This window comes from Conger conger, chromosome 3 (assembly GCF_963514075.1).
Source record: "Conger conger chromosome 3, fConCon1.1, whole genome shotgun sequence".
In the NCBI taxonomy this organism is placed as follows: domain Eukaryota; kingdom Metazoa; phylum Chordata; class Actinopteri; order Anguilliformes; family Congridae; genus Conger; species Conger conger.
In genome coordinates this window covers 19,261,050-19,399,925 of record NC_083762.1, presented here as the reverse complement: position 1 = coordinate 19,399,925, position 138,876 = coordinate 19,261,050, and the positions used below count along the sequence as shown (strand labels likewise).

Genomic DNA, 138,876 nt, shown 5'->3' with positions numbered 1-138,876 from the left:
CACAGGAGATCAACCCCTCCAAAAAGTAGGATACCATTAATACTTACAACAGAAGAGGTAGAAGAGTTAGAGGTTTCTCCATTGGAGGCACAGTGCACATTTCTAACAGAGACCTGGGGGGGGGGGGGGATTAAAAAATAAAATAAAAAATTAACACATTAAAATATAAAAATAAGGCAAACCATGCACAGGGCCCGAGGAGGGCAGGAGGGAGAAAAATAAATAATCCAGTACCTCCATATATTTATGTTCACAGATGACCTCCCGGTTTGACCAGGGCAGTGACAGTGTACAGGTTTTTGACAAAGGGACAGAGACTGCGCCTTGGTCACTGGTGATCAAGTTGAAATTGAAGACAAAGACCTCATCAGTCTGAGGGGGCAGAAGAGAATTATGGCATTGGTCAGTGAGAAGCCAGTACTCCAAAAGCCTTTGGATCTTCAAATTATAGAACATACTGGATTGTCAGTGTGGCAGGACAGGTAGGATGCCCTGAGGATTGCGTTTCCACTTGCATCATCATAGGTATGCGTGTAGCCACACTCTGATGCATACTTCTCCATGATTGGGTACACACCAGTATCATCTGAGGGAAGTTCAAAGAAACATGGTGTCTTAAGTAGAAATGTATAAAAATACAGTGCTTGAAGGCAATAGAACTACTCACCCAAAGCTTCAATTTGGAAAATACGGTCAGCAAGTGGCTTTTCTATGGACACCCAGAGGTATCGATCACGACACTCCACCTGGACACCTAGAGTTAAGCAACTGGATCAACCCAATGGGAGAAATTTAGAATGAAAAATGTACTAGCTTTGGCCATAGATCAGCAACTTAATTTTGAACTATTAAGTTTACCAACTTTTGCAAGTATGAGAATGAACTTTGACCAAAGCATTACAAATAAATGGATTCCTAAACACTTACCATCAGGAACATTGTTACAGTGAACACTTATGACCAACAGCAAATTAAGAAAAGGCAATCTACAAGACAAAGAGAGAGGTGGGGGGTTATGATCACAAACATGTAGTGGGACATTAACAGAGGCACAGCACACAAATTCAGCAGCTTGCACAAAGAATGAGAATTCAATAAATAAAAACACTGAAGAACTTACACAAAACAACACCCAAGAGACATCACAACCATTCAGCAGTATAAACCACCAAGCCAGAAACCAATTGCAGGAAAAGGCACCCCTAGAACCTTGGAAACCCAACAGAAACTACTTGCTTGCTCTTCCCTACACTAATTTCACAAACCTTGAGCTGTAACTGCTAAACCTTTGTAGGCTACTGCTCCAAATCCAATGCACAAATTAGAGACAGCTGCTATAGTAAATTTGTTTTGATAAGAGGAGTGCCATAACTATATCAACCCAACTGAATGCAGTTGAAATTGTACTTCCCTCTAGGGTCTTTCAGCGAACTTATCCCTGGTTATGGGTATGCACTTTATTGTACGTCGCTCTGGATAAGAGCGTCTGCCAAATGCCAGTAATGTAATGTAATGTAATTAATCAATGATTACCTTCACAGGACATATTAAAACCTGGAGATGATACCCAAATCAATCAGCACTACTCACGTCCTGCGGGCCACAGGGTCTACAGGCATTTGCTCTAACCCTGCCCTACACCATCTGATTTCACTAATTATTTTACCTGTTTGGTTCAGATAATAAGCTAATTAGTGAAATCAGGTGGTGTAGCATGCAGTTCAAGCAATTATCTGTAGACACTATGGCTGTGACCGAAATGCCTCACTATTCACTAATTATGCTACTAATCCCTAACTAGTGTAGGGCATTTTACATACGTGTGCCTCTCTGCAGACCCCCAAAAGGAAACAGACTGTGTTGACCATGTTGACAGACAGCAAGGTTTGATGAAAAGACAGTGCTCGTCAATACAGGACTATTGCTCCCATCATTGTGCTGCCTCTGCACAATTCTTCCACCTCAGTGGAATGCTCCTAGAACTGATGAGTTGAAATAGCACTGTATAAACCATGGGTTTTCCACAGTGTTTGGTGTCTTTAGATAGCTAATGATGTGGGAAATTGTTTGGTGTCTTTGGTGGTGTAGTACACTGGTTGCTGAATAGGAATAAACCACAGGTAATGCAAGTTACCTGTGAGTCAGCATCCAGCTGTAATACAAAGGTTAACCAGGTTTGTTGGACATACGGAGATAACATCAGCAGGACCATTGTTACCGACATCTTGTGACTCCTTATTTTATGATTTTGTGTTTTCCTGTAAACCCTGGGTATATAGAGGGGAACGTGGAATGGTTCAAGGAGACTTGCTAATACGACCTCCTGCGCACCATTCGCGTATAGCCATTAATATTGCACCTTTCCACGTAATTATATTTCTGCATTGCACATTATTGAATAAATTGTATTAATTTGAACTTGCACCCTCTTGATTTACACCACTGCACCACTGCACACTTAGTTTAGAGTCCCAACACACATAGACAACCTCGGATACCTGCACCCCGTAGTCACTCGCCTATACACCAGTGCCGTCACAAGATACATACTACGTGTATCATTGTAGGCTATACATGCCACAGGCACGTCCGCGTCTATACAAATAGATAGCGATCATATAGAGCCAAACTATTGGTGGACATTTGCAGTTCCTTTTGTTGAACTGTTTGAACAGAACTTATCTTTTGGAGTCAGATAAACGAGAACAAAATAAAATTAACCATGTTCCAGTAGCATTGATCAGACTACACGCGTTTCCTTCACCTCTCGGATACTTCCGCCTTTTGGTGTATTTGGGGGGTTTCTTACTCTAGTGCACAGGTGTCAAACTCCAGTCCTGGAGGGCCGTAGTGTCTGCTGGTTTTTGGGGTGTTCTGGGTTCATTCAAGTCATTGATTGGTTAAAGAATCCACACGCCTTGTTCTCAAGGCCTTAATTGGCCTTAATTGGCAGCTGATTAAAAGGAAACCACAAAAACCCGCAGACACTGCGGCCCCCTGAGGATTCAGTTTGACACCCCTGCTCTAGTGAATGTCCATATAGTGTGCAAAATGGTCTCCAAAATAAACAGCGATTTAGACAGCAGACGTCATATTTTGCAATCGCTCAGCGTCATCACTTGCTACACGCTGCAGCACAACAAAAAGTTCGGAAATTTGTGTTTGGTAGATTATTTATCTGTTGTAGCAATGCTTCTTGGCAATACACCAGCCTGGTCACACTGCTGTGGGATGGCATTCCACTCCTCAACCAGGATTTGTCGCAAGTCAGCCAACATGGTTGTGTTGATCACTCTAGCACGAACAGCACGCCCCAGCTGATCCCACAAGTGTTCAATTGGGTTGAGGTCAGGACTGTTGGCAGGCCATTCCATTCCCTCTACTCCCAAATAAACCCCTCTCTGTGGGGGCAAGCGTTGTCATCTTGGAGGATGGAGTTTGGTCCCAGACTGTGGAGACCTCAACCCAATTGAACACTTGTGGGATCAGCTGGGGCATGCTGTTTGTTGGTACTAAATCAGGGGTGCACATCGAGGGTTGGGTGCACATCGAGGGTTGGTCTGCATACTGGTTTTTATTCCAACCAATTGCCTTGTTTTACATTTGCAGACAGTTCTATAAACTACCCTGGTTAAAGCCTGTACTTGTGCACAGTAAAATCATTAAGATACTCTTGCAGTCCACAGATTGAGCCAATTAATTAAGACCACAAATCAGCACAAAATCCTAAAACGGATTGGCTCTTGTGCACCCGCGTTAAATACTGGGGAGAACTTTTGCTTTCTGAACCTGGATTTTCCACCTCTGATTGTGACGTGTGTGTCAGTCTATCCTGCTGACATGGTGTGGATATCAATTTCAGACATAATGTAACTTAAGTAGGTAAATATTCTCTTAATATGACAAGTACCTAATTTAGAGAAGTTAACAGTCAGGGATTGGGATTGTGGCTCAAACTAAATCCAGTATACGCGGTGGCCCCCCGGGACTGGGTTTCAGAACCACTGCTTTAAGGTGAAAATGCAGGCCAGTATACCTTACAGCTTTCCAGGGGCCGGTTTCACAGAGCAGATTCAATTAAGTTCAACTTTTCTGGTGTTGATATAACCAGATAACTGAATGCAGGTTATTTTCACTTCATAATTGCTAACTGGTCAATTCACGCTTGAATGATTAAGGTAGCAGGGCAGGGCATTCTCTTGCAATTTTATTACAAACTGCAAGAGAACGGATTGTCAGAGGAGTCATTTTGACGTGGAGCATACTTTCCAGACCATCAGTAATTCATTATGCAATACAACAAGACATTTAAACAAAATCTTTAGGAACAATAATAGGCCTACATCTGGTGCTATAGGAGGTGGTAAAATATATATATATTCAATATATATAAATGCATAAATTAGGCCTATATGCCGTCACTATATTGTAAGGACTCCTATCATCATGAAATGCAACAGCCTCTCATTTTCTAAATGCCGGAGCAATTCTGTTTCGTAATTTTATTTATCTTAGTTTTCATGCAAAGCACTCTGAGTAGCTAGAATGTATGAACGATGCTAAATAAAGACTATTATAAAGACATTGGTGCACAACTCTTTATTGAAAATTCAACATTTCCTTTTGATCAAAGCAGCGAGCAAAGTCCCAAGCACAGCGATTGTCACTCCAACAACAGGCACATATGGGAATGCAGAATCTGAAGAAAGAAGAGTGTAAGTACACTGCTTCAAAATAAGCACCAAGCACTCACAATTTAACTCACTGTATTCTTCCATTTCATTCAATGTTTCTAAGTCTTCAGATGTGCTACCTGGAAAATAGAATAAAACATAATGAAGGTAATCAAATGTATTCAAATTGAATTCATTCAGTCTTACCTCTCACAATGCCATTGTGCTTATTTAACACATTCATCTGTCCAGGATCTGTGGGAAAAAGTAAGCCCAGATTCATCCAAGACACCATGCAAGTACTACAATCTTGTAAGGTCCAACTCACCAAAGTGCCTTTTGGTCTCCGTAACGGATCCCACACCAGACACTTGTGGCTCCTCCAGAAACTTTCTGTCAGTGTGTAGTCTGACAGTATCATTTATTTGGTAAATGCAATTTACAGTAAGTCTGAGAGTAGGAAGAACCAAAAGAATAATTAACACCATACATAACAGCAAACATTTATATTGCAAAATGTGGAAGATTAGAAGGCAGCAATATTTTCAAGTGCATGTAATCTAAACATTCCTACATTAGTAAAGGTTTTTTTTCGTTCAACTATTTTTTTTCGTTCAAGATTAAATGGCATACCCTTTCCCCTACCAAATTAAAGTTAGATTAAAGTATCTAAGGTTTAAAGGATAGCCAGAATGTATCACTCAATGAATCTGTGCATATGTAGCAGGACCAATCATACTGGAGAAGATATAACAGTATTATTATTATTAATAGCTTTTTTTGTATAGCACCTTTCATGCAGACTACAGCTCAAACTGCTTAACAGGAAAAATAAAAACAAAAGGCAAAAAAACAAGCAAAAGCACAGCAATCATAATCAGTTATAAAGATTTTAAACAGAAACTAAAATAGAAAAAATAAAACGATGTAGGTTGAGATAAAACCATGAATAAAAGAGTATGAGTCAATAAATTCTAAGTTAAATAAGTAGAATAAAAGATAACAATAAAAGAAGTATAAAACAAAATAAAAAAATATGAATAGGTATCAATGGGCAGGATACAAATCAGTTCAAGCCAAATGGAAGGTTTTGAGCTGCTTCTTAAAATGGCCAACTATTCTAATGTTTTGTGGGAGAGTGTTGTTGTGCACCACTTTTTTCTGTTTGACCACAGGTACATTCGGTAATCAAGGCAGATGAACAGAAGTCAAAGGTTGTTAAGAGTACCTGAATTCAGAATCCCTGGTGATGACTGGTTGGTGGGCTGGAATTATAGCCCTATTAAAGACCACTTCATTTCCATAGGTCAAATAGTTGCCATTAACCTGAGAGCATGCAAAAAAATAGTAAGAAAATATTTAAATATATATATATATAAAATTTAGAGATAACAAAACAGTAAAAGGGCATTCACAGAGACCCATTAATGTTAACAGGGGCAACATGGCTCAGGCAGTAAGAGCAGTCGTCTGGCAGTCGGAGGGTTGCCGGTTCGATCCCCTGCCCAGGCAGTGTCGAAGTGTTCCTGAGCAAGACACCTAACCCCCAAATGCTCCTGACGAGCTGGTCGGCACCTTGCATGGCAGCCAATCGCCGACGGTGTGTGAGTGTATGAATGGGTGAATGAGAAGCATCAATTGTACAGCGCTTTGGGTAAAGGCGCTATATAAATGCCAACCATTTAACAGTAACAGATCACATTTGGCCATGTGCGAAATGTATTCACTCCAATGATGTGAGTTACTGCTATGGGAATGCAAAGCCTTAACTGTTCATGAAGCAGTGCATTCGTATTATCCCTACCACCCACCCAAATAGAAGTTATATATTGATATTGTGGAGGAAACAGACTTGTAGATGTACCGTGATCCTGCTTCCACATGTGCTCACGTGAAAGGTAAAGAGAGCGCGAGCCTCATCAGACTCCTTAGGCTTGCAGGCTTTGTCCAGAAGAGTGGTCTGCCATGGGTCCACGGCTGGTAATGCTGTGGCTGTGGTGATCACCACTGTGACTACTCCATCAGGTGCACACACTGTGGCAGCATGCAAAAAAACTGCTAGACATATCTTACACATGGCAAGGGAATGCTGAAGTCCAGATAAGGCACTGAATAACATTACCAACGAGCTCATGTGTTTTGAAGAGGCAGCGCTTCACTATTGTTTCTGCAATCTTCTGAGTTCTGGTGTCTCTCAAGACAACTTCAAAAGTTCCAACGAATTGGCTCAAGTTGATATCCTGAGAGACAAGCAGGAAAACCCAACAGTACCTTTTTCTTGAACAGATTTGAGATTGTTTTGCCCAAACTTAATGAGACATTAATGATAACAATAGTTATCATGTGACAAGTTCACTTTTGCTAATATTCAATCACGATAAGCGTTAAGGCATTTGATTACATTTGCTATGCATATTACCCACAATCATTCTAGTTTGTGTACACAAAAGCAACTTCTGCCAACAATGTAATGCCATAGTGGATACAATTATGCATTTATGTTTTATATGGTCCATTACCTCATATAGATAGCCAGTGGTGAAAAGGGGAATCTCCAGGGTCATGCTCTGGCTGTCATTGAAGAGGATGTAGCCATGCTTTGTTGCCAACTCAGAAGTAAGGGCATAATGTCCAATACTGAGTTCCCACATATATCCCAGCTTTTTTTGGTCAATATTGAAGATAATTCCCTTCTCTGTGCAAACCGCATTGAAGACAGGAGGGGCTATTAAGAGAGATGGAGATAGTGATTTGAAGCCATTCATTTGCAAAACATATTAGTGTTTGTTGTAAAGGTTAAACAAGAATATAAAGTCAATTGGTATGACTTGCAGTAATCCTTGTGCTTAGCCGTAACAGAAGCTGGATGATAGTATGGATCTTCTTGGGGCATGATGTCCAGAGTGTAGTTTATTTCCAAGAGGAACTGAACAACGCCCTCTCCCAAGTGCTGTCAATGACGAAATTTGGATAGTTGACTTGGTACTTCCACAAACTCAGGACACTACACCGAAAACATTACACCCAATACATTTGAACTGTAATACCCAGGATTTGCACTAAATGAAAAAAATTAGCTTACCATCTTAGGCACAATGGGGTCATCAATAGGAACTCTGATAAGATAGGCATGGGATCCATTAGAATGAGGGACATTTGTGATGGGATAGCCATTTTGAATTGCTTCAGGCACAGTAAAGGTCTCTCCATTGAGGTTCACTGCAGTCAGGTCCACATCATAAGGGATGTTTCCCAGATACACAGTGAAGATGCGCTCCTCAATTGTAGTTACTAGAAGAGAAAGTTGTCAGTTCTGCTGCACATAGTCTATACTTCAGGTGGTTCTTATCAAGCAAATCTTTCAAATTTAATAGTATAGTTACAATGTTGTTATTTGCTCACAGCCGTTGACTATAAAAGCAGTATTTTCTAAGCTTTTATAAATTATTTAAAGGTCTGATGAAGTTACTCACGGTCAGCAGTGAAAGGTACCCTTGGAATGTAGGAGGTCCTCACAACCCTAAAACTGCGATGCTCAGTCTCTTCAAACATGTCATCTGCCCAAAGGTGTTGAATGTATAGCTGGACTGTGTACCGACTGTGGTACTGGTTATTAATGACATGGCTCTGAAACAAGGGCATTTAATGTGTGAAATCACATAAGGATCATGAATACTGTGAATCAAATATGAAATACATGCATATGTGAATCAGTTCCAATAAAATAAATTAAAATAAAAATAAAAAACAACTCTAGGAATCAGAAGGTCCAACATCAATAATAGTTAGGTTCTCACCTCATTTACCCCTCCAATTGCCCAAAGAGGGACAGAGACCGTCACATACGGCCCAGATATGTCCAGCTTGTAGTTCAGGGTTTTCATAGTGGCCCTGTCCACTACATGTCCATCCACACCAATCAGGAGGTCCTTTTCCTCAAATTTTGAGGGAGATTGTGTCAGAGGTGGCATGATCTTCGGGACAGTCCACCCCAGATGTGAACCATTGAAATTCCCTGGGTCTGGCAGGCAAAGAAGTCAATTGTCATGAGTTTCATTGCCCCCTTGGCACCGTTGGCAACAGTGGATTAAAGAACAAAATTCTAAAAATATGCACTCAAAGAGCCTCAAGTATGACAGCTTCGGGGTTGCTTGGTGACTCACTGGGTGCTGATAAATATGATTGGGCATTCCAAATTGTGGAGGAGAAAAAGGGAACATAAAAAGTGAGTTTTAGCACTGAAGTAGATAAGGAGCACTTAAGTATATAAGGAGCAGCCAAATATTTTCTTATAAAAAGGACAAGAACATGATTACTTATGGCACAGGCAGGGATTGCCTTGATGGAGACGAGGACCCAGTTCTGTCTGAAAACAACTGTAGCATTGATCATCTCCACTTCAATTCCATGCACCTGTATGCAGTAGGATGAAGGTGTGAGTGTTAAAATGACTTTTGAGTAGAAGTTGTTTGGAAAAGATATTTGAAACTTCACCATTTGGATTTCTGCCAAGGTTGTGTTGTAGGGGGAACGGAAGACAATACGACGTGTAGTATAAGTCACGGTGTACCCCTGATTGCGGGCCTCTTCTAAAGAGAGTACGATGGGCTTAGCATCAGACCTCTTAATCAGGATTTGCCATCCTGAGAGCCTTGTATCCTGAGGGAGCAAAAGTTGTTTGCATCATCAATAAAATTGGCTTGCATATGCATTATAGCAGGGGTGCACAACTCCAGTCCTCGAGGGCAGGTCTGCATACTGGTTTTTGTTTCAACCAATTGCCTTGTTTTTAATTTGCTGACTGTTCTATAACGGTTTAAGCCTGTACTTGAGCACAGTAAAATCATTAGGATACACTTACAGTCTGCAGCTGGTACTCATAGACATTAGAAAAGATATGATTGAGTCAATTAAATAATTAAGACCAGAAGTTGGCACAAAATCCTGAAATGGATTGGCCCTTGTGCACCCCTGCATTACAGGTTCTTCTCCATTCTATATCCAGTCTGTTGTCTCAGTTTAACCGAGTAACTGATGCATCACTGTACTCAATCAGGACGAATCAAATTAAGCCTGGCAACATCAAATTAGCTCCAGAAAACATGTCTGTATAGATGAGAAACACATAAAAATGTATGTAAAACACACTTTGTCTATTAACAAACAGAATTACTTACACCAGAAGGACCCATTTCCCAGTATTTTTGTGTGGTGGACTCTGAAAGCCTGAACATGTTCCACTGTATAGACACCTGTTAACCAAGATAATTGGGGGGAAAATAAAATACACAGATCTGTAAAAATCTGTATCCTAGGAAACACAGGAGATTAAAAATGTACCCGGTTATGTTCTGGGTTGATGTACCTTGTTTGCCATATCTCCCACTCACCTCCATGTAATTCTCTTCACAGACCACCTCCCTGGGCTTCCAATCTCTGTCCAGTTTGCAGGAGATCTGTGAGGGGTGTGTGGTCTTCTCCCCTCTCACATCCAATTTTACAATCTGATAGTGCAGGTTGAACTCTGCATCATCCTATACAATAGCCCAGGCATCAGTTTAGAGCATGGGATAACAATAAACATATGGACATCTGATCATTGGGTATGCACACCTATATTTTTAACTTTTGCCTCTGAACAATACTGAGTATTTGAGGGGGACAGAAATGTGCATGCGCACACGCACGCACGCACGCGCGCACACACACAATCTGGTGTACATTACCTTATTTTCCACATGACAGGCAAAGTAGGATACTCTGAGGATCAGGAATTCTTTTGCATTGATGGTGCTGAAAGTGTAGCCACATTCTGCTGCATATTTGGGCTCCAGCTTATGCACTCCATTATCTAAACATGATTGGTGTATAAATAAATACAATTTATATCGATTAGATATAGTATATTGACAGATTTGACAGTACCAACATACTGTTAGAACACCTTATGAGGCTACGGTGCAGTGTATAAATTCAGAGAACACTGGCGCATTTTACAATGGAAATGATCTGTCGAGAGTGAAGTGACCTACATAATATTCATCTCACCAATAATTTCAAACCAGAAGTGATTTCCTGCGAAGTTCAAGTCTGTCGATATCAAGAAGTAGCGGTCTCTGCATTCAGCTACACTTGCACCTAAGGAGAGGGGAATGACTCTAAAAAAAAAAAAACTTTCTTCTTTCGCGTTTGGAAAACGTCCAGACAATATCGAATTATGTACCGTGTCGGGATTTGCCTTGAGTCGCTATGTCAGCGTACACACTGGCCAACAGGGCCACGAACAGTGAGGTAACTCTGAAAAACATTCATTAGTCTGCTGAGAATATACGGATATTAACGCTAAACAGACATACAAGACATAGATTGTTCCGCCTTGAAAAATCCCACTTACCCCCAGAGGAGAAGTGACCCCATAAGTCTTGTATTTAAATTCCAAAAAGTAGTCCGATAAAATGATCTAGACCTCGTTTGTTCTGAATATAAAACGGACCGAGTGTTTCTTTGTTTTTTTACACCGTCAGTAGACGCGCTGAGTTGTAATGGCCAATGAAAACAAAGAATGAAAACAAATAAACACCTGCAAGTAATTATGGAACTTTCTTCAGCTCGAAAGGTTTTGGAGAAACACGATATCCTTCGCTGGGGGCGCGTTGGATTTTCGGTTTGTGAGAATTAGGGACTATTTTTAGCCAGTATGAATTTGAACTAAGCGATTGATTCCTCCTCAAGTCTCAGTTCACACCACAGGCGTGTGTGGACGAATTTAAGACAAGCAGCCTGATAAAATAATTATTTAATTTCCCAAGTTATCAGTGTAACTTTTTTTTCCAACATGTAATAGTATACAACCCACTTGGACCATGCAAAGAATTTTAATTGGTTTAATTTTTGGGAATTAAAATGTATAGCACAGGTACCGTAATGCAATGTCGTTGAACTTGCGTCGCCACATGGTGGCACTGTACACTCATGAGTTACACATTGTTCCATTTGGTATATGCCTATGGTCTCAAAATATATGGTGAAATGCTATTGTCAACATGCAAAATTAAACGACAATTTTACTTCTGTAATTTTGTGATTTAGCAGCAATTACATGGCCAAGTTAAACAGATCCTACATATAAAGTAATTAAGACCACTCATTTTAAGACAAAGGAAAATAAGTGTTCAAAATAATTTCTCATTCATATAGCAAGAAGAGATTTTGGTCCCTGCTAAAAGCTAGTCTAGCTCTGTATGACTTTCACTAAGAAAACACACAGTAACCAGTAGGAAACAGTACAGCTTTATTACAGGTGTTGTGTGTACGCAGGAGTGCAGCCAGAAAGCCACTCTGGCATTGTGGTCCTCTGGCATCGTGGCCCTCAGCCCAGGGGCCCGGCAGGAGCTCCTTTGTTGAGACAAGAGACAGGCTGATATAGACATGTACAAACCAAAGGCAGAAATAATGCACTGATGTTCAGGAGTGGCATAAAGCTGAAAGTGTGTCAAATTAAACATACAGTTGCAAAATGATCGCAAACCAGCAGTGAGAGTGTCTACATCCAGTGTCTGAAGCCAGTTGGTCAATAATCTGACTAACTAGCCACTGCATACTTTACTTAGAACATATAAACAAACATAGCCTGCAACATATATTAAAAAGCCTATGAAATGAAATGGTACAAATTGAATCCCCAAAAACGGTTCCACAGCCAGCCCCCAAAAAGTAAGATACATAATCAACTTTTCACAGCAACATGGAGAAGAGAGAGAGAAGCATTATTTTCACACAAACCACAGTTGTGGGTCTGGTTTCAATTGACAGTGAAAATACTGTACCCGTTTTGACAATCACTCCTTTTTAGGTATCCTCTGGTTTTCTTTGACCTTAAAGAGGAAAAAAAGGCAAGTACACAGTGACATCATTGTGGTGACTAATGGCAGCCTGATCATGCGGGTAAATACATAGCCATAGAGGGCAGCATATCCCACCTCTGAAGTCCTCCTTTATTTCATGTGTCGGGGGTGTGAAGGCACTGTAGAAAGGTTGGGAGATGGTGATGGTGCTGGTGTCATTCACAGGGTAGCGGCACTGGATTGTCAGCCTGTCAGGGTGAAATTTAATGATGCACATAAATAATCAGACAAAATGGTTTAAAATTCTGATGTACAGAAGAGTATCCTTTAAACCTGACTCACCTATAGCGGGGCTTTTCTTCAATGAGGGGGTCAGGTATGGACAGGTGCTTCTCCATATACCTCACTTCATTCTCATACACAAGGTGATTCCCCATCAGCTAGACAGATTCAGATTGAATACAAACAGATGAAGGGATGGTTGAATCAATGAAAAATTGAATGGTGTGGATTATTGCTTAGACAAAATACTGTAGTGTTTAATTTAGGAGGTTCTTGTTCCTTTAAGATTACCTTCAATGAGCTTACAGTAACATTAATGTTACAGAAATATGAGTGCTATTAAAATATTGAAGTTTACACTGAAGTCTGGTGCACACAACACAAGCTTAGTCCATCTACTTGCCCCACATTACTTTAAATATCAACTTACTTAAACAGCAGTGTCTACCTGGGGGTGCAGATACCACAGCTTCAGGGGCAGAACTGAAGTAAGCTTAAAATATGTATTCCACTCACAGTATGGATGGTACCACAGGAGTCCACAGAAAAGGAGAAAAGGGCCCGGGTACTGTCTGAGTCAGTAGGTCTACAATTCTGATCCAGTAGGGTGGTGTGGTTTGGTTCAATTGGTGGGATGGTACGGGAAGTATCAGCCAGTACCACAATCTTCCCTTCTGGTAGGCAGACTACAGAAAAAGGACTGGGTCAATGACCTTGGGTCAATGCTGAAATGGCATTATGTATTCAGTTTGTCTTTGAAGCTTGCTTTTAGAATAATAGGTGATGTGGTGCTGCTGTTTGCCATTCAGTATGTGAGACAGCAGTTGAATGTGCATGCAGATGACCTGCTCCTCAAAGCATCTCAGAACTTTAGAGGGGGGAGGGTATGGGGTAGTGCTCTGTACTCCATGTGTTTAAATTACACTGCCTTATAAAGTGATTCCAGCTTTCATTCTGGGCAGATACATGGCCTCATCCTTCATTCCCCTAACATTTTACCTAGCAGCTCCCTGACAGGAAAGCTGCAGTGGTGGACAAAGGTGTGTTCTGCTCCCATCGTCTGCACATTCACCAAAGTGACTTCAACCCTGGCCACCAGCCCCTGCAAGCTGAGGTCCTACACAGAGGAAGGAGGGAGACTGTGAGATGATTATTGAAAAACCAAGCCGTTCAATTGGCAGGTCTTCATTACAATTATAATTGTTAAAAAAGGGACATCATTATTAGTCTCAGGAATGCAATATTACCAAGAAGGCACAGAAGGGCCATTAATAATCCATAAGTGTAAAGGTAACCAAGCAAACCAGCAAAAGTAAACAACACAAGATAACTAACCCATCATCACAAAGCTATAACATCAATATCCGATATTTCAAAAAGAAATAATTAGTGTCAGGTACCACGGGGTGGTACTAGCCCATCAAACATGTTTGAGGCATAATGAGAAATAGTGTCACTGTTACTGTAGAACAACGCAAATAAAAAGAAGAGTCAATTTCAAAGATACAATGTCAACTCTGATTTAAAAATGTTTTTAGTGCAAATTATGTTACTTATCAGTATAAATTAAAGAAGTTAGTGTCCATGTTTGGGAACTCAGTGGGTCAACTATGGATGCTCATATGGGTGTGCCACACCCACGGCAGCCCTGTCAATTCTGTTAATGCATGGTATAGTCTGAAGAGGTTGGTCTTCAGTCTGCATCAGAAGATGGGTTGGGTCTCTACTGTCCTGACCACCATGGGAAGCTTGTTCAACCACTGGAGAGCCAGAACAGAGATGTGATGCAAAGTGCAGGGCTGACACAAAGCAGATTGACACAAAGCTTTTAGTACTTTACGTGCCTATGTATGTACCCTCTTGTGTAAGTCTGATCGGCAGGAGGGGATGCCACATACCTCATAAGTCATGCCCAGGCTGTATAGAGGTAGCTCAACACTGAAGTAATCCTCCTCAGTCTTCAGTATGTACCCACCAAGCTCCACCAGCTCCCAGTCCAGCCTGCGGTTCCCCAAGTACATCTCCCACTGGAAGTCCTGGTTTCCATAGTGTAGCAGTACCAATATACCCTCAGGTGTGCACTTACCCTCCAACCTGGGAAGAACTGAAAGGGAGGGGAAGAAAAAAGAGAAACAAAAGAGGTAGCATGGCCTGGTGTGTTTGGGTGGGTGGCATAACACCGATGTTAAGCACAACCGGCATTTCAAAGTCTGGGAGAAAACTAAAGAAAACATACATTTGCTGAAACAAGCATGGGGATGGGTGATTGAATGAGGGTAAGAGACAGGATGGAGAATACAAAAGGACTGTGGTAACCTTTGAAGCAAGGGGAACTTGCAACTTACCAATATCTGGTAAATCAGACACCACAGTGCTATGGTGGTAAAAGACGTCTCCATGGGGGGAGATGTCCAAGGCAAAGGTAACTTTTAAGGTGTACCTTCTGTATCCACCATCTATAGACTGGGGAGTGAGGACACCACAGGTAAAGGACTGGTATCTCAGATGGATGCCACAACACAAATACAGGGTATGAGAACCTGCATTGTGTTTGATCTGTTGTGTGTTCAGAGATGCTCTTCTGCATACCACTGTTGTAATGTGTGGTTATTTGCATTACTGTCACCTTCCTGTCAGCTTTGACCAGTCTGGCCATTCGCCTCTGACGTCTCTTATTAACAAGGCGTTTCTGTCATTTTTTTTCTTTTTTTGCACCATTCTTTGCAAACTCTAGAGACTAGTGTGCATGAAAATCCCAGGAGATCAGCAGTTTCTGAGATACTCAAACCACCCTGTCTGCTACCAATAATCATTCCACGGTCAAAGTTACTTACATCAAATTTTTTTCCCCATTCTGATGGTTGATGTGATTAATTGAAGCTCCTGACCCGTATCTACATGATTGCATGCATTGCACTGCTACCACACAATTGACTGATCAGAAAAATCGCATGAATAAGTAGGTGTAATAAAGTAAAAATGTTCCTAATAAAGTGCTCAGTGAGTGCATATTACAGAATGGAAGATACACACATACACATTCAAACATTCTATTTAGTTTATGTTTTGTAAAAAAGGCCCTGGAAGTGGTCTCACCTTCTGAGAGACGAGAGGGTGTGAGAACGGAACTTTTAGCTGGTAGGCATGGGCGCCATTGTTGAACGGGACGAAGGAGATCTTGAATCCCAGCTCTACGGTTTCCACAAGGGATAGAGGCTCACCCCCAATCGTGACATTGCGCAGAGACACGTCATGTGGAAATGGTCCAAGGGTCACTGAAAACATCTTTTCTGATGGCATAGTGTCTTCAGAAGTTTCCAGACAGAAAAGAGAGAGGATGGCAAAAAAAAAGGTTTTTCCCCACATGGTATACCATATACCATGTAACCTTAGAAGGCTGCTTTCTGAATTGAAGTTGTTGAAGTTGAAGTGAATGTGTATGGGCACTATAAATTTGTCAGGACAAAAACAAAAAAAGATTAATATGTTATAAGTGAGGTTTCCAAAGAGAATACTCACTCTTGATGAGTATGGGTATTTTGGGGACATACAGGGTTTTTAGCGGTCTGAAGGAGAGATACTGGGTCAAGGCCCACTGCCCATCCTTCCACTTGTGTACATAGAATAAATCTACTGATGAAGACTGGGCATACTTCTCATCAACCACATGACTCTGGAGGTAGGAATGATAAAGAAATCTATAGATCAGACACTCTATCTCCCAAGAACACAAACAAGCTGTAGCAAAATGAGTAACTGAGAATTTAGTGGTGTGCCCACACAGTTTGATTTACCTTAATGTATACTCCCTTTGCTCCAAGAGGAATCCTGATCTCCACAACTCCATTCTGTAACCCAGTCTTGTAGCCCAATTCCTTCATGGAACACTCACTTAAGAGATGTGTGTCCATTCCAAACCACATGCCCCTGTCCATGAACCTCCCCTCCACCAGTGGGGACAGGACCTGAGGGAAGGTCCCAACAATGTGTTCCCCATCTGTAGTGGCCTTGTCTTGAAGGATGGTAGAAGGACAGACAGAGGAGTGGTGATAGATTTGGCAGGTCAGGAATGGAACAAGGCTTATCACGGTGTGAAGAACATCAGCTAACATTACATCTTCATCCATTCAGTTGCATAAGTAACATTTTTAATTCTGTCAAATTATCTGTCAAATGTGAGGATATTTGGGAAGACTTATGTCTCATGTCCCTTGTGTTACAAGTTTCATTCCAGAAATTTGAGGTAACAGCATCACTATTAGAGAACACCAAGTGCATTAAATAATTGTCCAATCATACATGTCTGCAAGTTTCTAGAAGATTTGACACAGGAGAAGGACCAGCTGAACTGCAATTCCCAAAACTAAAAAGACAGAACAATTCTAAACTGGTTGGAATGGGTCTGCATTTTCATTCTACCTTAGATGCCAAATCAAACTGAGGATTATTATTGAACAGGTGAGCTAAACTGTGATTATTTGTTGACAATATTAGGTTTAGAGATATGTATGGGGAGCTTCTTGGCCTGATATCGCAACCTTGAAGTAAATAGTGAAAAATTAAAAAGGACACACTCATAGTGCAGGCCACAGAGACATCAACCTTGAAAACTCTCCACATGTGGTGATAGAAGATAGAGGCATGGACCACCTCTAATGGGACCCCTCTCTCCTGGAAAAGAGTGAAGGGCAAGGTAAAGTGGCGGGGAGATATTGAGGTTGATGGATCGGGTGAAACAAATGGGTGAAATCAAAACAGAAACAGGAAAAATATAAATGCAATAAAATATGGATCTCTTCTTCTAGATATGCTAATGCGGAAGAAATTGTAATTTAGTAGCTATTGATACAGGCAAGAAAGGAAAGCATGGAGACTGTTATTAAAAGGATTACATATTACAGCAGAACTTATTTTCATTGATGCACGTGCTAATGAACACCAGTGGTACTTTCCTGATTTTACATCATACATTTTCTAAAAAATACTCATTCTATCCATATGCTGCATATCCTGAGATGAGTATTGCCTCCTGACCTGCAGCATGTATGACATCACTGAAGAGTAGGGACAACGCAGAATTATGCGGGTGTCTGTGGTGTTGATGTAGTAACCCATTATTTCTGCGTCTCGTAAAGGCATCGACTCCCCTCCAGGGTATTCCGGCTTGTGGAATGCCACTTGCCATTTCTCCAGCCCCTTCCTCTCCTCCTCAGGTGCCTGGTGTGGGAATACAACAGTTTTAACTGCTAGCAGGTGCATGTTTAGGACTTTGGCTGATGCTTTGTCTTTTAGCAAAATGAATTTATATGGTTTTGTGTAAAAGAAGCCCTCATACAGTATAGTCACATTCCCAGGGATCCCAACATACAGCTTCACTGTGACAAATTCAATTGAATTCAGTCAATGGGTCCACTGTGTCACTATTACAAAAGTATAATCACAAACCCAGAGGAAAATACTCAGTATGCACGTAGCACAGTGACATGAGCAATACAAACCAAAATAGGTGAATCCAACCACTTTAAATCCTGGCGACTGGCAGTTGAAATTTCCTTTTTCACAGACACCTGAGGAAGAAAAAACAACAATATGGTGTGATCAAGAAACTTTTAAGTGATGATCCTTTAAATTCATACATTGGTTTCACCTCCATGTAATTCTCCTCGCACACAATCTGGCGAGGGCTCCAGGGCTGCTGGAGATGGCAGGATAGCAGCACAGGGTAGGCCACGTCCTTCCCATTAGCTTCCTTGTTCACAAACCACAGGTGCAGCCGAAATTCTGCATCTTTCTGGAACCACAAAGAACAGGAAGGACATGTTCTTAGACCTCAATAAGCAGTAAAAAGTACTCTTGTAATAAGTTGCTGTTACAGAGGAATAAAATCACAAATTAATTAATTATAACAAATATATAATTAAATAAATTGAGAACACAGTCAATCTTCAATAATTAAGTGAATCACAGTTAAAATAGTCATATTATCTGATAATAATAAACATCACATATCTGACCTAACCTTGTTATCCACATAGCAGGCCAGGAAGGAGGCACGAAGGACAAGATCACCACGAGAGTTGAATACCATGGTGTAGCCACACTCTGCCGCCCGCTGGTGGGACAAAAAGTGGACACTTCCTCTTTCTGAATCACAAAGATAGATGTGTAAGGTGAGTATAAATTACATATTTACCACTTCATCAACATATTCAACCACAAAGGGATACTGCAGATTTGGGTAAATATGGACTGACATGTAAGACAAGCCTGGGTAAGTTTAATTGTAAACTTAACTGATAATGCTCAATCTTCAACATGATACACGTCCTTCCAGCCAACCAAACATGCTTATTGCTCCAAAATGTTTTTTTCAGTGGTACTACAATTTTAATTGTACATCACTTTAAGGTATACTGCACATATTACCCGACCCCAGTATTATTTCGCTTTAACAAGAACCTGCCCATTAAAATGGCATTTCATGTTTATTCCAACAAGCAGAAACCCCCAGCCCTAATAGTACTTCCAAAAAATATAACAAAAGAAAAGTATTGATAACAGTAGACAGATGACACATGTACACTCACCTTCAATGTCAAAGCGAACCATGTGTCCAAGAAAGTTGTATTTGACAGTCAGCCAAAAGTGATGATCATGGCACTCTGTTTTGAATGTCCCTTTACAAGATGTGAAACATCACAGATAGATCAAACTGCGACAACCACTGTTGTGAGAGTGTCACTCCAAATAGGCACCTAAGCTGTATAAAACAGAATGCACTTACCCACAGGTATGGTTGTGGCCACAGAGTTGCACAAGACACAGAACAACAGTAAACCTGCTGGCCTTGAAATGCAAATAACATAATTATTATGAGTGAATGAAGCAATGGTATCATATTATCATATGCCATTTGAGCCCTTTTACATGTTACAAACAATAACATTAATTAGAGCTACATACACCCTAAAGTACCTTACCGAAGGACTAGGACGTTTTTACAAAACATGATGATGTCAAATGGCATGGCGACTTGGAAGTCGTAAATTGATGTGCAATTTATATTTCTTTGCGTCTTTCTATTCTTGCAATTCATTCAACACAAAATTTTAACTGAATGCGCTGTCGACGCCACTTCACTACGACGGAATAATTCACCTGGGGGACCAATTACGCCTAATGGGCCATGTGACCCCGGTTTGCAGATCCTAGGGGGCGTAGAGTTCCGGGTGCTAAGATGACGCATAAACACATTAAATAAAGTATATACATGTGTTTCAGACATAATCAGGTAAACATGTGTATGTTTTTACTTCGACACATCCTCGTAATTTTGCATGCGATACGTTTTAGTAGAAAAGGAAATGACAAATGTGTTCGTTTTTTCATGTAAAGGATACAACGTAGATGATCCCTTGCAAGAAGAGCGTGTGACAAGAGCAGGCGTAGCGCATAGCCCAACATTAAAATACAAATAATAATGTTACGTACATGTATCGATTAATGGAGCAGTGAATGAGAAATAAGAAAGAAGTATATATGCATGGCCAACTCAGAGAGGCCAGAGGAAGAAGAACGGTGCGAGACAATTAATGCGAATGGGAGCGCCAGTGCGCGCCGTAGCACCGTAGCATAAACGGATGCTTGCAGATTTCACAAGTAAACAACATGCTGTGAACATTTCTCCATTGTAGAATAACAGCCTACCGAAACGATATGACCTCCAGTTATGTAAGTAAAAATATTATTTCTAAATGCGTATGAAATAGCTTTAAAATCGATGGCAATCTATGATGACAGCTGACAGTCCTGCAAAATGTGTTGCGAATTCTCCAGAGACAGCACATGTTATTACCATTCGTTGATCAATGTGTTCCTGTTACATGCTATTGACTACTTCAGTAGTGCGATATTACGTGCAATGGTGAACTATAATGGCGCTACGTTGATGTGAGACAACGGGCGGACAGTGCCTATGCAGTGTTCATGTGTCGTTAGGTTTAAAGTGCCTGCCTAGATAAGGAATGGTTAATAAGTAGGCCTATTGCTTCTAAATAACGTGCACTTAGATAAGTTGAATTGTATAGCTGGCCATTAAAATGAGAATCAACTAATTTCGGCCACATTTTACAGTCAAGACCAGAAACCTGAGTATGTTTTAAAACATTGTTTTATTTATTGGTTTGTGTTTGTAGAAGTGGGAGAAGGAGCAGAAGAGGAGACTCCAGAATTTTCTTTCTGACCTGGCTATGCTGGGCTCCCTGCAGGTGTGATCTCATACAAAATTGCACAGCTCACATGCTCATATGCAATCTTTATTAGATAATCTTTTTCTAGATAGATCGATTGTTACATTTATATAGTGCTTTACAGTGAGGGAAAAACTTGCCTCAACCACCACCAATGTGTAGCACCTATCTGGGTGATGCAACAGCAGCCATTTTGCGCCAGGATGCTCACCACACCTGGCCTAATCATTCTGTAATTTGGAATAGTAACCCAAATCCACATTGACCCCAATATTCCCATTGGAAGCTGCATGGATATGGATTTGAATTGATTTGAAAACCTTTGGAAACCCATAGAATGTATGTAAAGCCTACAGCATTATCATCTTCGTGGTCGTGGCGACATGGCTCAGGCAGTAAGAGCAGTTGTCTGGCAGTCGGAGGGTTGCCGGTTCGATCCCCCGCCCGGGCTGTGTCGAAGTGTCCCTGAGCAAGACACCTAACCCCCAAATGCTCCTGACGAGCTGGTCGGCACCCTGCATGGCAGCCAATCGCCATCGGTGTGTGAGTGTGTATGAATGGGTGAATGAGAAGCATCAATTGTACAGCACTTTGGATAAAGGCGCTATATAAATGCCAACCATTTACCATCATCTACATCTCTATTGGACGATAGGGGGAAATTATCTGCCTTTTCACCCTTCTATTCCCTTTCTGTCAATTTCTGTCCAGGGTTTTCGCTATTTCCAGCCTTGGCTGAGAGGGAGAGAGGAGCTGTTGCTGACCATCGTGAACGAGGACATGGTAAATATTTATTAGTTGGATTGTTTTTATTTATTTTTTACAACCTGTCCTGACAACGTGTGTGTATGCATGTGTGCTTTTATTTGTGTGTCTCTGTGCTCCCTCCTCCTGCAGGGATGGCACTCCCCTGGGTTCCCAGTTTCAATGGCATCCTCCTTCAGCAGTTCCACTGCCGGCAGCAGCAGCAGCAGTGCAGCCAGCTCTCCTCTCTCTGGAGTCCAGCCCATGCAGGGACCACCACAGCAGGCCAGCAGGTCAGTGGAAACAAGAATTTGAATATGCATGCCCACACCAACATACACCAGGGTACACCTGGGTACATTACTCTATTTCTTTTTTTTACCGGTTACAGATGCCATTAACATGTTATGGGATTCATGCAGAACCTAAGAATGACAAAGAGCAAAACTACTGAGCAAAACATGTCTTTTCATATTAAATCATTTTGTTCTGAAAACTAGAGAAATTCTGTCTTTTTTATTCTCAGTGATATTCTGGAATTTTACTGGTGGCTAAACATTTCCAATAATTATTTGACCCAGCTCTGGCTCTCACACACACACACACACACACACACACACACACACACACACACACACACACAGACACAGGTATCCCCATGCATGCATAAAAATACAGAATTTCAACCCTTTCTACCTTTTCTCTCTTCAGTTGCAATGAAGCCCATCTACTCCCAGCATCCCCCAGTGAGCGGGAGATAGCTGTACCTGTAAGAACATATTTACAATCTTGTCACAATGTTTCCACTGAAAGTTGAAACATTGTCCATTGAAGAAAGGTGTCCCTTTCTGATCATGCAGGAAATAAACTGCACTCTTTTCCTATTGGCTGGCTATGCAAAGTATGGCAGACCCTATGCCTGGATTCGGTCTAATCATGAGCGCCTGGTGAACATTGGAGGGACAGACTCGATGGTTAGAGACACACCCATGAAGCTCAAGTCAATCACAGACTGGGGCTCACAAGGTTAGTCACAGTAATTTCAGAAACATTGTTTAGCTTTGTCTTCACGTTTTCCCCCTTCTTCATCTGGATTCACTCACCATTTCCTCAAATTGTCCAATTCAATGGGAAACATTTCTCCCAAAAATAAAGATATCTTTCTTGTGCGTAGAAAATCTTGAGATGCATTTGAAGAGAATATACACTCACTGAGCGCTTTATTAGGTTGACATTACATTACATTATTGGCATTTGGCAGATGCTCTTATCCAGAGCGACGTACAGTTGATTAGACTAAGCAGGAGACAATCCTCCCTGGGACCAATGCAGGGTTAAGGGCCTTGCTCAAGGGCCCAACGGCTGTGCGGATCTTATTGTGGCTACACCAGGATCCTTGCGTGTCCCGGCCATTTACCTTAACCACTACGCTACAGGCCGCCCCCAGACCTGTACACCAGCTTGTTAATGCAAATATTCAATCAGCCAATAGTGTGGCAGAAACTAAATGCATAAAAGCATGCAGACATGGTCAAGAGGTTCAGTTTTTCAGACCAAATGTCAGAAAGGGGAGGTGACTTTGACCATGGAATAATTGTTGGTGCCAGACAGGGTGGTTTCAATATCTCAGAAACTGCTGATCTGATTTTTACACACATACCAGTCTCTAGAGTTTGCAGAGCTCTGTAAGACCAAAGCATAATTATTTATTTGTATTTATTCATGTGAAATGTTGCAACAGGCCTAATATGTGAGCTTAGTTTTTAATGATTCATACAATTTTATTGATTGACCTTTCTTTGAACAGAATACCAGGCAAGGGTTTAAAAAAGCCCTTCCTGTCCACTTTGAAAGCTGTAACAAAGCAGCAGGCAGGATAAAGATACGTGGCTTTGCTGTATCTTTATTCCTTCCCTCCGCTCTCCTCTCTTGCAGGGACAAGGGTGTGGGATGTAGTGAGTGAACTAGTCTGTCTTTGTACCATTCCTCCTCCTGCCAACCCCTTCTCCCTGGACATGCGCTACCTTCAAACTCTTCCCCTCTCGGAGCAATTCCTGGTCTCAGGGGCGCTCATAAACTTTTTGGAGATGCTTGTTGTCCAGTGCAACCAGGAGGAACCATTCTACTGGAAAGGTGGATACAACTGAATTGTTTCAAAATCACGAACCTCTCTCATGTTATGAACATTACTCAGCACAGTACACCTTACACGTACCTATGTAACCATGACATTCTCTGATAACATCCAATGGCTTTGCAAATGTAGATTTCAGGCCAACTATGGAATTATGGAATATCCTTATCAAACATAGCTACTCTTGTAATGTAAATAATAATCACATACTCCCGGTAATTGTGTAATGATATAAACCTATCTCACTCAGTTGTGGAGGAGGTGGACTCCCTGAGACGTCTCCATGTACAGGCCCTCTGGGAGGTGCAGCGCCTAAGAAGTGAAGCTCTGAGTGTGGAGCAGGGCCCGTCTGAAGAACAGTGACCAACGTGACAGCATGGACCCCTGGGGTAGGGGATGGTCACCAGTCTGTGGAATTAGCCCTCACATTAAGCCATTCCGATACCAGCACCAGCTCCTTAAACAGTATAGGTGATTGTGTTTGTGAGAATAATAAGATCATCAACAGAGAATAAAAAGTGTTCATTCCAAGTTTTATGTCCCAACAACTTACAATGCAGTCTGTAAGTCATTGGACAGTGACACGTGTTTTTCTTAAAGTGCAGAATTTCAGCTTTGTGTTTTCACATCCATATTCGGTGAACCATGTAGGAACTACAATTCAGACAGCCCCCCCCCCCCAATCAACAAAGTTACTGGACAATTGCCAATCCAATTTTTCTTGGAGACATGTGTTAAGTTCCATTATTAGTTCATACATAAGAGCTATCCTCATTTGGAGTCTACCACCAGGTTGTTGTTTCTCAACATGAGGACCAAAGAAATGTCAATGGCAGTAAAGCAGGCCATCATTAGGCAGGAAAATTAGAGTAAATCATAGCCGAAGAGTTAGGAGCATCACTATTAACGGTTTGGTAAATTAAGAAGCAAGAACGCACTGGAACCATGGAAGACCAGTGTAATGGATGACAGAATAATCATTTGAATGGTGAAGAAAAATCCCTTTGTAACTGTTCAACAGATCAAGATCAACTCTTCAACACGCTCTAGGAGGTGTAGATGTGTCAGACGACCATGACCAGAAGACTACATCAGCATAACCTCTGAGGGTTCACCACAAGATGAAAACCCCTGGCAAGCCTCAAGAATAGAATGGCCAGGTTACAGTTTGCAAAAACCTCCATCAAAAGGTTCTGGAACAAAGTGTTATAGACAGATGAGATGAGAAGATCCAAAGCATGCCACCTCATCTGTCTAACATGGTGGAGGTAGTGTTGGGCATGTTTGGCTGCCACTGGAACTGGCTCAAATCTGTTCACTGATGATGTCACTGCTGACAGCAGCAGCAGGATGAATGCCAACGTACTGTATATAGAAACACAGTCTGCTCAGATGCAAGCAAATACATCAAAACTGATTGGATGAAATCAGTGAATTAATTGAATGAAAATAAGCAGGAGCTGAAGAGTTGCAGTACAGGCCTGGCAGAGCATCACCAGGGAAGATACCCAGCATCTGGTGATGTCTATGGGTTGTACACTTCAGGTAGTCACTGATTGCAAAAGCTTTGCAATGAAATATTGAATATGATGACTTTACGTTTGTGTTCATTTGTCCAATTACTTTTGATCCCTAAAATGGCAGGGACTGTATAAAAGGGTTGCAATTCCTCCAATGTGGTTGTAAAAACACACACTTTAAAGTCTGCACGTTAACTGCATAGTTTTATTTCAACCGTTTACTTGCTGGAGGGGGTAGAGTGAAAACAAAAAATGTGTCCTTGTCCAAATACTAGCGGACTGCACTGTAATTCTGCAGTTCTACCTTAAAGACCTATAATATGCCTGCAGATTAGAAGTGAAGTGCAAAGTGAGAATTTTTCAATAGATCTTCATAACCAATTGCAAAATGCAATGACTACCAGTCATGTGAAGTAGTAGAGGTATTGTTTCTCTGTCTTTTAGAAGTTAACCTTTATCCTGATTATTCTGCACACAAGCAGGCGTACTCACACAATAGCCTTGATTTCTGTATAAATGTTTACGGTTTCATAAAATGCATATTTAAACATGTATTCAACACATATAAATCATGAGATCAACATTTCTAAACATTAAAAACCTTGATGTTGGCAACTACACTCCAGAATAAGAGTTGTGCCAATTGTAGAACAAGAATAATAAATTAAAATGTCTTTTTTAAAAAAGCATTAGTTTATTCACAATATTTGCCAGTCCAATAAATAAAACAAGCATATTGGGTGACCTCTTGAGAAGACAACAGATCTACACAGTGCAATTAATACAAGCCATTTCCCCTAGGTAACAGATTGTAATACACTGAAGATTGGTCCCATCAAAGAAAAGATTTCCAGTTTCACCGCCACACTGTTCAACCCTCTTGAAAATAACATATTACCCAAACAGAACATGAAGAATGAGTTCATTTAAGTTGCCTCAAAGCTTCATCACTGCCAGGAAATCAGCCTGAAGTGGCATGAGTAGACCATTTTTGGCAAATGAATATTCCACACATCAGGAAGGTATGCGGTTGTGCAGGGGAAAGAAGCTGGCATATAAACCACCCTCAGTGGAACGCAGGTGCACAGCACATTCCACACAGATTTACGTCATGCTGCACACGCATCCTGAACACAAGTCTAGTCTGGTAGTCTAACTTCCCAATGCCTCAAAAAGAAACAAAACAAAAACAAAAACAGGATTAAAAACTGTAAAACGACAGCTGCACTGAGATATTGCCAGCACAGTAGACAAGGGTACTCAGTCTTAATTCTGGCTTTACCTAGTGTATATATAATTATACCATATAAATAAATAACAAATAAGCAAGAACCTATGAAACAAACCTAGGTCTCTGTAAACTGTACAAAAACAGAAGGATTAAAAAATTAAAACAATAATATTTATAGCGACAACTCAATCTAATTACTTAAGGACCAGTGTAGTGTGGCATGAAATAGTACTTTTCAATATGAAGCTCAGCCTATTTTCATTCTATCCACCTTTAAATAGTGACCTAAAATATCAACTGCAGTATATGTCAATGCCCAAGTTGTAGTCATTTAGTGTACTGGTTAGAATGACCGTGCTCACTGCTCTCTCCTCTTCCTCAAAATACTCCTGAACTCCTCCAAAGTACTAATGCGATGTGTTGCTGCCCTCAGTCATCTTCCAAAAACGCCCCTGTGAATTCCAAGGCTGAGTGGAAAGCTTATAAAAACAAAAGATACTTTAAAAATAAAATGAAATAAAAATTCAGTGGAATGCAACAATCTGGCTGTCTGACTTAAGAAACTTTGCTTCTTATAAATGAGGGTTTGCGGTCTGACTTTTGGAATGCACTCAGTAGTGTGGCACAGATTGCTGAAAAGTCTAAGCTGAAGTTTGTCAATCCTGTCTTCATCAGATCAGTTTCCAAAGGCTGCCCTGCTCCTCTGCACGATGGCCAGTACCCATCGTGCCCCAAAATTAGGACATTTCAGCCGCATTCTCTGCCTTGGAAGAGATCAGAAGTTCAGAAAGTCCTGTGTAATTCAGCTGTGGTCCCGTTCCCCTCAAAATGTTTACTATGGGGCTGGTCTTTCGCAGCAGGCCGGCTGATGCCCGTTCAGTGCCAGAGCCCACTGTCAGAGGCAGAGCCCCTCCTCGTGATTCCTCGAAGGGGACTGCGGGATGCAGAGCTCCTCGCCCGCCAGCGAACTGTCACCAAAACAGTGGACATGGGTTCAGTGGGATAGTTCTCAGACTGTTCACACCTCACTCTCTTAAACAGTTATAAGTTACATAAAATACACTAATTTTAGATAGCATTTTACTGATAACACTTCAATATCCCATTGTGTCGTGTGTGCTGAACATCCACCTGTAGGACTATTAAAATTGTAAAATACTTCAGATTGTGACTTATGCTCAAAAATCGGCTAGAGAACGACAGCCCAGACTACTCCCATTGGCAAATGCCCTTCACATTCCAAAACCACTCCTCCCAACACCCTTACCTTTCCCAAGACTGGCCGGCAGCGTGGAGCTCCTCAACGTGGGGTTGTTAGCACCTGGTAGCTCTTCGCCCTTGGCCCGCGGTCTCTCTCCTTGAGTGGGCGAGGGTCCATCCTGCCAGTCATTGAGCGCCCGCTGGAAGGAGTGAGCCAGGCAGGCGGTCATGTCCTTGGCACGCTCAGCCCGGTTGCACCAGAACACCCGGCACTGCAGCTGCTGGCTGTGCTGCTTGCAGATGTACAGGAAGACGTTGGGGCGGGCCGTGTCCGCCGCGCAGTACGCGATGTCCTGCAGGTACGTCTTGGTCAGTTGCCGGCCCGTGCTGATCTCCTTCACCTCCACGTAGCGTGGACGCACCACCAGGGCGTGCTCCTTTCTCAGCTTACCCGGAGCACCATCCAGCAGACGGTTGATGGCATCTTGGGCCTGGTCCCGGTCCAAGGAGAAGATTTTTGCGGTGCCCAAGTAGTGCACCTTGAAAAGTGGATCGCCGTGGGACAGGCTTTCGGTGCGGTCACGGCGGAAGTGGCGCCGGATCACGGCGGGAGAGTTCTTCAACGTCTGCATCAGGTGAAATGTGCCCAGAGACATGGTCGGCTCAAGTCAGTATGGGATGGGATTCCTATCCGGAGAAATTGTTTGGTCTCCCTGTTTTTCACTTGTATCCAGCCTCCCAAAGAGTTGCATTCACTTGCCAGACCTGAGATAAGAAACAAACAGAGATATTAAACTAAAATACTCTTCGACCCAGTCCTACACAAAAAAGAAATGCGATATATACTTTCTCTATATATACTTTCTCTATACTATGCACTCAAAGTACGACCACATGCTGGTACATTGGTGCACTGCATACGAGTAAATTGGTGGTCTATTGACTTAGTGAATTTCAAGTAGACCATACATGAGTTAATTTGAGCATAATTGTACATACATCAATTATATTACTAATCAATGATACCCCAGCCTGCTATGTCAGCCTGCTTTGAAACCTAGCTCTTATTCCCCCATTCAAAATAAATTTGTGCTGGACTGGAGCCAATTCAGTAGTAATAGTCATACCTTGCATTTTCTATTGCCAATTGTTCATTTTGGAGCTGTGACCATAGTTGGAAGTTAAGGGATAAGTTTCAGTGTACAGTCATGCTTCTGCTGCTCCAAAGGGCAAATGAGCTAGTGCACTGACCTGTGAAGGCCCCTGCAGACTGAACAGTCGGAGTAGCAACAGGGGTCGGCTGACTCAAAATCCAACCAGTCAGCCATGTCATTTATTTTTTGGGTGAAAAGCGAAAGGCAAAACCAGCTTCATTGCAATAGATGGATTTACTCATTGAAAAACTATTCAAAATGAGTACTGCTATTCCAAGCCACAAAGGGCTTATGAATTACAGGATGTTTTGTCTCGTATTCATATTACCTGTAGGACTACTAAGACTCTTTAGGCATTGTGTGTTAATCAGGATTAATTAAAGTGGCACATGGGCAGGCCGTTCCTAATGGAAAAATGGAGCGATGTGAGTGTTGTGTGTCACCTGTGGATCAGTTACCCCCATGACGCATTTGTGGGGAATATTTGTTTTCCACTGTCTGTAAATTTAGCAGGGAGCCATAAAATATTAACTAGGCTGGCTGTACCTTCTATTGCCTAAGATTACTTTCCCTTTCCAATGAGTTAAAGCATGAGAATGGGCCAAGAACAGGGAGGTAGATCTACAGGAATGCAGCAGTGGGCATCTTTGATGCCTTTGGAATGGTGACCTTCACTGACTGGAGCTTACTGACACATCCAAGGCAGGATGCAGAGCAATCAAACATACACAATTGTGACTTCAAGACACTCACCAGAAGTCTCTTGACATTCAGGTCAGTAGATTAAAATAAGTGATGAAATGAAATGTAAAAAAAACAGTCCCCATACCACCGTTTTGAAAAACAGCTGTATTGAATGTTAATCATCCTTTGTCATGCTTTCCTGAAAACATTTCTGGTACACAGTGTGATTTTTGGGAAAAAGCCATTGTGCAGAACCTATTTTTTCCCCTTTGTTGTTCGAGGCCCATTATATTCACCCTGCTTCAGATCATGCTTTGGCCAGTACCGCCGACTGTTTCTGCGATGTTCCCCATTGTTACATGACATCACCCCTCAGGAAACAGCTTTACCTACCCCCCCCCCCACAACTGTTCTTTTCCTCAAGACAATAGCATACACAGCACACACAGACAGAGTGAAACCCCATCTTATATGGATGGATTTTCACTCTTTCCATCTGCAAGCATGCAGATTTAAAAAGCCATCAAATTATTATTTTTAAATAAATCATTCAACAATAGCCTGAATATGTTTTTAACATTTTGCAAAAGGGATGACAGGTCAACCATTGGACTTCACCTCTACCATTTTATGTGACGTTCTACTTTCTGAATGCACAGCAGATCCCTCCAATTCTATATCAATATAGAATATCCCGCCCCCATAGACTTTAGATTTTGCACTTTAATAATACTTCACATACCCCGCCTCAGTATCATCTTGTATTGTAAATATTTATTTAAAAAAAAAAATTATATTTACATCCCACTTTACTTTATATCTATGTTTCTACTTTTTTTTTGTATTATTCTTTTGTCTGCATGCACCCACTAACCACAGCAAATTCCTTGTATGTGAAAACTACTTGGCGAATAAAGTGATTCTGATTCTGATATCTATCCTTCAACCACAGATCCCCTCAGAGCAAGAGAGAGGCATTGTTGCAGAATATAGGCTGGCACAGAAATATTCCTTTCAGAATCAGAAAAGGACCACGGAATCGGTGTACCCAGACACACTGTGATTTGAGCCCTGGGCTAGCTATCCAAGCAGCATTCAAAGAGTTACCCATCCGTTAATTCTTAGAAAATATACTTAGATAGGCAGTACCAGATAACCAAAGCAATCTTGAAACAAAGAATCCAACGTTTTTCCTTAATGCTAAACTCATAAACTTCATATGCTCTGCTAGGAAGCACCATGAACTGCACAATTTGAAAAACAAATTGTCCATTACTGACTCAATAAAAGGACAAGTAGATGTGAGCAAAGCTTTAGTGACAGACTGATATAGGCTACTAGGAAAGAGGTATAAAGAAGTTTGAAGGTATAAAAAGGTGTGAACTAAGCACTAACTTGTGAAACATTACGGCTACGGATACCACTCAAACTTTATTGAATGGAAAAGGAAAGGGATTACATGATCAAGTTGCTATTTGAAAATCCATTAAAAATGTCGTGATGTTCCAAGTCCGAGTATTGGGGAATTACAGATTTAGTTAAGTATTTTAATAACCATCGCGCAAATAGCACATTTGAAACAATTCCATTAATTTGAGTTATCTTGCACATAACATGTAGCATCCCCCATCCGCGCACATAGTCAGAAACGTACAGGACTCAACATCACCGAATACTAAAATTAAATGTCTGACATCCAATCAAACTGTTCTATACAAGGTATATTTTCCTTCCAGGCATTAGCTCCCGATACCGAGTCTGACAAATGAATACACTAAGGAAATGCGTCTTTCAGAGCGGATACATTTCACAGGTAGTTTTTAAAGGAATCGCGTATTCACTGCATAAATACCCATATAGATTTTTTTTTTTTTTAGAATAAGAAAAACAGTTTGCAAGTTGGCAGCCCAGCTAGTTGTTCATTTCTTACACTCGTTCTATCCATTTTTCCGTCCGTTAATATGGTGTTCCAAAACAGAAACAGTGAGATTATACTGCTTAATACTGATGACGAGCCACAGGCATAGCCTATCTTTTCTTCTGATTAATTAAAATGACCAGAATAAGCGTGATTTACCTTGACGTCCTTTCATGCAAACGGTGTTTCAGCAAGCGTCCGGCGTGCCTTGGTTGAACTGGTCGAAGAGTCTACACAGTACTCTCGCGCTTTAAAAATGTACAGAAACCACTTTCTCTTAAAACCACGACGTTCAGCCTCAAATCGCCGACTTTGTTTGAAATTCTCCGTACAAAAACTTTTCTTTTTTTCACGTATTCATCGCCGCATGTTATGTGCCACATACAAGCGGCATTTAGAATTATAAAAACAAAATAATGTCGTTTACTCTGCCACGTCGCAAGTAGCCTAAATATTTCCTCCTTTCCAAATCTTGCTTTTTGTCGAATAGCACTTCTCGAGTAGCACAAACCTGTACGACAGAAAACGTCTGTTCAACTCTCTGTTTAACTTGAATGAGACCACGCCGCTTTTTGTGCACTTTGGTCGCGCCCCCAAGACATGCAAGCAGAGCGAGCTTCTTTCTGTGAGCGCGTACGCCTGTTTCGGGAAAGAGAAGGAGTTTTTTTTACCAAAATAAGCTGCAAGGGCAGGATAGGCTATGTCGAGGCAGTGGGAGGAGAAAGGATTGGAAGTTGGCATGTAGGCTACAGCAATTCGAGATAGCATCGAGTGAAATAGTTTAAAAACAAAGACACAGGAACCTAACACCTGTAGTTTGTTTAGTAATGTAGTATTGTCGGGAAAGGTAGGGAGGGGTAGAGGGAATTCAGGTATTTGGGACAGTTTTTGTAAATTCAGGTTCTGAGTCTGCCCTTACCACCAGTTTCAGTAAGATACCCATAACACTGCACATGCTTACAATCCTCCTGTTCTTAGCTATTTATACACATAGGCCAAATTGTGATATGTGAATGTATAGCAAACTATTTTGTAATCACTCACCCAAAATCTTTTTTTTCCCTTCGGGTTTGGTAATATGGGAACCACATTAGATAATTTGGGACACAGCATGAACTCATAAACACAAAGACTTAATTTACAGGTCATAGCATTCAGACATTTTCACATTGTTTCTAGTGTTCCTTTACCTTTTCATATGGAATATCTTATATGACATGAGAGCCAGTAGTCCCATAAAAAAGGAAGGATTCGGGGCAGTCGCAAAATTATAAAATGTAAAAAAGATACATATTTAAAACATTTTTCTTTGTTGAATTAATATGTCATACGTTGACATACATCATAATAAAACATGCTGCATTATGCATGACATTTTTATCATCTTAACAAATAACAGGCTCAAATGCTACAGGTCCGAAGCTGTCTCCTGCCTACTTCCTGGGTGACCGTCGCCACACCCACTTCAATGAGATAACATTATAAATGTTAGCAAAAACAGAAAATGATTATAATATAGGGTAGTTCTGGAGATAGCTAGTTAAAAAATAAAAATAAAAAAACATTTTTGAGGGACTACTCTTGTCATATCTCTCCTGTTTCTTTCTGTTGTAGCTTACTGTACTGTATTAACTCACTTTACAACAAGTGCCAGTTTGGTCAGGGACTGCTTTAAAAGCAATCAATCCAGTTTCTGTTAAATTCAGTTTTAATAACAATAGAGGTGACTCTGATGATTGAAACCACAATTCTCATGCTAATTGAAATGTGGACAAGACTTGCCATTCCTTGATAGGAAAGCATAATAAGGAACTTGTTTCTCCAGAACAAGCTACAATTAATCCCTTGAACAACACAAAGTACATCATTGGTCTACTGTTAATCAGATTGAAGTGTTGCCAATATCTTTGTCCTTTTACAAATCAATTACACATAATGTGCTACAGTCTTTCAGCTGCAGACAAATCCTGGCTGTCAGCCAAAGAACCGGCTTTGAACATCAGAGTTCTTACTGTAAGTGCCCCAAGAAACAACTTCCCCAGGATATGGTTATGCTGTTAGAATGCCGTGTGGTTGTCCTACGTGCCGATCCTGCAGTCAGCCTATGGATTGTTTATGAAGGAAAACAATGAGAACGGTTTGTTTTACTACAATCAAATAGATGTTCATTTAACTGTTTATGGGTAGAGGCTAGCATACAAAGAGAGTAATGGCAGTTATTTTGTGACCATCTGCATCCTTATATTGACTGATTTATATTGTGCCATGCAAGGCACCAACCAGCTCATCAGGAACATTTGAGGGTTAGGTGTCTTGCTCAGGGACACATTTCTGGATCGAACCGACAACCCTCCGATTGCCAGATGACTGCTCTTACCGCCTGGCCCAATGTCGCCCCTTACATATACAGCTTTTTCATGGAAGAAAGTTAAAGTACCTGGCTAAAGAACGCAACATAATTGCCTTTGCTAGAGTCATGCTCACTGGCATAAGGGGATTATGCAGTTGTGGTCTAGCTTGAAATATTAAAGTGACTGAGAAGGAAAATCTGTGAATGACTTCAAACTACATTGCATGGTATTATTATGGCACGCATTAAGCATCAGCAACAGTAGAGAAATCAATTTCATTCCAACCCTGACATTGTTTTCAATACATATTTGAAGTCTGACTTGAAATGTGTGTTATGATAGTTATTGCCATTACTTTGAAGAGATATTTGGTGGATGTGTAGTGGATACATAACTCTGTGATATGGTATGGTTATTTCAACTATATCCAGTCCCTTTACAGTCACTTTAAATGTTTTCAGCCAATTAGGCTACAGTGATATTGGCACGGGTTTACCTTGGATTTATGGCAGTTGAGATTGTTAATTTTTCTCAATTTAATTAAGAAATTTAATTAATTTATTTATTTTCTTAAAATTATGATTCAATATGAATTTTAACTAGAAACAATTGTTCATAATTAAAGACCATTAAACTTCAATTTGTCTTTTGGAGATCATTTAGCTCAGTTTACCGGTCAGCGGTCAAAGCCAATCAAAAATAAACTTGAAATGCCCATCAGAACTGACACATCCTGTCAGATAACTAGGTCTCATGTATAAAAATTAAATGCTTTACATAAAATTACATTTAGATTGTACTGCTACCACCTTTATAAAGGCATGTAAGAAGGCATATAGGCCTACATCTTTATTTTGTAGCTTAATGAGCACTTTAAATGTTCTTTAAATTGGTTTCACATATGCAATGTGAGCTATGCAATGCAAAACTATGCTTCCAGCTTCTACATGACTTAACTCCTGAGATATTTTATGTTTTGTTCAGTGTTACATCAGCTTCAGCGGCAAAGGCCGAAGAGTCCATTGGCCTCAGTGAGTCACATGTTGGTCACTGTCTATGTCTGGAAAACACACATGAAGGTTACTTTTCTTTACATAATAAGCTTTTCTGATCATTTATGTGTCTGGACAAAAAGATATGCAGACATTTTGTATTTTGAGAGATTTGGGGACACTTGAGGACATCTGGGTGCAGTTTTGGGAAAACTCATGTGGAATTTGAATGCCTGTCGATATCTTGACCAAATTTGTTCCGTCTCAAATTTCTGAACGGTGCCAAACATACACAATGTCATGGCGGCAGAATTTTGGAGGTTGTGATAATAACGTTTTTAAATAGGCCCGCCTATTATAGATATTTGTTAGAATAATTGTATAGTATTTTTTATGTTATACACATTACTGTGGCGTGTGTCTGATGGTCTGTGTGTACACGTGTTGCTGATACAAAGTTAAACTTACTGCAGATTCCGCTTCTTTCTCTAATTCAAGCAAAAACCTTATATTCAGACATGATGTTCCAAACTGCACTGTCATGTGTATATAAATATACTTATATGTTGAGTACATGTGTTCATATACATATAGGTGGAAAGTGGAAATACCCCCAAAAAATCTGGGTTCCCTGCATACTGACCCAAATGTCCTTGCAGATCCTTAAATTACCTTAAATGAAGTATAACCACATGTCAGCCAGATTCATTTAGTAAATACAGCCACATAAAAATATATTTCAGTTTCTTCTTTAAAATCTAATTACCTGTGTTAATTGTTGATTTAACCGTTTTCACTACTAGAGGATCATAACGTATAAAAAAAAACACCATTTATGAAGTGGAACAGAGCTTTAAATAGTATGGTACAATGGTACCTGTGGCACCTCCTTAACCCCTTCTGTTATAGCTATCAATCAAACATGTTGGCAGAACGTTAAAGAGTTCTTTGTGCTAACACCAATTTTACTAGAATCATACCATAGTTGGCCATATCATAAATGAAGGACATAATGTGTCGCGGCCCGTGCCCCTTGTTTCGTAGTTTGATTCCCGGTGTCTGTGTATTTCTTATATCCGTGTTTCATTCTGTGGTTTCTCCGTTTACCCAGAGCCTGTTTTCAATGAATGATTTGAATGATAACTAGGTGTAAGCTTCCCACATCTTTAGAGCAGTGGTCAACTCATTACCACAGAGGGCCATGTGTATGCAGGTTTTCAGTCCAACCAATTAATGCTACTTTAATTGATTCCAATTAATAATTCAGCCATATGCATTTAACTGCGTTAAAGCAACCTGTATAGTATTTAGATGACACAATTTCACTCTTTATACATTATGTGCAAACCTCGGTCCATAACACAGAAAATAATTGAACTAATTATATAATAAAGATCTGAGGCTGGAAGAAAAAACCATCATACACAGGGCCTTCACGGCACTGACTTTGAGACCACTACTTTAGAGCCTAGTTAACATTTAGGTCAATACCCACTGAAGTAAAGCCTTAACGATGGAAATAAATGTACAAAACATCCACCTTAGCTGCAGTAAAAACACTAAGACTTCATTTATTCAGGGTCTACTGACATCATAGACCAAACAGGAAAAGGAGGTGGTTTCCTGCACTGATCTACTTGTGATGGAGATCTGTCTGTAAAATGATGTCATGGCCACTTCACAGTGCCAGAAAGGACACATATATAACATTTCCAACTGGGCTTCTGAATAAAGACTGCTTTTTATTCAGTAACTAGCTGATCTTTAACTTGCACTTTTCTCATAGAGTAGCCCTAGCCTTGAATGAATATCCATTAAAGTTTAGGTTAAGAAAAGTAAGAAGCGTATAGGTTATTATACTGTTTTCTCACAAGTAATTATTCAAATTAAACTTAATGAATCGAAAGCGACTTCCAAGGCAACTTGTATGTTAATGAACGTAGGCTACATTTTACCGCCCACAATCCGTTTTACACGGCTGATCCGGCTCAAGACGCATTATAACAGGAACGTCGAAGCACTCGAACGGCCATTGACATTTTTTTTCCTTGCGGACCTCTGTACAATGGTTGTAGAGGTACAATGTTTCCTTTAGCAGCAGCCGCTAAGAATCGTGCGCACAACTGGTCGCACTTGAACCAGAGGTTCCAATTGAAAAAGCTACCTATGGCTCAATGAACAAAGGGGTCGTTACTCGATGAGGAGTTTCTCTCCCTGACCGAAACACTACTATTTTTAGACAACAGTCACCATTTTTGTAGGCATAGCTGGCTGTGGTCGAGTCAGACCTGACGACAGTAGCCCCCGGCCCTCCCCTCCTCCCATTTCCTCCCCACCCACTATCCGTCTCAATGCCCAGTTTTCTGGACAGACGTAGTGGAGCTATTTTTAGTCAAACGTACCGGCCCTTTCTATGTATAGGCTAAAATAACGGATTCCACTTTGAAACGCTATTATTCCTTGTAGTGTGGTTTTTCAAATGTTATCAGAATGGCTATGCATATTACACCTTTAGAGACAGTGTTCATTAAACAAGCTCCCTTTTTCTTGCTATTAGGGTGTAGGATAGAGGCATATCCCGCTATCCTACACCCTAATAGCAAGAAAAAGGGAGCTTGTTTAATGAACACTGTTAAGTGATTCACGGCAGTTTCCAGTTGTTAGTCGTGAAAGAAAAGGCTTTTTACAACGATTTAATGTATTTGGGGTATTGAGAATTTAATGTTTGCATTTTGTGTATATGGTGATGTGGTGGAAAATGGGGGATGAATAAAGTAATCTAATCTATCTACATATCTGTCTAATGTGCTAAAAGTAGTGGGTTTCACTGGGTGTTCTGATGGAATTCACACAATACGTATTCATTATATTTTTCTAAAATTAAACCTATTGGTCATTCAAATCCCTGACTTGTATGCATTGCTGCCCCCTGCCCTGAAATAAATACCATTCAAATGAAAGGTAGGTTATCTTGAGCTATATTTGACAGATATGCAAATCTTTACGTTTTAGTTTCATGTTAGTTTCATGTTGGCTAGCTCCCCGATTTTTAATTGGCTGTTTACTATAATAATACATCACTATTGATAAAAACTGATGCTACATATGTCAGATCAGTGCAGGTTGATATGTATGTTTAATGAGCAAAATGAACATTTAAGTCTGTACATTTAGCCTACTTTTTAAAAACTCAGCTTTTTGGTATTTTTCCTATAAAATTATATTCTCTTAGATGTGCTTATTGACTGTATCACCACAATGCGCTTCTTACTTCAATATGACTCAGGTCACAATCCAGTGAATGTTTTTTTGGGTTATTTGTGGCAATAGTACAAAGAGTTCATTCTATGTGCGTCATTACAGCCTCTTTCAAAAAAAGTCCAGGAGATGTTGAAATGTGTGATTCATAAATTATGAATGGACTTAGGGTTCCAGCAGAGCAAACGAGTGAATATGAAATATAGCCAACACTGTAGCACAGCTGCGGATCAAAGGCTCATCCAGCGTTTTTTGGACAGTGAAATCTGTTCACTGTACTGACAAATAAAAAGTACAAATACAAAAAACACTGGTGCATTGTCCTGGGCCTTGGAAGTGGAGTGGTCATATGGTCTGTGAACTGGTAAATATTCTGGCCCAGGAATACTGCAATAATAACTTTGTTCCAGGCTTGGGAATTATTCCCAGCAGGCCTGTCTGAAGAGGCAAATCTTCAGTATGGGTCAGATGGTGGGCAGGTTTCTGCTGTCCTGACTGCAGTGGGGTGCTCATTCCACCACCAGGGGGCAGAACAGACCAGAGATATGACCTGGAAGTGCAGGGCACCAGTGAGGGGAGGGGGGTGCCAGACAGACAGAGGCAGCCAAACAGAAAGGTCTGAGGGGTGTGCAGGGTCTGATGATCTTTTGAATATATAACAGCTGCAACATGGGCTTGCTCCAGGTTTTTAATTTGATGCACAGTAGAGGAAGATGAGGACAGGCGTGACATGGCTGAGTATGCAGAGATTGTAGGTTAGATGAGCGGCAGCAGTCTGGATAGGTTGTGGAGATCTGAGGATGGGGGCAGGGAGGCCAGCAAGGTAAGTACGTCTGACTGCAGGATGCGGCATAGGAGGGGTTTGACAGCCAACGCCACCCATCAACAAGTGTAAATGGTTAAAAACACTTTCACCTTCTCAAACTCTGCACTGGACTAGAGGATAGGATGTCTAATGATTATGTTTTGCATCATCATCCCCCCCCCCCCTCCCCCCCTCCTGCAGGCTACTGTCAAGAAAGGTGAAAAAGCTCTGAGTGTTGTATAGGAAGAATCCGCATGCCCAACAAACTGCCATGATATGTTCAGAGCGGCACGTTTGCAGTCCAGTACCAGTTATTTGTCATCCAGCTCGATATGACTTGTAAGCAAGCTGAGATGTGTACTGAGACCATGTGTCAGAGGGGGGATGGAGAGAAATAGTTGTGTTTCATCAGCGTAGTAATAAGTTATGGTCATGGGAGGAGATGACGGAGTAAAGAGATCAAGGACTGAATGTAACATAGTTGAAAATAAAGTCATGGTTACATATGTAAGCAGACTCAGCCAGTTTATGTTCTGAATATATGGTGTACTGCACTTCTGCGTGTGTTTGTCAATCTGCCATACTCCTGCAAAGGCTGTGGGTATTGTGCAAAGTGCTCTCTGATAGTATTCACATCAAAGAAAGCACAGTCCAAGTTTAAAACTTGAAGAGACAATATAGGAACTCTTTGTTCGTAGGCAATAATAGAACAGTGTCTCACAGAGCAGTGGTCCTCACTCCTGGTTCTGGAGAGCAATAGGGTGTACTGTTTTTTGTTTTCAACTTAATATCAACAACCAATGCAGTCCCAAGAAACCAGGTGAGGTGACTTTAATTAACTGCTTTAATTGGTCAAATAAGTGAGTAACAACAAAAGCTAGCACACCCTACGGCTCTCCAGAACCATGAATGAGGACCACTCCCATAGAGAGAGAAAGCCATACCACCTCTATCAACTGCAATAGAACGAAAACAAGAATGCAGCGCTATACTTTGACCATTAGGGGGCATTTGGAGCAGTGTGGCGGCATTGGTAAACAAAATACTGTACATGGCGGCGAATGGAACTATGTGCTATAAAATGATAATCACATTAGCATTGAGGCTACGCAACGCGACAGTCCCATTTTGCATTAGCAAATACTAAGTAAAAAAGTAATTTTTACTTAAATGGTTCAAAATTTGATGAATTGAAGTGCATATAAAATTGTGTTATTCGACGTTCCCTAGTTTTCTCACAATAAAAAAGATCTTACAGAGCTGGTTTTCTGAAAAACATAATTGACTCATTCATTCAGCTGTTTGGCCGGCCACCACTCAAGTTTCACACCAGCCCGCCAGCAGGCGACATTATCGTTGGATTTTCCATATAGCAACTTAAGTTTTAAAGCACATAACGGCTTCGAAAATAACAGTTGCAACCATTTAATTGTAACATGACTCATTTAGAAGGGGGCCTGGATGGGGTCGTGAACTACCGTACTTTCGTGCTCCAAGCGCGAACTCCCGAACGTTGACTTGAGTGTGGACTAGTACGTGGATTGAGACACAGATATAGACTGAATCAAAGGCTATCAAACCCCACCTGCTGACATCCCTTCCTTTTGGCAGGCATTTCTTCCTCATCCGCATCCTGCAGTCAGACAAGCTCCGTGAAGTTGGCAACAATTAGACTTCCTGTACAGAAGTTCCGGTTTCAACTTCCTGTGATTTTCCGTCAAAATAAGAGCTGCTGAGTAACGTTAAATAATGAGAACATAGTTACCGCGTTTGCTGCGCTTCCTCACATAATTACCATTGTTTAAATTCATTGCTGATAGAACTTATACAAGTCAGCAAGCAACTAGCTTGCTATTTGACTAGTGACTATATTGTAGGCCAAGCATAAATTGCTTGACCCTGTCGGTTCAATAACTGCTCATTTGCATACCTGCTTACTGTTTGAAAAAAATGTTGCCAAATATGAAGGGGCATACATTAAATCTATGTATAATATATATAAAATTATACATTTATTATCTAAAATCATGTTCCGAGCAATTGTTGCTGTATTTACAGTGTGGTAAGGGCATGCAATGCCATTGACTGTCAATTCACAACCAGCTCATTTGCATAGCCCATAACTCAAAAACTATGAATTGTTTCAAAATGAAAGGGGGTATACATTTGTTAGTTGGACCCATATCTTTAATAATCTACAGTCCTTTCTGCAAAATCCTGTTCCGAGCAATTGTTGCTGTGTTTCTAGTGTGGGGTGGCCATACGTTGCTATTGACTGTCAATTCACAAGCAGCTCATTTCCATAGCTCATAATTCAAAAACTAGAAATTGTTTCAAAATGAAAGGGGGTATACATTTGTTAGCTGGACCCATATCTTTAATATTAAACAGTCCTTTCTGTGAAATCCTGTTCCGAGCAATTGTTGCTGTGTGTCAGGTGCAGGGTGGGCATTCATTGCTATAGACTGTCAATTCACAAGCTGCTCATTATAGACCTATATACCTAGGAATAAACCCAAACCATGCAACTTTACAATGAAATTAAAGTCAAATCAACTTTATTTGTGTTGCACATTTCACGCTATATTAGTCAGTACATGCTTTAGAGCAGTGCTTCTCAACCAGGAATTTATTAATTGATTTATTTAATTCAGGGCATTTTTGGTGGTATGATTGGTTCAGTTATTAAATTAGTTCTTTCAGTTTATGGTTACAACAAAAACCTTCTGGCAAGACTAGAGTTGAGAAACACAGCTTTAGAGCAAGCCCCAGCCTTTCCCCCCACAAAAGCAAGCCTAAGGCAACAGTGGCAAGGAAAAACTTCCAAGGTGGAGAAGGAAGAAACCTTGGGAGGAACCAGACTTAAGTGGGGGGGCCCATCCTCCTCTGGCCGGCTTACGGGTGACAACGGGTCAGATAAAACAATTAACAATTAATTCTGAACAATTTGTTTGTGTGATGGGTTTTGAATTTGTGTGAGATTGGCAGGGTGCAGATGAAGGAGGTGGCGGTCCTGGGGCAGTATGTGGGGGGTGTAGCGCTGCAGCATGCTTGTGATGAAGACAAGGGGGAAAAAAACAACAATATGGCAGTGGGAATAAGTAGGGACACAGATGGGACTTGGAAACAAACCGAGGATTTACTGTCGGGCTAATTCTAATGAGTATTTAATTTTAAGTTAAGTCATCTAGGACAACCTTTCGCATTTTACTTGGACTGCAATTTAACTGATTACTATCAAGTATTATACTTTTTGAAAAAAGACAAACGTAAAGTCCACAGCTGCTCCCATCTAACTGACCTGGAAAGGAAGGACATTGGTGAGCATATTCAAAAACAAAATTAACTGGATGTAGTTTTCCTGTAATGCCAAAATATTGTAAAGATAAATAGAGTGAGAGACGGTCAAGAACTGCTAATAATGATGAGTTGTGGTGCTTCAGTGAATCCATTAATATTGCTTTTAAAAATATTTTTCCCTCTAATATCCTGCAATGTTCCATTGTAATATGAATCATGGTCCAATGTAACAAATCTAAATTCACTGGAACAAGGACAAATTTAAATCTCCACCAATTTCTATGCAAATGAGCTGGGTGGCAATTGACAGTCTATGGCAACGTATGGCCACCCCACACTAGAAATGCAGCAACAATTGCTCGGAACAGGATTTTGCAGAAAGGACTGTAGAATATTAAAGATAAGGGTCCAGCTAACAAATGTATACCCCCTTTCATTTTGAAACAATTTATAGTTTTTGAGTTATGAGCTATGCAAATGAGTTGGGTGGCAACTGACAGTCTATGGCAATGCATGCCCATACCACACCTGACAGACAGCAACAACAGGTGGCAAACAGTTTTTATTGAAATTTGTGCACAATTTTATATTCTCTGCAAATACATCACAATCATATCCAACTGTATTAATTTAACAATTAAAATTGACAAAATTACAGTTCATAAATAATTTTATTCACCGAACTTTTATTTTGATAAATGCGAACCGGACGTCTCCAATTGTGGCCAGCAACATTTGCCAACTTCACGCAGCTAGTCAGACATAGCTTACTTACTGCATCTTGCTCGCCTCCGTTTGCCAGTACAGTAAAGCCGGTGTCAGTCGACAAATAGCTCCTTGGCATTTCCGACTACATTGAACGGTTTCTTTCGTGACCTGTTGTCGAAACAAGGTAGCTATTTAAAATGGAATTCACGATTCGCGCTGGCATGACAGAAGATTGCAAAGATATATATCGAATGCTTACGGTGAGCTGACTTCTGGCCTGACACACAACATGGCACTTAACAGCATATAATGTATTCACGAACACAGCCCTATAGTATTATAGCTCATGTCGCTCGTTAAAAGACACTTTGATTGTTGCTCATTTACGATTGGTCCTACAATAGCAGCTTGCTAATTTTGCCAGTGCTGTTTAGTTTTGCTAACACAAAGCTTGCCAGGTGGAGGGTTATTAAGTGACGACGTTTTGGGAGCCGTTTCGACCTTTGAGTAGGTAACGTTATCGTTAGGTACTTACTTAGACCGCAGTGTGTGCACGTGAACTCGAAAATACATATCTCAGAGAAAACGTAATTTGTCCATCTTTTTACTTAACAGCAGTGGTGATAACACGTACAATAACTAATTTCTAGTACACCCACAGACCACTTTATTAGGTATTTATTAGACTTATTCTTTAGACTTCTACTGCTGTAGCCTATCCACTTAGAGTTATTATGCGTTGTGTGTTCTTCTGCATACCACTGTAATGTGGTTACTGTCACCTTCCTGTCAGCTTTGACCAGTCTGGCCATTCTCTAACGACTCTCATTAACAAGGCGTTTCTGTCTGCAGAACTGCTGCTCCCTGGGTTTTTTCATTCCATGGTCAAAGTCACTTAGATCAAATCTTTTCCCCATTCTGATAGTTGATGTGAACATTAACCTCCTGACCCGTATCTACATGATTGTATGCATTGCACTGCTGCCACACAATTGCCTGATTAGATAATCACATTAATAAGTAGGTGTAATAAAATAAAAATGATCCTAATAAAGTGCTTGGTGAGTTTATAAGAGAGTACAAATCTATTTGCATCATCACTTTAGTGTTCATGAGGACTGTTAATACATATTCCATTTATTAATTATAATTGTTAACGAGTGTGTTGATACGAGTGTGTTGTACAATTGAAGATTATCTCCCTGCATATCACTAACCAATAATATAATTTTTTTATTGTTTTATTTGTCATTGCCTTCTGAGGCAACAAAATGCATCCTCTGCATTTAACCTAATTACTTAGGAGCAGTGAGCAGCCATAGTGTGGTGCCTGGGGACCAACTCCAATTCTGAGGCCAGTGCTTTGGTCAAGTACACCAAGGGGCAATTTAGACTCTCCAATTAACCATAACCTGCATGTCTTTTGACTGTGGGATAAAACCCGCATAGACACGGGGAGACATGCAAACTCCATTCAGAGGCCCGGGTGGGGCTCCGAGCCCAGGACCTTCTTGCTGTGAGGCGATGGTGCTACCCACTTGCCTAGTATAATATGTATAATATGAGCACGTAAATTCAAGCCATTGTTACATCACCGTTTTTAATGTTCAGTGAAATCTACCTGCTTTTCGGTGCCGTTGGGGTCCTGCATTTATCATTGATGGAATCTTGGTAAAATCCATCCATCCATTATCTTAACCCGCTTATCCTGAACACGGTCGCGGGGGGGCTGGAGCCTATCCCAGCATACATTGGGCGAAAGGCAGGAATACACCGGACAGGTTGCCAGTCCATCGCAGGGCACACACACCATTCATTCACTCACACACTCATACCCACGGGCAATTTAATTTAGACTCTCCTATCAGCCTAACCTGCATGTCTTTGGACTGTGGGAGGAAACTGGAGTACCCGGAGGAAACGCACATGAACACGAACACTCCACACAGAGAGGCCCTGGCTGACCGGGATTCGAACCCAGGACCTGCTTGCTGTGAGGCGATCCTGGTAAAATGTGCGTTTAAAATCCACAAAAGCAGTCAGTTTATCACATTAAAATTCCACGTAAGGACACTTAAGGTTAAACTGATATTTGAATCACAATATTCATGTTGATTTCCGGAAATACATTTTTTTGTTGCTCTCCCTGATTATAGCCTATGCCAACTAATCATAGGGCAACTGGAAAATGTATTTCCGGAAATCAACATGTATATTGTGATTCAAATATCAAAATATATATATAAAATATCAGTTTAACCTTAATTGAACATATTCTGGACAACAAATATGCAATTATGTGGACTTTTAACGTGAGAAACTGTTTTTGTGGCTTTTAAGCACACGGATCATGCACTGTAGCCTAATAACAATTCCACTTATTTCCCTAATAACATGATGTATCGTTTTGTCCCAGGAATTGTCAGCATATGAGAAGATGGCCAACCAAGTGAAAATTACACAAAGAGGTAACATTAGAAAGCATGCTTTTATTTTTACTAAGGCCTGAATGTATCTCTTGCCAATTATATCATAAGGCTCACGTTTTTAATTCATTTGGATTGCATATGATGTTGACTCTATGAAGAAACCAACACTTCCAAATGAAAGTAAACTATAAATCAGTCTAAAGAAGTTAGCATTCCAGCGCCTATTATCATCCACCTCAGGCGTTACCGTTTCTATTACGCTTTATTCGAGTGAACGCCGGTACCCATGAAAAAGTCCCATTCAAAATAATAATAAATTGTCTATATGAAAAAAATTAAAAATACTTCATACATATAGCATACACCCACTGAGCACTTTATTAGGGACACTAAACTAACACTGGATAGGGCCTTCTTTTGCTTTAAAAACAGCCTCAATTCTTCATGGCATGGATTCCACAAGGATTCCATTCCTTTCAGATTCTGTTCCATGTCGACATGATTGCATCATGTCATTTCTGCAGATTTGTCAGCTGCACATTCATGCTGCGAATCTCCCGTCCTACCACATCACAATTCTACTGGATTCACATCTGGTGACTGGGCAGGCCACTGAAGAACATTGAACTCATTGTCATGTTCATGAAACCAGTTTGAGACTTTTGCTGTGTGACATGGTGCATTCTCATGCTGGAAGTAGCCTGAGAAGTCGGTACATTGTGGCCATGAAGGGATGCACAGGGTCAGCAACAATACTCAAATAGGCTGTGGCATTCAAGCCATGATTGATTGGTATTAACAGGCCCAAACTGTGCCAAGAAAGTATTCCCCACACCATTACACCAGGGACACCAGCCGTTTGGGTCTATGCTATTGGCGGCAAATTCTGACCCTACCATCTGTATGCCTCAGCAGAAATTCATCAGACCAGGCTACGTTTTTCCAGTCTTCAACTGTCCAGTTTTGATGAGCCTGTGCCCACTGCAGCCTCAGCTTTCTGTTCTTGGCTGACAGAAGTGGAACCAGATGTGGTTTTCTGCTGTTGTAGCCCATCCTCCTCAAGGTGTTATGCATTCTGAGATGCTTTCCTACTCACCACAAGTGTACAGAGTGGTTATCTGAGTTACCATAGCCTTTCTGTCAGTTCGAACCAGTCTGGCCTTTCTCCGTTGACCTCTCTCATCAACAAAGCTTTTTTGTCTGCAGAACTGCCACTCACTGGATGTTTTTTGTTTTTCACGCCATTCTGAATGAACTCTAGAGACTGTGTTTGGAAATCCAAGGAGATCAGCAGTTATAGAAATACTCAAACCAGCCTGTCTGGCACCAACAATCAGGCCACGGTCGAAATCACTGAGATCACATTTTCCCCATTTTGATGGTTGATGTGAGCATTTACTGAAGCTCCTGACCCATATCTGCATGTCTTTATGCACTGCTGCCACACAATTGGCTGATTAGATAATCGCAAGAATAATTAGGTGTACAATAAAGTGCTCAGTGAGTGAAAATTCCGTAATATTAATACGACCTTGCTTACAATATTAACGTTAAAACACGCTTGGAAGTCCTTAATCGCGATGATTAATTATGAATTAGTACAATGATAAGGCTTCTTGTACCATGTTGCCGAATAATTATAGATAAAACGAAAATGGAAGGAATTAAGACTTTACACACACAAAAGTCAAAACTTATCTGCAAGTAATTTCTTATTTATTCGTCATAACGTCGTGAGCTAAGTTGGTGTTCGGATTACGGTGAGTCTACCTTAGTACAAAAACGTGTTCAGTGAACAGAGCAAATGCAGTGATACACAGCAAGACATTACATTGCATTCAATGTGTTTACAAACATAGGAGCATGGAAAAGGGTAGCTCATACTGCCAGCAAAAAGAAGTGCTAGAATCCACAAGGCTGTCCTTCCCTGCCCTGTCAAAATGTCAATGTTTATTAACCTTTGTTTAAATTAGTTATGGATTATGTATGAATTTTACTTTCCAGTATCTATACATTGTGATTTTGCCATTACTTAACCTGCCCCATTTCTTGCCCCCCCCCCTTTTTTTTTTCTTTCCTGATCCAGACATTGAACAGGATGGGTTCTCCAAAAACCCGTTCTTTCACAGCCTTATTGCTGAGGTACCAGACCAACACAGAACCAAAGAAGGCAATAACAATTAGCTTCATTCAGTTGAAAACTGTGATTGCGTACCTATTCACTTAACAGTTGTCCCGGAATACATATGTCCATTATATAAATGTGTTGATAAACACTTTTATTTAAAGTAAACTTATTTAGAGTAAACTGCATATTAAAACTACCCATTTGTTTCTGTGCAGGCCATGCAAAGATGGGATGTGTCATTTATTTTTATGCCTACAGCACGCTTACAGGGAGGTCTGTGTTTATGGAAGCCCTGTATGTAATGCCTGAATTCAGAGGTCAGTTGAGAGAGTGTGTGTGTGTGTCTGTGGTTATATCAATGTGGAAATGTAATATTGTCTTGGCCAGGACTCCCTGGAAGAAGAGATCTTGTATCTCAATGGTGACATTTCCTGGTTAAATAAAGGACAAATAAAATAAATAAATAAATAAATGTTCTTTAAAAAAAAAAAAAAAAAACTGTCCTGTTGTAAATTGTCACCTTTAAATGCACACATAATAGCCTAAAGTTTCTTCAAACATAATACAATACTCTTGGTCAATATAATCCTTCCAGGGTTGCAAATCCATACTCTATTAACTAATTCATAAATTAATCACCAAAAAACTGTTTTAAGTGAAATGTTTGCATTTCCTTAAAGCTTCAAAATTGATGAATGATATTGAGATTGGTTTTAAGATATTGAGGTTCTTATTTTGCTGCTGACCAACACAAACATTCAGAATACTGGAACAGAATAGGCATCTAGCGTGTGATCTAAAACAACTGTAAATATTGTAATTGAAAGAATTAGGATTTGTTAATTTTGTGTTTTTGAGACCTGTGGTTGGCTGGACCAGTTAGCTACCTTTAAGTTGTGATGTATAGGCTCCATAGCTGATAGCTTTATGCTCCATGATGTTAGGAATAACATCTCTATTGAGAATCTGAATAGTTCTCTTTGCTTTTTACTTCAAGGACATGGCATTGGAAAGGCGCTCATGAGCAAAGTTGCCCAGGTGAGTGACATACTGCTGTGGTGCTGCATTGTAGTTTGATATCCGGTAATAGAGAAGAGCTTGAGTGTGTACTTTAGATTTGCGGATATAAGAGGATACATCAACCAGTGACTCAAAGTGTTTGGAGACCTGGAGCATAATTCATAATAATTGGATAACTCAGCTCTAATTTATGCATAGCCTGCACAGTATGTACCCAAAGTAACTTGATTAAGATTTATTTTAAATCTTTGTTTTATTTAACATATTAAGCATTCGAAATATTGTAATCCACTAATGCAATGGAAATTAATGTTTTATATGAACAATTTGTTACTGAAAAATGTGTCTCTTAATGGAACCATATTGTTTAATAGAGCTAATTCTTAAAAAATATATTGATATGCATCTGACTTTTGTTTGTTGTCACAGTTGGGGTTAGCAGCTGGTTGCAACCAACTTAACTTCTCTGTTCTGAAATGGAACAAGCCGTCCCTTGACTTCTACCATAGCCTAGGCTGCTGGGACACCACCTCTGACCCAGAATTTTATTCCATGCGCTGTGAGGGGGCCGCATTGCAGAGCCTTGTAGAGGGAAATCCCCCCAAAACAAATTAGCACACCCTCTGTACTGATCATCAGCTGCAGAGATGAAAGGACCACAAACAGTGCAAACAGCGCTATGTCTACTACCGGTCTAAAGTATTAGAACACTATTGTAAAGGTACAATAGATAATTTTGGACTTCTAATTGCCAAGAGAGGAATTCCAGCAACAAACTCCAACACTGTACTCCCTCCCCCTCCTGCTGTTAATGCAGGTTGTTTCATGGAATATAATGTGCCCTTTGTAATTCATCACTTTGCAAGTGTGCCATTCATTAAGGTATCGGGGGCATCTTTGTGTTGGGGGGTCTGAATACTTCTTGAAGCCACTGTATTTTGTATATACAATTTTTGTATTTGGAATAGAGATGTTGGTCTCTGTCTCTCTGTCTCAACCTCAATAATTAAAGCATAATAATTATATTAATTCATTGATATTCTTTTTTTCCCCCTCCTGTTTCAGACACAGTTCATTATTTATGAATTGTGTATGCTACTTTCACTGTGGCTAATCCAATGATCATTCAATTGGTGATACTTAGCTACATGGTGTGATCTGAACTGTTAGCTAGGCGTCCTGGTCCTTACAATATTTCAACTCAAAATTGATATATTGGTGTTATATTTCTCAAGGCACAAGCTCTATTCTCATCAGGCTGCACCCAGATGTATGATTCCAGCAAAGACTGAATTTGAGGGCTATCTCAGAAAGCCAGATTACTGAGACAAAACCCAGAGAAAACTTTGAGAAGATCAAGGCCAGCAATAGAAAAAAATGAAGTAAACCACCCTTTAAAAAGCCTATGTCTCCTGACAGCACAAAAGCCTTGCTATTGTACAATGCTTGGAAATTACATTTCAGTTTACTTGTGAAAGAAGTACATTGCGGGGTGGCATGGATGGTGCAGTGGGTAGCACTGCTGCCTCACAGCAAGGAGGTTGGAGCATGTTCTCCCCGTATTCACGTGGGTTTCCTCCAGGTACTCCGGCTTCCTCCCACAGTTCAAACACATGCAGGTTCGGCTGACTGGAGTCTAAATTGCCCATGGGTATGAGTGTGTGAGTGAATGGTGTGTGTGCCCTCTGATGGACTGGCGACCTGTCCAGGGTTATTCCTGCCTTTCGCCCGATGTATGCTGGGATAGACTCCAGTGACCCTGTTTGGGATAAGCGGGTTAAGATAATGGATGGATGGAAGAAGTACATTGCATAACATTTTTATAATAAATAATACAATTTTTATGATCAAATCCATCGGCGACACAAAGTCTGCAACCCAAAAACTTTGTTCTGCAAATGATGCAGTTCCAATTTTTGTATGATCAGAGCGAGAGGCTAGGCTTAATAAGGAACTTGGATTGCAATCTGATGGAACAATGCAGCACCATGCAGCAACAGCTGATACATATTATTTCTGCAATAGAAATACATATTTTGCTGTAGCCTGTATTCCCTCATTGTATAATCAGCACTTTTGCGGGAAAAGAGGCAGACCAGATAGGCCACCGATGTTCCTTCAATCCAGAAGGCGGAGTGAAGTCAAGTCTGGGCACTTGATATAATGCAGTGAGTATTTTCCGTCCACCCGGACTGTAGCGCAAGCTACCACCAGCATGAGCACTGTCACATCATGCTTTAAAAATTGAAGAAGTGAAGAGCGTGCCCGAACATTTTAGTCTCTACTCCCTTGCACGCAAGTCACTACACATATTCGTGTGTCGTAAACGAAGATAGCGGCATTGTTTTAGATTCCACGTGCAAATGTAGAATTGGCTGTTTATTTGAAGAAGGTATGCACCAGTGACAATGGTATTTGCACGGACAGCCGCGACGCAGGCGGTTGTTGTATAATACAGCCGAAACATCTGGGGCAGACAGGGCACTCATTTCAAATAATCTCAAACTGTACTGTGCAATGAAGAAAAGAAGATATTGCCAACCATTTTGAACATTTGCAATGTTAAGGAAACAGGTAACAGAACAATGCAACACATTCTGCAGAGGAGAAAACTTCACCAACTTCAGCTTGCTTGGGCAGCCGTGGCAGTTGTTGCTCTGTCGCTTGCTTTCTGCAGCGCTCTATTTACTGCATGGACATGGGGACAGACGCGGGACATGTCTCAATCATTCAGAACTCTGCAAGACCGTCTGAAACAAGTAAGATTAAAACAAATAATTATTTAAATAGGTGCAGGTTAAACTGAATACCAAACTGTTGTCATTTATCATGCACCGTGTTAGAGCATTATGCTACTTTTAGGCTTCTGAAAGTGCTTTGGAATTTCTGCTCAGTGCTCGTCGGCCAGCTTTCTCCAGGGCAGAGTTAACGCTGTGAAAGCTGAAGACCACGCTGAGCAAATTATCAAGTGGCCCAAAAACTGGTGTTGGGTTTTTGCAATCCGGCTCTTTAATTACCTTGCCGTGCACAAAAAAATGAATTACAGCTTGTGTCAGAGTGTCTGCCAAGCATGTCTGCAGAACTGCTAACCGTAAGTTGAACAATTTACTGGAAGTCCTTAAGTGCTCTGCTGGAGTGCAGGCGAGTGCCAAGATAAGTTGGGGTTTTTTTTAGCGAGCCATGTGCCATAGTAGAATTGTGTAATTACAAAAATGCAGTTTAGATCTATAATAATTCAGTATCCTTGAGACATTAAGTTCCAAAGATATAGATAATTCCTGTTAAAATATTTGTAAAAGCTGTTTCTGCCGTATAAATCTGACAAATTTTATCAAATGGCTGCGCCTTTGCTAAGCTGATAATCACACAGCGAAACCCTTGTTTTTCCTTTGCAATGTGCTGCAGTTTGAGAACAATACAACGAATATATCCTAAGTCCATTAAGCAAATGATATAAACATGCATTTCGTGCTTTGGATAAACAGATGGCTGAGACATGCAAGTGGTCACCGGAAGCAGTGGTCTGCAACCCGTAGAATGTGATGAAATGGCTGCATGTCAGAATACGTTTCCCCCTTTAAAAAATAATGGACCCCTTTGCTTTGATTCTAGAATTTTGCTGAGTGGGCAAAACATTATTCACACCCGTCCCCCCTCTACTTGGTAGTTTAGAGACTTGAGGAAAGCAGACTATAAAAACAAATGCTTGTCCTATAGTAAAGGGGGGGTGGGGGTAAAAATCATAATAATTTCTCTGCAGTGTGGATGCAACACATTGTGTTTCTGTTTTTCTGTTTTTCACCAGTGTATTATTTGTGGAAACTTTCTTTCTGTACATTTACAGAATGCTCTCTCTCTCCCTCCCTCCAGTTAAGTGCCCAGCGTGATACTATTGTCCAGCTCTTACTGGAGAGGAGAGGTTTGCTGGAGGGCCACAGGGTGAAAAGAGATGGTACTGGGGGATATTTATAGCGGGAGGGGGAGTTTTTATTCATTGTGCTCATTATGCAGCATATCTGTATCAGACATACAGTATGAAACGTATTAATAGCCTATCTAATGAACAGAATTTTCAAATAGCATCTTACAGCATGTTCCATATATTAGGTGAAGTTGCAAAGGAGCAACAGTAATAGTCCAGTGCTCTGTCAATATTTAATTTTCAACAAACCTGCAAGATACCAGCACAATTAAACCCTGTCAGAATGGGAAGCTCCAATCAAAACAATTGAATTGTCTCCTATTTTGCTTCCAGGGAACAAAACTCAGCAGCAGAATCAGTGATTATTGTGAAATTATAGGTCTCCACTGGAGAGAATTAAATTAGGAACACAATTTATGAAATGTTAACTGTCAAGTTTGCATTCATAAGACCAAAATGAGCATTACAAATGCAGGAGAAATTCTGCATCAGGGATACTGAGCTCACACTTATAAGCATTTACTTTATACCAGGGCCTGGATCTGTCTCCAACCTTGGGAGAATAGTCGCATATGTTTCTTGAATTAAGGTGCAAATTATGAGCAGCAGTTGAGCCACTAGTATTTTTTTCAGCAGCTAACCTCTAGTTGTAGATGCAGGCTTTTCTCATATGTAATGCATGCGAGTACTAGCCACAGGAACAATTGTTTTAATCTGTCCTGTTGCCTCAGTCTCGGCCAATCAAAGGGCATAAAAACCATTAAAACTATGCAGTAAATGCTGGTTAACCTTGGGAAAATTGTATGTAAGTTGCCACTAGATGTTCTGAGGACAGAAATGACCAGTTGTCCAATATACTGTGTAGTTAGTTAGTTGATCACATCAAATCGATAGCAGACAAATCACAATCTGTTTGGAACATCCTGTTCGTCAAGTTATGTTTATTAGCTGAATGTGTTTTCTTTCTTCAATTCACAAGGTGGAACTGGAAGAGGAAAGTCAGGAAATGGAAAAAAATCTGCGTCTCATTTTGAAAGTAGGTGAAACCTTTCTATGTTGATGATGATGATAGTTATTATTATCTACAGATCATGTTTGGATGTTTTTTCATACATGTTTTCCTTGTTTCCTTGCTTTCTACCTACACAGTACATTCCGTTCAGCAAGGTTGGTTGAACCATTTATTATTTTGATTATTATTATTGTTTTATTATTGTTATTGTTGTTAATATGATATTACCTTTGTGTTTAAGTCTTTGTCTGTATGTGTTTATGCGGCTGTATTTCGCCTGTGGGTGTATGCATGTGCATATTTTCTGCAGTGGGTGATGATGGGGCTATTAAAGGCTGGACTGAGGAGCTGCTGAATATGAGTGTGAGCAAGGCAGTGCGGTATGACCCTGACACCGGCACCTTCAAGGTGGAGAGAAGTGGAGTTTACTTCTTGTACTGCCAGGTGAACCTCCATGAAATGGACAAATGAGCAAAACCGACTCTATAGCACTGGTCAAACTGAAGTGATGCTAACGCTCCTATCAAAAGTGTGTTAATGAAAACTAATTTATGATCGGTCCTTGATTAAGAAAAAGGTAAAGAAAATTATTTAGAGATGCCAGATAGGTAACTAGATGTTCTATAAAGCTTAAGGCTAAGGGCTGGTTTTAACTTAATCTTGAATCCCCTCTCATCTCTGTCCTAGGTGCAATTTAATGAGAACCAGAGTCTCTATGTGAAGCTAGTGGTGTCCGTGAACAAGGTCAATAAGCTGCAGTGCATGGAGGGATACGGGACCACACCTTCCTCTGGCTCACACCTGTTCCACTTTCTCAAGCCATGTCAGGTGTCAGGACTGTTGAGGCTGGAAAGAGGGGCAGAGCTGAAGGCCTCCACAGTTAAATCGTACCAGCTGCACCCTGTTGGAAAGCACTACTTTGGTCTTTTTAAGGTTAACTGAGGGGCAATACCACTCAATGTCTGTGGGCAGCCCTGAGCTAAACCTGTCTTGACAAATCCAGTCCTACATCATGTGTGGTTGTGCCTGCAACCACCCTGAAAACCCAAACCTTTGAGCTTGGATACATGTTTTTGGACAATATCAATACCAATTTCTGTCTAAAATAGGTGGAGCCAGCAATTTCACAACAGTGATGTCATTTTGCCAGGAGCTCTGAGCTTTTCCTTTTTCTGTCACCTTGAACTATTGCTCCTATGTAACAATATGAATGTATCAGCAATGTCAGAGCAGTGTTGTGGGAGGGAACACAGCTTAATCAGTTAACCTCTTAAAATTGTAATGATTATGATCTTTTGCCTTTCAGGCTCTCCTTAGCCGTTTACTTCTTGACTCTAGGCCAGTGGTTCCCAACCCTTTTTCTGGAGATCTACTGTCCTGTAGTTTTCCACTCCAACCCTAACAAAGCACACCTCATTTAACAGCTAGAGGTCTTGTTGAGCTGCTATTTGGTAGAATGAGCTGTGCCAAATTAGGGTTGTTATGAAAACCTATCAAACACCTAATACCTTCAGGAACAGGATTGGGAACCACTGCACTAGGCAATGTTATGTTATGCAGACACTGATTACTGTAAATCCTGTGTGAAGAATCACATTAAAATGAGATATTAAACATTTGGACAGTGTACATAGGGGTAGTGCATGTCGAAATGGACTAATGGTTAGTAAGGATTTGTCATGAGCAGTTATTTGTATACATTCCATTTTTTTATTTCTACCTATTTTCTGGTATGAATTTGCATAGCTTTATTTTTATAATACAAAAAACCAAAGACAATTAAAAGTAACTGAACCAAGAATGTTGTTTGTCTACTTGACCACACATATTGGACATAAAGAAAAAGATTAACCAAAAAGCTACCTGTGGAAGATCATACATACATTCATAGTTTCAACATCAGCGCATTCACAGAGAAGGGGGATGGATAAACTTGTGGTTTGATGATGTTTGTTGCTGCAATTCCTCTCTTGACTATTAGGAGTTTGACATTACCTATTGTACCTTTAAGTCTCATGATTAAAAGACTTGTTTAGACAGTCCTTTTTAGCAGTGAAGTTTCAGAAATAACTCCTGATGAAGTTGTTGGGAAGAAAACTCCATATTTTATATACTTTGAGACAAAATGTGTTTGCACATTGCTGTTCATGCACACTTGTAATTTTCTTTGTGATTTAAAAATCAATCATACGTTCCGTATACCTATAGGATCTTGTCCACACCAATTGCGCTAGTCAGCATATCAAGATGATGTTCTTATATTTGAAACTTTATCTTGAAAGACAATGTGTATGCATATCCACATATCCCTTGCATGAAGCTTCTATAAGTAATTGCAAAATCTTGCTATGTTATGTCTATGAGAGGGTGGAAGGCTTGATGGGAATTGTAGCAGCGCTAATTTTGCTTATGTTGATTTCATAATCATGGTCAGCTTCCCTTTCCTTTTTCTAAATATCCATGATTCTCAGTGCCATCCAAGCCCCCTAGTCTCCCCATGTCAGACATTCCCTTCCTCAAACCAAACAAAGTCTCTGCGGTGGAGTTCTCTTAACTGCATTCTCTTTGTGCAGTAAAAACTGATTGCTTATCTGAGATTAAGGTCACATGCTTTCCATTTGTTACTAGTCAAGTTTAAGTTTCATAAAAGGACTGAACAATGAGCTTTTGACAAAGGCATATCCTTTCAAGAGTACATTATTCCACCAATTTCTAATCCAGTGATTGGGAAATATATGGTTGGTCCAATCATAATTTTGGCAGTTAGGACAGAAACAAGGTTCTCACAGATTTCAGTGCCTCTTCATTTAACAACATCAATGCAAGAGAAAAACCACACCTTATTTTCATGCAATTGTGACTCATCCAATGGACTCATCCAGTGTCATTCATGTGATTCATTGAGTGCCATTGTTAATGGTAGTGAGGTGACACTGAAGCCAAGACTATTTTTTTTTAAAAGATATTTTTTAGGCCTTTTTTCAGCTTTATTGGACAGTATAGTAGAGAGAGACAGGAAGAATGGGGGCGAGAGAGAGGGGAAGACATGTGACAAATGTCAGACAGTCGAATTCGAACAGCCGACGTCGCGGCTCGCAATGAGCATGCGGTCAGTGCTCTACAGGCTGCGCCACCGAGACACGCAAGCCGAGACTATTTTTGTTTTCACCTAATTTCATACAATAGACAGTGTCAATTCAAATTCAAATTCTATTAAATATTTCCATCAAAATATCTTACCCCCATTTCTTTTTGACAAAATTAATTGGTCGAATAGACTTTCAATTAGCCTTAAAACTCAGCATAGCATCTTTTTTTTTACACAATCCTACTGTTTCTTTTTAAATGTAAGGACAATAACCAAGGTACCAACAACGGGCTATAAAAGTCAGACAGGTGAAACAAGTGGCAGTAGATCAGGGTACTCACGCAGAGGAGTCAAGGTACAGTGTAAAGTGATGGGTCTTGAGACTCTGGTGGAAAATGGGCAGTGATTGAACAGTTCTTATTGTACATCAGAAAACCTACGATGAATTAAGCAATATTTATAGAGGTTTAATGTAAATGCAAACTGGCATCAAGGCTCTGCCTCTCATCACTCCCTGTTGTAAGCCAGCCGAAACAGGGTGACTGCAAACACCCCAATGGGGATCGTGAGCACAAAGAAATTCTGAATGCATAATTCAGGAAAAAGCAGAATAATTAAAGCAAGTGCAGCTCCCAATTTTGGCAACATGCAATAAGAGCAACAGCAGCATAAAAACGACAGCATGCCAAATGGAGCAATGCAACATAAAGAGCCAGGCAGTGCAATGGCCTTAGTAGGCCTATGCATAATGAGCCAGACAGAACATTTTTCATGATTTCCAGAACAGGGTGATTCCTGCAAGGAAGCAACAGCTAGCAGCTAGCAGAGTAGCAGCAGAATGAGCAAGGGCCTGAACAGGTAAGGCTGGTAGTTTATATAGCCCCTCCCATTAGATGTAAGCATTAGGGTGTTGGAGGGCTTCTCAAATCATCTGCCCGAACCAGCTCCGCAGGTTTCACCTCAATTCTCCAGGCTCAAGGGGGAATGTTTGGCCGACTTTACATAGGAAATGAACAAAGCGGTTGGTTACTTTAAATGAGCAGAAAATCTAGTTGTATATTGAAATTGTAGTGATTTTCTAAATTCAGTTTAAATTCTTGATTTGCACTTTTATGAAATTGAAGTACGTGGCTAACAACAACTAACACCATTAGTCTATAAAATGTGAAGCATTTTGGCGATACCTTAATCTTATGGGAATAGCAATTTACTAAATTACTACTAGGCCTATACAATACGTAGTATAGGCTTGGAATATCTTGTGGACTGATACCCTTGCACCCTGGGCAACCATGTATCACACTGTGGGACACCTGGATACTCTGTATTGGCATGGATTTTAGTTACTTTAGACCACTGAGCACCTATTCACATGCCATTTGTGTGTTTTAAAGAACATGCACAACACCATTCTTTTCTGTTTAATTTAATTTTATTACAAACAGGGATGCATTATTGACAGGTTCCACTCCGCACCCACACATACTCAACCACAACAAGGTCACTGATTGTTGCGCACCACAACTCGCACAGTGACAGATGAAGAAATAAAAAGAAACAAAACTGGGAAACCAAACAAGAGATTGAGAGACAAAGGAAGAAAGTGCTCGACCTTGCAAGCATTTTAGTTTAGTTTTTTAAACCTTGTCCTATAGGCTACTTGGTCAAATGCATTCAGACTCATAACTTGAAACAACAGTGTGTGCATCGCCTGGGGGAAGGAACTGATTAATGCTCCTCTCAATTTCACTCTAGGGAGTACAAAAATTTTAATTTGAGACCTGGTGGAGACAAGGGAAGAGGTACACTACATTATGGCCAGAATTGTTACAATCAGTGTACTGTATTTAGTAACAATAATGTACATGTATTTCTATGCAGAACATTCATCTGAACCAGTTGCTCCTCCATGTTTCAAGTGAAGAGAGAATTCAGTTGACTACAGGATGAAGTTAATATTTAATTCTGTGACAATGCATCAATGTTATAAGTGAATGATCTAGAAATGTTATTTGCAAGCCCCCAAATCTTGACAGCAAGCCAGAGAAAGATTTTTATATTTTTTTGTATTTCATACATTTCTGAAGTTACAGCAACCTCTTCGTTCATTCGGATATAAATTACAAGATATCTGGTCCATAGACACACTGTGCACCAGACATACCTTTATTAATCATTAAATTTTTGGTTTTGGTAGAAGCTTTTGCAATAATAACGTCAAGGTCAACAACAGCAACAACAATAATAATTAGCAAAAACACAAAACACAATAACCGCAGTTTAAATATGCAGAGAATATCACAGAATTCGTAAAAACAAGAATGAAAGTAAAGAGGCTAACCAATCAGGGAGTGATAGAGGCTGAAGAGTGGAATTGGAGCCATTAGAGAAAGAGGAGATGAAGGAGGGATAGGGAAACCATAATACTGTATTTTTGTCTTTTAAAGAACATACTCTTAATCTCAAATAAATCATTCGGTACAGAGGTCCAGCGTTTTAGACCAATGCCACAACTTTGACCCAGCCTCCAATCTGTAGGCCAAGATTAACAATGCTCTCCTGGGATACCCTAAATACACAGAAAAACACTACTTCCTCAAAATCAGCCCCAGCTTAAAATTGTCTTCATGTTACAAAATGGAAATCAAGAAGGGCAGCAATACAAGGAGGCTGTCTCTTGAGAACTGAGGTCTGGTGGAACCACTGAGAGGTAACGTGGAAAGCATTACCACATGTTGTGACAATTACATGTAGCACTCATAATCATAAATCATAATGTTATCCATGCTTATTATTAGCATATAAACAGGAGCTTTATGGATGTTGTTAGCAAACTGTCTAATTCAGACCACAAATAACCCCTCTACAATAGAACCTCTGATTTTTTGAAAACCATTTTATGAGACAATATGAAAACAACTCAATTAATGAACAAGTTCTGAAAGCTTATATATCCACCATACACTTTGGAGCAGCTACAACCAATCTCAGTATCATGACTGCATTTTTAAAAATAGAAACCAACTATTTCTTCTGCCTACTTCGAAACAAGAAAAAATGCAATACAAGGCGACCACTTCCTAACATGAAGCAATGGCTAATACCATCATGCTTACATAGTGCATTTTATTTTAAAAATAGTTATGGTATGTTTTTATCAAGTGGAGGAAATCATTTTCTTAGGCAGTAATATTTACTATTTTATTAACACCCTTTTGGAACCTTATAAAAAGCAGCAATTCAGATTTTCTGTGTACAGTTCTTACTCCTCAATTATTTTCAGCATACTGACCACCGGTTCAACCATGAGACATTGAGACCCTAGGTACCTAAGCCAATGATAATGGCTTCACGGACATTGAGATTTAAGGTCCACTGCCACTGGACCATGTCCAAACCTACAGTACATTCCTGCATGAAATCGAAATGCGATTAAATGGGATGAATAATTACGGTGGGCAAAGCTTTTTTTTTTTTTTCTTCCTTCGGATAGATGATACATCATGAGCATCATGCTGCAGGATGAATGGTGGGGTGGCAGTAATAGTAAGTGCAGATGTGTACACAATCACATGTAGCCTCACGGCATGTAGCTGGGGTAGGAGAGTCACAGGGTCTGACTGGTGACCCCTCTGAGCTGACTGGTGCCACAGGCACTTAAGAGAGACAAGAATAGAGCAAGCGAGTGGGACAAGTGGAAGGAATGGAAAGAGGAAGGGATAAACATGAGACGGTATGGACCGCGGTTGCTCTCATGTGCATATGTGTGTGTGTGTGTGTGTGTGTGTGTGTGTGTGTGTGTGTGTGCGTGTGCACATTGATAGTGGGCTTATCCCCAGTTGAGTTAGTGAACGGCCTGGAGAGGATTTTTATGTGTTGTGGAGCTTGTGTTTTTGGTGAAATCATAGGGTATACATTTGTGTGCAGTTTATGGAGAGAGTGTGATTATGGGAGTGCAGAAACTGCTTGTTGTTCATGGAGTGCACATGTTGATGGTGACAGTGTGAGTGCAAGTCCAGAGGAGCTGAGATTACTCCAGTCATTGTGGAGGATCCCTGGATAGAATGATACATACTACTGACATGATCACTTTATCTGGACATTATTCTAGTCAGTGTTGCCAAATGTATTTCTTCTCACATACAATGAACCGTTTCTGTAGGAGTGTTTGACGTCACTGATGTGACACTAGTTCAACACACTGACCTCTAAAGGTTGACTGACCCGCAGTAAATGAATGGCAGATACTAGCATATTTGTGAATGCAGAAGGGCTGTGCAGCTCTAGGTCTTCGGTCATGTTAACACATTCGTCATTAAACACACGGTCATTATAATGGGATTCCATTGTACCTGTGTCTAACCTTCTACCTCTAGCTGCAAAGCCCCACAGGCAGAGAGTGCATGCGTGTGCACGTTTATGTGTGTGTAATTGTGTGTGTGTGCATGTGGGTGTGTGTGTGTGTGTGTGTGTAAGTGTATGTGTGTGTGTGCGTGTGTGTGTGTGCACATGGGGGGGGGGGGGGGGATGTGTTTGTGTGTGTGTGTTCATGTGTGTGCAGTTTGTGTGTGTGTGCACATGGGTGTGTGTGTGTGTGTGTGTGTAAGTGTACGTGTGTGTGTGTGTGTGTGTGTGTAAGTGTATGCGTGTGTGTGTATGTGTGTGTGCACGGGTGTGTGTAAGTGTATGTGTGTGTGTGTGTGTGTAAGTGTATGCGTGTGTGTGTGTGTGTGCACGGGTGTGTGCACGCGCACACAGACACACACCCGTGCGTGCGCGCGTGTGCACATGCGTGGGTGTTTGTGGGTCTAGCAGCCAGTACGGCAGCTGAGTTCAGTCGTCGATGCAGATCACCTCTCCACTGCGCTGCTCTCTCCGACCCAGTAGCAGCTCTCCCTCTCTCTCCTTCTTCAGAGACATGGCGGGCCCATTCAGCACTGCGGAAGAGAGGAGAGGGGCCAAAACAGGGGGTTTAGTTTGAAAAGGAAAAGGACGGAAACATGATTTGTGAGATACGGCCCCACATAAGATGGAGTCGGGTAGGAAAACCGAATAACAACCACGGACGACACACTAATAACAAAAAGGCATTCCTCAGATCGCAACTGTGACAACCTTTTAATGAGTGAGCTTACATATACATTCAAAATATCATATACAGTACTACAATAAAAAACAATGTAAAAATCCCTAAAGTTTGTCATATGTTGTCTGGGTTGTATTAAAAACAATAGAGGATAGGGGAGAGGTCTCCTACACTGCTATACACACACACATACATGCACAGCATGGATCCATTGGGCAGAAAGATTAGGAATGTTTGATAAGGTGTGGGAAGTGGCCCAGCATGGTCACCACACATTCTCAGACCCAAAATAACAGGTTCATTTAAGTTTGAATTGGTTCATCACCCTATTTTCCCATTCCACATCTTCCCCCTCAAGCTACCCTACATTCCCCTAAACATTCTACACCTTCCCTTCCGTATTTTAATTGTAGTGATTTAGGATTACCGATCTGGCGGATAATCCTTAGTCACTAGAATGGGTATCTAGGCCTTTTCTTTGTTTGCACTCATTACATGTCACTCTGGATAAGATACCTAAATGCCTAAAATGTAAATGTAAAAGTTAGAAAGTGAACACTTGCACAGAGACAAAAACTGTGGGATTGCAGTACTTCAGGAGCAGAAACGAAAAGCTTTAGGGTTTGTGGCGTGTACCATTGAAGATAAAGAACAGAGTGCATTACCATCAGACACACGGCTGTGATAATGCCCAGTTCCACAGCTTAATAAAATTAGTCCATGGAACTGGGAGAACATACATCATTCGCAGTGGGCCTTGGGTCTGCTTCAGGAGAGACAGACACACAGAGCTGAATCCAAAGATCTACATAGTACAATGCACCACATCCATAAAATAGTGAGAGAAACAGGTGGACTCCATTACGGTGCACAGATCCTATCCAGTACAGGTAAGTTCAGAGGACAGACCTGTCCATTAATGCAGTGTTTTCCTTTCTGTTTCAAATTATTTTCAAGAATTTGGTACAATGTAGCTTGTTGTTTTTTTTTCTTTTTTCTGTTCTTTTCTATGCAATCTCTTGGGTTTCAAGCTTACGTAACAGCAGAAAGAAATGTGGTTTGAGCTGTGTTTGATGAAAGAAAAAGAAACAGGCTGCTCATTCAGTACATTAGAAAAATTCAGTATTCCCCTGCTAGAATTTCTAATCATAATCATAGGGACTGCAATATTGAGACAAATGCACATTCTGTGCTGGAGGATTGCACCGCATTCCTCCAGGACGGGCACACTGCAGACAGAGGAGAGCATTGAACAGAAGAGTCACTACTGTGTAAAGAAGTGGACCTCCTTTACTCCCACAGTCTGCAATGGCATGGTCAGGATTTAGACACGACACATCAGTGCAATATGAAGGGTCTCAGTTGACACCTACTTTTTAAAATATAGCTCAATGTGTATTACTGATTTGTTGAAGATGGCAATCAGTAAAACGGCATTGCTTATTTGCTTTCCCTTAGTGCAAACACGTTAGAGCAGCACATTTCTTTCACACAGGACCAATACTGCAAATAATTGCCAAGTTGCTAAATTCCCTCCACTGAAATGTTATCAGCTAAACCAAAATTCTAAGTAATCAGCTACAATGAAAACCAGCACACAAATGATTCCTCCCTGGAGCAGGGTTGGGAAACACAACAATGTGTTCAGAATACTGATAAAGTGCAGTTCAGATTCTTACAGTCTATAAGCCAAGAGTGACTAAGGACACAGCCTTTACATTCTGACTGTATATTAAAAAAACAACTGCCTGGAATGTAATGGAAAATTTTTTGTGTTTATATTTAAAAAACCTGTTCTTCTTCAGGTTATTTTACAAATATAAACATAAATAGATATAAGTATTCCCCATGTCTTCAGAGGAAAGCTTTGTTTTGGCCAGCCAAATCATAGAATCTGATCAGAGACCCCCCCCCCCCCCCCATCGCCAACATGCATACACACATAAACTCTCTGAGCTTCAAAGGGTTAGCTTTAGCCTGATCCACACTGAGTTTCTTTGGGGGGGGGGGGGGGGGGGGGGGTGTAAGAGTGATTACACTCGCAACATATTTGATCCTGCTTACCCCTGACTGGAAACACACCAAGGAATTTGGTCTAACAGGTCATGCAACACTTCAGAAAAAAAGTAAAACATTTGCAAAAAACAATCTTCCCATTTCTCATTATCTTTGCAGTGATGCATTAACCCCTCCCAAACAGTAGCCCACTAGAATGAAGATAATTGTACATTTTAAGTCTACAGCATTGTATGTGTCTCATCCAGATATCCACACAAATCACACTTCTCCATCCACAGACGGGTCGAGCATGGAAAAACGCTTGCAGTGTCTCAAGCCAGCCTTGTCTCTGCACATGTCTTTATGCTTCTTGTTCTCCTGCCCATGGAAGGTTTTCACTCTCTCCAGGCGCTCAGCCATATGGAAGTGACACGGGTTGTCCAGGAACTCATTCTCACAGAAAAGCAAGGAGATTTTTTCCCCCTTTGAGTAGTCGGTTTAGGACATTCTTCAATGGAGGTATTAGAACCCACAAGGTCAGATCATCCACCTTTGGATCATTGAGCCTTTGCAATAGGTCAAGTGAAGGGAAAAATACTTCAATTCTGCCAAGTCATTGAAGGCCTGCTGATCTGCGCGAGTGAGAGAGGGAGGAGGGAGGTCAGGCCTGACAAATGATTCAGAACGGCGAAGGAGATTTCACAACCGTGAAGGAGAGGGGAGATGAAATGTACTGTTTCCTGAGGTGGTATTGTGAGAGAGAAAAAGGCGTCAGCATAGATGCATCCAAACTCCTCCTTTCTCCACCATTATACCTGGATAATGTTCAGCCTTATCCCCCTCTTTTTAAGCCTCGTTTGTTCTCTACATGTCCGTACTCCACTTCTCATTTCATAATTTCCCTCGCACTCTCTATTGAGCCTGCCATCTCTGTTATGTTTCTCACAGGTATTTGGTTGTTTCTTTCTCCCTTTTGCTGTCACACTCTCCCTCTGTCATGTTTCAGGATGTTTTTTCTTCTATTTCAGACTAGATGGTGATGTCTGTCCCCCTTTTTAACCCCACTCCTGCTGCTTGGTGTGTGCTCTTTGTCCTCAGAGATTGCGGTTTGTCCTCAGTTTGGGTTTTTGGGCCACCCCTTCTCTCTGACACCGGTTTTCAGGGCTTTTTTGGCCGGCCATTGCGAGGCAGGTTTTCCACTGTATTGCTGAGGCGGTACTTTACAATGATGCTGTGCACAGTGGACTTGGGCATCCGCAGCTCTTGCCCGATGGCGCCCTCCGACTTTCCGTCCTTCCACAGGTCCACCACACGTTGGCGCTGCAGGATATCGTGCTCCTTGGTCTTCAGGCAGGAGCCGGCTTCTGTGGGGCAAACAAGTGGCACACTGTAGACACTGGAGGAGGGAGCAGGCGCATGGCGGCAACAAACCGTCAACATTTTGTAGCATTCAGCAGCATTTAGCAACAACAGCACAATTGTTGGGTGGAGTGGGGGAGGTCAGTTGGCAGAGCAGTCTTTATAAGGTTCGTTGTGAAAAACATTAAACCAGGAGATCTGGTGCTCCACTTCAAAAAAGCAACTGCAATCTTTTTTTCCCACTTCAATACGCAGCAATAAAACAAGTTACTTCCTTAAAGATCTGAGGTAAAGTGCTTCAAGCATGCTTGGCTTTCAAAGAATTCTGATGTGTCACATTGCAGCACATTAAAAAGAAAAGCAGTCTGAGGAGAGAATCAGGTTTTGCTCACATCAGCAATGTGGTAAATGTATTTCAACACAGGACAGCAAGAGAAAAAAGGAAAGAAAACAGAACATTCACATGACCTAGTGATGTTATTTTTGGTTGGTTTTTAGGAATGTAGGTTAAAGGGTGACAGTCCATCCAGGATCTGTCTTGTGAGTAGGTGGGACTCAGCAAGGTCGCAAGGCCACACAGTCAAGGCTGCTGTGTTCACAGTGCTGTGTTCTCTCGATCGTGGGCTGCATGTTAAAAAGGGGGTTGGCCACAGTCACAACCAAGAAAGCTTCTGTTTATTTTGGCCATAAAGAGTTTACCGTGTCCAACTCAGTTCGGTCAAACTCTAATTCCAGAGAGACTAGGAGATTTGTTGGTTGCAGAGTGAAGGGACAGTTAAGTCTTGGCAAGTGGTGAAAAGCAAACCAAGGTTTACAAAGATCTCACGATATCTCTCCCTTTTAATTATCTTTGCCCATTGTCAATGCAAAGTGTCTGAACTAAATTAGTATTGCAAGGAGCAACATGAGAAGAAAAGCAGTTCTCTACAATTTGATTTTCACAATACAGCACAATTTGTAGACCAAAACATGCTTGTTTGTTCCATTACACCAAGATCCTCAAATCCCTTCTAAATAAAGAAAAACTGATGTGAATGAGTCATGACTTTACCATTTCTGCAATGCTCAATTTAGAGTACCACAGTGTGTTGTGTCATTGTGTGAGCTGTGTCACAGTCAGGAAAAACTCCAAACAAAGCTTCCAGGTGCACATCATCTTTACTACCTAGTAAGGTATTTTTACATAAATAAATGTAGAAAATGAAGAAGTTATTAAATTTGCATCCACTCACAGTGCTGTTCAATCATCCTATGAATCCGGTTTTGTTAAAGCAGCTAAAAGCTTGCTAAGATAGCAATGACGTGTTGACGAATTCAGAAGCCCTCTTTCAACAGTGCAATACATTGAAATGTCATCATGATTATTTCTGCAAACATATTTCAGTTGTGATAAACATCTGAGCATTTCTGAAAACAGTGAACAACCATGACTGAAAAGAGAATCTCAGCAACAGCAAGTCAGTAAGGCACCAATTAAAGTCGATATGTACATCCTTATTCAGCAATCCAGAAGCAGTGAAGTTTTATGATCTGCTCACATACTGTATAAAAAGCCAGAATGATGTCTGATATGTTAACACAGGTTATTTTTCCAGAACAGAAACAGCTGACATGCACAAAAGGTAAGACTAAGCTAGACTAATTCATGCCAATGCTAGACTAAATTAACTTGTTTAATGAGCACAGTGCTAATTTTAAAAACAAAACACAAAACAAAACCGAAAGCCATATCCTTCAAATAAAATGCGTCCTGTGATATATGATGTAGGACTTTTCAGCATTCATTCCTGAGGTACCATTTAAAGTCAAAATTAGTCATTTTCCTGCAGTCATTTGTGCTTAGGGTAATTGGAATACAAGGGAATAGGCCAAATTTGTGTTTAACTGATTCAACTGTAGCTTGTCGGCATCTCAAGCAAATTCATGGACATCATGGTCAAATAACTTGCACTTTTAACCACAGTTTCCCCAAGTTGAGGTCTTTCCCTCAACTTCAGTGCCAACTTGTTCCATGTGAACATCAGCAGGTTTAGCAGTTCTCGTCACTGAATCTCTTGCTGAATCTGCCCCAGCAACCATCCCACTTTTCAACACACTATGTATCCCTCATTTATTCAAGTGTGTCTTTAATTTCAGAACTTTCTTGTATTTCACAGGGATCAGTTGTCCCCAGGCCAAGTGAAAGCAATCATTGAGAGTCCCAGTTCTGTCAAACTGGGAAATTCATTAGGATACACAATTATGTGATACTAAACATCTAAAAACTATTACACAAGCTCTGAAACCAAAGAACTGGATGTGCTGCAAGTAAAGCACTGTACTGGTGTTGAACCCCTGCTTAAGGGTACAACATTAGTATATAAAAACACATTCCTTTGGTCAACAGTTCAGCACCCAAGTCACTGCACAGACATCCACATCACATCAGGTCTTCCTGACCAAACCAACACCTATGCCCACACCTGTTTTTCTCAGTAGCACAAGGACAAACGAGATCAGATTTTCTGGTGGCATCAAGACACTTGAAATGCTATCGATTTCATTCACCCAGATTTACTTGTGGACAGCCTGGTGGTACCCACTTCACAAAGTCTCTACTCAGCAGCTGACATTGTGGCCATTAATAACAGGACATCACCATTCTGAGTGCCGGCACACCAGTCAGAGGAAACAGATGTACCAACACTGGACACAGGCATCCCATGCATCAGAGTTTCCAAAGTTCCTCTCTGAAGAATTACTAATGAATATGTCTGGAGCTACGCAACAGCTACGCACCTGATAAGTGCTATTTGAAAGATAAAGATTCCAGTAAAATCTAGACCAGACTATTGTTAAAGAGAAAGGACTACAGATTGCCAAAACGTGACAAAATGAAAATGATTATGCCCACAAATATTAACTTAAAATGAAGGTTTTTGTGCAATATTTGTTTTTAAAAAGATGTATGGGCGGATGCTCTCATATATAACTGGATCTACAATTAATAAATCCAGAGAACTATCTTGGTTGTGTATGTTTATAGTTCTCAGAACTTGGACTTGTCTTACACCCACGGTCCAATAATGTAGCACTCCAAACTTAATTTGTTGCTGAAGAACTTCATTTTATTTTTTAATGCTTTCCCCATTTCTGTCCCAAATATGGAATACCAAGAATTCTACTGTATATTTCATCAGTGCTAACAAACATTTTCTCTCCTCTGTGATGCCAGCTGCCCCTTCTTATCCCACTGCACTTCACAAACCGGGCTCATGCAGATATGAGTCGGCTGCCCTGTGTCCTGTAAGATAGGCTGTTCCTAATACGTTGCTATATATGTAATGCATCTTGTAATAGAATGCATTACACATTGATATGTATGCATATTGATATGTATGCATATAGTATGGATGATTTGTACAAATATACAGTATATACAGTATTGTGGTAGAAACTGGGGGCTCTTTCTCCTTGTCAAAACAACAATGGTTTATTACTCACATGGACTCTTTTCTGTTTGGAAAAACAAGGGAAGATTTACTAGTGTGTCCTTCTGCTGAGTGCCTATATATTATGGGTCCCTGCGTGCACATGGGTTCTCAGCAGGCGAGGTAAATGTATGGTCAGAGTGTCACTTCCTAAAACTCCCTTTCCAAGCAGAATAATATATGGCAGGAGTCCTGCGCTTTTTTCTGTTTGTCTTTGATTAAAGATGGGTGAAAACTTTCAGAGAACTACAAATGATTGTACTTCTCTCCATGATCATGTAATAAAGCTTGACCAAGATTTAAGTCTGCGTAGACCTGAATTATTCTGAACTGTATTATTCGACAAAGTATATATATATATACAGTGGCTTCAGAAAGTGATCAGACACCTCTGCTTTTTGCCTACTTTATTGTGTTGTCATTTAAAATAGCCATTTTGCCCATCAATTGACAGCCAACAACCCACAATGACAGAGTGAAAACATTTTTAAAAAGGTTATTGGCAAATTTATTAAAAATCCAAAACTGAAATCTGAAGTATTCAGACCCTTTGCCGTAGCACTTCAAATTGTAGTCAGGTGCATCCTGTTTGCTTTAATTATCCTTGAGATCAAGAACATGATTTGAGTCCACCTGTGGCAAATTTAATTGATTGGACATACATGTAGTTTAGAAAGGCACACACCTGTGTATGTAAGGTCCCACAATTCACATTGCATGCCAGGACAAAAACCAAGTCATGAAGTCCAAGGAACTCTGTAGACCACTGCGATAAAATTATGCCAAAGCAGAGATCAGGGCAAAGGTATGAAACCATTTCAAAAGCTTTGAGTCTTCCCAGGAGCACAGTGGCCTCAGTAATAGTGAAATGGAAGAAGGACACCAGGCAAGAAGGGCCTTGGTCAGGGAGGTGACCAAGAGCCCAACGGTCACTCTAACAGAGCGTTGGTGAGACAAAAATGTAACTCTTTGGGCAGAACCCCAATTATGTCCAACAAACACCAGGCAATGCTGATTACCTGGCTAATATCATCCCGACGGTGAAGCATGATGGCGGCAGCATCATGTTATGGGGTGCTTCTCAGTAGTAGGGAGTTAGGGAAGGATAAATGCAGCCTAATACAGAGAGGTCCTTGAAGAAAACCTTCCCCAGAGTGCACGCAACCTCAGACAGAGGCGATTGTTCACCTTTCAGCAGGACAATGACCTGAAGCATACAGCCAAGACAATGCTGGTGTGGCCTCAGGACAAGTCTCTGACTGTCCTTGAGTAGCCCAGCCAAAGCCCAGACTTAAACCCCATCAAACAGCTGTGGAGGGACCTGAAGATGACAGTTCACAGATGCTCTACAAAGTACTGAATTAATGGTCTGAATACTTATTATCATGTTAATTATTTCAGTTTTAGATTTTTTATAAATTTGCTAAACACATGTTTTCACTTTGCCATTATGGGTTATTGAGTGTAGATTGATGGGCAAAAATAAAGTGTGTAAAAAGTGAAGGGGTCTAAATACTTTCTGAAGCCACTGTATATATTCATATGTATGTGCGTGTGTGAGTTTGTGTGTGTCTGTGTGTGTTTGCAAAATAAAACCTCATTAGTAAATTCTTCAGCAGACTTCAGAAAGCCTCTTGTGTGGATCACTTACCTGATATGAAAGACCCAGGGGGCATCTGACTGTAATTTGCCCCTCCCAGAAGTAAGGCTCCTGTTGGGGCAGGGGTAAAGGGTGCCCCAAAATTTTGCGGTGTGGCATAAGGCCCTGGGGGTATTGGCTATAGAAAGAGAAAAAGGAGAGATGATTGACTTCTATTCCCAGAGTGTGTATATAGGTTGCAGTATAGACCTCTATGCACTAACTGCAGTGTATCATCTTAATGCTTTGTTGACCTGTGTTTTGGGAGTCATCTAATCTCTTGTTCTATTGTGATGAGTTGGGCTTAGAGAGATTTCATGTGTCCACAGTGAGTAGTGTAAGTGTGTCTACAGTATGTAAGATGCTGAACACTGACGCAGTAGAAAATCTGAGCTCTCTGAGTGTGAGTAATAAAGAGAGCACACGTGTGAGGGACATGTGCGTGAGTGTTTGTGTGCATAGGCTAGCAGTCAGTTGGTATTCTGGCTATCTGATGCTGTGAGCTCTGCGTTAATGTTGTGAGCTCTGTGTTAATCTCGTGTGCGTGTGGGTATGTGTGTGTGTGTGTGTTTACCGGGGGTGTGTGTGTCTCTGTGCCCTTGTTGGCCAGTCTGCTCAGTATGCTCCTCTCAGACATCTGCAGGCGGGCGGCGATGGGCGGCACTCGAGCGAGGGTGGCAGGCAAACGTGTCACATCTGCCTTCATGTCACTCAGCAGCTCCTCCAACTGGTTGAGCACTGCAATTACAATGGCCAATCAGAAGCTGGGGGGAGAGGCCTTTTGTAGCACGGTGTGGTCAGGGTAAATCTGTATTGGGTAAAACTTCAATAAAAACTGTTAAAGTATTGTGCAATATGCATTCTTTCTATTGTGCAATATGCATTCTTTCTGGATGTAGATTTAAAGGAATATAACAGGAAAAAGGGCCCATCAGAACACTGTTCCTGCATGCGCGCACACACACACGCAGACACACACACACACACACACAGACACACATAGACACACACACACAGCTCAAACAGGAAAGGCTCTTGACAAGATCCATCCAGTGCTGGCCAGATGAGTCAGATCACACCGCTGCTTCAGTATTACTGAGTGGAATGTTTTCCAAGAGGAGACAAACTACAACATTGAGGTCTTCACAGAAACGGTCACTGGCTACATCAGTAAGTGCATCGATGATGTTGTGCCTAGCATCACTGTTCAAAAACCCTGGGTCAACTGAAATCCACACTATGCTCAATGTATGGAGAGCTGCCTACAAAAATACAAGCAATCCAGCTATCAACTAAGAAAACCCACGAAAAAGCCTTCCATGGCTCTAATACTAGGTACATGTGGAGTGGATTGAGGACAATCACAGAGTCCTCCAGACTTGTGTCTGACTCTCTCCCAAATGAGCTGAAGACATCCTGAACAGGTTAGACGATAGCTTCATCCTCCAAGCCATAAGGCTATTAAATTCATAAATCATAATTCATAACCCCTCATAACTGTTTTATTGGTTTGTTCTGTCTGCACTGAAACACTTGTCTGGCATTTTTTTATTTTATTTGCACTGGTTTTTGCATTGGTCTTGTATAGTTTGCTCTGTCTTTAGTGCCACACTGTTGGCATTTACTAGATATTGTTTTATTGTTGCACCTGTTAATGTACATTGTTTGCATTCATTTTATTAATTCATTATTACATTATTGGCATTTGGCAGACGCTCTTATCCAGAGCGACGTACAACAAAGTGCATACCCATAACCAGGGATAAGTTCGCTGAAAGACCCTAGAGGGAAGTACAATTTCAACTGCTACCTGTACAACAAAGATAAGGACGAGGGCCTTTTTTTTTTTTTTTTTGCTTACCTAACCAACTAAAAATACCGATACACAAAGCACATCACAGAGACAACAATTAAGGTTCACAGGGAGGTAGGGAGGGATGGGGAGAGGTGCTGCTTGAAGAGGTGTGTCTTCAGCTTGCGCTTGAAGGTGGGGAGAGATTCTACAGTTCTGACCTCAACGGGGAGTCCGTTCCACCACCGTGGAGCCAGAACAGACAGTAGTCGTGATCGTGAGGTGGAGGTTCGGAGAGGGGGAGGTGCCAAGCGGCCTGTGGAGGCTGAACGAAGAGGTCTGGCAGGGGTGTAGGGTCTGATGATTTTTTGTAGATAAGCTGGGGAAGACCCTTTAACTGCTTGGAAGGCTAGCACCAATGTTTTGAATTTGATGCGAGCCATGACAGGCAGCCAGTGGAGGGAAGTATGCAGGGGGGTGAGTATTTGGGAAGGTTGAAGACCAGACGAGCTGCTGCATTCTGGATGAGTTGGAGGGGTCTGATGGCGGACGCTGGGAGGCCAGCCAAGAGGGAATTGCAGTAGTCCAGGCGGGACAGAACCATCGCTTGGACCAGGAGCTGGGTCGAGTAGGGGGTGAGAAAGGGGCGGATTCTCCGTATGTTGTATAGGAAGAACCTGCAAGACCGGGTCACCGCTGCAATGTTCTCGGAAAGGGACAGTCTGCTGTCCATCACCACGCCGAGGTTCCTTGCACTGGGTGACGGCGTGAGTGTGGTATCCCCGAGGGAAATGGAGAGATCCAGATGGGGAGAGGTTTTAGCAGGGACGAATATCATTTCAGTCTTGCCTGGGTTGAGCTTTAGATGGTGGTTGTCCATCCAGCTCTGGATGTCCCTCAGGCAAGCAGAGATACGGGCTGAAACCTGCGTATCAGGCGGCGGGAACGAGACGAAGAGTTGGGTATCGTCCGCGTAGCAGTGGTAGGATAGCCCATGTGCAGTGATCACCGGGCCAAGGGAGCGAGTGTAAAGAGAAAAAAGAAGCGGGCCTAGGACTGAGCCCTGGGGAACTCCTGTGGCGAGGGGCCGAGGTGTCGATACCGAACCAGCCCAGGCAACCTGGAAGGAGCGACCAGAGAGGTAGGACTCAATCCAGTCCAGGGCAGTGCCACAGATGCCCGTTGCTGACAGGGCAGACAGGAGGATGGAGTGATCCACAGTGTCGAAGGCAGCAGAGAGATCTAGGAGAATGAGGACAGAGGAGAGGGAGGCTGCTCGTGCGGCATGGAGTGACTCACTGACGGAGAGGAGCGCAGTCCCTGTTGAGTGGCCCGATCTGAAGCCAGACTGATGGGGGTCTAGCAGGTTGTTGTTAGAAAAGAAAGAAGAAAGTTGAGTAGAAGCGGCTCGTTCTATAGTTTTAGAAAGGAAAGGAAGAAGAGATACCGGGCGGTAGTGATGTGGGCCCTCTTGGAGGATGCCGGAAAACAGCCGGAAGACAGGGAGGAGTTGACAAGGTTGACAATTATCTTTAATGTAAGTAACTGTAGAGTTCTCAGATTAAGCATTTAATTCCCAGCAGCTGCTACTTTGTACTGTTACTGTGCATAAGACAAATACATTTGGAACTTGAACTTGAACACATCCACGCATACACACACACACACACACACCCACACACACACAATCCTGTGTTCACACACATACACACACACACACGTTCCTGTGTTCACACACACACACACACACACACACACAGCCCCTCACCCTTGTGCAGCACTGCATTAGCGGGCTTGTTCCCGGCCAGCGACTCCTTGCTCAGGTGTTGGTGTGACTCGGCAAGGCATTCCACCTCAGCGAATCGCGCGTTGAGGGCCATGGCGGGGTGAGTAGGGTCCTGAGTCATGTTCAGGTACGCCGCCCTCCGCAGCTGCTCCTCGATCACCAGGGCCTGCTCCAATAACTGTGCCATCACGACCACAGGAGCAGGAGAAAGGAGGAGACCACAGAAGAAAGAGAAACAAACAGAGGAGCAGGGGAGGGCAGGGGCACAGAAGAAAAAGGGAGTAGAGTGTTTAGAGACGGAGGGTTGGTGTGTTGGTATGCCATGGAGGGTGGGAAAGAGAGAGACAAAAACTGGTGAAATCTACATTGTACACAATTGTGCAAAACCCCAAACAAATGCAGTTGGCTATCATAATGTTTGTCTTCCTTTTCCTCCCTTCTTGTGTGAGTAACCACTGCAAACTCAAATCTTGTCTGAATGCATAGGACCACATGTATTACAACAGTGGTATGCAGAAGAACATCTCTGAACACACAACGCGTCAAACCTCTAAGTGGATATGCTACAGCAGCAGAAGACTTAAGAAGTCTAATAAATTCCTAATAAAGTGCTCACTGAGCGTAGTTCCTTTAGACTAAGATTAACTAAATTAAGTAAAATTGTATCGCCAATTTCACTTTGTTTGATTTTATTTCAAATAATTGTTTGGGGTGCCAATACTTTTGCCAGCTGTTGTTTTCAGAAAAAAATAGATTACTCAATAAAAAAACATTGAAAGTAAAGGCATTGAAATAAAAGTATATAATTTTCCCATATGTTTGAACATAAAATATATGTCCTTATCTATGTTATTATATGCAGCCTTTTTTTCTCCATTGTTATTAAGGGTGCCAATAATTCTGGTGCCCACAGTATCAAGATTTGGTCCTTTTGTGCAATAAAAACCAATGTGTTGTAAAAGTTTTTTGGCACACAGTGGCTCAGTTTGCGGGAAGGAAGCAGGGCAATCCGAGGACCACACCTACTGGTTAAGTAGGCACACACCTGGACTACTTTACGAATTAGTCCAGGGTTTTAAACTGTGTGCTTTCCACAGTAGGTGGCAGAGACAGAGCTACAGAGCTACAGAGCTGAAAGCAACAGTCTGGTTTGATTTAGTTTGCCTTTATTATTTTCACCCAAAACCCGTGTGGGGGAGGGTGAAGACTTTGTGTTTATTTTTAAAGAAACTCTATCTCTCTCCCCGCTCAGCAAGGGATGTGTCACGATATGTTTTCAATCTCGTTTTTCAGTGCAAATCTCCATTAACTCCATTTAAGTTTAACTTAAAAATAAAAGAATAGCTGCAACAGGGATCAACATGACTCAGTATTGAAAAGAATAATACAAATAAAAAGATAAGCACACATTATTGTCTACCTTGAGGACACTCTTTAAATGGACAAAAGTGACAACATATTATGAGAATAACTAGTGTGACAGTGTTCTTCCTTCATATTGCTGATTCCTGAAATTTCCATTGTTTTTTAAATGAATGTGTCACAGTAAAAGTGTAACATCAGGAGGGTACAGACTAACATCCTCTCCAATGTGCTCCACATATCTTCACTCTTTAGCCCAGCAGCTGGTCTGTGCAGCTATTGGGATGGAGGCCTACCCGCAGGCAGACCACAGGCATGCTGTCAATCATTCCTACGCCATGAAGAAGCAGGGAATACTCTGCCAACTATTCCATCACTGGCATGAGTTTGTCATGTTCAAAACCAACCACAAACTACTCCAGTCACAGCTAGTGATTAAGTGAACTGTGCAAATAAAATATTAGTGCATTACCTTTCTATCATCATAAAAAAAAAACACACACATACACAAACACCCACATACACAGACACACAAACAGGATGGAATAAGAGAGGTTTAGGGAAGTGAAAGGAATGAGGATGTAGAGAACAGGATGTGAAACGTGAAACAGGCAATAACAGGAAGAGTTTTTAGTAAATGCAGCCATCAGCACCGATATTCAATATTTCTCCTCGTGACATGCACTGGACTTGGCATAATCACTGACAAATTGGCACACAAGCAGCTACTGGAGGGAGTTCAGTTGGCTTGTTGACATGGTGTTACATTACTTCGGGTAAGTGTTGAATACGTCAAAATGCATCACAGACACTTTATCCCCCCTCCTGTTTTGGTTAATATTTGCACCTTGAAACGGCGAGCAAGGAACTTGTTCTTCATCTCCAGGAAATTGCCCTTGTTGGCCTGAGTTTTGAAAGGTTCATTGACGATGGCAAACTGTGGGTCATTCTGGATGTCTTGCCACCGTGCATACCCGTGACTTCAGAAGAGTTAAGGAAAAACGGCACAGGGAGCAAAGAGCAGATGGAAGCAGTTGTGGGAGAATGAAGAGACGTGGGGCTGAGGGGAGTATGGGAATGGAGTTGCAGAAGGGTGGTGTGAGCGGGAGAGTAATGGGCAGGAAAAGGAGGTTAAAGGAAATGGGGGCTGCAGCAATATTCTTTTCCAAATTACAGCATTTCCAAGCATTACACACAGGCACAGTTGACTGAAGTACAGGCCAAATATTTGCTAGTAGTTGATATCTGGCCCGCCCTTCTAATGTACTTTCTACCCTTTCGCTTTAATCTCCAATATTCCTCAGAACTCAGATAAATCAGCTACAGAAAACAATACAACGGAAAAGGTCACCCCCCTCCTCTGAATATAACATAACATGCAGAGTCACTTGGTGAGAAAGGGCTCACTGATGATATACAAAATGGACACTGCTACAGTGAGCTGCTCCACAGCGACAGTTGGCAAGGATACAGCACGATGCCTGCAAGCAGCCAGAAGTCGTGCCGCCGATGCCAGATCTCGTTCATCTTCCCTGAAGAGATGGCCGCCCGCTCCTCGTTCTGCCAAAGTGTGTGTAGCTCTGTGGGCAGGCGGTCACGACATTCAGCCAACACTGGAACAACGCACCACGCTAACCCTGACCACCCATAAAACTTTCACTGCACATCATCATTATTTATAGGATATATGAGCAAAGCCAGACGATTGCAGACATTTAGGAAACGGGGTATTCTGGGACAAAGGGCTCTGTTCTCAGTGAACTGATGTATTCTAAGATGGGGTACATAAGTGCTCACAAGAACAGCTGAAAAATCCGTGCATTTCTGCAGACACATGTGCGGGATATTTTAACTCAATGATATACACATGAGAACTGGGTATGGCTGATGCATTGAAAGTGCTTGGTAAAATGTGCGCACAACCCACGCATATTCTACAGTTTACAGTAATGAAGAGAAGGCACAATGAGCAGGATGAAGCACGGCTGTGTGCTTCCTGAACCTCTATAACCCCATGGCCGGGACACCTCTGTGGAGAGAGGAAAGTGAGCGGACGCATGCAGTGGCATAGCCGGCCTGACATACCGGTGAAGCCCCCGTCTGCAATGTTGAACATGAACCGTGGGCGCTCACTCTTTCCGTTGCCCCTGACAACTTCCTCCTTCAGGCCCTTGCCCTCCTTCCCAGCATCCCTTTCTGCTTTGAGTTCCTCTGTACCTGGGAAACAGTTATGCTCTGTTTGAATCTGTTACATTAAAGAGGCAAATTTTACATTCAGTCTGTTCCTCCGTTACCGTAAGAGTCCATTTTTCTTTTAACATACTCTGATATGCCTTTGTGTTTACATACCAGTGAAATCAAAAAGTAACAATAAAATGACACTGAGATACTGAAGTTTATGTTTTGGGTTTAAGCCCTGGATAACAGAGAGAAACATTATTCACCTTTCATAACCTCAGGGGGTTGGCCTTCCAGCTTGTCTTTGCTGCCAGTCCTTTGCAAGGGGGTGGTGGCTTCCTCCGATCTCTCCTCCTCTGCTTTCTCTGTCTCTGCAAGAGCAAGAGCGAGTTCTCATTGCTTTGCCCACCACCTATAGCCATCCAGCCGCATTTCAAATGTTGCTTTAGAAATTAACTTTTTATAAATGCATTGAAACACAACAAACTGACATTCTTCATAGCATCCCAAACATAATTTATCAGCAGAATTGATCAGTATGATGAGGTATGTATGTATGTGTGTATGTATGTGTCCTACTGCACAGAAATGAGTGTGGGTTATCATCTGGAGGTTCCATGGTGGGACAAATAATTCATACCCAGGGGGCCACAGGGATTTAATGGAGTAACCTGCATAGAGGATGTTGCAGCAGTATGATGGGCTTACAGAGGTTTTACATTACTGTAAGTTTAGCATTTAAAAAATGGGAGGGGACTAAATCAAAGCAAAAAACAAATGAATGCCTGAAGGCAGTTGGAACTCGTTAGAATGATGTCATTAGAGTTACACTACTGTACTGCATACATTGGATGATACCCTGTGCCGTGCTGTTGTGAAAGGTGTGAGACAGGGTACCTTGTTTCTCATCTTTAGCAGTAGGGGGTGATGTGGGAGGTAGACATTTTGTTGGCTCAGTACTGGGTTCCTGCTCTGGGTTCTCCTCCTCTGTCTTCTTCTCCTCAGATGGGGCTGCTGGCACATCAGGTGTATCTTTCTGCTCCTGCTCAGACGCGACTCGCTCTTCTGAGTCTGGCTTTTCCCTGGGAGGGTCATCCTGTCGTGCTTCCTTACAAGTGACAGAGGGAGAGACAGTGGCACATATGAAGCACATAGGATTCAAATGGAAGCTAAATGAATCATTTGAAGCTAGTGCGTTTGTAAATAATGTTATTCAAATTGCCCGTCAGATTTAACCACATCAATATAATATATTACCTTCAGAAATATTACATAATACTTTCAATATTATAGTATTATAATATTAACAGAGGGTTCTATTCAATCAACATGTAAAAAATATAAAAGTAAATTTAATTTAATTGTTAGTCAAAGGACAAATGTTGACTTGTGTCTGAATGTCTGGCATTTTTGAATATGCAGGCGAAATCCAAGGCCCTGGCCCCTGGTCACAGGCAAACAGGGGGGCTGGACCCCCTGTAGTTCCAGAGCAGGTGGATTTGAGCTCTTACATCTACGGGGTCTATGCCATCGCTGCTCTCGTTCTCTTTTTCTTTGTCTTTCTCTTTGTCCTTCTCCTGCCCTGGCGGACTCTCGCCCTCCTCCTTCTCGTTCTTCTCCAGTTTGTCAGGGGGCAATGGGGTGGCTGTGGACACAGAAAAATCCAAAGGGTGGATCGTCATGAGAAGCGTTAGACTTTGCCAGAGATCCTCAAAGGAGGGGTATTATCACATTATCACCACGCGTCTGACGACACTGCTGCAGATTTACAGCAGCTATGAATCATCTCTCCAGATTGGAGGAGGTATGAGCCATACCTAGTGCGTATTTGCAGTGTGTGGGTGTCTGACTACGGTGCATTAACTGCGTAGGGAAGTGTAGGGAAGATTTAGAAGTGCCTGGGTGCCCCCTACTGGAGATATGTGGCATACACTGCTGTAAATTGAAAGCACCTGGTTTAAAGTTGTTGTTGTGCAATGTACACGACAATGGCGTACCTGGTTTAGAGGTGCAGGGGGTGTTGTTGTAGCTGGGTTCTGGGGTTGGTGTGGCTGTTTTGACAGGGGAGGAGGCACGAGATGATTTCTTGGAGTCTGCGCTGACCTCGGACTTCAGCTCTGGTACGCTCCACCTCCCGTTAATATGCTCAAACTCCTGGACCTGGACAACATCAGCACACAGTCACGCATGACAAGCACATGGGGAGGAATCAAAAGACAAATTACTGCAAAGACGCAACTGAACTGTAGCCTGTATTCTGTGAATTTCAGGATTTAATGTATCACAGATGTTTATGAAGTGGCTCAACCCTCTTCAGAGTGTTAACAAATTGCTCGTATTCTTTTTCCACACAATTCTGCACACAACCTTCTCAAAAATGATCAGATCCTTCATGGAAAACCAGACAGAATAATTCATTTTTCAAGACTTCAGGCACTAATGGCATTGTGCTGCTCTGACTCTATATTTCTGCATTTATTTGTAGGGAAATGCTTACAACCCCCATCCTCCATTTGCTCATATTACCAACAAAAAAGAAAGATTTAGAATGCTAGTTTGCTTTGCTGAATGGCTTTTTTTTTGAATGACCCTTTTTACCAGAAGGGTACTCATTGGATCCCAGGCATAACAACGAAGAGCATGTGCACAGAGCATCCCTTAAGATACATTTCTGGAGCATACATTTATCTCAGCCGTGCTTCTGGAATTTACCTCGAGCTTTCCGCATGGAAGCACTGTGCACACTTTCTTCTTTGCTAACGTTACCTATTGGTATCATCTGCTTTTCTGCCACTTCCTACCCCTTCCTTGGTGACCTCTGAACGCTGACCTTCTTTTTGACCAGAGACATGACCCCGATCCTGGTGAGCACTGGCTGCCGGCACAGCCCTTCTCTTGGCACCCCGTCTGCAAATGTCTCAGAGCCGTCTGCTACCGGCTCACACAGGTGCCGCATGAAGAGAGAGACATATGCCCTGAGGGAGGGAGTGAGGGAGGGAGAGAGACCAGAGAACCAGAGAAATGAGGAGTGGGAGCATGATGGAATAGGAGATGAGAAAAGACATGTACAAGTAGGCCTGTACTCAATGATTTCCCTGGTGAAATCCAGCTAAGACCAGCTTGAAATTACCAACTACCAGCTGTTTCAAAAAATAGCATGAGCTGATCAAAACTTGTTAAGTATGGAGCTGGTCTTAACTGGTCAACCAGCAACCAGCTGTTTCAAAACCTAGCTTGAGCTGAGTAGCTTGAGTAACAGTCCATATAATAATGTTATGAACAGTCAAGCAGTACAGTCCATAGAGCTTTGTGATAGCTGAAGAACAGCAGCAGTGATATAGCCATGATCTTCACTTCATCTGGTCCCTCCTCTCTGACCCCCACCCCAACCCGTCCTTCATCTGTCCCTCTCTTCCGCTTACTTGAACTCTTTCTCCATCTTGCCTCGCAGATCCCGGACGAGCCACTGGCAGGAGAATGCATCTTGGGCAGGCATGCCCCATCGCATCACTGCATTCAGGAACGCCTTGCGTTGCCGAGTGTTAAAGCCCAAGACCTGAAGGAAGAGAGAGGAAGAGAGAGAGAGAGAGAGAGAGAGAGAGAGAGCGAGAGAGAATGTCATCTGAATAAAATCCTACGGAAAGGACATTTAATTTTCAGAATTCACATAGAATATGTAGCAACAGTTATAATGCTATTTACCTCAATGTTACCCCCCACTCTGGCCAGCAGGGGGGGCAGTGGCTTGTCTTTCTCATTCCTTAGCTGGCGCCGTGACTGCCTGCGCCCTGAGAAACACAAAACGCGAGACCATCACATTGCCTTTAGTCTTCCCTCCTCATGTAATGTTGGACTAAAATTCTATTTTGTACTCTTGCCATTTTTTTAAGTGATGGGAATCAACAACAAAAAAGGCCAAGCATCTCTGTGTCTTCTTTGTTAATCCCCTGCCAATTCATGTGTTTACTAGAAGGTAGGCAGGCGAATAAATTGCCATTAATCAAGAAAAATATGATGGAATAACAGCAATATGCGTTTTTCCTCAACAGAGCAGAGCACTCGCTTTGCAGGCAGACAGATGGCCATACCTTCTGGCCTATCATCGAAATCCTCATCTTCTTCTTCGGAGCCCACTGAATACTCGGACTGGTTATCTGAAATACCAGCATGCCACTCTGAAACAGCACACGGTGTACCGTCAATAGGCTAGGCCCATCAACTACACTGCTCTCAGCTAGGCAAATGGCTCTACAAAACAGTCCGTTTTTAAATCTCTAGTCTTCTGAAATAACAATGCAATGGCACAAATAAATAAAAAAGAGAAAAAAAGAAAGAACACAATGTCAGAAGCAAAAGATTGCACAAATTCTCAAATTCACATATTACAAGACACAAGCCATCCTGCAGAACAAAAGCTGGAGTCAGTGAGAGCTTTGAAACCATTTCATAAGAGAACCAGGGTTGAAAACAATTCATAAGAGACAATGAGAGCAGAAATACACACAAATGCACAAATGGGACAATGCAAACAGAGAAAGTGCTTTTCATATTGCCAGCCTCACATGCATTACAGACACAATGCCTATGGCTCACAAATGTCAACACCAATGTAAAGGGAGGCGGCCTACCCCGGTTTCTGCAGATCCTCACCCGTTCCGCATTGCATTTTTATTTAGTGATGCCTTTCTACCCACTCTTGCCCTTTCTCGATGATATCTCTCCCTTAGAGTTCCAGGCTGACACCACCTTAAACATAGGCTATATCGCTTGACATTGGCTTAGACATCGGGAACCATCAGCACTGAACAGTCTTGGTCAGTGAAGTTCTGTCAAGTCACTAATATCTCCCCTCACCGCCTTGCTAACCTTAACTATGAGGCATGTAAATCAGGCCACTACCTGTACTTTCAGAATGTATGTATGTCTCTCAGTCTCCTCCTATGTCCAGGCCATATCTCTTAACATCATACATGTAATTACCTCTCACTTACATATTCTTGCATGGTCTATTTGAAGCCTGCATCAGTCTCTATATACAGTCTTTTTCATTATTTTAGGGCACTCCAGACTCACTCCTGAGTCACCGTCCCTCCCATTTTCCTAGTAAATTTTCTTTGTGTATTTCCACTTCTGTCTTACTTATATCCCATCTTCTTGTTACTTTCTTTTCTCTTCACCCCTCCTTTCTTTACCTCTAAGTATCCTCCACCACTTATTTCAGCCCGTTTTCGTAGCCTCTCCCACTGTCTTTGTTTCTCAGGTGTGCGTACCTTGGTCCTCCTGTGCAGTATCATTGTAGTTGACCTGCTTGCGGACCCTCTTGCCCTTGCCCAGGTTGCGGGCCAGGTCCTCCTGCTGCTGCTCATAGTGGTGCCTTAGGAGCTTCTCCCAGTAATCAGGGTCCACATTCTCCTCCTGCTTAATGATCTCCCTCTCAACCTCCTCAACCTACGCACATATGCACACACACACACACACACACACACACACACACACACAGATGCACACATGCACACACACAGACAAACACATGCACACACAAACACACACACACAAACAGGGCAGGTCAACATGAGGAGACCAGAGCATTCAAAACGCCTTCAAAATGCAATTTAAAATATAAACAATATAGTTATTGTATTGGACAATTAATGTTCAATTTTATATTAAATATAGATGCACTCAGTGAGAACTTTATTAGGTATTTAGTGGACTTGGACTAGATACAATCCCGGGAGATCAGCAGTTTCTGAGATACTAAAACCACCCTGTGTGGCACCAACATTCATTCCACGGTCAAAGTCACTTAGATCATATTTTTTCTCCATTCTGATACTTGATGTGAACATTAACTGAAGCTCCTATCCTGTATCTGTATGATTGTATGCATTGCACTACTGCCACATGATTAGCTGATTAGATAATTGCATGTAGGTGTTCCTAATAAAGTGCTCAGTGAGTATATATCCTATTTTTACTGATTTGGCTCAGAGGTAATAGCCTTTGTCATTTTATCCTCCTGTAAAACTGGGCCCCAACTTGTTCCATTAACGTGGCTACCTCCTTCAATATCCAGTCTCATTTTCTCTCTCTAGATACTGTAACAGTAAATGAGCCCAAGTGCTTGCTCTTTTGATGACCAAGAAATACTTTTTTCTTCCTGGTACCTTTCTCTACCATTTCTAAATATTGTCATTGTCACCCACCTTGTCCTCCTCCCGCACCATGTACTGTGCCACCTTGAAGGAGCTCAGGTACTCGTTCATGTTCTGCACGTCAGTGTCGTCTGTGGCGTCCTGGCTGCGGTCCAGCAGTCTCTCGATGGCTTTGCTGTCATAGTGAATCACGCTGCTGTCGTCGTCCTTATTGTCCCCCGCTAGGCACAGGCAGAGAGGGAACAAGAGGACAGGGTGATAGACAACAGGGACACCCAATAACAACAGAGTTAGGGCTTTTATAAATATACGCTACTCATGGCTGACTGATTGATCCCAGTGTTCCCTGTTACCTTCATAAGAAATAGTGACACCTTGCTTTGTCCTTACTCTCCTCTGCCAGCTGTCTTATGCGTATTCTTTTCTTAAACCCTCAAACCCTCCTCTACCATGATCAATGATCAGCAAGTGCTGAGACCGGCTGGTTTTCCACCCTCCCTTTACCTGGAAGTCAAGTGTGAAAACAGGTGTCTGGCCAATCTGTAACATTAATTACCCGGGAGAAACAGAAACGAGGACTTGATTTGGATTCGAGGGCCAGCGTTTATGATCTCCCCAGCCCTGCCTATTGCTCTCCCTTTCTCCATGACTCCAGTTACCTTCTTCCTCTTCCTCTCTTCCTATCTATCCATCCTCCATCTTTCTTCACATCATATTCCATCCTCTCTTACCCTCAATCTCATCTTTGAAGAGCTCTTCAGTGCCAAACTTGAGGATGTCGTCCAGCTCCTGTTTGCTCATGGACCCAGCTTTCGACCCCAGCCCGGGCCGCACCACCAGGTGCGTCAGCATCATCTTTCGCTTGGCCACCTGGGTGATGCGCTCCTCGACCGAGGCCCGAGTCACGAAGCGATAGATCATCACCTTGTTGGCCTGGCCGATGCGATGGGCGCGGCTGAAGGCCTGTGAGAGAACAGGAGGAAGAGAAAGCAGGGAGGAGAGATAAAACGGAAGAGGGGAAGTCAACAATTCAAAGGGGCAAATAATCAGTCCCTCCAGCTTTTCGTGAATGTGCGATTGCACATTGTAATTCAACGTGAAATCTTGCCTATGGTAGCCGAGCAGATTTTATATCGACACCAGTACTCCTATTAGCAAAATGCAGAAGTACAGGCATGACTTACAACCCATTTCAAGCAGTAGTAGTGAGCAGACTGATACGAGCTCAATCTAAATATGGCAGTCCTCATAGGCAGACTACTTGGTTGTCATCGTAAAAATACAGTGCTTATTAAAGCAGGTGGGGAAGTGAATATGCTGTTTTTTCCATGAGGGGATGAAACAATTCCACAGTAACATTAAAGCATTTAATTTGAGCTAATTAGTGGACCTGCACGCTCTCTGTTAATATCAATGAATGAATGGGGTAGCGTAGTGGTTAAGGTAAATGACTGGGAAACGCAAGATGGGTGGTTCTAATCCCGGTGTAGCCACAATAAGATCCGCACAGCCGTTGGGCCCTTGAGCAAGGCCCTTAACCCTGCATTGCTCCAGGGGAGGATTGTCTCCTGCTTAGTCTAATCAACTGTACGTTGCTCTGGATAAGAGCGTCTGCCAAATGCCAATAATGTAATGTAATGTAAAAAAACTATATTGTAAATAATATGGGTTAAAGGGGTAGGCTATGAAAGGACGGAATCAGCTGTACATTATGCATTTCAGTGTAAATCAAAAGTATTTCATATATTTTTGTAGATGGATAAAAGCATATAATAAGAAGCATATGTACAAAATGTTTTCCTCAGATGAAGTTCATATTTAAAGGAAATTCAGATGGTCCAAATAAATCTGAAATGGAAGAAGTACTTCCACTGGCATTGTAATGGGTTATAGTGACGGGTGCAGAGACAGACAGAGGGGAAGAATACCTGGATGTCATTGTGGGGATTCCAGTCTGAGTCAAAAATTATGACCGTGTCAGCAGTGGCCAGATTAATGCCCAGACCTCCTGCCCTTGTGGACAGCAGGAAACAGAACTGACATGCACCAGGAGCTGAGAGAGAGTGATTGAAAGCGAGAGAAAGTGAGACATGTTGTAAAACCACAGAAGCAAACATAATGTCTCGAAGAAAAGATGGCTCTCACCATTGAACCTGTCGATGGCCTCCTGCCGCATGGCGCCCGTGATCCCCCCATCGATGCGCTCATACTTATAGCCTTCGGAATCCAGGAAGTCCTCCAGAAGGTCAAGCATCTTGGTCATCTGAGGAAAGAGAGAAGGGGTGGGTCAGGGAGCAGGAGAGCGACTGTTTTATCGCAGTGGAATTTCACACAAGCTTCTGCATCACCCCTCAGTCAACACAACTAACTAATAACCTGTACTTCAATTCAATTCAGATAAACCCATCCCTCCCCTGTAGACCACACAGTCCTTGAACAGTGAAATGATTGTGCAGCTGTATTGCATCGCAGTATCGTGTTGTATCGTATTACCTGGGAGAAGACCAGCACTCGATGACCTTGGTCATTCAGCTTCCTCAGCATCTTCTGCAACAGCAGCAGCTTCCCGGATGCCTTGGTCAGAGCCGAGCCCTCATATGCCCCATTCGACGATTTTGGTGCCTCCTGAACATCACACGCAATAAAAACAGGTGTGATGTCAGCGTTGGCATCCTGAAAGCACTGACAATACGTGGCAGGCTTGCTGTGGAAGCACACAATCTTGGCGGCCTAGTCTTGACGGAGGACTGCACATGCACTTCGCTAGTTTAGAAATTATGAAAATGAACATAGCCACAACGGTATTAAATTGCTATAACAATGAAGAGCTTATTTTCCATAAGTGGTGACAACACAAACATACATATTTCAGAAAAGGAAACAACAAACAAGTGCACTGGATACTCTCTCGACAGTACTCTAATGTGTATGGAGTGGAATCAGCAGCTGTATTCTCACTGTCTGTGGCATGACTTAATCGAGTCTGTGAAACAGCATCATCTTTAACCTCATAAAATTACTTGATAACCATGTTTCCTGGCATGTTTCAGAAGAAAAGCAATAAGGCACAAAATGGCATATCAGGAATATTAGCACAGCAAAGGGTTCCAGTAACCCACTAATAAACACACAGCTGAGCAGTTACAGGCCTTTCAAGGACAGACCCAATGTTTCACTTTAAAATAAGTCCTTAGGAAGGCCTGTTCCCAACAGCAATACATTCTCTAAGACTGGCCATATGAAGGTCAAATAGACGGCTATTGGTAGGCAAGCACACATCCCCATGCATAGGTAATAAATCTTAGGTTCAGCTCTTTGAAAAATTCAAACACGTTTGTCAGTTCCTTTAGCCACATTCTAACACTGGGTTGGACCAGTATGTCTTCGTGGCAGCAGCCTTGTGAAAGTGGCATATTTGTAGGAACATGTAGCGGTTGTTAAGCTGGAAGCAACAGGAACCCTGTAGGGGTAGATACACTGGCAGCCAGAGAAAGTTGTTCCCATTGCAGCCAGAGATCTCAGGAAGCAAGTAAGGGCAATTACCGAGGCAGCCACAGGGAAAAGGTAGGGGTGGTTACAGCACTTCTTCAGGTCCATCATGATGTTGAGCAGGGACACCTGGTTCCCACCACCCTTGGAGTTGAGTGCTTCAAAGTTACGAGTCAGGATGAACTTGTAGTATTTCCTGATGGGACAGAGGGAGAGTCCAGTTAAGACACTCGTACTGTAATGGACCTCCTCCTCTTTCAGTGCCTGAAACAAATGGGAGGACTGCTCTCTTTTCCCCAGCTCGCCCTTTTCCTCCAACACTCAGGATGGAAAAATATTTTTGATACATTTTGCAGGAATATTTGCCTAGGCTTTGTGCATTTCTGGTAACCCATGAGGCCGATTATTACTGAAAGTTGCACATGAATTAGATCCTCTGTGCTCGCACAACAAAACCTGCACTCTTAGAAAGGAGTAAACATTTGAGATCTAAGACTTCCATCACATCCTTTCATAAGTTCTGCTCCCTCTCCTCCTCACTTCTGCATTGGGCTGAGCTCCACGCGGACAATTAGCTCCGTCTTGGCTGGCATGTTCTTGAAAACATCAGCCTTTAGCCTTCTCAGCATGTGGGGACCCAGCACGTCATGAAGCTTCTTGATCTGGTCCTCCTTGGAGATGTCTGCAAACTCCTCAAGGAACCCATCCAGGTTACTGGTGGGAAACAAGGGCATAAGGAGGAGGGGGATGAGAGATGAGTTTGGGATTTAGAGAGCTAGTTAAGCAGGCACATGCATAGTGTCCATTTATAGAAAAATGTCTACGGTACGGGTTCATGTGAGAAAGCATGTGTGTGTGTGTGGTGTTTATTTAGATTCAGTGAAACTGGGTTAGGTGTTTGTTTCTCTCAGGTAAGCTAGGCTATTAAGTTAGGCTATTGTTTTACTGGCTGGCAGGCCACAGCTTTTGTTGTAGGAGGAGCCAATACTTTGCACCCTGCTCAGGCTATTAGTACTGGCACACCTGAACTCACTTCAGTGTGCATTATTGTTCTGCAGTGGGTTGGTTGCATTTTCTGTATTCAGCGTCAGTGTTATTTAAGCAGTTGTGTAGCGCACCAGCGGCAGCGGTGTGCGGCAGCCTCGGCTACTTGCCTCGGCGTACGAAGTCGCAGGTGTACAAAGTCGAGGGTGTCTATCTACGGGTGTCCATCCAGGCTGTCCAAGAGCCTGATGATTGATTTTGTTTTTGCTGCCTGCCCTCATTCCACTGTGTAGTATTCCTCTTGTCCTCCCTAGTTCCCTCCATGTGTTTCCTTCCCATCCCTGTCCTCTCTCCTCTCCCCAGGTCCCAGTCAGGTAGGAGGTTCGCCTCCCGCCAACATGGGCAGAATATCTCTAACCTCATCTTTCCTCCCAGATCCCCTGGTATTGATCTCTGTGTGGCTGGTGGCCTCTGGAACTGCCAGTCCGCCGTCCAGAAAGCAGACTTCATATCTGCCTATGCCTCCCACCTCAACCTTGACTTTCTTGCTTTAACTGAAACGTGGCTCTCACCAGAGAACACGGCCACCCCGGCTGCCCTTTCTTCTGCCTTCTCTTTTTCCCACACACCCAGATCCTCTGGCAGAGGAGGTGGCACAGGTCTCCTAATCTCATCCTCATGGAGATCTAGTGTCTTCTCCTCATCCCTCTCCTTCTCCTCTTTTGAATTTCATGCGGTTTCTGTTACTCTGCCGTGCAAACTGTTTGTTATTGTTGTTTATCGCCCCCCGGGTCCTCTGGGAAACTTTTTGGATGAGATGGACATCCTCCTCAGCTCCTCACCTGTCAATGACACCCCCCTGATCCTCCTGGGTGACTTCAACCTCAACTCAGAGTCCACCCAGTCTACCTTTCTCTCCCTCCTCTCTTCTTTTGACCTTACCCTCACTCTTTCCCCTCCCACCCACAAAGCAGGCAATCTTCTTGACCTCATCTTCACAAGGAGCTGCACAACAACCAACCTCTCTGTAACACCACTCCATATATCTGACCACTCCCTCATCTCTTTCTCTCTTCCACTCTCCTCTAACACCCATCCATCTCTCCCACCATCCACTGTCACCTGTCGACGGAACCTACGCCACCTGTCTTCCTCCACCCTCTCATCTACAATCCTCTCCTCCCTACCATCTGCGGAGTCTTTCTCTCGACTGTCTCCCGATGATGCGGCTACAACTCTCATGTCCTCCCTCTCATCTTCCTTTGACTCTCTGTGTCCCCTCACCACCAAACTAGCTCGGGCCTCCCCCCCCCAGTCCTTGGCTTTCTGATGCTCTACGAGCTGTCCGAACCGAACTGCGGGCGGCGGAGAGAAAATGGAAAAGGTCCTGTCTCCCCAGTGATATAGCTTCCTTCCATGCCCTCTTATCATCTTTCCATTCCTCTGTCTCTCTAGCTAAATCTTCCTTCTTTCACTCGAAAATTAACGCGGCCGCCTCTAATCCCCGCAAACTGTTTTCAACCTTCTCCTCTCTTCTGGCCCCCCCTCCCCCCCACCCCCCTCATCACTCACACCTGATGACTTTGTCTCCTTCTTTGAAAAGAAGGTCGATGCTATTCGCAATTCCTTCTCCCAACCCTCCACCCCTGCTGACCCTCCTACCCTCCCCAACTCCCTAACCTCCTTTTCTCCCCTCTCTGACGCCGACACACTGAAACTCCTTACTTCCCACCGCCCAACCACCTGTCCTCTTGACCCCATCCCCTCTCCCCTCCTACAGTCTATATCTGAGGACATTCTCCCTTTTCTCTCCTCTCTAATCAACACCTCCCTCTCTTCCGGCACCATGCCCTCTTCCCTGAAGAGGGCCAGAGTCACTCCCCTCCTCAAAAAACCTACTCTTGATCCCTCTGCCCTGAACAACTACCGGCCTGTCTCTCTTCTTCCCTTTCTCGCTAAAACCCTGGAACGGGCGGTCTGCTCCCAACTGTCCACTTATCTTCTCCACAACAATCTCCATGACCCCAACCAGTCTGGCTTCAAGAGTGGCCACTCCACTGAAACCGCCCTGCTCGCGGTCACTGAGGCACTCCACTCTGCTAAAGCAAAATCCCTCTCCTCTGTCCTCATCTTCCTTGACCTGTCAGCCGCCTTCGATACAGTCAACCATGAGATTCTGCTCTCATCGCTGTCTGGGATGGGTGTCACAGGTTCTGCACTCGCTTGGTTTTCCTCCTACCTCTCTGGTCGCTCCTACCAGGTGACTTGGAGGGGCGCAGTCTCCGACCCTCAACCCCTACGAACTGGAGTCCCGCAAGGCTCGGTTCTTGGGCCTCTCCTCTTCTCGCTATACACCATGTCTCTTGGTTCTGTTATCTCTTCCCACGGCTTCTCTTATCACTCCTACGCTGATGACACCCAACTCTTCATTTCCTTCCCCCCCGACACCCAAATCACCACACAGATCTCTGCCTGCTTGGCTGATATCTCTGCGTGGATGACTTCCCATCACCTGAAGCTCAACCTTGCCAAAACTGAGCTTCTCTACATCCCTGCCAAGTCCTCTCCGTCAATTGACCTCTCACTGACTGTGGAGGACTTTGTAGTTTCCTCCTCCCATACGGCAAAGAATCTTGGGGTGACTCTTGATAACTGCCTCTCCCTGGCTCCACAAGTATCCTCCACTGCCAGAACCTGCAGGTTCTTTCTGTATAATATACGCCGCATCCGTCATCTCCTGATGGAGAAAGCCACCCAGCTCCTAGTCCAGGCGCTCGTCATTTCCCGCCTGGATTAATGCAACTCCCTCCTAGCCGGCCTCCCAGCGTGCGCCATCAAGCCCCTCCAGCTGGTCCAGAATGCTGCAGCCCGCTTGATCACCAGTCAGCCCAGGTCGGCTCATGTCACCCCGCTTCTCATTGGCCTCCACTGGCTTCCTATTGCCGCACGCATCCGATTCAAGGCCCTAGTGTTGGCATTTCAGGCTGCTAAGGGGACTGCCCCACATTACATACAATCCCTGATCACTCCCTACTCCCCAGCTAGACCACTCCGGTCTGCCAGCTCTGGTCGCCTTACGGTTCCCTCTCTACGGGCACCTGGCGGTCGAGCAGCACGTTCACGTCTGTTTTCCGTTCTGGTCCCTCAGTGGTGGAATGACTTGCCTACCACTGTCAGGACAGCAGAATCCCTCCCCCTATTTCGAGGCAGACTCAAAACACACCTCTTCAAACTCTACCTTAGTCCTCCCTCCTGACTTACCCCGCCCCCCCCTTCTGATACCCCTATCCCTGTCTAACCCCCCCCAAAAAAAAAAAAAAATAAAATAAAATTGCACTTATGATGACGACTATATGTTTAGAACAGCAGTCCAGGTGTATTTTCCTAGTTCTGGTTGTGATGCTTTGACTTGTGGTAGAACCTATGCACTTGTAAGTCGCTTTGGATTAAAAGCGTCTGCCAAATGACTAAAATGTAAATGTAAATGTGTGTCAATGTTCATGGTGCATACTTGAAGCGGTTGGGCGTGAGGAAATTGAGCAGGTGGAAGAGCTCCTCCAGGTTGTTCTGCAGTGGAGTGCCTGTCAGCAGCAGCTTATGATCAATCCTGTAGTCATTCAGCTTCCTGAAGAACTGACACATAGCAGGTGAAGTAGCAAGAGATATGAGACACATATGCCATAACACATGGATACACAGACAAAACCTACCCACAATGACTCATCTCTTTGCGCTGTACTTTGACTTGACTTTGTACCCTGACCTATTGCCACTTCCATATCACCTGTCTCAATTTGTTAGCCCCTTACTTTGTACTTTGTATTTTAATCCAGAATTTGCATTTGTATTTATCTTGGTGCTGTAGTTGCTTATGCTATTGACTTGGCCTATTTACCATGTGTACTAGACTTAATGTTCATGGCTGTACAACGGATTCTTTGTAAATAAAATGTAATGCAATGCAATATTGTACTGAAGCTTTACTAAATTATAATGTAATATACTGTCGTGTAATGCATGGATTTATATTAAACAGATTGAAATGTCTTTGCTTGATGCTGGGATGCAGCCCAAAATTCCCTAGAAAATGAAGGTCTACCAGGAAATATCATCATGAAAGCTGGGAAAGAAATTTCATCAAATAGATGGAAAAGCTCCAAATCAACTTTCCGGTACTAGCACACTAATACATATAGCAATAAATGAACACACATGTGCACACACGCAGGTACCTTTGACTGGTTGTTCTTGAGGCGGTGGGCTTCGTCCACCACCAGACAGGCCCAGTCGATAGACTTGAGGGCTGTCTGATCAATGGTCACTAGCTCATAGGAGGTCAAAAGCACATGGAATTTAATTGGAGCCTCCCTCTGGACAGATGACAGCAGTGATGGGGGTTGGGGGGTGGTTCAGAGGGGGAAAAAATTGAGATAGAGGTCACTGGTAGAAATAGAAGAGGTAAATTCTGGCTGCACATGACAGAATAATGTGAGGTTAACAAATTATACATTTTACATTGCTTTTTATGAATTGGGTCAGTACAACAATACGTTTTATCATATATTCCTTAAATGTGTTACAATTTTGGTACTACATCACCAACATATGGTGTAACCCTAATCATCTCCTCCCTCTTGCCCTACACTCATTCCCTTCCCCTCTTCTTATGTCTCCTTCTCTTCTCTCTCCTCACCCGCAATTTGAAGGCCTTTTTTCCACCCTTGATGGCTGAGTCATCGAAGGACAGTTCGTTCTCACGGATGATAGCCCGACTCTCCTTGTCCCCAGTGTAGGTCACCACATAGAAGTCAGGTGCCCACATCTCAAACTCACGCTCCCAGTTGATAATGGTGGAGAGTGGAGCGCACACCAGGAATGGACCCTTGGTGTGACCCTGAGGGAAGAACATGAGAAAATGTCATAAGTTTTCTCAGAATAACAAATATTGCAGTTATTTGGCAGTGTGTCTCAGTATTAATTAGTGTGTTGTTGTGTGTTGTTTAACTGCATCTTCATGCAATGTTTATCTCTGGCTCAAATATATTCCAATTCATTAAGTTCATCTATCAGTACATCACAGCTATTGTCAATCAGTCTAGTCAGATCACACCAGGCCTCCTTTCCCTACCTCCTTCAAGAGGGAGTAGAGGAAGACAATAGTCTGAATAGTCTTGCCCAGGCCCATCTCATCTGCCAAGATGGTGTCTGTTCCCTGAGCCCAGGAGAAGCGCAGCCAGTTGAGTCCCTCCAGCTGGTAGAGGTGCAGTGTCCCTCCTGTCACAGTCACAAACTCTGGCTGCTCCTCATACTTGACCGTAGGCTGGAGAGCAAGGAAGGGGAAGAGGGTGAGATCGGACAGAGAAGTCGAGAGGAGCAAAGATATACAGCGCACCATAATCATGCAGCACAAATGAGTGTGTATAACCAGGGAAATGTTTAAGGTAATCTAGATCTTAGACCTTCTCAGTCCAGACAAATGGTGGTTGTCCTCTACAGAACAGGCCAACGAGTTTTTTCTCAAGAATAAAAAGCTAACAAACTCACATCATTTACAGGAGAGCTTGGGGGCACATCATTGTCCTCCTTCCTCAAATTCCTCATCCTCCTTGGCTTTTCTGGGTCATCCTTCATCACTTCCTCTCTACGACAAAGCACAGAAAAGCTGACCTCAGCAATAGAGAATCTACTGGTAATAAAATAACAATAGCTTAAAACAATAACAGCTCCCACTCTATAAACAGACAAAATTGTATATACACAGATTAGCGTACTCACAACCACAAAGAATAGTTTTTTGTTACACCCAATCACTTGATTAATTGTTGAAAACATGAGTTTGAGTTATTTTTGTCCAGTCCAGGTGTTACCTATAACGTAAACAACTTAAATGTTGAATAAAATATTTGTTCTTGTTACAGCCTGAATATTTAAAGGCAGAGTAATGGAATGAACTAAGGTTCCATCACCAATCAAGAAATAAAATAACCCAAGATCATTTTCTCAGCTACAGTGGTAAGCAAAACATTATGATGTCATAGTGAAGTTGACCTTTGACATTTTGGATATAAAACGTCATCACTTCACCATTTTATCCTATTAAGACATTTGTGTGAAATGTTGTGATAATTAGCATATGAATTCTTGAGTTATGGTCAAAAACATATTTTGTGAGGTCACAGCAACCTTCAAATCAATCAATCAAATTCAAATCAGTGAGTCCAAGTGGTCGTTTGTGCCAAATTTGAAGAAATTCCCTCAAGGCATTCCTGAGTTCATGAGGAAGACATGAGGTCACAGTGACCTTGACCTTTGACCATCAAAATATGATCAGTTCATCCTTGAGTCCAATTGGACATTCCTGCCATATTTTAAGAAATTCTGAGTTCCTGAGATATCACCTTCAGAAGAATGGGACGGATGGACGGACAACCCAAAAACATAATGCCTCCAGCCACAGCTGTCGCCAGAGTGGAGGCATAATAAAAGAGTTGTTATGAACGATCCACAGGTCAATACAATTCAGAGGTTGCAATCATGGTCGGATGGAAAATCTGCGTATACAGCGAGACCCTAGGACCAAGTTTGAGCCTCAAGACAAACAATCATGACATAAATTTACTGGCAACCAAACAGGAACCAAAAAACTCCTTCACCTATCTCCTCTCCTCCCTCATCCACAATAGCACATACTGTACATCCAGTACAGAGCTATGCACACACAAATACATAACCAAAGAACTACCCCATTACCTGTGCCTCCAGTAGTTGGTTTTGTGGGTGTTGAACTCTGGGATCTCCAAGTCATCACTCTCCCAGGTGCACTGATCATAGGTCAGGTCCCTCCACCTGACCAGGTAGTGGTAATTCCCTTTCTTATCCACACTGGCCAACATACAGAACTTAATGGATTATTTACTTGCCAAAGTGACCATGAATCAAACAAACAATCTCAAGTATCAGTCCCCAATCACCCACTGTGTACAATTCCATCAATTCAAATGAATTCAAGAATACAATTGATAGAGGACAGCCAACGAGCACCCATGAAGAAACATGAACTAGGAGCACACAAACACACACAAACACACTCATTAACCTGTGGTTGATGATGCGGTGAATCATCATCCACTCAGGTTTGATCCCATAACGGTAGAACTTCTCTTCTAGGGCAGCATACTGCGGGTCTTTGGCACGCCTCTTCTCACTCTTCACATCCTCCTCTCCACCGGACCCATAGTCTAGACAGGGGGGCTCATCCATGTCTGTCTTTCGCTGATAGTTCCGGAACATGACTGAGTGAAAGATCTCCAGCTGAGTGCAGGAATGGGTAAACAGGAAGAACAGAGTAAGATGAACAGTTTGAATGAAACCTTAAAGAAAGCAGTAAAAGTCATTTCATTCAAATTCAGAGGCAACACAAATCTAAAATTAACCCAAACTAAGCACCTCCTCTTCATCAGTCTCTCAATCTTCCTCTCAGCCATATAGCTCCATTAGTCTCTGATTCTCTCAGACATCCACTCCCAACCTTCAATCTCCTCACCTGTAGCTCTGTGATCCAGGTACAGTGCCAGTAAGACTGTCCGATGAACTTGGCAAAGAACTCCCTCTCAGCACGCCCTTTCATGGGTGGTGGAGGGGGTGCCTGAGGGTCAGCATCAGGGGCAGGGGGTACAGGCACTGGAAGAGGGGGCTCACCCCAGCGCCAGTGGAGGATCCTCTGTACCCTCCCTTTGATTGGCGGACACTGTGGCATGGCAAATCAGGACAAAGAGAAGCAGGAGGGTGAACCATTAGAAAGCATATTTGATTTGACCAATATGACTTACACTTCTGCCTCATCATATTGACCTAGTGCAGCTGCAACTCACCGTGCAACATGGGCATAGCCACTCCCCATTGGGTATCTCTGGCAGGGGCGGGTTGAGGCAGTGAATGTGATAGGAGGAGGGGCAAGTGTCACAGCACAGCAGCTCCCCCCCATCCTTGCAGACACGGCAGAACTCAAAGTGGTCGTCCTCCTCTTCCTCGCCTCCAGTGCCCCCGGCCACCAGCTCTGGGGCGCCTCCATCCTCGCACTCCTCCTCGAAATCTTCGAAGTCCTCCTCCTTCGCCTCCCACTGGATCCCCTCCTTCTCCTATGGGGAAAACATGAATATCAAAAACGGTGGAGGGGTCGCCATTAGGATTTGGGTCAGAAACAAGGAACACAAGACTGAACTGGGGGACTAAATTAATTTGTCACAGAACTCAAACAGCTCATTACCAAATGGGAACTGTTGTTTCTGGCTGAACTGCAGGATAATGTGGATATGAGAGACAGCCACTCATACAGCATGCACTTTCAGAGCATGCTTTCACTGCAAGCTAATATTCCTGGTCTGAAGGAGACATTTTTCATGTTGTGTTGTGTGTTATTGTCTACTCACACAGTGGGGGCAGCTCCACTTGCCCTCCGGAGCTTTCTCTAGCTCAGGCTCCAGGCAAACGAGGTGGTACGCCCGGGGGCAGGTGTCACACAGGATGATCTCACCACCCTGCTGGCACACCTCACAGTAATCCTGGTGATCAGTTTCATAGCCATCCCCTTCTTCTTCTCCCAACACTGCACAGAGACAGGCAAGAGATTGAGGGATGTGGAGGAACACAAAGACAAGGAGAAGAGGGAAAATAATAAATATTTAATGTGGTGAGAAAATGAAAATTGCTGCTTCTACAGGTCTTTTTTTCAATTCTAAATGCTGGAGCACACTGAATTGTGGCACACTGAACAGGGTAGGGTCCCATGTAGTGAAAGACAAGTGGGACTAGAGGGAGAAAGACAGAGGAAGTACAATCCCTACTTTTTTTCTTTTTCTTGGCTGGACGGCCTCGCTTGTTCTTCTTGACTCGACCAGAGCTGTCGGAGCGGACAGAGGAGCTATGTACACTGGAGTCCTCCTGCTCTGAGTCATCCTCATCTAAGTCCTCACTCTGAAGGCAGAGAGAGGGTCACAATGTTAGAATCAAAGAACCAATACTGACCCTCAATCAAGGACATTCAAACACAGACACATGCACACACAGGCGTGCGTGCAGACAGACACAAACATGGACACACACACACACACACACACACTCACAGAGCTGCTCTTCTTCCTCTTGTTGCCCAGCATTCCCAGTTTAATTCGCAGTGGTGCCATCTTCTTTCCTTTCACCTTCTTCTTTTCAGGCACACGAGGACTCTTGCTGCGCCTCTTATACCCTGGGCCTAGGGATGGGGAAGAGGACAATAAGGTCAAATGAAGATGGACCTGTTTCTTGAGATGAAGCCTGATTTATAAAACCCCTCTCTTAAAATCCAACAAAAGTTTAATCTTTTGCAAGTTCAAGTTTATGACACATGAATTCTGCTCTCACCTTTGCCCTCTTTGGTCTTGGCCTTGCGGAGCGGAGGAGGCTGGGGCGGTGGTTCGGGGACAGAGACCTGTTCGGCGACAGCAGCAGCAGCCGCTGCAGCAGCTGCAGCCACAGCAGCAGCAGAACCCTTGAACGGGTTGTTTGAGCTGAATTCACGCCACTTGGCCCCCAAGATGGTCATCATCTTGGACATGGGAATTTTGGGATTTTTCTTGGCAATCATGGGCCTGTGGAGATGAGGGAGGTGGTGAACTGCTTCTGAGACATTGTGAATCTGATTATAAAGCTGATTTACCTGCCACGTTGATTTAAAATTTGCCCCACATAACAGCAGAAAGAGAACTCTCCTTTCATGTCATACAAACACTCAGCTTACTGTATATACCTGTACATAGCCATCATCAAAAATGTCCTCCACCAATAAATCAACATTCCCTATCTATCCAAAATACCCATGGGGCAAGTTATCTCTTTCACTCAAAATCCCATGAGAAATACTGTATATGCTGAACTGAGATAACACTGAGAATTTTAATTGCAGGTATTTCTTCTCAATGGGCCCTTCTCAAAATCTGTGCCCTTCATTCCTTACTTTCTTAATCATAATCTATTGCATAAATAAGTTTACAAAACAATACAAATCTTTGGGTAGCATGCCTAACATCTAATATTGTTCAGTCCATAACTATGTAATGTCATATTCAAAATCACACGTCAAATAAGGAAAAAGGAGAAGCTGTGTTCTGACCAGACTGTATGTTGTTTACCTTTGAATAGTTGACCTTTATTAGTCTTGAGAAAATGATAGCCAAGTATGTTTTTGGAAAATGCACTAATTAAATAAATAGGTTAGTAGATGCCTGTCGTCCTGACCACAACAATAACAATGCCAAATCATTCATTAGGTGACAAGAAAATCAGTAAGGAAAGTGCAGTCAAAAATCAATAAATCAATAAATAAAAATACATACTGCCAAGAAAAAACCTGGTAAGAAGTTAAAATGCATATTTACTTTGGAACATACAAGGGGCTACTTGGCAGGTTAGAACTGGAATATCAGAGTGTATTCCAGTTCTTTGCGAATTAAAGAAAGCAACCTTAAAATGACCTCATGAACTGGCTGAAGGCTTTGTAGTTGGTAAGTGTGTGGTAATCTTCATCGGTGAAGGTGTGATCCACATCCTCCAGTCCCCAGTCTTGCGCCAGTTGCCCTGACGTCTTCTGTTCCACAGGCTGGAAAGGTTTGCAAAGTCAGCAAGTGGCAGACTCACAGCCAATCAGAAAGCAAAGCCAAATTTACAGGTTTCAATTATTACAATTTACTGTAAATGTATCACTTATTCATGTGAGCACTATATTATGTATTTATTAGAGTTCTTTTTTCGATGTATTGGTCTTCTGTTACTGTATCCTATCCACATACAGTTTGACTTGTTGTGCGTTCAGAGATGTTCTTCTGCATAGCGCTGTTGTAATGCGTGGTTATTTTGTTACTATCACCTTCCTGTCAGCTTCAACCAGTCTGGCCCTTCTCCTCTGACCTCTGCCTGCAGAACTTCTGCTCACTGAATTGTGTTTCACACCATTCTCTGCATAACTCTAGAGACTGTTGTCCCAGGAGATCAGCAGTTTCTGAGATACTCAAACCACCCTGTCTGTCACCAACAATCAATTCCACAGTCAAAGTCACTTATATCACATTTCCTCCCCATTCTGACATTTGATCAGAACAACAAATGATTGGCTGATTAAATATTTGTATTGCAGTGGATATATACTGTATATCTGCAACAAAATTTTATATTTAATTTCCATTTTAATGTGCGTGGTAACATCTGAGCTATGCAACGTAATACATACAATGATTTATTAAATTATAACTATGAACAAAATATATCTGAGATCCGGCTTTAAATGCATTGTTTAAGTTAAAGAGATTAGACTGCTGAATGACCATGTTCCCTCCTAACCTTGACTGTTTCCTCCTGATTGCTGTCCCCATCCTCTTTTTTCTTTTTCTTGGTCTTCTTCTCCTTCTTTTCCTTATGTTTTTTTCTTTTCTTTTTCCCCCCAGCCGTGAAATCACTGGCTCCACTGTCTGAATGCTCCCCATACTCTCTCTCAGAGTCCCTTTCTATATCACTGTCCTGAGAAAGAGAGTGAGAGAAAACATGAATACTCTGTTCCATCATGGTTATAACTGTTAAACACTAAATACATTGAATAGGCATAGGCAGCCTTGTAAGCAAGCTTACAATCTTTTTGCGTTTGTGAGCTTTGGTTGCCTTTCCATCTTTGTCCTTCTTTTTTGCTTCCTTCTTTTTCTTGGGGCCCCGTTTCTTCTTTGTTGTCTTGTCCCTGTCTGATGTCTCTCCTTCTTCACACTCATCTGAATGTGTGTGGGGTGGGGGGGCACAGGACATGAGCCAATTACTACAAAGTCGCACTAACAGCGATACCCGCCTGTGCCGTGCTTTATCCACTCAATCTGTTTCAAATACAACAGTCCAACAATAACGCTGTTATATATGAATACATACACGTTCTTATGTGAACTGTTAATGCCCCATGCTTTCTTCTTGTGCAGGAACTTGGACACCAAATAACTGCCAGACCTGCTGAAATAATCTCCCCCAGGCTTGGTCTTTCATCATCCAAACAGAACAAAGGAAATAAATAGCCCAGCACATCTACCTACAGATAATAATCCAGGCAGACCTACTATGAGAGGAGCAGTGAACCCTTGATTTAACAATAAAATCAAAATCATTGGTACACAATTGCGTTCCCACAATCTTTCTCATAAAGGGTGATGAAAAACAGCAGGGTATCAGCAATATGTTTCCACAAGAATAACTTTTTAAGGGTAATACGGAATTTTAGACTTCTGTTAGCCTACTGTACGCAATAACGTGCCAACCATCATTACTGAATATCAACATTATTAATATGATTCTTCTTCTATTAATTATTATTATTATTATTATTATTATTATTATTATTATTATTATTACTATAAGGAATCTCAAGATAGTAGGCTATTGCTCCATTAGTTACAGAAACATTCACGAACAGATATTTAGCCTATAGTATGCTATCAACAGTGAAACCAGAAGTAAAAAGTATTCTTAAAATACGCACAAGCCTAATGAAAACAAAGCAGAGAAGTAGATGAATGAACATGCATGTTTTACATGAACTTAGGATGGTATCTTTCCCCTGCAAACGAAACCTTTCAATGCTTAGACTATACAATAAGCATACATCTGGTGCCAGAAGACGACTAACACCAAATGTGGCTTTGTGGTCCTCATTGTATTAGATACATTCGTTAGATCTTCGTTGACATAAAGGTCCTGCACTCCTACCCAATTCAGCTGCTAAAAGCAGCCAGAGGCGGCAGCAACACACACTCTGGGCTCGGTGATTTTGAGGCCGCAAGCGGGGCAATGATGAACTGAAACGACTCCCTCCCACTGTTAATTCCCACACCTGCGTCGCGACCGCCAGATTACCCCCAAAGTACATACCACTGGGGAATTGGGGAGCATGCTGATTTGTACATTCGTTTTCACACGCTAAAATAAATGTTTATTCAGCAAGGTTCGGGTAAATGGCATATTGCAGCTAGCCGATATCGTGCATGTTCATTTAATTAGTCCATGTTTCACAGAACGTTTGGGCTATAACACAAACCCTGTTTACATCTATTGTAAAATATATTTTGCCTTAATACAGATTATGTTTTTATAATTCCACTCTACAGGTTTCAACTTTTGCCTCTCGGCGATAGGCTGTCAGAACATGCTAATATGCTACTATATACACAATTACACAATATCAAAACACAGTTTAAAGCTTCCAGGTTATAATAGTTGCAGGGGCTTTAACACTAACGAATAAAGTAATCGTGTGGGCCAAAATCCGTAAGACGTGCCGTTTCAACATCTAATTCGAATAGACCTGGAATATAGCATATCCGACATTAAGCCTGCGAACTTTCTTCACCGTAGCCTAGATATCAATTTGTTTATTAACGGGTGCAATTTATGGGTTTAATTTGCATTAACAGAAAGCATATTCACACACGTGTGGTTAGCAGTGTCAGAATGTCCTTTCTTGAACCGTCCCTGTCAGTGTGACAGTGGGTAGGGTCAAGTTTATTTACAGACCGTGACACTAGCGTTCATTCCATACAGTTCAGTGGTTCATTCAATCAAATCCTCGAGTTCCCGCTCGAGCACATAGCACTCTTCTATCAAACACTACACATTCTAGATAAAATATTGAGGCAAGGAGACTCCATGTTGTCTGTAAACGGAGCTGCATAGTAGGCTATATACTGCAACGCAACCTATTTATATTTGAATTAGCCCTTATTAAAACTGGGAGGAAAATTAATTCACACACAAGAAAGGAGAATTGTCTGGGGACGGTAAGATTATCTGGAGGTAATACTTCAGGGAAAATTAACAGACTTAAGTCAGAACTCCAACTTAGCTGAAGTTATTTTTCGACACAAAAATAACTAAAAGCTCCGCTGGTAGCTACCAGTAGTTTGCAGGACAGGACAGCATTAGTGTAAAACTAGAACTGCATATCCAAAATGTTTAGCTCTCGCTTTGTTATTTTAGTTTATACTATCTGTGTTAGCTAACGTTTCTATTTAGTGCGCGCGCTCCCGAGTCTTTAGCCACAGTCTCTACTGTACCTGGCGCTGCTCGTGTTGCAGTTTCTCTAGGCGCCACCGGCGAGTTTATGTCGCTTGCGTTCTCGTCTAGATCTCCGTCTTCTTCATCAAAATCTCCTCCCTCGGAATTAACCACCATGCCCTCATCTTCCTCAGAGGCGCGTAGAGGAGAGGACATTATATTCCTGTCACAAACCTAGTGCGCGAAAAAAAATGTATTTCTCTCGAATTATGATTTTTTTTTAAATATTCAAATCGACACACAAAAAGTGGGGGACGTTTTGGAATATTTTACACTACAAGGCAGAGAAACAAAGATGGCCGCCCTTATATTTATTTTTTAACAACCCCCCCAATAAGAAAAAAAATCCCCTTACATAAAAAATGGCTGACTATATTATTTCAGAACGCCCCCCTCCTCCTCCTACCCCCCCCCCCTCTCTCTCTCTCTCTCTCTCTCTCTCTCTCTTTCGCTCCCCCTCCCTCCTCAAAAATATTCACATTGTTACAAGAAGGGTGCTTCGCTGGACGCAAACCTACATTGTTACATGTAGACGTTTTTTTCGATTGGTCACTAAGTCAAGCTTTCCTGGTTCCTGTATTTCACTTGAGACTTCTTGCGCTATCCACACTGCGGAGCACACACAAATCTAACAAATATGGCTACCTTAATATTCTTAAAGGTCCCCACCATAGCATTCAATTATTTTGGAGCAGGGGAATTATGCATCAGGGAAGCCGTTTGAGGGGGGGGGATTCAAGAAAATCTGCAGTAGTCAGATTTATATAATTATAATAATTATATAAAAATTAGTCTACTTAATGAAGCAAAGCAGTTATATATCCTATAGAAATCCATTACAAAATCAGTACAAAAGCAATGCCACATTCCCAGTCAGTATAAAGACAGGGCAAAATATAAACAGTACTTAAAAAGGTTAAAGAAAGGACTGAAAACTCTGTCAACTTAGGTACAAATTGAAACAGACCAAAACAATATGCTAACCACAAGTTTTCAAAATTCATGATAAAATATTGTAGGGAAGTCTAGTATTTACATGTCAGAAAAACAAGATTGTCACACCCATTTTCTCAGCTCTGAAATAAATCAGTAACCTGACACACAATCCGTTCCCACATTGAACAAGGCGACTTTGAATTTGTACAATGTGCTCTGAGAGAACATAAAGCCTAACTTCCATATAAGGAGAACTAAGTAATACAGTGTAGATGAGGATTGAAACATTTCTGGAGAACTGCCACTAATACAAACAATCAACTACACTAACAATCATTTGTCAATCAGACAAAAACACATTGCCACCGTATGGTAGACAACATAGAGAGTAAAGGGAAGGTGAGATTAAAAAAAACAATGCTTGGTCAATTTCCCATGAGTTCAAATAAAGATCTTGCAACATATTGAAATTTAAAATGTATTGTATAATACATAATTCACAAATAATCATTTAAGTATAAGCTGTACTTGATTACAGATTGAAATTTAGGGTGGTATATTGCATTAAACATGCATGTCATATAAGTAGTGTTAGTAAAGCGAGATAATGTGGGAAAATGTATATAAACATTTTATTGTACAAGGGTCAAACACCCCTAGCTGAGAAAGGGATAGTAAGCGAGAGGTGATGAAGCACAGTGCCAAAAATGATCAATAATTGTTGTGATTTTGATTACTTTTTTTTTGTACAAAGATATTTCAGTGTATATTGTGGAGGTTGTCTTCTAATGCTGCAATTACATTGTACATATAAGTGAATGAAAAACAAATAGAGATATTGTTGTTAAATATTTTAAAATGTCACCTGGAATTTATTATATGCTGTCTGAAACTGAATTATCACAAAATGGCATAAAACTAAGTTTCAGGAATAACATAAAACTACATTTCACTGAATGTGGAAAATATTTTGTCATAACTTGTATTTTCAAGTACAGCGTACCATGATTACAGTAAGTTTATTTGATTTAATGTGGGATGGTTCATCCAGTTTGAAAAATGTTGGCACATTTATAATACGATCTTAATTCGTTTTTACACATGGTCCATACTAATAACATAATGATAGAGACTTAACTTGTGCTTTACCTCGCTCAGAAATCTATGAAATACTAGTGTGTGAAGTATGATGCAACTTCCAGATACGATACAAAGCAAAAAATAGCTTTCCTCATTCTGCTTTTCAACAACCCTGTTCTCTCACAACACATTTCCTGTGGTCTTCCTTTTATGCTCACATCTCTGTGAGGTCATCATTGAAGTAGAGGCAAATAGACTGAGAGAAGAGGTCACAGTCAATGCGATTATTGTAGAAGTCTTCGTCTTCGTCTGGGATGTTGTTTTCACTTAGGGTCTTGCTCATGTCCAGACTGTCACCGTTATGCTTCCAAGTGTAGCCTGTGGCGTGGGAGTTGTAATACAGGTAGCGTTGTAGAATCTCATTCAGGGTTTCCTCAGAACACACCTGACCAAGAGAATAGGAAGGCTAAGTCTGAAGGTTCACTACCAGCATGGCATCCTATAAAGGTATATGTATGTTTTATGTGTGAGTCATCATGAAGCAATTCAGGATTTTACTTTACTCAAGGCTACAAGTCATGTCACACCTGAGATTAAAACTCATCTTCTGATGTTAGATTGCGACAGGACTAGTGATGGAAAATAGTGTGGCATGAAGTGAATGAGATGAAAGGATGAATCTTGCCAAGATTCAGCATGTAGAACCTTTGCCGATTAAATATGCAAAGTGCTTAAATTAGGCATTTGTTCCAAAGTCTGTTTGAAAAACACTTTGTACAATGTGAAACAGTATTTAAACAGAAAATACATAACTATTGGTAGCACCTATAACACCTGTCTCAGTTTGAAACATTTAAGGATAATCTTGAAATAAGATTTTTTATTCCTCCATTCTGGAGTGTCAATATGATATTACTAATATTCCAATTCGATTTTTTATCTTTGAGCAAAAGGCTGAAACAGAAAGGCCTTCAGCCTGATTCAGAGTTAGCCCTGCAGCAAGAGCACCCCCTGGTGTTGTGTTAGCTCACCTCCAACCTCTGCTCCTGAGAGGTGAGAGTGTTGATGATGCGAATCCACCTGGTCTTGGCTGACAGCAACCCAATCTCATAGCGTTTGTCTCTCCACCATGGTGTCCCAAAGTCATTGGCCCAGTCAGTGCAGGGACAGGGAGGGGGTACGTGTATAAAACGCCCCCTGGGTGTGTAGTACTTCATGCAGCCAGACAAGGGGTCCACACGGGTCTGAATCTGAGTGAAAATATGGGCTTTACAATACCAACCTATTGAATATAGCGCTTGAAAATAGCACACTGCCAAGAGATTCTGACACTCGTGTATTCGCTAATGTGGGACTGTTTTCACTCACATCTTCTGTCTTCGGATTGAACCAGTGGCTGATGTCCTTTCCAGCACACTCAATTATAGGCTTTAGAAGCACATCACCTTGAAAATAAATATTCAAAGTCAGGAAAAAAAGGCTCGGAAACATTTTGCTTACGGAATTACTGACTCAGTGGAGGAACAGCTCTCAACAATATTATCAAAACTAAAGATAGGTTAACGTTACCGTTTTCATTGAAATTTTCACTTAATATTTTAAAAACTTCTAGAGCTTTTGGAAATGGTGGGAAATATTTTAGCTACAAAAACAGCACAAAAAAATTCCCATTCAATAAAAAAACTCTGAATATTATTTTTTCAGGAAACACTTACCTTTGTATTCGTTTACCAACGGCGTCAAGTCACGCACCTTTCCTAGGAATGACACCCAAATATCACCAATTGTGTTGTGTACCGAGACTTCATTCGGAGTAAAATACTTTGGCCGGTGCATATTCAGTGATTATATTTTACACATATGCATGTGCATAAAGGTATGTACACACGGAAATAGTTAATATAAGTCAGAATTCATGACTGTTTCTTCATAGGTTTCCAGAAAGCGTAACAGCACCGTCTGTACACAAGCAGCTTCTCACTTCGTTGCTGTGGTGACCGCCACCAGTATTTCGTTCAACACTAGGCGCAGGCTTGCGCAGACTTTTGGATATTGTTTGTATTTCATCTGTGCCTTTATATATGCATCAACGGGCTATATAGTTAAAACAAATATACACATGCGGCATCATGTAAGACCTCGTTAAATGTTGACTGATGATATGGCACGATTAAAATATTGAATTTGTATTTGTTTTCAGTGCACTACACTTCCCATGGTGCAACACAGCTATATTAAGCTGGTCCGTCGGTGAAATAGGCTCTACTATGCTGAAGTGGAAATAAACAAAATAAAAATGGCCGCGATGAATGAAGAAAATGGTATGGCCGTGCACGATGAGGTAAAATATTAAGGCAATGCGTTTTGATTGAATTTACGTGCCATGTGCCAGTCGTAATTTAGCAAACGTTAGATAGTTGACAATCTACTATGGTAGCACATAGCTGAATTTTTAAAAAATAAACTAGTAAAAAATAGTTTAACGTTAGCTATCAACTGAAATTACAGGTCCTCTATGTCACCTACAAAACTGGCAAAATAACGCTAGCTTACGGCCGGTAATACTTGTAAAAGTAGCAAGCTAATTTACTCAGAAATTATAATGTCAGAAGAAGTTAAATAACCTTGAGTACTACGAAGTTAACTTTACTTCGATGTCGTTTTGAAGCTAATCAAAAAATATTGTGGCTAATGCTGCTATTATAGACGACAGTGTCAGTTCTGAACGTACAAATACACAGAATTACAAATATTTATTTCATATATAGCTACATTATGGGCACACTTAGTAACATTTTACCTTGAGATTTCAACTCATTTAAATGTACGAAAAAAGTAAACTTGTCTAGCTAGCACTGTTGCAGTGCTCTGTTCACCAAACTCTGTGCCGTATTCTCTTAACTTAAGAACGTCTCGGTTGAGGACAACGTACATTTTAACTTTGTTATTTTTATTTTCTAACCCTCAATAATAAACCCAAAACATTCTCTCTCTCAACACATGCTTCACTCTTATTAGTCTAATTTGGGCTCGAGGCGTGTGGCGTTTGTAACTAGAGAGGCTAGATTAGACGCCTTAGTGGTTTTTCGTTTGTACTTAGGAGTCCAGCTATCAACATCCAAGTAAACTTTAAGAAAGCAGCTCAAAGAGGATCGTAGTAAGTACATTGTACGGCTGGTGAAATTCACAGGGTGCTTGTTCATCTATCCTGATTCACAATGGCTTATTATATGCCGCTTATCAGGGGGAGGCGTCAGGACCCTCACTGGCTCGTCAAAAACTGGAGAACTTGCTGAACAAGAGCATGCGTATCCGCATGACAGATGGACGGACACTGGTGGGGCTGTTTCTCTGTACGGACCGTGACTGCAACGTCATTCTCGGGTCTGCGCAGGAATTTCTGAAGTCCACAGGTATTTCGGGAATTGTCACAACATTTTACAAATGTAAAATGACAATTACTGGACTTTCTTTCTATTGTAGAACAAAATACACCAAAACTTTGGTCAGCATATGGACAAAGATGTGTTGTCTCAGTAATTTTGTAAGCTTTTGTTCATGTGGATAAACAGTAGGGTTATAAAAAGAAAGGTGGTGGTATGTGCAGGATTGGCTCGTTGGAATTTGAATGGATTGTTTAATAAATAAACAATGCTTGCCCTATTGACTAAATGTATCAGTGTGCATTAATAGACATTGTGAGTTCACTTGCAAGCAGGTAAAGCATACATTCTTAGGTATTAAAGTTGGCATCTTATGTCAGAAATACATGTCTGCCAGCTTTTAGGCAAGATGATCTGTGTTGGGAGACCACAATGGTAACGGTCTCAACGGTCTGTCTTGTCAAACCTTCAGATTCATTCTCACAGGGGGAGCCCAGAGTGCTTGGTCTCGCCATGATTCCTGGCCACCATGTGGTCTCCATCGAGGTGGAGTCTGACAGTCTGCTTAGCCCACGGGTCATTTGATGGAGCAATAGGCAGCAGGCGACTGAAGAACATGGCTACCCACAATACCCAAAGCTACCCTTCGTGGAAACTTGACATTACCTGGCTGTCCACAAAGGCTCCAAGTTCTGCTTTGATGCAGTCTACACACAGAACTGCTTGTGCAGGCTCAAAAAAATGGCCATTCCATTGGCAGCTTAACATATACTCCCCACCCTTTATTCAACAGAAGTCAAACTGGACCCAGCCAGACTATCTTGTATATATGAACTGTGTACACTTAAGCATATTTTCCAGAGACAAAATTGTGTGTGTGGTGTCCATTTGCACATTTGTAGCAACAGTGCTGAGTGAACTTTAACATTCTGTTTATTACATTGAAAATAAATGTTTTAAATGCTATGCTACATTAATGATTACTGAAATTAATTTCTAGAAGCATGGACTAAACTGACCATTTCCTAATGAGGTGTAAAATGGCAGGTACATGATGCCTTATCAATAGAATACAGGAAAGTGAACCAGTATCACCCAAAACCCACAAGCTCCATCTATAATTAGAACCATTTTAATAAAGAATCATACACTTATATTTCATATCTATTTAAGGCAATCAGTTTGGCCAGTTTACATAGACCATTAAATACTTTTCACTGCACTTCAGTGCTTGTTTTTGACAAAATGGCAATCATTCAAGGTTTTTGTGCATCTGGAGTCTGCTTAAAATAAACAGATTTGTTGTTCTCAAGCTGTTTTTAATTGTCTGTTTTTGGAGTGCATTCCAAAATTCTGTTGAAAACATAACATAAAAAGAAACTAGAAACAGTCCTCATAATCCACAGAAAGCCCTTTAGTTCCATTTAACTCTGGGGCTATAAAACTTGGAGTAGCTGAAATGGAGTGATCGTTTGCTTAGATCGTTCAAAGGGTGCAAGTCAACCTATCCCAAAGCTTTTAACCACTGCAATCATGTCATCAATGGTTATGTAAAAACAGTTCTCCTCAAACCTCAAAATTACATTTCCTCCCAAATGTATGACAGAATTAATATGAATTCTGTCGAACACTGTGGGGCAATTGCACTAAATATATAAGGGGCTGGGTTTGGAGTAGTTTAATTTAAAAGAATGGGCCTCATGCAAGAACATATTCTTATTGTAAATTTCTCATTTTTTTGTACAGAGGGCGAGTATGCTCTTCGAGGCGACTCCCCACAAGGTACCACGTCAGATTCAACAAATGCTCCCAACTTCATAAAACTGACCTAAATGAAGAAGTTCATTATAGTACAGTATATAAGGTACTGTAGGTGGGTTCCATCAGATGGATGGCCAATGGGTTTAACAAGAACAAGGGATGTAGTCCGTAACCGATTGGGTTATGTTCCTACCCAATAAAATTCGAAATATGACTAAACTGGTGAATGCAGAAAGTTCTTAAATCGCTTGAGCAATTTAAGAACAGCGGTTTGTATGAGTGGTTCTTGCATGAGGCCCAATCAGTGCAATTTCTCAGACAATTCTAACAAAACAAAGTAACAACACTGTTAAGTTCCTCCCCAAAATACGTACAGGTCACTCTTAACGGCATCTTTCTCACTCTGCACTTCACAGTATGAGAAGTAAAAGGGGACTGGATGAATTTACAATTCAACTCAAAGCAACAACTGGCCACCAACTCATTCATGTTTCTAAGCCTATGTGCACGGTTTTGCAGTTAAAAACAGAAATGGCGTAGGCAATGAAAAAGCTCACTGGAGTAAGCAGATGGCACAGACAAAGATGGAAATCCTGATGAATGCAGGGTGGCTGGGCAAATGGGCACAGGTGATCTGCGGCAGAGAGAACTTGTGTGTGACATTATCCCTAGGTCTTCCGTTTAGGGTTTCTTGGGTAACTGCAGACATGGCAGGTCTGTGGTATTGTCTGTAAAAGCTCAACCCCCAAATGTCTGATATCTCTGTGGGCCGAGTTTTCAAAATCTCACAGGAGTCCATTGCAAATTCAAGAATCCATATTCTAACATGCCTCCTTCATCCCGCCAGTCTATCATCAGGTTTTGGCATCTTCTTCTCTTCTTCCCTCCCCCATTCTCTCACACCTCCCATGTCCCTGCTCTCCCTCATACTAGTTGTAGTGGAATTTGAAGTGGAAGTTTCCGCCGGATCCGAAGGGGTTGAACTCAAAGGGCCAACCTTGCCCCCCACCACCTCCCTGCTGGTTCTCTGGGTCCAGAGGGTCCTCCCCTGCATCAAACTTCTGTCGCATTTCTGTCAGAAAGGAGATGAAAATGGTGATAAGGTCTAAGGCTGCAAGGTCTGTCATTCAGGCTGTTGAGCAATTCATGAAAAAAAAGAAATTCGGCTAAAATGGCAATGTGGACAGGAGTGTCACTGGGGTAAGAAACCATTTGCTATAGCGTTGACCGGGGGAAGAGGGTTTCTGCTTCATTACTCATTGCGGTGGTTGATCAGGTGCCTGTAGCATGCCAAATCTGACCCCTGCAGCTCAGCTGTCAGACTGCACAGTGAAAGCAGTCTTCAGAACATACTCATTCTGTGGTATCCCTCAGTGGAGTCTGATACAAATGACAGCACATTCCAAATTGGAAGGAAGGAAAAGGGATACAGTTTTGTTTAAAGCAGTGGGCCTCACTCCTGGTCTTTTGTTGTTACTCGGCACTTAATTGATGAATTAAAGCAGTTCATTACACAGCTAATCACCTCGCTTGGTTTCTTGGGTCTGAATTGGTCGCTGATCTTAAGGCGAAAAAACTAAAACCTGCACACCCCGCAATGTGGCTCTCCAGGACCAGAAGTGAAGACCACTGGTTTAAAGTGACTGCTGAATGAATTGGCTTATTGTGGAGTATTGGACTGGAGGGCAGATGTCACTCCATATTTTTCCAATGAACCCTTTAATGTGCGGGCGATTAGAATGTACTTAATTAAACATTCTAACGCTGATGTAACTTTCACTACTGGTGACTGAAAGCAATGGAGGTCTAAAAAAAAACCCCAAGTAAGAATCTGGCATACTGGCATGACAATGAATGCAGAAGATCTGCTATTGTATATACTGTATATAAAAAGTGTAAAAAGTACTCATAGTGGGGTCTTGCACTTTCCAAAGGAAGTTTTTCAGCTCTAATGCCCCCCTGGCTACAGCAGCAGAAGGTGAGTGCTGGACAGGTTTTACCAGTTACATAAGTGTCAAAGTACCTGGGTCAGTGAGCACCTCTTTAGCAGAGGCAATGTCAATAAATTTCTTCTCTGCTTCCTTCTTCTCCGACTCAGATTGAAAGTTATCTGGGTGCCACTGTTGAGCCAGCTTTCTGTATGCCTTAATGACTTCCTGTTTATTGGCATTCCTGTGTTAGAGAGAGATGCAAATAATGTCAAACATGCACTCATACACGCACTTCGTTAGGTATCATTATATACATTTTTCAGACTTAGGCTTAGGCTGCTGTAGCCTATCCACTGAGAGGTTTGATGCGTTGTGTATTGAGATGTTCTGCATACCACTGTTGTAACGCATGGTTATTTGTGTTAACAAATCAAACAGTGTTCACTTACAGAAGACTGATCAGAGACCAGCACTGCAAAGAGGAGTAGGAAACAAGGTTATTTGAGAATGTCCAAGCACAGTTTACCTGTTCACTCCCAGGATCTTGTAGTAATCCCTCTTGCGGGAGATCTTGAGCAGCTTCTGTGCTCGCTCTAACCCCTCTCTAATGTCCTGGTTCTCCTCATCAAAGTCCCTGGCCTCTTGGTAGTCCTCCACGGCTACAAGCAAGTAAAGAAGAGAGGGAGCATGTTACTGTGAGCACAATAAGAGAGGTAGTGTTAGTTACTCCAGTACAATGGCAAAGCAGGGTTTTTCCCTGCATAGATCATTTTGAGGTGGCTGCCTCAACCAAATTTTGTCCTGCCTCCACAGAATTTTAACAGGTGCACAAAAAAAACAAATGTTGCGCACTGTGGATTTTATCATTGTTAACTGCAATGGTGGCATTACTACGATGTGACACGTAATCAGCACAATCAGTCCACAATCAGCGCAATGTACCAGGAAAGGTGATACCAAAAAACATGAAACATTGGCCATCAACATTGGCTGAAAATGGGGTGAAAATAAAAAGATGAAAATACAAAAGTGACCAGATGCTATTATTATGCAAGGCATCTGCAGAAATCGGTTCTACACCTCAAAATCCATTAATACTGGTTAATCTGAATAATGCCCAACCATGGCACTATAAGTGGCTTTGCTCTTGACATTGGATTCGAGTCAAACATGGAATCTCATGTCATTTAAACCACTGCACAACCAGTCTGACTGCACCTGCTGCGCTGGCAACTCCCATGCTAAATAATATGAAGTTGCTATAATTAAAAAAGGATTCAAATTATAGCCATTACACATCAAGACTATTGAAAATAATCTAAAAACAACTACAGCTAATAAAATATTCAGGTTTGAATAGCTATATTAACTTCATTCGATCATCAACTTGTGCCAATAGATTTGGTCTGGTAGTTGGCAAAATACATATAACAGTTTTAACCTTCTCTTCAGTTACATGCCTGCTTTCATTTGTAGTGTTTTGGTCCTGAGGAAGATTCAATTTCAGTATTGCCCTTAACCAATGCATGTGCTGAATTAAACTAAACCTTCAAACCTCCTGTTTTATTGGGTGAGCCTTTTTTTGCAGTTACCATGAAAGGGTTCAGAGATTCTGCCTACTGGTCCTTCTCTCAGTTGAATCAAAGTCAGGAAAATGCATAAATGCACCCAAGTTAACAAACATTTACTAAGTTCATTGAAGATCACTGAAGAACGCACTGGTTGCATGGCCTGGCTGAAATACCCTTGGAATTGACGCACATGTCCATCTTATCTGTGAGGTCCTATCTCGTTTTTTCCGGATGACAGGATGACGTACATGCTTACCTATGCATACAGAACAATCCTCAGCCCATCAAGATTACTGTGGAACTGAACAGATATGGAACATGACCCAAGACGGAAAAGTGTGTTCAATCCCAGTATGGGGTGAGGTGAGGAGTAAGACCCAAGTAAGACGTTTCATGTCGAAGATTACCTTTCTCATAGTCCTGGTTCTGGATGTAGGCTTCTGCTCGGTCTCTGAGGATGTTGACATTTTGGGGGTCTCTTTGGTGGGCCTCAGAACACGCATCCACTGCCTCCCAACCCCTCTGATCCTAGGGAGAGGTCAGTGTGTGTCAGTACTAGCGTGTGTCCCCCCAGAGCAGTCCATGGAGACCCAGAGCATCAGGTAATGGGACTAACCTTGACCAGACAGAAGCAGATCCTCTCCTTGGCTTTGTTTGTGTAGAAGGGAACGCTGGGCTCAGTCTTCATTACTGACTCATATTTCTCTATCGCCTCCTGGTACCTGGTTCATGTATTTGTTATGATTATAATGCAGCAAAGGTGGCATGTTACAATAAAACTGAATGTTAAAACTTGATCCCCATATGAAAATGTCACTAGATCAGGATAATGATGTGCATAGGCTCACTGAGACAGACATGTGGTCCAAGCACGCACTCATTCACCTCTGCTCGGAGATGAGCTCTTCGGCAGAGTCCAACTGCTTGCCGAGTTTCTTCACTTGCTTGTAGTGGGAGAAACAGTCTTTGTCATCCTGATCAAGCTTCAGACATTCACGGACATGGCTGAGAGATGGATGAGAGGGAAGGAGAGACGGTAATAGGCAGATAGTAACCCAGTATAATGAGCAGACCAACAGATAGAAACGCATACAGATGCAGCATGAGCTGGGAACCCTGTCTCACTCCGTACCTCAGGGCCTCCTGGTACTCTCCCAGGCCATAGTGCAGCTGGCTGAGCTTGAGGAAGGCTGCGCGGTTGTCATTGCGGAGGCGAGTGGTGGGCGTCAGGTCCTGGATGGCCTTCCGCGGGTCCCCCAGCTGCATGTAGCACTGTGCGCGCATCTCCCGCGAGTCCGGGTCCCAGGGCGAGAGCTGGCCGAGTCAGACACAACCAGAGCTTTTCACCATCGAACAAAACTTATCGAAATAACACCTAGAGAAACAGTGAGCTTCAGGCCTGGATAAGCGGGATGGTAGATGAGTGCCTTTGTGACCGGGTTCAGTGTGTAAGTTCAGTACCTCGAGGACTCGGTCCAGCACGGTGGCGGTTGCCAGGTAATCCCCATGCTGGTAAGCGATTTGGGCCTCCTCCTGCAGGGCCTCTAGCTCCTGAGTTCTTAGGAGCTGATCACGAGCCTCAACCTGGTCTGGGGCACCTTCCAGCTGTGGAGGCAGGTACCAGGCAGATGAAGGTGTAGACAGAGGGGGACAAGAGATGATGGAGGAGAAAGAGGGGGCATACAGAGGGGAGAAACAGGGAAGTAAAAAGAGTGGAGGAGATAGAGGAAATAGAAAGGGATAGAGGTTATAAGCACAAGTGGGAAAGCCAAAAAAAGAAGAGGGAGAGGAGAGTAGAAGGTAAGACAGGAAACCAAAAATAAATAAATCAAGAAAGAGGAGTTAACATGTATGATGATACAGACAGAATGCTACACAAATAACACAAATGATATGGTGAGAGAGCAGGCAGATGCTTTCAGGCCAGACTCACCACGGCCCGGAAGTCCTCTCTGGCCTCTTCAGTGTTGCCCTGCTTCAGGAGGATATTTCCCCTCTGAAGACGTGCCTGCGGACAGAGACATAGTGAGAGAAAGTAGCAGAGAGCTACCACTATAATGAACAGCAGTCCAAACACCACACCACAAAACGTTGCATCAAAGTAATCCATATCGATTAAGAGGAGAAACTCACAGCTAGGAAGTCCGGTTTGAGCTGGATGGCTCTGGTGAGATCCGGAAGGGCTGACCTTGACTTCCCCATGGCCAGAAACACTGCTGCACGCTTGTAGTATGTCAGGTAGTTTTTAGAGTCACCCTCTAGATACAGTCGCACAGCACACATAGACAACACACAGTGAAAGCCTGTCTTTCAGGAGCAGCTAGAGCAGAACAGTGTGTGAGCAATCTGGACAGGTTCTCTAGTTACACAGTCCTAATTTCCTGGACAGGAGTTCTCAGGTTGTGGCCGCTCATTGCTGCTGGTGTGACACTGGAGAATATAATGAGCCAGTGAATCAGTCGGTTTCAGTCCTGGCATTATATTACAGTACATTCACTGGAGTGTTTGCAAGGTCAATGCAATTCATGGTGTGCTAAGAGGTGATGATGCCCAAAGTAATGTATCAGATTTCTAGACATGGTTGTTCTTATTGAATTTTACAGTCAGGCCCAGTTCAGACACTGCTTTCTCTTTCTCTTTGCAAATCATTGCCTCCAAGTGTGTGTGTGTGAGAGAGAGAGAGAGAGAGAGAGAGAGAGAGAGAGAGAGAGAGAGAGAGAGAGAGAGAGAGAGAGAGAGAGAGAGAGAGAGAGAGAGAGAGAGAGAGAGAGAGAGAGAGAGAGAGAGAGAGAGAGAGAGAGAGAGAGAGAGAGAGGTGGGGGCAAGGAGGAGGGTTGCCTCTCACCTACAGCAGAGTGGTAGTGGGAAAGAGCCTCTGCTAGTTGCCCTGCTGCCAGCAGCTTACGGCCCATCTCCAAGTGATGTTCAATCTCCACATGTGTGGCCCCCAAGACACCTTCAACACAAAGGAGTGACATGCAAAAAGCCTGTATCGCATCTATGCATTTTCTGTGTTTCATAGGCACAGCCTTATGCTGCCTTAAATGCAAACAGAATAAATTGGGGAATAAACAGATGAATGTGGCTCTCTTTTCATTTACATGCAGTTAACTTCTATCAATTACAAATCCATGAAGCAAGGTACCTAACAAACATTGTTCAATATGCTATATAATTACATCAGAACATAAGAATAATTTGGGTCAATGTTTCCTAACCCAGGTTCTGTAGGAACACCATAGGGTGGCATTAATTCTAGTTGACATTTTAACCAGTTGTTTTCTGTGGACTCATGGATAGCACATCCAGCACACTGTTGAATTCTATCTATCTACACCAGTGGCTTCTGGGAATCCCCTGGTTTTGAGCATGATAGGCCCATTTCATCCTCAGATCTTTACACATTCAGAATATCTCAGATAGGCCTGCAACCTGACCATTTTTGGGCAGTAGTCTCACTTAACAGTCCCTTCCACTCAAAGTTTGTGTAGTTAATTGTATTATTAATTAACAGGCTCACATTCAAATAATTAAAATCAATAGAAATAACAGGTGATTTTTATGTTTTAAGACAAAATAAGCTATGTTTACCATTCAAAAACTGCAGGGATTGTTAACTCAACTCAAAAAAGCAAAATTCTGTTAACGACTCAAACCATTATTACATCAGAACAAAATTAAAAGCAGCATTCAAAGTGTGCCCCCAGGTGGTAAATGATCGGTTTAAACGTAAATTAAAGCAATACAACTGGCAGTGAAAACAGTCTGACAGCCTGGAACAGATGGACTGCTTTGACACGCATCTCCAAAACCAAATTCGGTCAATTCTGTATAGAAATACACCACGTCAATTGTTAGCCTACATCCTGTTTAATAAAGAGGGTAGGCAAACCACACACACCCATGCAAGTGTATTTGCGTACTTGGGCACATTTGCATTGAATAAATAATGTAGTAGTAGTACAACTACCCAAAGTCTTCAACTGCAGGTCGCTTATCAGGAGGCAGTGAAGCTCAGATAATCGTCATGGTAATACAGGACAATACAATAATACAAGAATTTTCATTTCTTAGTTTAGTTAGCTAGCTAGCTAGTACAACAAATCGAAATTAAAGCACGCCACTAACCATTCAATGAATCACTCATACGATTTCATAAATATGCACCACGCAGCCCATTTGATAAGCTACCCCCTCCTCCATCTTTTAACGAAGAAGTACAAATCAACACATTTTATTGAGGCGTTTGTTACCTAGTTAACGTTTAAGGAACGTTACTCGCTAGCTAATGTCAAAATTGGTAAGTTAGCACTGTGCCTAAGGGCTGGTTCCTATCCCTTGCGCAGTCTTAGAGTAATGACCGTTTCTTTCAAATATCACAGCTGAATACTTTCTTCGAATGGAAGCAGATAAGGTAGCTAGCTAGCTAATAAAATTACCTTTCGTACTGCATGACTTAACAGTAACAGAATCTTTCGACTTACCGTCCAGCTGTAGGTCCAACACAACGCAAAGCAGCGACAAGGAAGACAGGACACCACTCAGACCTTTCCGCCGCTTCGACTCCATGGTCAGAAACATTCCCATGTGTCTGCTTAATAAAACAGTTCCAATGCTGATAATGCAAAAGTATTTAAATACACCCCGTATAACATTTATCAAAACAGCTATTGATAGCTAGCTGTCCATCTTGGCAAAAGAAATGCAGACCATGGTACGTGATTGTAAAGTTTCCGGCTGTTTGAGTGGGAACTTCATCTAAGGTTCCCACGCAACCACAATTGCTCTCTTCCGAAGATATCTCCTCGCTAATCGTTAACCTTATTTATAATAGGGTATACAATACCAATATTGATCTTGTTTCGTCTGACGTGCTTTAATAGTGAGTGTCGCTAGCAGCTGTCAACTCTGAACTTCAAGTGAAACTTCGTTCCTTGCCTGTTTGAGAGCCTCAATTTTGTAATCTGATCCTGTCTGCATTTACTTCTGTATCAGCGACCGCCCGTACGTCCGCGTTAGCCCGCTAGCCTATAAACGTGGTATCACCTCATTGGTCACTTTTTTAAACCTAAAATGAGCACCACTCCCCTGGTCCTCTGTGCGGGATATCAAACCGACAGAAAAATAATAATACCCAATAAACTAGTGAATATATATGCATAATATTAATAAAGTTAAACAATGGGTTTTATTAAAGGGAAAATAAAGGGAAATATATACATAGATAGGCCATTACAAATCTACAAAATTTTAACATTCCATTGTTTTGACCTTAAGACCAGAATATATAGGTGTGTACATTAAGAGCAATATTTTAAAGTAAGCATGAAGCAAACTGATAATACAGAGCAATTAATTACAATTACACATTTTGAAGGGAATTATTTTGCCATGTACATAAATTAATTGCTTAAAAGTTATTTATATTGGTGTATGGGTTGTACCATCAAACCAAAACCTGAATCTTCAAATGACAGCTTGAGTAAACATTAAAGACACTAGACCAAGTCACATCACCCTTTAAAAGTGCATCTATACAGCATAACAAGCTGCCTTTTTTAAATTTACAGCATTTTTATTTCCAATGTTTTTTTTTACAGAATCAGATTTCAGCCTACCATTCTGGAGTAGCTACATCATGTGCACTATCACCTTGCCGATAAAATACATTTTAAACAAAAATGTGGTGTGGACTGTTTGTGTGGTTCATGCAGAGCAGGTGTGATTGGCCCATGCAGATTTGTAGAGTCTTTCCTTCAGACATATGCATTCCTGTCATATGGGCTGGAGGCACCCCTCTGTGATTGGACAGCTGCTGAATACACTGTGCCTTTGTTAGGCTGGTACATGTAAGGACTGAGGAAAAGACAAGGACAGAGGGAAGAAATTAGTGAATGTACATCCGAAATATACATACCTACAATTTGACAGCCATACTAACAAAAAAAAATCACACACACACTGAAAATTACACAGATTCTCTTTGACAGACAAAATGACAGAATTTACACAGAAACTGAGAAGTCACACACACACACACACACATACACACACACACACACACACACACACACACGCTGAGTCAGGTTAGGATACTGAACTCACACATCGTTAGACTCCTCCATTTTGCAGGCACACAGCAGACATGATCCTCCACAAATGGCTAATGTAGCTGAGCACCACCCGATATACAGACCCTCCCCAAGTTCAAACCTACATATAATAGAACAAAAGCAACACGCTGAATACATTCAGAGTTTAGGTGTGTAAATTACACTGCACATTCACCATTATATTAAAGATCAGATAACACAGAATGTGTCAGTCAAAATCTGTCATCTGTAATCACAATCTGTACATGCTATTGCATGATGAATTGCTTAAAATTGCATGACACACACCGTAACATCAGCATAACCGACAGTATACGTATGTGTTACTGTATAAGTACTGTCTGTTATACCAAACACTCACAGCATTAAACATTATCTTCTCCTCTAGGAAAAATGTTTATTTCTCCTCAAGGAAGAGAAGATAATGCATGTAAAAAAAAACTTTAAAAAAACATATCACAGAAAAGCTTGAGGAGCAACTGCATTCAAAATACGACAGAGGGCAGTCACGCAACACGTTAAAAAAAAAAAAATGTCACCTCCCACCCACTTACTTTGTCCCGGGGTAGAACGGGTCAAAGAACTCTTGAGTGATGTTGAAGGCGTACCAGGATACAGAAATCATAGTACACACACCTGCGGTTTCACAAAGGGTTAAATCATGTTTTTTTCTGTATAAAGACGGTCATTGGCTAATAAAAAGCAGCAATTGGCTAACTAGCAAGTCAAATACACGGTGAAATTAAGACATTTAACTTTTAAAGAACATTTGTTTGTACGTAAAATAGGCGAGTGCCTTGATTGACTTCTATAAAGACTACGATTAACGTTCCATCCTTACCTTGCAGCAAAAAGAACACGCCCCCAATGCCAGCAATTCTGCCTTTCAGTATATAGTTTTCTCCTCCTGCTTTGGAGCACTGCATTCCTATCATTGTTGCAAAGATTCCAAAAGTCCCCATCACTATGGCAGCGATCATCAGTGCGCGAGAAGCCTGTAAATATCCTTTGAGGGAATGCGAAAGAAACCATGAATAAAAAATGAGCTGGACGTTCAGGATGACTGTAAGCAACACATTCACGTAATTCTATCAAAGTGTAGGTTATGCTTACCTCAAACTGCAGTTAGCAGCGAATTAAAATGACCGTTTCATAGATTGTTATTAAATTCCAGACATGCAGCCATGAAAACGCGTAACAATTAATTTCTCTTTTTAATGTTTCAGCTTTCAGTTTACTAATGCTCATATCTTGATAATGATAACTGTTTGCCTCAGATAAGCAACATGTACGCTTACGGAAAAGTTTCCAGTCTGCACTTGAACCTCATATTCACGGTTCCTTTCTATTACAATGTGCTACAGGACCAAACCACCAAAAATTGTGTCACTGCCCAAATACTTAGTGACTGCATTGAACTACGTGCGATAAATGTGGCCTCATCACATTTCTCATTTCCAGTGCATCACTCCAATGAAGCCATGGCAGAATAAAAGAAACATTTTCATATATGAGGGACAATTAAACAATTACCATCCCAGCATGCTCACCAATGCTGGGTAGGTCTAGTTCCCCATTAGGTTTATTATTATTATTATTATTATTATTATTATTATTATTATTATTATTACGCCGAGAACAACAGAGCTGAGTGTCATTGGAGGGCTGATAAAGACATCATCAACTCGAGGCACTGTATTATGAAAAGCACTATATAAATAAAATGTATTATTATTATTATTATTATTATTATTATTATTATTATTATTATTTTTATTAACTGTGGTTAAAATGCATATATCCTTCAAATGCACGGAAAAACAGACAGGCAACTTAATCAGTTTTTATTGTTACTCTACTGTAGACTTAATTGATCAATTAACGCAGGTGATTACACAATTGATGCATTTCACCTTGGTTACCAGGGTCTGACCTGGGTGCTGATTTCAAGGTGAAAACAAAAAACATTAGATCCTGTGGCTCTCCAGGTTTCATCCAGAGAGAGATGGATGTTATTGTTTGTGTTTCCTTTAATTTGCCAGTTATCTGTAGGCCTATACCTCAGAAATTATCCAAGATTTTTATCTCCAACTAATACAACTTTCATGTTTCCAAGTTGAAACTGCGCATTAACTCTACAGTAGCATATTCCTCTCGTAGATTGAAAGCATACTGCGCAGTCCTTAGTTCCTACTAATAAACGATTGCTATCAATTTTACGACGTGCACGAATAGTCCAGACCAAATGAATGCAAGAGACATTTTGCAGGCAATATGAATATATGCGGAACACAACGTTGTTTAATAGAGACAGATTCTCAAGTTGCATCTTCGGTATTGCCTACATCTTGAACCTTGTGAGGACCCGTTTTATACTTTTAGTAAAATACGAATGACACTTTTGAGAGATTTCATAATCAGTGAATAAACCAGTTATTTTGGTTATTGTTTTTATTTGTTCCTAGGGCTGTATCTGCTTTATGCCTTTTTGGCTATAATATTTATTTGACCAAAGAAGATGAAAAGTAATTAAGAATATCAGTTCAGTACAGTACATATCAATGATCTACTGCATGAAAACGTTATTTCATTGTTTCATTTTTCGCAGATGAACATAATTTATATCCCCATGCCTCTAATAGGCCTAGGCTATATAGTGGATTAAAAAAAATCTATAGCCTAAACATGTTTATCACATGATGCCACTTATTAAATATCATCTCGCAGAGGTAAATGCAAGCATTAACCATATACATTATTTATATTTTTGTCATTTAGATAAAGACAATACAGGGGTATAGAATGAGTTTTCAGACTCATTAAATCAGGTGCCAATGAGTAAACAGAACATAGTGGTTAAATTGCCTAATTGTAAATGTAATTTTATTCCCACGTTTTTTGTAGGAAAACATTTTGACGAATTCATTCTGAATTAATTATAGGCTACATTATCATCTAATTAATGACAATGATGGTCTGTCTCATTACAATTTGAATGAACCCATAATACACACATATTCTAAAAGAAAGCTTTACGCAGTCATCTATCAAGGCCACTCTTAAAAGTAGGGTATTCCGTACCGGACAGGGCAAGCAGCGAAGGAAAATCGCGACAGTTGTGGACACCCGTGGAGTCTGTGGCGCAGGACATCCATAGGTTCTCGTAAATGGTTGAAGTTGTGATAACGCTGCCATCCACAGTCGATATTTTCCAGTAACGGTTCGGCAGGGCAATCCCCACCATCACCCAGCCCAAAAAACCAAATAGAAAAGCAACAACTTCTATAATGGCGTCCATTGTTAAAGTTATGCCACCTGTCTATGTTCCCTTGTCTTTCAAATGTTTTATCCTGTTGACAGAGTCAGGCTTGAGCGTAGGCTTCATTCGCTGGCGCTTGCTCAGTGTATGTGGATATGGTTGCCAATGCAAAGATCAATGATTTATGGTTTTCTCTTCCCTCCCTTCCCTGTTTTTTTCTCTGTAACCATTTGAAACTGAACAGGTGTGTATCGGGAGACAAATCGTCACGAAAGTCCAATGTTCAAATGATGTCTTTGATAACCGCCTCACTTCCATATTATGCGCATTAACATGTCTATCTCAATATTAAAGCAATATAACAACTAAGTATATGAGTATCGATTGTTTACAACATGGACTTTGTGAGTGCCCAGTAGGCCTAGCTATTATTTCATCTCGTGCTATCGCTTAGGGAATATAATCGAAATGGCACGTGATTCCAGTACACATATAGCAACGCAAGTTGGTGCAGCATTTTATAAATATAGAATATTCAGATATTAACGGAAATTTCAGGCTGATGTCTTGTCATATCATGAAACATTCTTAATACAGTTGTACAGATAGATTGCAGTTTATTTATAGCATATTTTGCTTTGTCGTTCACGATTGTTAAGAAAGCCCATCGCCTATTCATTAATTGCAGCCGTCATACTAGTTATGCGAAGTGTTCAAGAATTTACAATGAAAATGGGACAAAGCTGTTTATTTAAGAGAACAACGACTTCTAAAGAGCTATAGCATGTACAGGAAATGTCCGTGCACAATTACCTGACCATTACTTGGCAATAATAAGTCACTGGTTGTAAATTCATAAAATCATGATGTACTGAGGGGGTCTACTGAAAAACAGCCCTGTCACAAATAATGCACCCCCACACTCCTCCCCAGTAAAAAAAAGAGGGGAAGGCCTCTCCATGAAGTTGCCGATGGGAGTTAATGTTGGGGTTTTTTAGAAGGTCTCTGATTTGGCGCACCTAATGTGTTTTGTTGATCAGCATCCATGATCAGATAAGGAGTAGAATATGGGTGCAAGGGGCCAATATGCTACACATTATTGTGAATATTATGACATTGACATTGTGAATTTGTAGGATAGTCTCTAATTCAATTCAGAGGGGTTCTGGGACCCAATAATGATGTGTTGTCTTTATTTAAGTTAAATGAGGAGATGAGCAGCTGAATCTAGATTGACCATTTGAATGCTAATTTAAGACTCCGCTGGGCAATGTGTTCAGACAATTAAAAATTGCGTCCAAAAATTGCGTCAATGACATCAGAGTTCCAAACCAGAAGTGCAGATAATCATCATAATGCACTCAACATGAATGGCCTGTAAAAACAAGCAAGAACTATGTCAATGATAAAACCTCTACCTCCATTTTCACACAATTCTGTCTGTAACGATTATTTACCTGGCATAGAAAAGGAGATGAAAGAGATAGATTCTGCTCAGTCAGCTTTATGGCAGGCTGTTCTTTATCAAGGTGCAGTTTTTATTGCTTTATTTGCACCTCATGGTTGTACTCTTGTTAGTATTTAACATTGCTTCTTATCTTGTATTATAAACTGATTATTATGGAAATGTACAGTTTGTGTTTCGGGTGAGACCACCTTAAATGTAACTGGTTGCACCACCTTTATCAGCAATAAATGCACGTTATAACAAATTCTTTTAAAAATCTGATGTTTTTTACATCAACATATATAAGAACTGGAGACTTCCGCTTATCAGTTCCATGGATTTGCTCAATGGCGTGAGAAGCCAATTCATGGAGGCTGCCATATTTGATTAAGGGGATTTTTGGCACTAGAGTTTGAGAGCTTCTGGGGGAATCCTTGGTCCTCAGGTCTTCCACGTTGCTGTGCAGGAATTTCAGTCCACTCTTCTTTACAGAACTGCTTTAATTCAGACAAATTTGTAGGTTTTTAAGCATGAACTGATTATTTCAGCATATTGGATTCTGGACTTTGACTAGCCCATTCCAAAAAGTGTTTTGGATCATTGTCTTGCTGCATAAACTTTGTTAGCCATGTTTTTCACCTTGTTACTCTCCCATCAAACCCATTTTTGCCCAGTCTCTTTCTTATTGTAGAGTTATGAACATGGACCTGCAGAGGCCTGCAGTTCTTTGGACGTTCTTCTAGGATCTTTTTTCCAAGCTTTCTCCATTTAGAGATAATGGCTCTCTCTCTCTCTGTAGTTCTGTAGAGTCTTATGAGTTTGTAACCATTTTCAGACTGATATATTTTTTAAATATTTTTTTGAATCTCTTCTGGAAGTCTGGCTGTGTTCAATCAACTGTCTGAGACTGTCTGAACACTGACTGTCTGAACACCCCGCCCACCACCACCCTGTTATGACGTAATTTAGGCAGTCACAGTTGCAGGTGTCAGTGTTAATTAGGTTTCCTAAGTGTGACGTAACCTTGTGACAAGCAATTCGGTGTCAAGCAACAAAAGCATAAAGTGGCTTGACATCATACGTTGACAACGTAATCAGGTATAAGGTACTTTAGCCCAGGTGAAGTTTTATCAGTTATGCACTTTCTAAACATTGTAACCGAAAGACGTAACTTATAAAGCAGTAGACCATGAACTCCTGAGTACTTCGAAAGTATGTATGCCAAACAGAGCATATTCTATTTAAATTTGTGTTCAGCAATTAACTTTGGAAAATGTATTCACAGGTTCTCAAAGGTCATAAGGAAACATTTTAATGTGTCATTTAATCAGGTCAACATGAATTACAGGTGTGATTAAAGTAACAATATATGCTCTTTAGTGCCTACCAGGCAGCTTTACAGATCCCTCATGAGAAAAACAAAACAGTGTTGTTTTAGGATACGAGTTCTCTTGAACTGAATATTGTTCAGAATGGAACAAATGTTCTATGTTCTATATTCACTTTTCTCACATGTACTGATAGTACTGAATGGGTTAGTGCCATTTGCAGCATCAGCTACATTCTACTTCTAGAAGGCAACAATCTGGGGAAAAAAAGAAAACAATGGCTAAAATGGTAATCACACATTTCACATTTTTTATGTATGCCTACCTTAGTGAAACTTTTTTTATCCATGCCATTATTTCAACATTCATGAAATATTGTTTGGGCATAAAAACTGGTATAAAAGCATCTAATCCTGCCCTTAAGAGTTTCAAACATGCTTTCTGCAGTCCACCATGGCCCATCCCCAATCATGATGTCAGCGTACTGCCTGCACCTGATTTGCATAAAGTTTCTCTAACCAATGAGATGGACACCTACTCTACCCAATCCAGAATGCATTTTCTCAAATTTGTGTAGAAGGCAGAGCCAGGCCTAAACAGTGAGTGGAATTAATCTTTAACAGCTTTAATTTGTATTATTCTTAATGCAACCAGGTGAAATGCAACAAGCACACATTATTTAGTGCATAAAATATTTATTTACAATTAAACAAATCAAGAAAACATTCAGAGACTTGCATTTGGCAACAAACTTCCTTTGACAGAAACTTGTGAGACTGCTAGTATTAACCACTGCTAGTATTCACACAATTTATTTCCAATTGATTTCTACAATATATGGTGGGATTTCAATGATCCAATATCTTTGAGTTTTCTATCTACTGTATAAAAGCTCAAACAATATGCTGAATTAAAAATCGATATGAAAACCAATGTTTCAACTTATGGAATTTATTTTTAAAAAATCATTAAACATAATACCCATGAGAGACAAAAACAGGATACAACTTGTTCAATCCTCAGTCACTTCAGTCTCATTCACTGTGTAAGGGTGACCAGAAGAAATATGATAAAATGTCAACAAATGTCTCCTACCCCTGGCTACATCATAGCTATTCAAACACATTCACATACCCAAGCCACTTACATCTCCATATATATATCATTCCATTTTTGAAAAGCCCCGTGTTAACAGTGAAATTGTGAAACAACTAAGAGGATCGAGTTAACATCCTGTGATTGCTGTTTAAAAGGTCTTCAGTAGCTGCTGAAGATGTCACTTTCAGAGCCTAATGTGTAATGAAAGACATGGCATTCAGGAGAAGAAAAAATAAATGAAAAATAAATTAAAAATATGAGCGAGAGAGAGAGAGAACGAGAGCGAGAGAGCGAGCGAGCGAGCGAGCGAGCGAGAGAGAGAGAGAGAGGGACTGACTGTTCTGACAGTGTACAATGGGGCCCCAGCACTTCATAAGTATGTGACTTGGCAGGGCTTTCTGGCTGTGGGAAAGTCAGAGCATTCACCGGACTGATCGATACAATTACTGTAACGGGACACTTGAAGAGAACTTCTACAATATAATAAAATTTCCAAGGACACCTATAAAGACACCTTCAATATCACATACACACAATACACTAAGTACTAGTGAAGTAAATATGCCCTTTGTATAAATTCAGAAATCTTTCCCCAAAAACATTCTGCTACCATTTAATAAATACATTCAAAAGCTATGGTTATAAAGTTAGCATACATGGGTTGTAGTTTCATTCTATGAGTAACCATAGTGCACAGTGTATTCCATATTAACATAATGGCACATCCATTAATTAGGCCTAAATATTCATGGTCCGTTTCATTAATCTATGAGAATTTAAAATATAAAAACTATGTAGACAAGCTATTTTAAAAGTCAATTTAGACAACCTAGCAAAATTCAGCTTCTAATTTTGTTTGGCTGTCTTTTATTGAAAGACAGAACATTATGGTTTGGAGAACTGATTTAATTAAAGATCATCTTGAAATATGTGATTTTGCGAAAAAATCTCATGAGGGTTCAAGGGATTGGGTGAAGAGCTTGTTCCCAAGGCCAATGTTTGACCATCTGCTCATATTAAACCACTGCAAAACAAGCTCTGTCCTGTTAAAGTTTTAGTGTATGATATGCATCGCAGTCAAGGCCTTGAAGTTAGGAGAAACAGCCAGCCCCAGTTCACTCACAATTGGAGCCTCTTCTATTGGGACAAATATGAACAATATATAACAAAATATAAGAACAAATGCATGTATTCTAAATAAACCACAGTTTTATTTTCCAGTGGCAATATAGAGCTCAACCAACTACAAACTGAAAACCTTTAGTACACAACAAATGACAAAGCCTACCATATAAATTAACTTCCAAAAGCTTTCCATTTCAAACCCAAGGGGGGTGATAACACTAATATGGTGTCCCAAAAGATGATTCATTTCTTAATTGAAATTGAAAAATGTAGGCTGGACAGTAAAGGTAAACATAAACCATACTTTTAAACAGAAACGACATAAATTTTGAAGATTAAAGTCACTCCCATTATTATTATTATCTGTGAGGGAAGAAATAATTTAGTTGAGTAGTTTAATGTAGTCAAGCTGCATGAAACTGGTCTAACATCAAGTGACCCAGTCTGAATCAGTAATTGTAGAAAGGTTTCACAGGGGCATGACAGTCTTCTGTAGGAGGAAAGAATGAAGCCAGACACCTCCCTGCTTCTTATTAGGATTTGGTCTTTGCCACAGCCAAACCGATGAGGCCTGCTAAACCAGCCACGCCCAGGCCGATGCCTCCCACGATCGCCATCCCAACCAATCCATCTAGGTGAACCAGGAAAGAATAAACCCATTCAGGATCGTTGACCACACACCAACCAATTTGCACAAGCTTTTTTTGGTTCTTGAATTTAGAATAAACTAAAAATTAATGTACCTGTTCTGCTGACACTTAATGAACTGCATTTATACAGAACTTTTATTCAAAGTGCTTTACAATGAATGCCTTGCATTCACCCACACACACATGCACACACCAATGGTGAAAGGCTGCCATCAGCTCGTTGGGAGCAACTGGGGGTTAGGCGTCAAGCTCAGGGACACTTAACGTGCCTGCCATTATTCTGCATCCCCTGGCTTGACCCCTTATTCTATCCCCTTTTCTCCCACAACCACACCCGCCCATAGCCACACCTATCAAGAGCTTGACAATGCTGCAATACCCATCAATGACCATGCTGTATCCCTCTCCAATAGCTTCCAGCCGTTAGCTCATTCACAATACAATTCTGACAAGTGATCACTACACACCATCAAGCCTTTGATCTGCAGGACAGATCTTTATAACACCCCCTCCACCACCACCCCTTACCTTTCTTTAGGGCTTTGTCAATGAGTTTCTCCAGCTCCAGGGCCTGCGTGTTCCCTGGCTCATTTCTGAGCAGAGTGCGGATATACTTCAGAGCCTTTTCATACTCCTAACAGCGTCACAGAGCAGAGAATTTCCATCAGGTAAATGAGGATGGCCATAAATGCATACAAAGTAATGTGACAAACAAAATAGCTATGAGGAAAAACATACTTTCCATGAGCATAATACTGACTATGGCTAGGGAGATGACTCATCCTGCAGTAAATCTTTACAGCAGAATGAAAAACTTTATTTAATCATCTTCAATTTCCTTCAATCTTCAATTTCCTTCAATCTTCAATTTCCTTCATAACCTGGTTTTGGTCAATTAAATTTCTATTCAGTCACTTGAGGAAATGAACTGAAATTCAAGTCATTGATTGAAAAATGCCTATAATGGTCCTAGTATCATTCATAAATTTGTTACTTAAATTCCTTTAAGGTGGTGAACGTAAATGGGTGGTAAAAACGGGTCATTTTTCTAATTTTTCAGTTTCTCAACCGCAAGAAAACCAGTTGTTTTAACATTTTTCATATTGCTATGGGTAATCTGTTAACCAGAAAACCAAAAGCAGAAAACAATGACAGTGTTCATTTTTGATGTACAACCTTGAGAACTTGTGGGAGGGACAAACAAAGTCTCAGATCGTGCAGAATGGTACAGACCAGCGGTTCCTAACCTGGACCCTGGGGTCCTTCTGAGTAGGCTATGCTTGCTGTTCATGTTGTGCTTGTTATTATTTTAAACTTATTTTAGTAAATCAGGGACAGGGCACATCAGTTGCCACATCAATGTAAATGTGCCAGAGTTAGCTAATGAGCTAATTTTCACCTGTAGTCCCTAACCCGCACGTCTTAGGTTATGCTACACTGCAAACAATTACATAGAGGTAAAAATCATATGCCTAGTTACATTATCACTGGGTTTGCGAAGTAGGTCGGTGTGTATATGTAGGCTTTAATATTTACTCACATTGTATTTTTACATCCTACTTTCCCAACAGCATAATGTTTACACCCCCAGTCCGAGATGAAAATCTGCTTCCAATTCAAACTCCAAATATGGATAATTAGGCCACTACAGTGTTAAGCAATAAACGTGGGCTGAAACTGATGACGCGAAATGTTAGCACAGAGCTGACCACTGCTCTGGGGGCAGGGTTAGAGATTTTATTTTTTATTTATTCATTTATTTATTTTTAAACCTACAACACTGCTCTTTGCAAACATTTTGTGGGTGTCTTAGATTCTAAAACCAGGAAGAGAAAGCTGATGCATGTGGACCTCTAAATGTAGGCTAGAGAAATAGCTACAATAAAACTTACATTTAATTTACAACCGATCAGTTGAACCGTCTAATAGGCCCACACAGAGTAGATATAGCATTATGCATTAGGTAGCCATCTGAAGCCTCACCTTGTTTGCCCCACCCACAAGTTCCCAGTGAAAGCAAACACTTTTCTTGTTTTGGAATTCTGGTTTCCAGATTACACATTGTAATAAGAAATGTGAAAAATGCATGCCTTTTCTTTCTTTTTCACTCCCATTGAGAAACAGAAATAAACAATTTACCCTTTTTTTTTTCTTTTTTTTTTTACAAGCATAATAGAAATTAAATAATGAATGAATGATACACAGACCAATGTCCTGTGAGGATTTTTGTATTAACTGAATTTCAGTTAATTTCCTGAATTGATGGGGTGAATTGGAACGGAACAAACCACAAAGTGCTATATACTCAAGGAGACTGCATGGGAGTTAGGGAAAGAATAGAAATGTGTACAGCCATAGACAAATGTGATGCAGTTGGAAAATAAATGATATATTCATTAATAACCAATAACTGGGAGTCATAACTGGCATACATCACCTTTAGTCTGTAGTTTGCAACAGAAAGGTAGAATAAGTAGTCTCTTTGGTCATCCTTTGGGGTCTTCTGAACCAGGTCTATGAAAAAGTAAATACAATTAATAAGGAAACAGAAAGAAAATCAACACCACAGAGACACTGCTGAAACAGAAAAAAGTAGTACAGTACATTTTCAACAATCTCAATTTACAAATATTTTTTAATTACCATTACTGACTCGAGTAAAAATAAATGTACTTTAGCTGTTCAATTTAATTATGAAGTTTAATCTGGAACATTTAAGAGGTGAAATTCCATATTTTATTTTCATAAAGAACTTTTAATCATATTCATTAACTTTACAAATATAAACGTTACAACGTTTCTTCAGTAAGTTTTTTTTCCCCCATTCATTGGAATGGGTATTGGCATTGTATACTCACCTTCCAGCATCGATATTCCCTTCTTGATATCCCCGGGGTACTTGCTCCGAATCAAACACCAAGCATACTCAAACTTTGTTTCCTTGGACACACTCCCCTTAGCCAACTCCCCATTGTACTTCTTCTCAAATTTCTGAAAGACAAACACGTCAGCAGTGAGTGGGTAATTCACAACATAATTAAATAAATAAATTGTGTATAATTCCATATTAAGAAATGTTGAGTACTGTTGTAGTCTTTTCACCCCGCCCACAGGTTGCTACAATTCACATCAGTGTCATTCTCCTGGTTTTACGACGACAATGACCGAAAGCATACTGCCAAGACAATGCTGGGGTGGCTTCCAGACAAGTCTGACTGTCCTTGAGTGGCCCAGCCAAAGCCCAGACTTAAACCCCATAGAACATCTGCGGAGAGACCCGAAGATGGCAGTTCACAGACACTTCCCATCCAATCTGACAGAGCTCAACAGGATCTGCCAGGAAGAATGGGATAAACTGCCCAAATCCAGGTGTGCAAAGCTTGTAGAGACTTACCCAAGGGTTTAGGGGGCATTATGGGTTATTGAGGTTATTTGACTGATGGGCAACAAAGGCAATTGTATTTATTACAAATTAAATCGAAAACACAAAGTGAAAGAATTGAAGGGGTATGAATACTTTCTGAAGACCCTAACCCTTTCCCCCAGAGGGTATGTTTTTATTAATTAAAATGAGCATTCCAAAGTAATCCAACAGAAAAAGAAAAGACTTGAGCACAGAGCTGAATGCTTGTTACATGCAACAAATTTAGTCAGAAAATGCCACCCTTGAGGGAAGGCCGCAAGGGAAGAGAATGTGTTATAGTGCAATCCAGGCATCACCAACCCTGTTCCTGGAGATCTACCATCCCGTAGGTTCACTCCAACCCTAATTTGGCCCACCTGATACCAACAATTAGCATCTTGATGAGTTCCCTAGCTGTTGAATGAGGTCCGCTGTTATATGGTTGGAGTGAAAACCTACAGGACGGTAGATCTCCAGGACCAGGGTTGGTGACCCCTGGCACTGTCACCAATCCAGCCGATGTGCTCACATTTAGCAACTTAACTTTATTTCATTTATTTACCAGGGACAGTGCACATTAATCAACATTTTCTGTTTCCACAGCAATGTAAATGTGTCAGAGTTAGCTAATGAGATCATTTTCATCTGTAGTCCCTAAGCTTGTATGTCTTTGGACTTGGATCAATATGGAATACAAATGAAAAAAATCCAGGACGATACGAGAAGCTCGAAAAATGTGTTTGGGCCTTTAACTTTCAGTTTCTGGTTGTTTTTATATTTCAGTTTCAGTAGGTTTTGGATTGGCAGACCGTTTGTCTGTGCGATGGAAGATATTTACAAAGGTTCACAACAGGACGACCCGTTTTACATGTTTTAAGACAAGCTCTTAATTCCCAAGTGTCCCAATGCTAATGCTGAGGCGTCACAATTTCACTGAGCACAGGTTACTAGGCGATAGGAAACTGTTACAACCGAAAACAAGATGCAATTGCATGCAATCTTTGAATAACAATAGCCCAGGGGTCGGCAACCCTGGTCCTGGAGAGCCGCAGGGTGTGCTGGCTTTCGTCTCCACTTTAAAATAAGCAACCGATTCAGACCCAAGAAACCAGGTGAAGTGAGTTAACTGTGTGATCAACGGCTTTTACTGATAAATTAATGCCAAGTAACAATGAAAGCCAGCACACCCTGCGGCTCTCCAGGACCAGGGTTGCCGACCCCTGCAATAGCCTATTTTAAACGGGTGGAAGACCCGGAGCATTGATGCCCAATCATGATGACCAATCATGATGACATGGAGGGCCGAGTTTGCAGGTCATCAAACGTCATTAGACCAGCTGATTTCACTTAACACACCTTCAACCAGAGAGGAGGGAACCAATTCGTTAAATAAACTAGTTTAGTAAACCAATATACTCTCGACCCCCCCCCCCATGGCAGATGATTGGGCATCGATATAACAAGCTCCTTTTGAGTGACCGGAGACACGCCAATTAAATTCAACATGTAGTCAGCATGTAAAATATCCTTCATCTCGCCCAAAAAAACAATCGTACACTCTCACCCAATCAAAAACGTTCACTCAGAGAAATTCGTATTTTTTCATTCGAGAACTATGCCTTTAATGGACCAAAGACACAGTCACGAGTCTCGTCAAACCAAAGAGGAATATTCTAGTTAGTATTACAACTACTGAATGCATCGTCACTGACTTAGCGAATCTTTTCCAACAACTGTGTAGCAAGTTAACGTTTTCAATCTAGAGTTGTGCAACTCTGGTAAAATGGAGGCACAATCGATGTCAAGTGTGTACAACTACGCAGTTTCAACAAAACTGCCATAGTATGCAGCATAAACACCACATATTTCAATTTAGCTAAACAGCTAGCTAGCTAACTTGGCTAGTTACTGTAACTAGCGTTACCAAAGCTTACTTCGCTAAATAAGAAAGCATGTGCGTAAGTATATGCTCTAAAGTAAGGTCATCTCATATCCGTTCATTTGAAGTGGAGACATAATGTAATAAGTGCCCATAACCGATTATTATGCCGTTTTAGGACTTGTGAACGCTTCGATGGCGTACATTCGTACATGGCTACGCTAGGCCACGTCTACAATGTTCTCATCTCGTCGCATTAAACAAGAATATGGTATCATTCGAAAAATGTATTTCCTATAATCGTTGAACGACACAGTCTCAATAAGATAACGTTATAATCATGCTTACCGACAGGTCCTCGGGAGCCACGACTTCACTCACAACAGCCTCCATGTTTCCGGAAATACTTTAGCCAAGTTACTATCTTCAGACCGGAAAACGACACTGTACCCGTACTTTCCTTCCCCCGGTGAACCCGGGAAGTCAGCCGCTTGTAGAAGTGAGTAGAACAACCTAAAAATACATCAAAGAAAAGCTGCCTGCGAACGCGAAGTAGTATGTACACATAATCTGAGGTTGGGTGAGCTGAACCTGCTGCCTTCCAGCCGTCACTGAGGGAAGGAAAGTACCACGGGCTATATAAGTACTACAGCCAATGGGACAGTAGATCTTTTATCCACATATCGCTCTCAGAACTGTGGTAGATAAAGTCGATGTGGTAGCTAATGACATATTATAGAATGTCGTAAAGTGCGGTGGTTCCCAAACTCTTGGAGTACCCCTGTGTATCACAACCACAATTGCAATCCAAGAATTTTTACAAGCGGGTTTTCCAATTTTATTAACTTGGTGCTTTTCATGCTTAGAGGGATTAATCTACCCTCTTAAACCGCATTTCGTTAGACAGCTATGCATACTATAAACAATAAAATTCCAATGTGCATATTGTGCTTATTGTGTTATATTGGAAACAATTAAAGGCAAAATGATAACAAACCTGCATTGTATTGATACGTTTAAGGGAAAAACGTGTGTGTTCAACTACCTAATTAATTAACGTCTGGGAACCATTACTATAGTGGATTAATGAATAAAAATAACAAACAAACAATGACAAAACTAATTTACATACAGAAAAATGATTATTATCAGAAAATCTATCTGGAGACATACAACCATAACAAACATGAATTTGTCCTGAGCAGGCTTTCCACTCATATAAGGATTCTTTATGTCCCAAAACAATTTTAAAATTGCACCCTTTCCTTTCAATCCTTAAAGCCTAGGCCAAACACTATGCTTGAAATTTTTTACTGTTCCATGTTCTTAAACATTTCCATTTCAACTGTTACCTAAAACATATTATGATTACTATCATTCATGGTTCCTCTTGTGCACCAATTTCTGACTGAAGTATGGTGGGACTACAATGGAATGTTAGATGTGAATGAAGGAGTTGGAAAGTGTTCTATTATACATGTTTTTATAAAGTCATGTTAGCCATTGAATTCTTTTCAAGGTGAGCAGGGGAGAAGGCCAAGGGCAACAGTTCTTGGAGGCTAGTCTTCTTATAGGAACCATCTGGCTTGGTTAGGTAGACATCCCAATTTGACCCAAACTGGGATGAGAAAGTCAGAAGGAGAATATGTCATTGTCATCATCCATGACAGTCCACCATATTTAATCCAGATAAATGTACAGCCCGATGTTCCTCACGAATACGCATTGTCTGGAACCATGCAGTGGGTATGTTATAAAAACATTTTGTTTATGTGTCTTCCAAAAAGACATTACTCTAATAGTCTACAATTGCTACTAAAATATTGTAAATGTGGTCTAATTTCCAATCAATTTATTTACTGTGGTAATATTGTGTAATACCACAGATCTTCAACACATATTATAATCTGTCCCAATTCAGTGTTCTAGTGGGCTTCCATAGCAGGATATGTAAACATCAATCAGTTAATTAGTGAAATGTGCTATGTGCATTCCTATCACAAAATGGTAAGACTATTTTTCACTGCAAAAAAGTTAGGGGTTATATGAGGTGAAAATTGATGTACACTGTACTCACTTCCATCAGCACTTGTCGACATGCTCCACAGGGTCCCACAAAACTGTCTTTAATATCGCTGAGAAACAAAGTGAGACTGTCTAACCAACTCAATTTGATGCTTTTCTGATTTGTTAATGTATTACCCGAATCCTGTGGTACACAATAAAGTTTAAACAAAAATCAAACACACATCACAAGATTTAAAATACATTACATCAAAGGAACAGGTTTTACACTCACCAAGCACTTTGTTAGTAAAAATTTTACTTTATTACACCTACTTATTCATGCGATTATCTAATCAGCCAATTGTGTGGCAGCAGTGCAATGCATACAATCATGTAGATACGGGTCATACGGGTTTAAGCTTCAGTTAATGTTCACATCAGCCATCAGAATGGGGTCTAAGTGACTTTGACTGTGTAATGATTGTTGGTGGCAGACAGGGTGGTTTAAGTATCTCAGAAACTGCTGATCTCCTGGTATTTTCACGCACACTAGTCTCTAGAGTTTACAAAGAATGGTGCAAAAACCAGTGAGCAGCAGTTCTGCAGACAAAAACGCCTTGTTAATGAGAGATGTCAGAGGAGAATGGCCAGACTGGTCAAAGCTGACAGAAAGGTGACAGTAACGCAAATAACCACACATTACAACAATGGTATGCAGAAGAGCATCTCTGAACACACAAAGTATCCTAAGTGGATAGGCTACAGCAGTAGAAGTCTAAAAAAGAAGTCTAATAAATGCCTAATAAAGTGCTCACTGAGTATAACATTAATAATGAATGTCAGTCGACACAGCTTCACCCATCTTTTGTTGGACGTCATCAATGCATTCTGGGCATATTTACTGTTACATGCAGCTTCTCACCAGGTGACAGCAATAGCAGTGAATTGTCTGTGCCCCTCAGCCACAGCCCGCTGTATTGCTGTCCTCTCTGCGCACACGGTCAGTCCAAAGGAAGCATTTTCCACATTACAGCCTGTGAAGCAATCATACAATATTTAAGACTTAAGAAACACCACACATTTTATAGATGCATACATTCTCAGTACCCTACATTACACTCCCATGATCCCCACTGGGAACCATCTACAAATTCTTACCTGTGACTATGTCGCCCGTCGTCGTCAATATTGCGGCACCTACGGGAAAGTGGCTGTAGGGGCAATATGCTAGATCCCGAGCCTGCAGGCACTTCCAAACCAGTTCTTTTATCAGCGCAGTCTCTGCACGTCACATTTAAATAGCCAACATGTGGACACAATAGACACAGAATAAAGATATGTTCATGTGTAGGTGGTAGGGCTAAGGATTACATTCCATTTTTGTGTCGCTGTGAATAAGTTACCTTCCTGGAAATCACATACCATAACATTTATTTTACCATTTCAAAAAGGATTAAAATGGCACCATATTTCAGAAATGAAAATGTAAAAAATATTGACTCCTTTGATAATTAGGCTACTAACAGTCTCATATAATCTAAATGATCAATTTGAAGCTAACTATACATACTATACTGTATATATGGGTGATCCTGCAATAACAGGAACAATTTGCCATGCATACTCTTAAAAAATAAAATCCATTGAAAGACCAGTCTATTGGTCTCATTATGATCCTAAATGTACAGCTTTATCTGTACAGTAATCATTTTTTGCAATTATTCACTGTAAAAGTAATTAAGTATATTGTATTGTATTAATTAACAAGTATTTTGAAAAAGGAAATATTGCCATTGAGGATTTTTAAACATCACCAGTAAAACAATTAAACATTTAAATACCTGAGTATATAAACTTGATTAGATAGCTGTATACAATATTTTATTTGTCATCTTATTTGTCATATATTTTCTTTCATCTTTTGGTTGGGAAAAAACTATGATTACCGGAAGCACATCCTCTTTGAATCTGTAATGCAAATATTGACATAAATCATTATTTAATTATTATTTAACTAAAAAACAAGGTCTATGGCAGGAATGTACAATGTGTTCTGGAAATGCAATTTGTTTACCTTTCGTAACTAAGAAAATCTTAAGTGTCACGCGCAAAAATCTATGATAATTTACAAAACACTGGCACAAGATTAACCTGATCTTGTCAGACTGCATGTCGCACCAACACAGAAAAAAAAGCTATTTTGTGATGCATCAATGTCAGAACTCATACACTGCTCATTAAAGGCCACAGTATCCAGCTCCACCTGTCTCTTTGTCACTGGATGGGGTTCAGGTGCGTAAGTTCCCTTTCAAATATGTTATCTGTCATTGGCCAAAAGAGTCTGTTTGGGCCAATGGAGCTCATTGTCTTGACGAGATCACTATGGTCTGCAGCAATATCAATTATATTTTTGTATTTTGCAGGTTTGTATGTAGCAATTTTCAATGAAGTGATTTTCTTTTTTGTTGGCTCCCCAACTCGTAGGCATGACCAAATCCATAACGTTAGAATATGAGGAGCATATGAATCTTTATCCTCCACAGGCATGATGCTGACTGTAGGCGAACTACTGCATCTGTTGGTAGCCAAGTAACGTTTACATTGAAAATACTTTATTTACAAGCATTACAAGTGACGCCACTGGCATGGAACCGGTAAATTCTGTTTGAAATAAATAGCCTATTGCATTTTGTAGTCAATTTAATTCATTTTATTCTTTTTTCTTTTTACTTAAATATGCGATTATATGTTTTTTAAATTATTTTTGCTTTTCTCATTAAAATACATCTGGGCTTCAGACAACAGTAAATGAGAGATTGGGTGCAAGATTAATCTAAAAAGAACTATATACCCAAAGGACATAAAAGTTCCCGTATTTGCATAATCACCCCGTGTGTGTGTGTCTTTGAAAACTATCTTAATTGTTTCCTGTTCAGTTTTTTTTAACTGAATTCCCAGTAAAATCGTCAAACGCGTTATACGACCTTGTATGTCTAATTTACAGTGGTTACAAAGGTTCAATGAACTTTTCTTACATCGGTGAGGAACAACAGAACGATAAGTTAATACTTTGCTGTAATATATCAAAGAAATCTGATCGGATTTAGTACAGTTGCCTGTTTACTTGCCTGCCATTTCTGCAAAAACTATGATTTTTCCTTCACGTCGTTATTTTTTCTTTCGCTATTTGTGAGTAAACGTGAGACCGTACAACACAAATAACTGCTGCCCCCTGGTAGCCTAGTAAATTATTCGGGTTAAGTGGGAGGAAGAGGCGGAGTATAGTCTTGTTGCGCGGATACATGATACCGTTATCTGGCGATACCATTGGCTCATTCTCCGCTTGCACTTTCAGGCCTGACTTGCAGTGTTTTACCCCCTGAACTCTGTTTACCATTGATTTTCCCCCTGAAGCTCGCAAACTCCAGTGGTTACCAGAGGCATTGCAGTTTATTACCCCTCTTGTCCCAGAAAACACATTTCCCAACTGAAGTCCGTTAAAAATTTTGTACAGTACATTTACGTTTGAATTTATTCACATTTAACTAATTTTCTTCTGAATTCACTTTGTGAATCTTGAATCAGTTTGCTCTAAACAATTAGCTTTTCTAATGCCATAATCTCAACACTAGCTAACTGACCATGTGCATAGGTGTGGTGATGACAAAATCACATCTTGTCTTCAAACTGATGGTCAAAAAATATATATAAGTTTTTAAACTGCATTAGAACTGAGCAGCTATGCAGTAGGTAGGCTGCTGTGACCTTAGGTAACTTAGTGTCCAATTGCATTCATGCTGCAATGCTCATCCAAGTCTGATTTGGTAAATGGTAAATGGTTGGCATTTA

The 138,876-nt window shown here is 41.4% G+C and overlaps 14 protein-coding genes across 35 annotated transcripts in view; 4 read left to right on the top strand and 10 right to left on the bottom strand.

Moving 5' to 3' along the window:
• Positions 1-1,607, bottom strand: part of LOC133124705 (uncharacterized) — a 4,952-nt gene extending 3,345 nt beyond the window's left edge. For 2 of the 6 annotated variants that reach the window (XM_061236123.1, XM_061236124.1), the window contains exons 1-6: positions 1,121-1,259; positions 928-986; positions 668-754; positions 459-586; positions 235-372; positions 48-113 (exon numbers count right to left, since the gene is read on the bottom strand). In XM_061236123.1, the coding sequence (XP_061092107.1) occupies positions 48-113; positions 235-372; positions 459-586; positions 668-754; positions 928-986; positions 1,121-1,152 (510 nt within the window). In that variant the 5' untranslated portion in view covers positions 1,153-1,259. The other 4 variants (XM_061236125.1, XM_061236128.1, XM_061236126.1 and 1 more) reach the window with 4 other exon arrangements.
• A 2,977-nt stretch (positions 1,608-4,584) lies between these two features.
• On the bottom strand, positions 4,585-11,234 carry LOC133124588 (uncharacterized). Its single transcript, XM_061235906.1, has 20 exons — positions 11,068-11,234; positions 10,897-10,970; positions 10,722-10,811; positions 10,400-10,524; positions 10,064-10,207; positions 9,851-9,925; positions 9,168-9,332; positions 8,990-9,086; positions 8,471-8,694; positions 8,147-8,300; positions 7,756-7,964; positions 7,506-7,623; positions 7,193-7,398; positions 6,796-6,913; positions 6,565-6,707; positions 5,902-5,999; positions 5,002-5,123; positions 4,881-4,928; positions 4,766-4,813; positions 4,585-4,699 (listed from the first exon to the last, which is right to left on the bottom strand). Exons 1-20 carry the CDS (start codon positions 11,088-11,090, stop codon positions 4,611-4,613), a joined length of 2,370 nt encoding a protein of 789 aa, XP_061091890.1. The 5' UTR covers positions 11,091-11,234; the 3' UTR covers positions 4,585-4,610.
• A 711-nt stretch (positions 11,235-11,945) lies between these two features.
• LOC133124589 (uncharacterized) lies at positions 11,946-19,954 on the bottom strand. Of its 2 annotated transcripts, XM_061235907.1 has the most exons (19): positions 19,780-19,954; positions 19,584-19,645; positions 19,387-19,476; positions 18,819-18,943; positions 18,447-18,590; positions 18,298-18,366; positions 17,834-18,016; positions 17,374-17,470; positions 16,594-16,811; positions 16,319-16,472; positions 15,896-16,104; positions 15,145-15,262; positions 14,698-14,903; positions 13,799-13,916; positions 13,316-13,485; positions 12,860-12,957; positions 12,653-12,765; positions 12,500-12,547; positions 11,946-12,068 (listed from the first exon to the last, which is right to left on the bottom strand). In XM_061235907.1, the coding sequence occupies exons 1-18, from the start codon at positions 19,893-19,895 to the stop codon at positions 12,522-12,524; spliced, it is 2,316 nt and encodes a 771-aa protein (XP_061091891.1). In that variant the 5' UTR covers positions 19,896-19,954; the 3' UTR covers positions 11,946-12,068; positions 12,500-12,521. The 2 variants fall into 2 exon arrangements, with proteins under 2 accessions (XP_061091891.1, XP_061091892.1); XM_061235908.1 differs by lacking the exon at positions 19,584-19,645 and having other exon boundaries at positions 19,387-19,559.
• Positions 19,955-20,000: 46 nt separating this feature from the next.
• si:dkey-19b23.7 (uncharacterized) lies at positions 20,001-25,594 on the top strand. 4 transcript variants are annotated; one of them, XM_061235911.1, is made up of 9 exons: positions 20,001-20,090; positions 20,494-20,530; positions 20,995-21,066; positions 21,760-21,831; positions 21,946-22,085; positions 22,504-22,561; positions 22,653-22,818; positions 23,728-23,925; positions 24,177-25,594. In XM_061235911.1, the coding sequence occupies exons 2-9, from the start codon at positions 20,516-20,518 to the stop codon at positions 24,287-24,289; spliced, it is 834 nt and encodes a 277-aa protein (XP_061091895.1). In that variant the 5' UTR covers positions 20,001-20,090; positions 20,494-20,515; the 3' UTR covers positions 24,290-25,594. The 4 variants fall into 4 exon arrangements, with proteins under 4 accessions (XP_061091895.1, XP_061091894.1, XP_061091897.1 ...); XM_061235910.1 differs by lacking the exon at positions 20,001-20,090 and having other exon boundaries at positions 20,097-20,530; positions 24,177-24,315; positions 24,948-25,594; XM_061235913.1 differs by lacking the exon at positions 20,001-20,090 and having other exon boundaries at positions 20,097-20,530; positions 22,695-22,818.
• Positions 25,595-26,120: 526 nt separating this feature from the next.
• Positions 26,121-32,249, bottom strand: si:dkey-19b23.8 (uncharacterized). Its single transcript, XM_061235914.1, has 3 exons — positions 31,793-32,249; positions 27,945-28,642; positions 26,121-27,645 (listed from the first exon to the last, which is right to left on the bottom strand). The coding sequence occupies exons 2-3, from the start codon at positions 28,531-28,533 to the stop codon at positions 27,554-27,556; spliced, it is 681 nt and encodes a 226-aa protein (XP_061091898.1). The 5' UTR covers positions 28,534-28,642; positions 31,793-32,249; the 3' UTR covers positions 26,121-27,553.
• Positions 32,250-43,073: 10,824 nt separating this feature from the next.
• Positions 43,074-49,653, top strand: sat2a.1 (spermidine/spermine N1-acetyltransferase family member 2a, tandem duplicate 1). Of its 2 annotated transcripts, none has more exons than XM_061235162.1 (6): positions 43,074-43,307; positions 45,464-45,515; positions 47,563-47,646; positions 47,820-47,921; positions 48,602-48,642; positions 49,054-49,653. In XM_061235162.1, exons 1-6 carry the CDS (start codon positions 43,245-43,247, stop codon positions 49,237-49,239), a joined length of 528 nt encoding a protein of 175 aa, XP_061091146.1. In that variant the 5' UTR covers positions 43,074-43,244; the 3' UTR covers positions 49,240-49,653. The 2 variants fall into 2 exon arrangements, with proteins under 2 accessions (XP_061091146.1, XP_061091150.1); XM_061235166.1 differs by lacking the exon at positions 43,074-43,307 and adding an exon at positions 43,345-45,061.
• Positions 49,654-50,772: 1,119 nt separating this feature from the next.
• Positions 50,773-55,359, top strand: tnfsf12 (TNF superfamily member 12). Of its 4 annotated transcripts, none has more exons than XM_061235530.1 (7): positions 50,773-50,792; positions 51,302-51,383; positions 52,495-52,576; positions 53,526-53,582; positions 53,696-53,713; positions 53,869-54,002; positions 54,246-55,359. In XM_061235530.1, exons 1-7 carry the CDS (start codon positions 50,788-50,790, stop codon positions 54,498-54,500), a joined length of 633 nt encoding a protein of 210 aa, XP_061091514.1. In that variant the 5' UTR covers positions 50,773-50,787; the 3' UTR covers positions 54,501-55,359. The 4 variants fall into 4 exon arrangements, with proteins under 4 accessions (XP_061091514.1, XP_061091515.1, XP_061091513.1 ...); XM_061235531.1 differs by lacking the exon at positions 50,773-50,792 and adding an exon at positions 50,817-51,198; XM_061235529.1 differs by lacking the exon at positions 50,773-50,792 and having other exon boundaries at positions 50,817-51,383.
• Positions 55,360-58,056: 2,697 nt separating this feature from the next.
• On the bottom strand, positions 58,057-102,331 carry chd3 (chromodomain helicase DNA binding protein 3). Of its 7 annotated transcripts, none has more exons than XM_061237070.1 (40): positions 102,056-102,331; positions 99,600-99,733; positions 99,315-99,491; positions 98,453-98,577; positions 97,344-97,570; positions 97,067-97,194; positions 96,788-96,917; positions 96,374-96,549; positions 95,816-96,082; positions 95,488-95,691; positions 95,041-95,255; positions 94,695-94,826; positions 93,489-93,585; positions 93,073-93,264; positions 92,638-92,838; positions 92,177-92,314; positions 91,456-91,577; positions 87,501-87,674; positions 87,015-87,156; positions 85,965-86,096; positions 85,617-85,734; positions 85,400-85,524; positions 84,203-84,434; positions 83,523-83,692; positions 82,587-82,764; positions 81,405-81,491; positions 81,019-81,104; positions 80,739-80,872; positions 80,147-80,291; positions 79,314-79,476; positions 78,828-78,961; positions 78,214-78,424; positions 77,583-77,687; positions 77,224-77,355; positions 76,610-76,718; positions 75,986-76,118; positions 73,759-73,954; positions 70,773-70,936; positions 70,211-70,337; positions 58,057-61,583 (listed from the first exon to the last, which is right to left on the bottom strand). In XM_061237070.1, the coding sequence occupies exons 1-40, from the start codon at positions 102,210-102,212 to the stop codon at positions 61,480-61,482; spliced, it is 6,123 nt and encodes a 2,040-aa protein (XP_061093054.1). In that variant the 5' UTR covers positions 102,213-102,331; the 3' UTR covers positions 58,057-61,479. The 7 variants fall into 7 exon arrangements, with proteins under 7 accessions (XP_061093054.1, XP_061093058.1, XP_061093051.1 ...); XM_061237074.1 differs by having other exon boundaries at positions 81,405-81,470; XM_061237067.1 differs by lacking the exon at positions 58,057-61,583 and adding an exon at positions 61,741-65,094.
• A 522-nt stretch (positions 102,332-102,853) lies between these two features.
• LOC133125063 (cytochrome b5 domain-containing protein 1) lies at positions 102,854-106,065 on the bottom strand. The gene is made up of 4 exons (XM_061236761.1): positions 105,788-106,065; positions 105,441-105,517; positions 105,104-105,322; positions 102,854-104,517 (listed from the first exon to the last, which is right to left on the bottom strand). The coding sequence occupies exons 1-4, from the start codon at positions 105,906-105,908 to the stop codon at positions 104,287-104,289; spliced, it is 648 nt and encodes a 215-aa protein (XP_061092745.1). The 5' UTR covers positions 105,909-106,065; the 3' UTR covers positions 102,854-104,286.
• A 250-nt stretch (positions 106,066-106,315) lies between these two features.
• Positions 106,316-108,767, top strand: naa38 (N-alpha-acetyltransferase 38, NatC auxiliary subunit). Of its 2 annotated transcripts, none has more exons than XM_061235220.1 (3): positions 106,316-106,413; positions 107,314-107,485; positions 107,928-108,767. In XM_061235220.1, the coding sequence occupies exons 1-3, from the start codon at positions 106,369-106,371 to the stop codon at positions 108,038-108,040; spliced, it is 330 nt and encodes a 109-aa protein (XP_061091204.1). In that variant the 5' UTR covers positions 106,316-106,368; the 3' UTR covers positions 108,041-108,767. The 2 variants fall into 2 exon arrangements, with proteins under 2 accessions (XP_061091204.1, XP_061091205.1); XM_061235221.1 differs by having other exon boundaries at positions 106,354-106,413; positions 107,317-107,485.
• On the bottom strand, positions 108,572-117,717 carry dnajc3b (DnaJ (Hsp40) homolog, subfamily C, member 3b). 2 transcript variants are annotated; one of them, XM_061235217.1, is made up of 13 exons: positions 117,565-117,717; positions 117,203-117,312; positions 115,564-115,674; positions 114,852-114,976; positions 114,652-114,726; positions 114,180-114,323; positions 113,851-114,032; positions 113,604-113,723; positions 113,335-113,440; positions 113,126-113,246; positions 111,674-111,806; positions 111,240-111,388; positions 108,572-110,288 (listed from the first exon to the last, which is right to left on the bottom strand). In XM_061235217.1, the coding sequence occupies exons 2-13, from the start codon at positions 117,303-117,305 to the stop codon at positions 110,146-110,148; spliced, it is 1,512 nt and encodes a 503-aa protein (XP_061091201.1). In that variant the 5' UTR covers positions 117,306-117,312; positions 117,565-117,717; the 3' UTR covers positions 108,572-110,145. The 2 variants fall into 2 exon arrangements, with proteins under 2 accessions (XP_061091201.1, XP_061091202.1); XM_061235218.1 differs by having other exon boundaries at positions 117,203-117,309; positions 117,565-117,705.
• A 383-nt stretch (positions 117,718-118,100) lies between these two features.
• cldn15a (claudin 15a) lies at positions 118,101-122,129 on the bottom strand. Its single transcript, XM_061236163.1, has 5 exons — positions 121,913-122,129; positions 119,673-119,837; positions 119,386-119,467; positions 118,824-118,931; positions 118,101-118,574 (listed from the first exon to the last, which is right to left on the bottom strand). Exons 1-5 carry the CDS (start codon positions 122,127-122,129, stop codon positions 118,475-118,477), a joined length of 672 nt encoding a protein of 223 aa, XP_061092147.1. The 3' UTR covers positions 118,101-118,474.
• A 3,411-nt stretch (positions 122,130-125,540) lies between these two features.
• Positions 125,541-133,643, bottom strand: fis1 (fission, mitochondrial 1). Its single transcript, XM_061235899.1, has 5 exons — positions 133,369-133,643; positions 130,597-130,729; positions 130,176-130,252; positions 128,267-128,372; positions 125,541-127,719 (listed from the first exon to the last, which is right to left on the bottom strand). Exons 1-5 carry the CDS (start codon positions 133,411-133,413, stop codon positions 127,622-127,624), a joined length of 459 nt encoding a protein of 152 aa, XP_061091883.1. The 5' UTR covers positions 133,414-133,643; the 3' UTR covers positions 125,541-127,621.
• Positions 133,644-133,834: 191 nt separating this feature from the next.
• Positions 133,835-138,268, bottom strand: zgc:103586. Its single transcript, XM_061235900.1, has 5 exons — positions 138,156-138,268; positions 136,186-136,308; positions 135,950-136,061; positions 135,098-135,155; positions 133,835-134,638 (listed from the first exon to the last, which is right to left on the bottom strand). Exons 1-5 carry the CDS (start codon positions 138,160-138,162, stop codon positions 134,504-134,506), a joined length of 435 nt encoding a protein of 144 aa, XP_061091884.1. The 5' UTR covers positions 138,163-138,268; the 3' UTR covers positions 133,835-134,503.
• Between the last annotated feature and the right edge of the window lie 608 nt (positions 138,269-138,876).

Excerpts from the sequence above, each read along its gene's own strand:
- si:dkey-19b23.7 (XM_061235911.1), top strand. Across the intron at positions 21,067-21,759 it reads CTATGCTGGGCTCCCTGCAG|GGTTTTCGCTATTTCCAGCC; the intron begins GTGTGATCTCAT and ends ATTTCTGTCCAG. Across the intron at positions 21,832-21,945 it reads CCATCGTGAACGAGGACATG|GGATGGCACTCCCCTGGGTT; the intron begins GTAAATATTTAT and ends CTCCTCCTGCAG.
- sat2a.1 (XM_061235162.1), top strand. The coding sequence starts at position 43,245 with ATGGAATTCACGATTCGCGCTGGCATGACAGAAGATTGCAAAGATATA. Across the intron at positions 47,922-48,601 it reads TGTAATGCCTGAATTCAGAG|GACATGGCATTGGAAAGGCG; the intron begins GTCAGTTGAGAG and ends TTTTACTTCAAG. Across the intron at positions 48,643-49,053 it reads TCATGAGCAAAGTTGCCCAG|TTGGGGTTAGCAGCTGGTTG; the intron begins GTGAGTGACATA and ends TTGTTGTCACAG.
- cldn15a (XM_061236163.1), bottom strand. The coding sequence starts at position 122,129 with ATGGACGCCATTATAGAAGTTGTTGCTTTTCTATTTGGTTTTTTGGGC. Across the intron at positions 119,838-121,912 it reads TTCGCTGCTTGCCCTGTCCG|GATATTTACAGGCTTCTCGC; the intron begins GTACGGAATACC and ends ATTCCCTCAAAG. Across the intron at positions 118,932-119,385 it reads CCGTTCTACCCCGGGACAAA|GTTTGAACTTGGGGAGGGTC; the intron begins GTAAGTGGGTGG and ends TATTATATGTAG.
- si:dkey-19b23.8 (XM_061235914.1), bottom strand. The coding sequence starts at position 28,533 with ATGTCTCTGGGCACATTTCACCTGATGCAGACGTTGAAGAACTCTCCC. Across the intron at positions 27,646-27,944 it reads GCCGGCCAGTCTTGGGAAAG|TTCGCTGGCGGGCGAGGAGC; the intron begins GTAAGGGTGTTG and ends TTTTGGTGACAG.
- LOC133125063 (XM_061236761.1), bottom strand. The coding sequence starts at position 105,908 with ATGCACCGGCCAAAGTATTTTACTCCGAATGAAGTCTCGGTACACAAC. Across the intron at positions 105,518-105,787 it reads GTTGGTAAACGAATACAAAG|GTGATGTGCTTCTAAAGCCT; the intron begins GTAAGTGTTTCC and ends TTTATTTTCAAG. Across the intron at positions 105,323-105,440 it reads TCAATCCGAAGACAGAAGAT|ATTCAGACCCGTGTGGACCC; the intron begins GTGAGTGAAAAC and ends ATTTTCACTCAG.
- dnajc3b (XM_061235217.1), bottom strand. The coding sequence starts at position 117,305 with ATGGGAATGTTTCTGACCATGGAGTCGAAGCGGCGGAAAGGTCTGAGT. Across the intron at positions 111,807-113,125 it reads GAACCAGGACTATGAGAAAG|CCGTGGAGGACTACCAAGAG; the intron begins GTAATCTTCGAC and ends ACTTGCTTGTAG. Across the intron at positions 111,389-111,673 it reads AAGATCCTGGGAGTGAACAG|GAATGCCAATAAACAGGAAG; the intron begins GTAAACTGTGCT and ends TCTCTAACACAG.
- tnfsf12 (XM_061235529.1), top strand. The coding sequence starts at position 51,210 with ATGCAACACATTCTGCAGAGGAGAAAACTTCACCAACTTCAGCTTGCT. Across the intron at positions 51,384-52,494 it reads TGCAAGACCGTCTGAAACAA|TTAAGTGCCCAGCGTGATAC; the intron begins GTAAGATTAAAA and ends CCCTCCCTCCAG. Across the intron at positions 54,003-54,245 it reads TTTACTTCTTGTACTGCCAG|GTGCAATTTAATGAGAACCA; the intron begins GTGAACCTCCAT and ends TCTCTGTCCTAG.
- LOC133124589 (XM_061235907.1), bottom strand. The coding sequence starts at position 19,895 with ATGAATTGCAAGAATAGAAAGACGCAAAGAAATATAAATTGCACATCA. Across the intron at positions 13,486-13,798 it reads TCCTGTCAGGGAGCTGCTAG|TCTGCCTACCAGAAGGGAAG; the intron begins GTAAAATGTTAG and ends CTTTTTCTGTAG. Across the intron at positions 12,548-12,652 it reads AATAAAGGAGGACTTCAGAG|GTCAAAGAAAACCAGAGGAT; the intron begins GTGGGATATGCT and ends TTCCTCTTTAAG.
- fis1 (XM_061235899.1), bottom strand. The coding sequence starts at position 133,413 with ATGGAGGCTGTTGTGAGTGAAGTCGTGGCTCCCGAGGACCTGTCG. Across the intron at positions 130,730-133,368 it reads TGGCTCCCGAGGACCTGTCG|AAATTTGAGAAGAAGTACAA; the intron begins GTAAGCATGATT and ends TTTGTCTTTCAG. Across the intron at positions 130,253-130,596 it reads GGGAATATCGATGCTGGAAG|ACCTGGTTCAGAAGACCCCA; the intron begins GTGAGTATACAA and ends ACTTTTTCATAG.
- LOC133124588 (XM_061235906.1), bottom strand. The coding sequence starts at position 11,090 with ATGGGGTCACTTCTCCTCTGGGG. Across the intron at positions 4,929-5,001 it reads GGAGACCAAAAGGCACTTTG|ATCCTGGACAGATGAATGTG; the intron begins GTGAGTTGGACC and ends TTTTTCCCACAG. Across the intron at positions 4,700-4,765 it reads GAATGAAATGGAAGAATACA|ATTCTGCATTCCCATATGTG; the intron begins GTGAGTTAAATT and ends TTCTTTCTTCAG.
- zgc:103586 (XM_061235900.1), bottom strand. Across the intron at positions 136,062-136,185 it reads GACGGGCGACATAGTCACAG|GCTGTAATGTGGAAAATGCT; the intron begins GTAAGAATTTGT and ends ATTGCTTCACAG. Across the intron at positions 134,639-135,097 it reads GTCGACAAGTGCTGATGGAA|TTTGGGTCAAATTGGGATGT; the intron begins GTGAGTACAGTG and ends TTCTCATCCCAG.
- naa38 (XM_061235220.1), top strand. The coding sequence starts at position 106,369 with ATGGCCGCGATGAATGAAGAAAATGGTATGGCCGTGCACGATGAG. Across the intron at positions 106,414-107,313 it reads GTATGGCCGTGCACGATGAG|CAGGGGGAGGCGTCAGGACC; the intron begins GTAAAATATTAA and ends TATGCCGCTTAT. Across the intron at positions 107,486-107,927 it reads GGAATTTCTGAAGTCCACAG|ATTCATTCTCACAGGGGGAG; the intron begins GTATTTCGGGAA and ends TCAAACCTTCAG.
- chd3 (XM_061237067.1), bottom strand. The coding sequence starts at position 102,212 with ATGTCCTCTCCTCTACGCGCCTCTGAGGAAGATGAGGGCATGGTGGTT. Across the intron at positions 95,256-95,487 it reads CCTGGATCACAGAGCTACAG|CTGGAGATCTTTCACTCAGT; the intron begins GTGAGGAGATTG and ends TCCTGCACTCAG. Across the intron at positions 70,937-73,758 it reads TAATGCAGTGCTGCACAAGG|TGCTCAACCAGTTGGAGGAG; the intron begins GTGAGGGGCTGT and ends TTGTAATTGCAG.